The sequence below is a fragment of the Martes martes genome (genome assembly GCF_963455335.1).
Source record: "Martes martes genome assembly, chromosome: 11".
NCBI classification, from domain to species: domain Eukaryota; kingdom Metazoa; phylum Chordata; class Mammalia; order Carnivora; family Mustelidae; genus Martes; species Martes martes.
In genome coordinates this window covers 64,289,614-64,411,509 of record NC_137899.1, presented here as the reverse complement: position 1 = coordinate 64,411,509, position 121,896 = coordinate 64,289,614, and the positions used below count along the sequence as shown (strand labels likewise).

General features: G+C 39.6%; 2 protein-coding genes and 1 pseudogene across 4 annotated transcripts; 2 read left to right on the top strand and 1 right to left on the bottom strand.

The window, feature by feature from the left end:
* Positions 1 to 1,811: 1,811 nt before the first annotated feature.
* On the bottom strand, positions 1,812 to 60,351 carry AVL9 (AVL9 cell migration associated). 2 transcript variants are annotated; one of them, XR_013967640.1, is made up of 17 exons: positions 60,001 to 60,108; positions 35,647 to 35,767; positions 33,693 to 33,778; positions 30,848 to 30,919; positions 27,704 to 27,793; positions 26,310 to 26,376; positions 25,426 to 25,466; positions 24,665 to 24,703; positions 22,561 to 22,630; positions 21,731 to 22,266; positions 14,269 to 14,403; positions 12,950 to 13,169; positions 10,361 to 10,478; positions 6,454 to 6,507; positions 5,885 to 5,973; positions 3,124 to 3,449; positions 1,812 to 2,248 (listed from the first exon to the last, which is right to left on the bottom strand). XR_013967640.1 is itself a non-coding variant. In XM_080818321.1 (16 exons), exons 1-16 carry the CDS (start codon positions 60,091 to 60,093, stop codon positions 3,334 to 3,336), a joined length of 1,947 nt encoding a protein of 648 aa, XP_080674447.1. In that variant the 5' UTR covers positions 60,094 to 60,351; the 3' UTR covers positions 1,812 to 3,333. The 2 variants fall into 2 exon arrangements, 1 of the variants encoding a protein (XP_080674447.1); XM_080818321.1 differs by having other exon boundaries at positions 1,812 to 3,449; positions 60,001 to 60,351.
* On the top strand, positions 45,114 to 45,733 carry LOC308352104 (large ribosomal subunit protein eL21-like; annotated as a pseudogene). The gene is made up of 2 exons: positions 45,114 to 45,376; positions 45,504 to 45,733. The product of its transcript is annotated as a large ribosomal subunit protein eL21-like (transcript).
* A 5,874-nt stretch (positions 60,352 to 66,225) lies between the features above and the next one.
* On the top strand, positions 66,226 to 69,219 carry LSM5 (LSM5 homolog, U6 small nuclear RNA and mRNA degradation associated). The gene is made up of 5 exons (XM_080818840.1): positions 66,226 to 66,298; positions 67,418 to 67,517; positions 67,782 to 67,805; positions 68,456 to 68,528; positions 68,940 to 69,219. Exons 1-5 carry the CDS (start codon positions 66,253 to 66,255, stop codon positions 68,970 to 68,972), a joined length of 276 nt encoding a protein of 91 aa, XP_080674966.1. The 5' UTR covers positions 66,226 to 66,252; the 3' UTR covers positions 68,973 to 69,219.
* The last annotated feature ends 52,677 nt before the right edge of the window (positions 69,220 to 121,896 follow it).

Below are 121,896 nucleotides of genomic sequence, written 5' to 3'. Positions count from 1 at the left end.
AACAAAGAAAGAACGAAACCTGCCTGTCAGGGAGATAATGTTATAGCTTCATTTTAAAACCTGTAGTTAGATTAAGTTAGATTAAAATTCTAACTTCTTTGTAAAAGAATTCTTATAACCTTTAGCACATTAAATACTGCTCTCAAAATACCTTCATTTAGATTTTAAGTAACTTGTTTCTTAACCTTGCAACTTCTAACTTGTCTACTTGTCTCCCTTCTAATATGCTTTCTCCTTGCCTTTCTAAAGTAAATTATTCTAAAAAAAAAAAAAAAAAGCAATGCTTAATATAGAACTCAGAAAGCAAGATAAGGTTGAGGAAATCACGTCATATGCTCTGGTTCACTGCCCGTGTACATTTCTGCTGTTTCTTAGAGCAAAAAGTAGATGAGGATTGTTTTAGAGCCTGGACGCTAGCACATCACTAGCGGATCTGGGGACAGGCTATTCACCCTGGTTACAAGAGTCAAATGCATACTCAAGATAACTACGCCTCACTCTGACATGCAACTTTTTCTATTCACTTAGCCCACGACAGGCAGTTGGTAGCCTTAACTCTTTTCCTTCCCTATGTAAACTGTCATTACAATGCCTTAGTAGGAACTAAATAATGCCAGGGACTTACTGCCAGTACTCCTTTAACTTACCTAGATGGCAGTGAGACCAACAGCAAGCTATAGACACAGTCCATGTGCCTGGCACACCCTGGAAAAGCCTGGCTGACCCTAACTCCCTCAGGTCTACTTACAAATACTCAATTCTTAGACAGAAAAGCACTGGAGCAAGTATGGCCCAACGAAACATCCACCTTTACTACTGAGAAGTCCAAAGATGGCCTAAGGTTGGCTCCCATCGCTCAAAGAGCCAAGAAGGCTACAGCCTCTGGGGCTGGCCACTTAGCTGACACCTGGAATCTCAAGGGACAAGCACGCAGGCTCATGTGACAAACGGCCAGGCTTCCTGACATTAAGTGTACTGGCTGCCCCCAGGCCCCTGCCAACAACATATTAGCTTATGTTCCCTGAAAACTCCAATGCCTCCCAGAACCTGAAGGAAATATGGTTCGGTCTTTAGATAACTTCTCCAACAAAAGTTCTATCTTTTGAGATATTCACTTTATGTTGAAAGCCAGTTAAATAACCACCTTAAGAGTTGAACTCTTAACCAGAAACATTAACAGAAAGCTCATTAAAAGTATATATAAAAATGGGGAACAAGTGATCCTAAAGTAAAGTTAAACTACTTTTATTTCAGTGGGGTATCAAAATGTGGATTGGCCTGCTTCCGAACAGTGAGAGATGGGAGTTTACCCTAAGCCCTCACACCATCCAAACTGGAGGATGGACCAGCAGTGTGCTGGCTCACCTGTCACAGTGCTCTCAGCTGTGTGAACTTTGGGCAGGTGAGAGGTAACAACTGCACACCAACACCAACTGCACAACCACACTATGACACTCCAATTAATGATGTGGCCTCATGAAACAAGATGTTAGAATGAATTCTTTAAGTGCAACACTGATTAAAGTACCTTTTAAGGTTTTGTTTGGTATTACTTTTTTCTCTTCAAATAATATTTCCTGAGAAGGCTGTTTCCCAGCAGAAGCGGAATTAAGGGAGTTCTCACCATAAGCCCTTTCACTGATGATCACTGAGTTTCTGAGTTATTGTCTCAAATGGAAATACACTTTCAGATTTGCTGGACTTGCATTAAAACACAAATGGGAAAATTTAGAGATATTTAGAATTACGTCCCTATGTCCATTCCACATGCCCTAGAAAAATTTACTTCTTAAGTAAACACTTAATTTTTTAAAAAGATTTTATTTTTTTAAGTAGGCTACACATCCAATGTGGGCTTGAACTCATGACCCTGAGATCAAGAGTCACATGATCTACCAACTGAGCCAGCCAGGTGCCCCATTCTTAAGGGATAAATCAAATATAATCAAGTGTTCTCCTTAATTAAATGTTTTCCCAATACTCTATCATATGTAGATCATACTCACAATGTATTTTCCAAGTGTCCTTTGTTACTCAACAAGCAGTTTGTCCCCTGTTAAGTACTCCCTGAGAACACCCATCCAAAGTCCCCTTGAAAAGCAAATGAGAGCTGAGCACAGCAGATACAGGAGGTCCAGTTGTGTAAAAATCTTCAGTAGATAGCACACACGCGTATGTATCTAATATGAAACCAGAGGTCCTTTGTGAAAACTGTGGCTGTGTTTTTCTTCTCTTGCCTCTTGGTTTTCTAAATGTGAGCAAAGATGAGATTTCTACTTAATATTTATGGATCACCTTGTTTTTCTTTTATAAAAACTTTCATAAGGGGGTAGGGATTGATTACAGAAGGATTTTCCATCGGGGAGTGGGAAGGCCAAACACCTTGAAAAGCTGTATGAAGAATAAGACTAAGAAAAAAACCTGTACATCTGTAAACACCCATGGAAAACGGTTCAAAAGAAGAAACAGAAGGCACAAACTGTTGGTTAAAAAATGCTTGTAGAAGACTGCAACATAACTAGGGTTGACAGAACTAACACCGAGGTCTTCCAGAGTCTCGCTGTAAATACACTCATGTTAACCTGCTTGAACACCATTGCAACCGGCACCATGCTATTTCTCTGCACACCCACCTGCAGTTGGGAAGAGGAAGAAAGCACAGTGACACTCCTTGATGCCTCAGAGCAAGTGTTTAGGACTGGGAAAGAATAAATTAAAAACATGAAACACTCCATCCTCAGAACTACCACCTCTGGTTTTCATGTTTCCGGGAGGAAGTGAACTGATAAATACATTTTGTGGGCAGAAAACCAACAAAAAAAATCATCATATAACTCAGCAAAGTAATAACAAAGGGCTGGATTGTATGGCCCCTTAACTTTATAAGCACATTTTAGGGCCAACTTGAGAGAAATTAGAAGAGTAATATACCTTAATTTTAGCACATATAAATGACAGTGGCCATCTGGATATTCAAACAGGAAAAGAGAACAAAATTTACATAAGTAAAAACTTGTCTAAAGTAAACAAATGTATACTATCAGAACTGAAAATTCATTAGAAGTTTCACTGTGTTTTAATCAGGCTCAGACTGAAATAAAAGTAGTCAATTTAAACCCCAACCTGGAAAGCCATCCCTGCTATGGCTGCGATTTCATCTTTCCAGCATCCTGCGACATTCAGTTAGACAGAGGACAACCGTCCCTGTAAACAGTTCGACGTCCTGGTCCCCTGCTGTGGACCTGTGGCCGATGAAGAGAACAGTCTGGGAGCAGCAGACAGACGGGAGACGTTTAAACCTAAGGAAGCGACAGCAGCCTCTGGACACCTTGCTCAGGGCTTCCCGTCGGGGGGCTCAGTGAGACTCTGGGGGGCGGGACTGGTGAAAGTAGAAAGCCATGAAGACATAGCTGTCTTCGCACTGGAAAAAGCTCCTCCAACTGACTGGCCTGGATGGAGAAGAGGGAAAAAACAAAAGGAAAAAAGTCTTCACTTTCGTTAACAGACAGTGAAAGACCAATGCTAATCAATGAATGTTAATTTACTGTAACATCAATACGTTAATAGTTACTAAAATACCATTTAAATTACTAGTTTCAAAACAATCCCTGTCTATGATGGTCTAGAACAAAACTGGGTAACTTCGGGAAAAGAGCCTCCTCTCCTAACCATTCTGAAGGTGGTCAGTCGACCCTTCCCTTAATAACCACCATGCTAGGCCAGTGGTTCTCAGCCCTGGCTGTGCATCAGAACCACTTGGGAGAGCCGAGAAAGAACTATGCGCTCTCCGTAGCTTACATCCAAGTTGATAACTGATAACCACCTACACAGGGAACAGTGGTTAGGCTACTTTCAGGAACTGTGCTTTTGTCATCTGAAACGATACTGCAATAAATGAAGATGTCAACTGCTCTATCTGCCTCAGGTAGGTTTTGTTTTAAAAAACCTTATCTCCAGGGGCACCTGGGTAGCTCAGTGGGTTAAGCCTCTGCCTTTGGCTCAGGTCATGATCCCAGGGTCCTGGGATGGAGCCCCACATCGGGCTCCCTGCTCAGTGGTGAGCCTGCTTCTCCTTCTCTCTCTGCCTGCCACTCTGCCTACTTATGTTATCTCTCTGTCAAATAAATAAATAAAATATTTTCTTTAAAAAAACCACCTTATCTTCAAAGCTGATGCTTTAATTATTTAAGTTGAATCACATATTCCCACTATTCTTAGAGAGAGGGAGTGTGGAAGAGAACTGGCCTTAGAATGTAAACAGCAGGAGCTTCACTAAAAATGAAATAACAATTGACATCATACACTTATAACGAAGGAGAATTTTTCTTTAAAAAAAATAAGAAATCAAAAGAAATTAAATGCATAATATTGTATGGAAATAAATGCTTACATATTAGATTCCATTCCCTTTAATGAAACGAACCCACTGATGGAGCTATGTGCTGTATGTCATTTAAAGGGATGGGTCTGTAGAGTACATATGTAATTCACTCACCCTATCTCTAGGTACACAGAATGTTAGAGCTAGGAGGCCTGCACAGAGATCCCCGAGGTCCAGGGCTTTTGAACTGTGATCAGTAAGGGTTAGTCGACCTCTCCCAGAAGCTAAGGAAGGAGATGGCTCCTATTTTTACATATTGATATGACAAAGCTAATGTGGCAAAATGTAAATAACTGGTGAATCTGAGATAACTGGGAGCTCCTTGTACACTGCTGCACCATTTAAGTTTGAAATTATGGAAAAAAAAAGAGTTAAAAATGTAGAAAAGGAATAAGACTTTTTTTTAGAATGGATATGGAACAAACTTCAAAGTATTTTAACTGAAGAAAGCTAGATGCAGAAGAATGCATACAATAGCACGATACCATTTGTCTGGCTTCAGTTCTCAGGGTAATACTGGCCACATTAAAAGAACTGGGAGGGATGCCTGGGTGGCTCAGCCAGTTTAAGTGGCTGTCTTTGGCTCAGGTCGTGATCCTAAGGTCCTGGGATCGAGTCCTACACTCACCCCTTGCTCACTGGGGAGCCTGCTTCTCCATCTGCCTGCCACTCCCCCTGCTTGTATGCACGTGCACCCTCTCTGATTAAAATAAATAAATAAATAAATAAATAAATGAACTGGGGAGGGCTACACCTCATCTACTACTTTCTGAATGAGTTTGTATAAAATTGGTATTATTCCTTTAATATTTGATAAAATTCATAAGTGACATCTTGGCCTGTGGCATGATTTTTAATTCGATTTATTTAAGAGATATAGGGCTATTTAAATTTTTGATTACTTATTGAATCAGTTTTGGCAATTTGAGTCTTTCAAAGAACTTGCATATTTCATCTAAATTGTCAAAAAACTGGCATAAAAAATTGTTCACAGTATTCCCTATAATCCTTTTAATTTCTGTAAGATGTATAGTGATGTCCCCTTTTCCACTCCCAAAACTGGTAATTTTTATCTTTTCTTATTAGTCTATAAAGGTTTTATCAATACTGTTAATCTTTTAAAAAATGACCTGTTAGTTTCACTGATTTCCTTTATTTTATGATAATATCTTAGAAGACAGCATTCCTAATGCCTACTTTATTATGGTGCTCTACTACTTATAAAAAATTGCAGGAAATGTTGAATCTTTATAAACAGAACAGTGAACACATCAGAAAATTGGTATCTCCATCAGGTGTGGCAAAATTCGCTGAACCCTGATATTCTCTGATGTCATAAGAATTTTCAGGAATAAGGTGAAAACGAAACCTTTGTATTCAACCATCTTGTATTATTATATGATAGAAAGATCTCTACAACTTTATGATTTTATCAATGACACGCTGAGTAGAGAAGAGATGTGTTACGATTCTAATCTGTTTCTGTCTAAAGGCATGTCTTACCAACAGCTTTTCCTGTTTGTACAACATTTCGGCTGGTTGTGACCATGACGTTTCCAATTTTTTTGCCACGCTCACTGTTTTGAACAGAACTAAGTAAAGCAAATAAGTTTTAGGTATATTACAAAAATTCACATATACCACACCCTATAACCACCCCCAAAATTGGATTATTGAGAAAAGAAGCTAAATTACTTATCATGCATCAATTAATTTAGTAACCTTAGGGACGTAAACTTTCAGAAAATACTAAAATAACATGCAGACAAACCAAAAAACGGCCATAAGGATGCATGGTTAATTCTCCCTACAGTTACGACTTGCTAAAGTTACTCCACCAGAATAAAAATGGCAAATTCTGTTATTAGTTCACACCATTCTCTATGAAACAGCAGTGTTTTCACTCTGAAACATACACACTGCTGAGCAAGAGAATGTTATGCACATATTTGGTTACTATTTGAAGCACAAGTCTATCAAGTGGAGAAAAACAATTCCTAATTAGCAATGAAACACATGGCATAAACTCAGACATAAAAATTTTCCTAGTTTTTTTTTTCCTAAATACTCACTGTGAGAATCTTAACTTCATGTCTGACACGGAGTACTGGCCTTGAAAAGGATGGCTGTAAAACAAAGGTTGAGACTATTAGACTATGAATTTTACCAATAAAACTGCAAAACAATGCTGTCACAAGGAAGCATCAGTAAACCTTGCAGGGGTGACTCAGCTGGATGGGGGTGTTCTGCACATGACAGCAGGAAATGGGGCTTTGAGCACAGATCATTACTTACAGTCTTGGGAGCCTCTTTGAGCTTATTTCCTCCCTTGTAAAATAGGGTTTTTTTTCTTGGAGTGGGGGGTGAGAAAGAGGTTTGTGTTAATACTACACTAATGTTCCGATTTATTTGGTCTGGGGCTGGGCTTAAGCATCAGTGTTTTTAAAAAGCTCCCAGGATAGTTAGGGTTAGTCACTACCTCAGGGCACGACCACGGACTGTACTTTGATTCTGGCCGTCTTATAAATGCATGCTATTGGTCATCTGGAGATTTGTGTACATCAGTAAAATCTGTACTTTCAGGGGCACCTGGGTGGCTCAGTGGGTTAAGCCTCTGTCTTCGGCTCAGTTCAATATCTCAGGGTTCTGGGATCGAGCCCCACATCAGGCTCTCTGCTCAGCAGGGGGCCTGCTCCCCCCCCCCACCCCCTCTCTGCCTGCCTCTCCGCCTGCTTGTGATCTGTCTGTCAAATAAATAAATAAAATCTTTTAAAAAAAGAGAAATCTGTACTTCCTACCTGGAAAGCAACTAAAAATTTAGGTCTTAAAAATGTACAAAATGGGGACGCCTGGGTGGCTCAGTTGGTTGAGCGGCTGCCTTCGGCTCGGGTCATGATCCCAGTGTCCTGGGATCGAGTCCCACATCGGGCTCCTTGCTTGGCGGGGAGCGTGCTTCTCCCTCTGCCTCTGCCTGTGCTCGCTCGCTCTCTCTCCCTCTCTCTCTCTGACAAATAAATAAATAAAATCTTAAAAAAAAAAATGTACAAAATGGGGGGGCACCTGGGTAGTTCAGATATTTCAGCGTCTGCCTTTGGCTGAGATCATGATCCCAGTGTCCTGGGATCAAGCCCTGCACTGGGCTCCCTGCATGGCAGGGAGCCCACTTCTCCCTCACCCTTTACTGTTCCCCCTGCTTGTGCTCTCTGCTCTGTCAAATAAATCTTAAAAAAAAAAAAAAAAAAAAGTACAAAAGGGAAGAAGTGTATGTGTGCGTGTATGTATACACACACACACACACATATATATATATAAAATCAAGCAACTTGACCAAAGTTGTACTGTAAAAGGACTCAATAAATATCCACATTCTTATTTCACCCTGAGAGGTCTCTCTCAATGTCTAACAAAGACAGTGACCCTAATGAAATCTATAGCTACACTTATAAAAACACCAAAATGCTATTAATGGCTTTTCAAAAGACAATAAATTTCCTTATTGGCCATATTAAGCATATGGGATGCATTTACTTTTTCTGGATTCCTGACTCACAGGCTGACAGAACTGAGAGGACTTAATCAGCATTTCTTCATATTCCCAGGAAGCTCTGCCTCAAGGATGAAGCATACGGGCTGTTCACTAAGTTAGAGGACTGCCTCCTCTCCTCTTCTGAAGCTGGACAAAGGTTTTCATAGATCTCAAATCTTACAATTAGTTTGGAATACGTCCAAGTTATATCCCCTGACAAGTGAAGACTATCATTTCTTGTTTTTAATTTGGTGAAAATAATGAAAAACTGCTATTATATCTGCATAATTTCCTTACCTATATATATCAGGTCTTTTTTCAGCTTTTTCTTCAATCTAAATAACCCCAATTTATTTACACATGTTTAAAAGTACAGTTTTATGTCCTTTAAAACCCATTCCAGCTAAGCCTCTTACAGATCGGCATTAAAATCTGACCAGGTTATCAGTACAGAACTCTGGGGGAAGAGACCTTCCAGGCCGCACTGTGAACAGTAGAGGTGGACCGTCAGTCGCTACTCCCCGCCCCTCCTCCCCCTCCTGCCCCGTCACACTGAGGGCCACCAGGCAAACAAACTCACATCTGTTTTTCTTCATCATTCTTTAAAACACAGACCTTGTGGTTAGTGAGGGAGAATACTTTGAACTCTAAGCTCTTTCATTTAATACTATTAAGATTTTTTTGCCTTTTAATTCTCTATGTTTTTACCACATTCAAATGCCAATAGAGGTTTCTGCTATAGCCCAGTGTGACGATTAAATTCACCAAAATCGTTGCTGAACCCAGTCATTTTTCTTGATAGATGATATAAAGTTTAACAGACATGTTCTTTAAAAACTGGCTATATTTCATCCCTGCAGATGCTTCCCTAAGTTACTTATGACATAAATATCTGGATTCTGTGTGGGGAGAGGGAACAGTCTTTATAGAACCGCTTAAATCGGGGCGCCTGGGTGGCTCAGTGGGTTAAGGCCTCTGCCTTCGGCTCGGGTCATGATCCCAGGGTCCTGGGATCGAGCCCCGCATCGGGCTCTCTGCTCGGCGGGAAGCCTGCTTCCTCCTCTCTCTCTCTCTCTGCCTGCCTCTCTGCCTACTTGTGATCTCTGTCTGTCGAGTGAATAAATAAAATCTTAAAAAAAAAAAAAAAAAAAAAGAACCGCTTAAATCATATCCCCAGTCTAGCTAAGTTAACCCCAGCTCCTAAAATAATAGTCAGGACAAAGCTGATTTTTGTCCAACTCTCACCAAGAGGTATGAGTTTAAAATACAAATGAAAACATTCAGTGTATACTTGTATTACTAAAAAAAATCATTTTAATCATGTAATTTAGAAAGTAAGTCCCTAGGATGTACAGTAGTTCCCCCTTAACTGCGGAGGACACATTTTGAGACCCCAATGAATGTCTGAAACCACAGACAGTACTGAACCCTATATATTTGTTCCTATATATACATACCTACAGTAAAGTTTAATTTATAAATTAGGCAAAGCAAGAGATTAACAACAGTAACGAATGATAACATACAACAATAACAGCAATACTCTATAATAAGTTATGTGAATGTAGTCTTTCTCTCTCTCTCGGCAAATAGTTCTTACTGCACTGTACTCACCCTTCCTCTTCTTGTGATGATGTGGGATGGTAAAATGCCTAGTGATGAGATGAAGGGAGGTGAAGGGCGTTTACTGTGATGTAGCGTTAGGTTACTACCGACCTTCAGATGACGTGTCACAAAAAGGATCATTTGCTTCAGGATTGCGGTTGACCCCGAGCAACTGAAACCGCGAAGAAGGGGAGGTATACTACGTACACATTCTATCAATGGAGGGATCTCCTTAGATTCTACTCTGTTCCATTCAAACAAGGTAACATTGCTTCATAATGGCCCCACTTCACAGCATGTTTAAATATCTTTTATGCCTACATGGATAAAGTCTGTCAACATTTAGTATTCTGACAGGTATTAAATTTTGCTGGATTTTAGAATCTGAGTTGGAAACTAAGTTTGACCACGCATCTAGGAATTCAAGTACCAACTTCAGTCTTTTCACACTTCATGTTTTAAAATAACCTCTCAGTCTCAACCAGTGGTATTTCCTTCAAGGGTTCTATCTTGTTTGACCATTCTGCTAAAGCACAGATCCAGGGAAAGGGAGAGAACTATCATGTACTGAGCATCTCCATGTGCCAGACTTCCTCTTCTGAATTATGCCAAGAGCTGGGAGAAATGTTAATCCTTCCAAAAATGCCTTGAGCTTTTTGTGTAAGAAGTAAGAATAGGGAAGCAGTTTTCAGCTGCTTCTCTGTATTTGGGATTTTATAATCCACTTAAGGAGATTTTTTGAGATATTCACGTTGTCATCAAAGTTAAGATACAATCTTCTTTATACTGGGGCATACTTCGTAAATCAACCATGTTATGTACTATCAATCCTCAGAGGATGTGCTTACTTCGGATTTATTTCTGCAAGTGCCGGATGCTTGTTGCTGTTCCACACCCTGTAGTTGTGAGTATTCTTCCATGCTGTAACAAAGGTTGTCCCATAGTCCGATAATATCTTTTCATTATCTGTCAAGTAAATATTTGAAAGTTGAGCTGGTCTGTAGCCAGTCAGGGATATGAAGACTCATAACCAAAATGGGTAAAGGAATGGCTTTATGCCCCCCACCCCCATGCTTTTTGGGGAAGATAGCCTACCAGATATCAGGAAACTTGGGTCTAGTTCCAGAAATCCTGTTAAGAAGCTATGTGGCCTTTGGCAAGTCACTTAATCACTCAGAACTTCATTTTCCTAACCAGAAAATAAGAGGGTTGAGCCAGATATATTCTAAGGTTCCTTACAATTCCAAAATATTTCCATGTTCTCCTTACCAAGGTTAGGAGGCATAGTATTATTTATTAAATGAAAACTGCAGACTGTGCAGTGAGTAAATGTATTGATGTATATACATATGGAGTAGGCAATAAGAGCACCTTTCTATCTTTCCACAAATGTTATATTTCTTTGAAAAAAAAATCAGAATGCATACATTAATTGGTTCTTTCAGTCACTGTTTTTTCTTCCTTGAATTTTTTCTTACTATTTGGTGAAACTCACTCTTTAATCTCCATGCATTTCACTGTCAAAATACTTAAGTAACAAAGGAATTTTGATATTTAATGTTGAAAACTTTTTGGCTTTTTCATTATCATGGGGAAGCTTTAATGCAGAGCACTTCTGCTTGGAAGAGTAGAAAAGGTTTGGAGAACAGATTCAAATGGCTTTTGCTTCATATACTAATTGTAAGTTGCTTGCTTTGAAGGTGAAACAGGACTTTTGTTGCTGGGAAAGGAAAAGGATACACAGGATTCCAAATGCAACATTAAGGAACTACTTTTAAGAACGTATTCCTCAAAGAGCTCCCTGGGCTGAATCTCCTTTAGAACAGCAGCATGGGCCTGAGCCAGATTATATGAGTTTGATTTCACAGCTCAGCCTCCACCAGAGCGATGAGTAAGCTACTTAACCTTACCGTGCCTCAATGCCTCTCCTGTAAAATGAAGAGGACATGGTCTCTACCTCTCTACCTCCAGAATTGTTGTTGAAGATGAAATGAGTTAGTAGAAATAAAGTGCTCAAAACAAGACAGGTCCCTGCACATATGCAAAAATAAATAAATAAATAAATAAATAAATAAAGAAGTCTAGTTACTGTTATTACTCAGCATTTATAGCTACCTAGGCAATTAGGTTTAAAAAGTAAATTACTCATGAAGCTAACATGACTGGTGGAGACTGGGGTTTCCTTCTTAGATTACTGAATGATTCTGAACTACAGCATTTAATCTTGGTGTCTCAGCTGTTACATCTGTAGAAGAGGCAGATATTTAAAAATATCCTATTAACAAATAAGGAGTTGCTCCAGAGCTTTCCTTTACAGATAAAGCACACACCCAGAGCCTTGATTTCAAATGCCACACACACTTCATGAAGAACTAACCTGGGAGGGCACAGCACTGATGGGACAGTGTGAACACACTGCTACTGTGGAATTACTTACTTATAGACGGCTCCAATGGTAAATTTTAGGTTATGCGTATTTCACCACATTTTTAATAACTTCCCCCAAATAGTGGTTAATTGAAAAAAAGGAAAACCAAAAGCTCAACAATTTAACAACAACAACAACAACCTACTAAGTATTTGCTACATGTCCACGGTGGTAGTCAACCATGTGCAAAAGCTCACTGTAGAGCTTCATTTTCTCTTTTTAGTATAGATTTCTTTCCCTATGGAAATGAAATGGTTTTCATACAGAAGTAGGTCTATCTTTACCTGCTCTCTTTTAACTATTTAATAGGAATAGGATTTCTTAGAATGGAAAATCTGAAGGTTTAATCACTCGGAATGTGATTTCCAGTGATTTCTTTCGTATTTCTTTTCTCCCTTCACATATCTTAAAAACATGTAAGCAGGGGCGGCTGGGTGGCTCAGTGGGTTAAAGCCTCTGCCTTCGGCTCAGGTCATATCTTGGGGTCCTGGGATCGAGCCCCGCATCGGGCTCTCAGCTCAGCGGGGAGCCTGCTTCCCTTCCTCTCTCTCTCCCCCTGCCTCTCTGCCTACTTGCAATCTCTGTCAAATAAATAAAATCTTAAAAAAAAACAAAAACAAAAACATGTAAGCAATGTTTATAAACAGCCCCCAGATACTGACACATCCTTCCTTCTACATGGTCCTTGGGAACACTAAGCAGCCATGTAAAAGTGACCTGCATTTACTGTCTTGATAGTTTTTCTTTATAATAGAAACATAAACATAAGTTTCAAAAATTATTTGGAATGGGATCCATTTTTGCAAAAGGATCACCACAAATACCACAACACTAAAATCCAACACATATGCATAGAAAAAGGTCTGGAAGGTTATAAAGTACTCAAAATGCTAATAGCAGTTATCTCTGTATGAAGGAGTAACAGATAATTTTATAATGAAATTGTCTTCCTTATGCAATTCAAAACCTCATAAAGATTACGAAAGGAAAAAGCAGCTGTGCTCCTTACCTGACTGCAGTGTGGCAGCCAGGAGTGCATGGATGTAGACTGCAAACTGGGCTCGGATCCACTCGTCACCTCCCTCCCAGCCTGTGCCATCCAGGAAGACATCATCCCTGTTCTCTGTCACGTGCCTCACTAGGTAATCTGCGAACCTGAGGTCTGCAGTGGTTGGGTTAAGCAGCTTCCTGAGTTCTGGATCATGGATCTGGATCAGAGCTTCTTCTACCTAGAGGGTACCCAGGTACAAGTCAGAGTCTGGGCATTCACGTGGACATCCATGCCATACTTTAAAGAGTAACTACTGGGAAGTTGAAGCTGGAAACAAAAAATATGAATAACAGCATTCTCAAAAAGTGAGGCTGTGAAAGAGACAGGTTTTTACACTGAAGTTTTTTTCTTTCTCTATTTAAGAAATCCTCATTTTCCTTTTAGGAAATATATGCACATTTTATTTTGAATTACAAAAGTAACTCTTGTTGATTGTAAACATCTTGGAAAACAGAAACGTAGAATAAAAATCACCTTTGTCACACAACCAGAAATGAATACAATTAATAAGTGCAATTCCTAAAAATTCTTGAGTACTTTGGAATATTATTATATAATATTTGATATACAAAGAGAAGTATGTAACGTACAGGTTAGTTTTGAAGTAATATACACTTACCCAAACAACTTTAGAACTAGAACATAACCAATAATGTTGAGACAACTGTGTGGTCCCTCCATCTGTATCCTCTGCCTTGGAAGGTATCAACCAATTTTAATTCCTCAAAACTGGGATCCCAGATTTTTCATTTATGATACTAGAAACATTTTCTAACAAAGCATGTTTTGGTACTTTTGATTAGAAACTATAAAAACCTAGGATGGGTGAAATTTCCTTTTTTTAATTACATCTATTGTAAAACTAAACATGATTTAAATTTTTATCGGTTGATGTCAAATATTTATCTGTAGCGCCTTCCTCCTGATATCAGGAACATATTAAAGGGGCTAAAAGTATTTAAACAATAAACACATTTTAATTATGAGATCTTAGTAGGACCAACCAGACTGTCTGGCTTGCAACCTGGCTCACCCAATTACTAGCCGTTTGAACTCTCTGCTCCTTAGCTTCCACACGTGTAAGATAGGAAAAGCAACAATGCCTATCTAACAGGCTGTTAGAATTACATCAGTTACTACACCTAAGGTGCACAGAATGCCTGGCACAGGAATTTTTACCTTTATTAGTGTTAGTCCTATGCTGTCAGAATTCCAGTTAAGAAAAAAAAAAACAGGGACCAGCAGTGTCAAGGACACACGCTCATACATAAGCCCACCTCCACAATGGCATCACTGAGGTGCTTCTGCTGGCGGAAAAGGATGTTAGTAGCCCCAGCAACAAATCCACGGACGGTGACATCAGAGAGAAGATGATGCTGCTGCAATGCCATGTAAGGCAAACACAGATATCCCTAAGAATCACAAGAGTGAGAGACAACATCAGGAAAGTAACAGACAGCCAAGTGGCTCTCTCTCCAAGCCTAGAGAGCTAAATAGGAAAGGAAACTTCTGAACCCTGCCCACTGCCGTACCATCTCTAATATAGTCCATCTCTGACTCACTTCAGTACTATTCCAGGGGAACCTCACGCCTTGACTACGCCAGTTAATTGCTTCCCTCTTCCACGAGTGGTGGTCTAACATTAAAATTGTCTTACTTTATTATTTTATTCTCAGGTCAGCTTAAAAGCTTCCACAGTAACTAAGGAACTGGACTTTTTCATTTGCGAAATAACATTTTAAGCCCATGAAATAGTATGCTATCTAGCAGAAAGCTGTTAGTTCTTCCAGAAAAATTTGAAAACACATAATCACCAACATACTGTTATAAGAATACCAAAGCACTGAATGGCATTTGTTTTATTGCCCTATTGTTAAAAATCATGCACAAATATTTCAAGATATTTGCTATTACATGTTTAAGGCAAAAAAAAAAAAAAGACACTATCAACAGCTGTATATTTAATTAACTTCTATTTGAACTGTATTTAAAAATACTGCCCTGAAAATTATAGTTAAACTGTCAAACCACAGCTGGCAATTAAGTGGACAAAAAACAGCATATTTCCTGAGAATAAAGGTGTTAACACTCCAAAGATGCAAAGGAGGATATGGCACTTCTGCTGGAAGATTCTAAATCAAGACAGATTTCCAGTAAGTGGCACAACTTGTATATGCAGCCAGGAGGGCACACTTGTTAAACCCCTGAACTTGTTTTCAATCTCAAGTCTTGTGACAATATTACTTACTTCTTCTCACTGTAAAAAAAAAAAAAAAAAAAAAAAGAACCAAAGGAACTGAGCTAGAGAGCTTTCTCTGGATGATGTGTTACTAATATTATGAGACAAATCTCTGACTGTAGGAGGAGACATCTATTTTGTTACTTCATGTTCTTCACTGTATCCTAGAACATGTATTGTACCTAACAGGTGGTTGTTAAATAAATACTTAATATGGGAGAAGAGATTTCGAAAAGTTGGAAGACAGGTCTAGTAACCTGGTTTTATTCTTTTTCTTGACAATATCTTTCTCTGTTCAATAAAACACTAACTAATAGAGGCAGCAAAAATAAACTCATGTCTATGCATTAGAGATACTCAGTACAGTGCTTCTCAATTGACGCCCCTCTTGGGATTAAAGGCTGAAAGGACCTGGGCTCATTTAACGTCACTCAGCGGCTTTAAGGCTCAGGGTTCATGCTTTACTTTGTGAGCTATGTATTGAAAAACAACAGACTCCCCTTGCCCCCAGTTACCTATTTCCAAACATAAATATTATAATGTTGAAGGCTCTTTACATAATAGCACGAAAACAAAGAAGTTTTCTTTTTTTTGAAGATTTTATTTATTTGTGTGTGTGTGTGTGTGAGAGAGAGAGCGAGCCTGCGCGAGCGAGCATGAGAGGACAAAGGTCAGTGGGAGAAGCAGACTCCCTGCTGAGCAGAGAGCCTGATGCAGGACTCGATCCCAGGACTCCAGGATCATGACCTGAGCAGTCGCCCAACCAACTAAGCCACCCAGGCGCCCCAGAAGTTTGTTTTTTAAACATCAATAAACACTTTTAAAAAAAATATACAAAAGTACATTCCCTAAAAAACTATACATATGCTCTTTGACCAGCATTCTACTTATAATTTATCCAGGTACACCTGCTCGCAAAGTGAGATCTGTAAAGAGTTATTTATTGGGGCGCCTGGGTGGCTCAGCGGGTTAAGCCTCTGCCTTCGGCTCAGGTCATGATCTCAGGGTCCTGGGATCGAGCCCCACATCGGGCTCTTCTCGGTAGGGAGACTGCTTCCTCCTCTCTCTCTGCCTGCCTCTCTGCCTGCTTGTGATCTCGCTCTGTCAAATAAATAAATAAAATCTTAAAAAAAAAAAAAAGAGTTATTTATTGCAGCACTGTTTATTATAGCGAAAGACTGGAACCCTAACTACTTATAAGCGGGAAACTGAATAAATCACTCGTCTACACAATGGAACATCTGGCAGCTATAAAGAGGGAGAAATTCACTTCCAAGGAATATTTGGTAAGAAAGATTAAAGGTATAAAAGTGGGGAGGGATGTCTGGGTGGCTCAGTTGGTTAAGTGCCTGCCTTCAGCTCAGGTTATGATCCCAAGGTGCTGGGACTGAGTCCCAGATCTGGCTCCTTGCTCAGTGGGAAGCCGCCTTCTTCCACTGCCTGCTGCTCCCTCACTGGTTGTGCTCTTTCTGGCAGATAAATAAATAAAATCTTAAAAAAAAAAAGTGAGGAATAGTCTGCTATTTTGTATATAAAAGGAGGGGGAAATATCTACACATTTATGTATGTATAAAATACCCCCAGAGAAAGACACTGATAACGCTGGTGACCACTGGAGGAGAGGGCACCTGAATAGTAGGGAAGGAATGAGAGGGAGACCTTTTTTATAGATGCTTTAGAATCTTTTGAATATTGAGCCATATGAAAGTATTACATATTTATAAAATTAAGAGTTCAAAATGGCCTTAAAATTATGTCAATTACTTCTAAAAAATTGCCGTGTGTGTGTGTATATATATGTATATACATATGTACATATATATATATATATATATATATATATATATATAAAAGAGATTTCTATTTATTCATTTGAGAGAGAGAGAGAGAGAAAGCATGAGCCAGGGGTAGAGGTAGGGGGAGAGGGAGAAGCAGAATCCCCCCACTGAGCAGAGAGCCCAATGCGGGGCTTGATCCCAGGACCCCAGGATTATGACCTGAGCCGAAGGCAGACACCCAACCAAGAGCCACCCAGGCACCCTGTGTCATACTTTTAATGATGATCTATTTTTCCTAAATCTTTTAAAGTTCCCTATTGTATTGTAGCAGTAAGAGCTCAGGTCCTTTCACATAAAACAGCCTCCATACCCAAGCTCACTTCTGACTTTTTACTTTTCAAGGATACTTTAATTTCCATATTTGGAGCTGTAGTATATAAGAGTAAAAAAAACCACCAAAAACCCCAAATAAACAAAGAAAACAACACAACAAAAAAACCCACCAAAAAAGGCCTGAAACAGTATCTGCACTCCCATGTTCAAAGCAGCAGCATTCGCAATAGCCAAAGCATGGAAGCAACCCAAATGTCCACTGACAGATGAATGGATAAACAAAGTGTGATATATACGTACACCGGATTATTATTCAGCCTTGAAAAGCATGGAAATGATGACATATGTTATAGCATGGATGAAGCCTGAGAACATGATGTTAAGTTAAACAGGCCAGTCACAAAAAGGTTAATAATGTATGACTCCACTTAAAAAGGTGTTAGAGTAGTTAAATTCATAGAAACGAAAAGGTGTGGTGGCCAGGGGTTGGGGGAATGGGAGTTATTGTTTAATGGGTGTAGAGTTTCAGTTCAAGATGAGAAACTTCTGGAGATCTACAGTACACTGATGTGAATGTAACTTAACACTACTAAACTGTACATTTAAATATGGTACACAGGGTGGGATGCCTGGCTGACTCAGTCAGTTAAACGGCTGACTCTTGCTTTAGGTTCGGGTCATGATCTCAGGGTCAGGAGACATAGCTCTGCGTCTGGCTACAGACTGCATGTGGAGCCTGCTTGAAATTCTCTCTCTCCCTCTCCTGCCCCTCCCCTCTTTAAAAAAGAGATAAACAGAGTAAATTTTATACACACACATGGATTTTTTTTTAACCACAACTAAAAAACAAAAACCCCACACCTCAGCTTGGTAAACCTAGCAAAATTGTCATGAGCTAATTTGCTAAAGAGCTGCAAAAGCACACAGTGGGCCTTCTCTCTTGTGACCTGGAAGTGGGTACTGTGTGATTAGAACTGGATGCCATTTTCTCAGCTCTCCTCTTGTCAGGAATGATAAATATGGTCATGAACTGGAAGCCTCCCTGTTACAGGGATGTCCCTTCTCTCCACAAGTTATCCAGAGTTTAAAGGTAATCTCTACCAAAATCTCAACCTGTTTGAGAACTTAAATTGATCCTAAAATTGATGTGGAAATGAAAAGGGCTAAGAAATGCTTAAAAATCAATAGTAAGAGACAAAGCCTTTTTTCTGCCTGACAGGATATACCTACGGGGGGAACTGCCCCAGGGATGGACAAATAAATCGACAGTACCAATGAAGCAACAAGAAAAAGTCCAGAAAGACTCCTTCCTCAAACATACAGAGATTAGTTCCAGTTAATAAAAACCAAACTGTGAAAGTCAAAGCTATATAGCTTTAAAAGATAACCTAGTACACCAAGGTAGAGGGGACTGCTTAAATAAGACCTCCAAGGCACTAACCATAAAGTAAAAAATGATAAACAAAAGGGTATTTAGAATATATGAAGTCCCTCAAATCAGTGACGAGGACAATCCAGTAGTTTTGAAAAAATACCACATAAGGGGAAATCCGAATGCTTAACAAGAATAGGAAAGATGTTCAATCTTAACAATAATTTTTTAAAAAAGATTTTTATTTATTTGACAGAGAGCACAAATAGGCAGAGTGGTAGGCAGGGGGACAGGGAGAAGCACGCTCTCAGCTGAGCAGAGAGCCCAATGTGGGGCTCGATCCCAGGACCCTGACATCATGACCTAAGCCAAAGGCAGATGCCCAACCAACTGAGCCACCCAGGCGCCCCTCAACAATAATTACTGAAAAAAATGCAAACCAGGAACTATAAAATACTGTCAGATTGGCTAAATATTAAAAAGTCTGACAATATCAAGTGTTGGTAAGAATGCAGAGCAGTTGGGAACTCATACCCTGTTGTGGGAATGGTGGAAATTCTCAGAAGCACTTCAATAAACAACTGGGAATTCTAGTTAAGCTGAAAGCACCCATTTCACATGATCCAGTATTCCTGCTTTTAGGTACTGAATGCTCTGCAAACTCTGGCATGTGTCTAGAAAGATTTCTGAAAAAGAATTTCAGAGCCTTCTTTAGATGAATGGATAAAGAAGATATGGTCCATATATACAATGGAATAATATGCCACCACCAGAAAGGATGAATTCCCAACTTTTGTACATGGATGGGACTGGAGGAGATTATGCTGACTGAAATAAGTCAAGCAGAGAAAGTCAATTATCATATGGTTTCACTTACTTTGGAAGTATAAGGAATAACATGGAGAACATTAGGAGAAGGAAGGGGAAAGTGAATTGGGGATAAATCGGAGGGGGAGACGAATCATGGAAGACTGTGGACTCAGAAACAAACTGAGGGTTTTGGAGGGGAGAGGGGTGGGAGGATGGGTGACACTGGTGGTGGGTATTAAGGAGGGCACGTATTGCATGGAGCACTGGGTATGGTGCATAACCAGTGAATCTTGGAACACTGAAAAAGAAAAAAGAGTTTCATAGCAGCATTATTTGTATAGCCAGAAACTGGCAACAATGCAGATGTCACAATTGATAAGCTTCACAACAGCTGAAAATGGAAAACTACATAGGAATAATAAAACATAGTATCATGCAAAAACATGAATGAAACTAAAAACAATGTCAAGAGAAAAAAAAATTTGTGGAGATATATATATATATGTATATATATATATATATAAAATTTTATTTATTTGACAGAGACACAGTGAGAGAGGGAACCCAAGCAGGGGGAATGGGAGTGGGAGAAGCAGGCTTCCCATCAAGCAGGGAGCCCGATGTGGGGCTTGATTCCAGGACCCTGAGATCGTGACCTGAGCCAAAGACAGACATTTAATGACTGAGCCACCAAGGCGCTCCTGTGGTTCCACTTAAATAAGATTCATAATTTTTGGCTGGCCAATCGAGGTATCTTTGATAACCTAAATTTGAAAATGAAAAGCTGCAAGCAAGCAAACCAAATATAAACTCAGAAGCAATACTTAAAGGCGATTAATACCTGTGGCAGATAAAAAAAATCTGGTTTCTAACTACATATATTTTTAATTTTTTCATAAATTTATTGTTTTACTAAAAAAGTTACAAACTGATATTAAGATTTCTAAATTAAGTGATCTTCTTATGGAGGCAATTATATATTTAAAACACTGAAGTTACTAGATACATGTAATTAAAACAAAACAAAACAAAACAAAAAAACCCCAAAAAACTGGGGCACCTTGGTAGCTCAGTTGGTTGAGCATCTGACTCCGGGTTTTGGTTCAAGTCATGATCTCAGGGTCATGGGATGGAGCCCCACGTCAGGCTCCCTGCTCAGCAAGAAGCCTGCTTCTCGCTCTACCACTCCCCCTGCTTGTGTTCCCTCTCTCTCTATGTGTGTGTGTGTGTGTGTGTGTGTCTCTCTCTCTCAAATAAATAAAATCTTGAAAGAAAGAATGAAAGAAAGAAAAGAAACTTCATTATTTCAATCATAAAGCAAATTAAGATAACTTCAGAATCCCCCAGCAAGCCATAAAATGAACAAAGCATTCTCTACTAACCATTCAGCAATACTGACTTGGGGCAAAAACTTATTTATAAAGGTAGATAAACACAAGTAGAATTTACTATAGAGGAAGGAGTACATATTCCAGTCAACACTACCCATCTTTCTTTTCCACATAGTCTCACTTCATGCATAAAGGACAGTATTTAGAGAAAACCATAGAACTTTGCTCTAGTTACCAGAAAGATGTATCTGTCTTTCATGGTAGACTGCAAGATCATAGAAATAGATCATAGAAATAGAATTTAGAACTTAGCATGGCACCTGGTGTATGTGACACTAAGGTCACAGATAACCACAGCACTATACATTATGTATTTTACAGTTTGAAGGAAAATTTTCAGACCCGAAAATGTGTTCAACACTATAAGTTAAATTCTAAAAGGGTTGTTGGGGACACCTGGGTGGCTCAGTCAGTTAAGCGTCCAAGTCTTGGTTGACTCAGGCCATGACCTTGGGCTCAACACTCAGCAGGGAGTCTACTTGAACATTATCTCCCTCTGCCCCTCCTCCTACTCTCTCTCTCTCAGAAAAACAAATAAATTAAAAAAAAAAAAAGGGGGTGGTCAGATTCTTTAAGGGCCTTAGTTAAGGAACACTAGGGGCATCTGGGTGGCTCAGCTGGTTAAGCGTCTGATTCTTGATTTCAGCTCTGGTCATAATCTCAGGGTCGTGAGATTGTGCCCTACACTGGGCTCCTGGCTCAGTGGAGAGCCTGCCTGAGATTCTCTCTTCCTCTCTCTCTCTAGCCATCTCTCTATTCCTGTGTCCACTCTCTAACAAATAAATCTTAAACAAACACACACTCACTAAACTTTACCTTTGTGAAGATGGCCAGGGGCATGCCATATTGGTCTTCTTCCAAACCAGAAATCAGCCCTGGTATCAGTACCACCTGGCCTGTATTAGCTTGAGGTTGTACAGTAATTGGAGGACTGTCTGAGGGCACAGACTGCTTTGGAAATGAGTTTGTCTGTTCTGACTCCTGTTCCCTTTCTTTCAAGGTAGGGTCCTCTAAGATGCTAGGATCCAAGGTCTCCCAGTCACTTTCTGAAGACTCTGGAGATGGGCGAGAAGGAGGTTTCAAATATTGACTGGTTTCATTGGGTTCCTGTCCTTTGCTGCTGTCATCTTCTACATGGAGCAACAGTTCTTCGGTCTTGATGACAGCATCTCCTCCGTGGTTTCCTGTCATGATTTTCTTAACAGTACCTGAGTTGGTATTTGAAATGTCAGGAGCAGACATAGAAACAAAATCATCTGCAGGGTGATTACTTTCATGAAGCCCAGCATCTTCAGACATACTCTTTCGGGGTCTGTACTGAGAACAGTCACTGAGACCATGTTCAATCATGCCTACAACATACAATAATGGAGAACAGCTTGGCTTACAATCAAGTGGGAAAAGATAAGAGTTGCATATTCCATTCTAAATAGTAGAACTCTCCTATAAAAATTTTAGTAAGTTATGCTTGCACATATTTTAATTAAAAAAAAAGAAAAATCTCATACAAGAGAAACCCACTGTCAAAAGAAAATCATGTCAAAATAAAAATGTTATCCCTAGCAAGTTTATTCTTAAAAATTTTAGCACTGAAAGTTCCAGTAAAAGTTAAACTAAAGAAAGAGTAGATACCGTTACCCTCTTACCTGGAAAAAGGGATAACACAGTCATCAGGGCACCCACCAATTTATTCACTGGAGAAATATAAAAGAGAACCTGAAATGGATTAAATCAAGATTAAATTAGGAAATCCAAGAATCTACAACATAAAAAAAGGGGGGGAAGAGATAGAGAAGGAAAAATTCTTCTTTATAGAAGGATAACAGCTAATACAGCATTAATGAAAGAATCAAAGAAATCACGGACCATCTACCATGATTCAGTTGAAAATTACCAATGGAAGCTAAAACTACTGTGAAAAGTTGCTGGGCAACAGGATATTCACATAGCTTCAAATTTACCATCTCACAGATTAGCTATTAGTGGCAAAGGGAAACACAAGTACCTCATTATGAAGAAATCTGGGGATTACCACTTTAATCAAATGATCAAGTTTTCCATTACCAATAATACTACAAATAGTTATGGACATCCTGGTGTGATAACTCTGAGAAGGACACACCTGTAGTACGCTTGCCACACAAGTTTAATCTGAAACTAGTCAAAAGAAAATAATCAGACAAATCTAATAGGATTCTTTAAAAAAAAAGCCAATGCCATGAAAAACAAAAAGAAACCCAAAAAAAGAGCAAGGTGGTAGAGCTGTTTGAGATTAAAGGATTAAAGAGAATTATAAGGCAATACATGATGCTTGGCCCCCTAGAAACAACCAGTTTATAGGACATTATTATAACATCTGAGGAAATTTAAAAAATGGACTGCATTTCTTGAATGTGAAAACGGTATTTTGGTTATACGGAAATATACTCTTTTTTTTTTTTTAAGATTTTATTTATCCATTAGACAGACAGAGATCACAAGCAGGCAGAGAGACAGGCAGAGAGAGAGGAAGGGAAGCAGGCTCCCCGCTGAGCAGAGAGCCCCAAGCAGGGCTTGATCCCAGGACCAACTGAGCCACCCAGGCGCCCGAATATACTCTATTCTTAAGAAATACATCCTGGGGTGCCTGAGTGGCTCAGCTGGTTAAGCATCTGCCTTTAGCTCAGGTCTTGATCGTGGGGTCCTGGTGATGGAACCCCTTGTCAGACTCCCTGCTCAGCGGGGAGCCTGCTTCTCTTCAGTTGTTCTGGTGTTTCACTCTCAAATAAATCAATCAAATCTTTAAAAGAAAAAGGAAAAAAAAGAAACATAGTTTAAAGTTTTTAGGGGTAAAGTACTATGATTTTAAAATTATTAGGATTGGCAGCAGGGTGGGAATGAACATATACAAAGCAATATAATGCAAAAGTGGCAAAATGTTAATCGTCAATACCGATCAAGTGTGTAAAAGTTCATTACAGTGTTTTTTCAACTTTTCTGTAGGTTTGACATTTTTCAGAGTAAAATTTGAGAAAAAAATCAGAAACAGGATATGTTCATTGCAATTACAACCTGAACCGAAATCAAAAGTTGACCACTTAACTGAAATCAAGAGTCGGCTGTTCAACTGACTTAGCCCACCCAGGCAACCCAATTTATTTATTTATTTGCTAGAGGGAGAGTGCACGTGCACCAGTGGGGGCAGCGGAAGTGGAAGAGGCTCTCAAGCAGACTCCCCACTCAGCAAGGAGCCTGACCCAGGGCTGGATCTCACAATCCTGAGATCATGACCTGAGCTAAAACCAAGAGTCTAAGACTCAACGGACTGAGCCACCCAGACACCCCTCTACCACCAGTTATAAGTGAGAGAGCATACAGACCAATTACTGTTGGCAGTTAACCTACACTACAAGGGACACCAGGTACAGGATAAAGCTAGCACTGCAGACTGTGGAGCAAAGAGATGGAAAAAAATCACAATAGCTAATTATACTGTAGAAGCATTCAATCAATCAGCCATGAAGTCTGTAGTAACCCAATACATCATTTCACTATTATTTAAGTCTGCTTAAATTGGTTAATGTCAAACTGCCCCTAGAGAAGACTAAAGAAATTTATACTTCTGTGGTAGTGAACAAGAATATGTGCTTCAGTCTACCAAAATATGACAGGCAAAAAAGTCTTAATTTATACTTTACCATTAGTTTTAATTCTATATAGTATTTAAGGAATGTCAACCCATGTTAAATACTCCGTTCCTTCAAATCTCACCTTTTTTTCAAGAAGAATTAGTTTAAACAGGATTAAGACCTAAAGAAAAAATATTGTATTAAAGTGAGAAACTCAAGCCTATTACTCATTTGCCTTTTCCCTTACTCAAACACAACCATGTATCATTTAATCAATAATATTAACTACAGTGCTTAAAACTACACTGAAAATTATGAACTTACATTGAAAATTTTTAAATTATGTATTTACTAAGAACCACTTAAATCTCTAACAAATTATGCTTTTTATAAGGAGTTATGTTATTTTTGCTTGAAATATCTGCAAGCTCCTTCAAGGGAAGGGCCTATTCATTGGATGTCCAGGGCACTCACAGAGCAGATACTCAATAAATGTATGTAAATGAATGATCAATGTGTGTATGTCCCAGTCAACATATCTTTAATAATAAAGATCACAAGACATAAGTATAGATATTTTATTAGAAAATGTTTCACTCTCAGAGCAACATATAAACTACTCTGTAAAATTAAAACATGTTCCTTTCCACTCTAATTTCATGACATCTGAAATTACAAAGAGAAAAAATAATCCTCTTCTGCACAGAAATAGACAGTATTCCTATATTTTTAAAAACGTCTATCAGCTCTACCAACATTTTCAACTTTTATCATCACGAGAACTGTCTTAAAGAAATAAAATACGGTATGCTACAATCTGTATTCAACCTTGCAGCAAAAGAATATGCTCAGTGAAATGAACACAGGTTTAGGACATTATAAATTAAATAAAAGGTATCATACCTTGTGTCGAAAATGAAGCACAAGATCTCGAGGAGACAGACCTGCAATGTTACCAAAAAAGCTAATCTGTGATGACAACCTATGGGTTTTGTCAAAGGAAGTTTCTTCCCACCAAAGGAAAGGTAGGTAAAAATAGGAATAGTAAGAATATGGGAATATTAAAATATTTACATAATATCTGATTATGTAACATATATGCTTGGAATTTATCAAATAACTGTTAACAGTCCAACACAGCAGGATCCAACAGAACTTCCTACAATAACAGAAATGTTCTAATCTGCATTGCTCAATATAGCAGCTACATATGGCCAATGAACATCTGAAATGTAGCAAGTGTACTGACAAAAGGACTTTTTAACTTTATTTAACTTTTATTGATTCTAATCTAAATGTAAATAGCCACATGAGGCTAATGGCTACTTTATTAGTTTTTCATCACAGAAAGGATATTTACCAAGTGCCTATTGAGCACCTTGGATACCAATGAATATTCTGGATTATCAAAACAGTATAAATCAAACAAAACTCCCAACTTGAACAATCTTAGCGTAAAAAGAGCTGAGCAGTTATAATAGGGAACTGACTTGGCCAGCATTACCGTAAGAAAAAGAAAAAACTTCCGTTATTATTCTGAGAAGCAGAAATTTGCTTTATAGGATAATAGTCCTAAATACTGCTACAATTATGTTATAACCTTTCTCAGTAGAAATAAATACTGGTTAAGAAGATATTTAAGGTATCAGCAACATCAAACATTGAAGAATTTAAATTTAGATCCCATACAGAAATTTAACTTTGATTATGAAGTTTTACATGCAACTCGGTTTACCAAATGCAAAGAAATGAAGGCGTTTCTCCTGGTTTGTAAAAAAGCGACTTACCAAGATATACTTGGGATCCTTCTAATGAAGTTCCTCCCAAGGAACTATTCATATGCTCATAAAGCTCCTATAAAATACAGATTCAACTTAGAACATTTTACAATCATTTCAGACACTAAATTAGAAGTATGATGACCAGGAAAAAATTGGTTCTTTAACTGAGGCTGTTTGTTTTGACACTAAAAATAGAAGTCTCTCTCTGAAACCTTACCAGTTTCCAGCACTCCCTCCTTCTCTTCCTCTTCATTTTAGGGCTTATTAGTTCACTCACATGGTGGTATGGACTCTAGGCTAGGTTCCCTCTACTTTTCTCCCTAAACACCTAACTGTCCTATACTCACTAAAATCCAGGTGAGATCCATGCTCTGTACATTCATAGCAGCCCAAAGAAAAATGTGCTAAAACAGTCATGTAGTCTGTTTTTTTTGTTTGTTTTTTGCTTTGGGAGATTGGAACCAGAAAACTGATAAACATATTGTGCAGTATATTAATAAGACAAGCAAATTTAGAGAAGCAATGCCATAGCAAAAGAGGTACTATCCACTAATAGAAACACTTATGTTAATTATAGTCATTTGTGGTCATTATTTCCTAATTAAAGGCAGTTTGGTTAAACTTAATAAATCTCAACTACATTTTGGGCAGATCCTTGCCTTTCAATGTTATTTCCTTTTCTTTTCTCAATTTGCAAATCTTTGTGGGATTTTTTTTCTTTTTAAATTTTTATTCAAATTCTAGTTGGTTAACATACAGTGCAATACTGGTTTTACAAGATTTCAGTGATTCATCATTTACATACAATAGCCAGTGCTCATCACAACAAATGCCCTCCTAAATATTGGGTACCCATCTAGCCCATCCCCCACGCACTTCCCTCCATCAACCCTCAGCAGTTTGTTCTCAATCCTTAAGAGGCTCTTATGGTTTGTTTCCCTCTCTCCGTTTTTCTCCCTCCCCTTTCCATATGCTCATTTGTTTTGCTTCTTAAATTCCACCATCAGTGAAATCATATGGTATTTTTCTCTGACTTCTTTTGCTTGGCATAATACACTCTAGCTCCATGCATGTCATTGCAAATGACAAGATTTCATACCACATCTTCTTTATCCATTCATCAATCAGTGGACACCTGGGTTCTTTCCCTAGTTTGGCTATTGTTGATAATGCTGCTATAAATACATTTGGGGTATACATACCCCTTCAAATCTGTATTTATGTATCCTTTGGATAAATAACTAGTAGTGCAATTGCTGGATCATAGTAGGGTCAATGTTACTTTCAAAGAAGAATGTCTTTCTTAAGCTAACAAGATTATCTTCACAGTATTACTGACGAGAGTAACTGATTCATGAATCTATCTTCAGCCAAATATATCTATAGACGGATATAGTTACCTTTAGAATGGAAATTTGGGAAAAATCCTTCTCTTCAAAATATGCATGTGTAATGAGCTGAAGTTTTGCTTGAAGTAAGCCATAGAGAGGCTAAGAGAAAAAAAAATACTATTAGTTTGATAACAACAAACAAACATCTTACAACTTTGTAATTGAAAGAACAGGGAGGAAAAACTCACTTCAACTTTAGTATCTTTATTATTCACAGCTAAAAGCTGTTAAATCACCTGTTCCAGCTCTATGGCTGCTGCCAGAAAGTACCTGACACACTTCTGCTCTTATCACTCAGTGACATAACCTGGGCACAGAACCTCTCCACATTTGCTTACTGATGTGAACACTGGAATATGAAAAGACAGTACATCTCATGGGGTTGTTTCCAGAATTAAGTAACACAGGTAAAAGCACTCAGAGTGTCTGGCACTTGGAAAGCATTTAAACGCTGCCTATTACAAAATTTAAAACATTCTAATTCTGCACTGTTCTGCTGGTGTGGGGTGACAATCATCCTTATAATGGCCAGTTCTTATTATCTAGTTGAACATTCATAATTGAACTAAGTTCATTTCCCTTTTTTGCATTCTACAGAGGCTTGGAACAACTAATCTATGTCCTTTATGAAAATATTCTTTTTCATCCTTCAACAAAATTATTCCTTAATTCTTATTTTTATTTAAGACCCTCTTCTACTATCCATCCTTTTTATTTTCAATGTTCTTTCCTAGATGTTTCCTGATTTCTGTGTTCTTCTAAGAACGCAGAGACCATGTTGTATATATACTCTAATTAATTAAAACAATACTGGAAGAGCTCCCCCCATCAATATCCCTATTAATATATTATTACCATCTAAATTATTTAATATATGGGCGCGTGGGTGGCTCAGTGTGTTAAGCCTCTGCCTTCGGCTCAGGACATGATCTCAGAGTCCTGGGATCAAGCCCGCATCGGGCTCTCTGCTTGGCAGGGAGCCTGCTTCCCTCTCTCTCTCTGCCTGCCTTTCTGTTTACTTGTTATCTCTGTCAAATAAATAAATAAAATCTTAAAAAAAAAAAGTATCTAAGTATAGTCACATTTTACATACTTTAAATATATATTATATATATTTTCATGTTTTTATATATAAAGACTATAATCACTATGAACCACCAAACACTTTTGCATGAGCTAGCTCCCCCATCCCTTATGCTGTTTAAAGACAGCTAAAATCAGATTTCACCCCAATTTTATCACATTATAAGTTTATGAGAGTTAGATATATTTTCTCTCATCTTTATTTGTAAAATGAGAGCAATAAATACTTAGATCTCACTGCTTTTATATGAGGATTCAAATGACAATTACATCTAAAAAGTATCTGGCATAGGATTAATACCTGACCTATAGGGACCAGATGAATGGTATTTATTATTATTATAATTCTTCTTTGAAGAAAGATTACTCAGGATGTCTTTCAGCATGTCACACTTGCTTTAATATCTGGTACTCCTATATCTTGATCATCTGGCCCAGTATAAAAAAAGTATTCACTGATGTCTACTTTTTAGGCTATCCTTCTGGAAACTATCTAGGTGCAATCTACCAATGTTCTGATAGTGGGGTCTTTTACAACCATTTTTTTTTTAAGGAGTCTATTCTTGTCCTCTATTTAAAATTATGATCTTGGAAGCAATATCTGATCCTCAAAATCTTATTATTATGTCCCACAGTATAAACTATTATTATTTAGGGTTTTTTTAAGCTTAGTAGTAAAAGCCCAAAGAAATCCTATTTTGCAAAATTCAACATATATTAAGCAAACTACATTTAAACTGTCTGTGGATATAAGAAATTGGACAAGACAGGGGCACGTAGGTGGCTCAGTCTGTTAAGCAACTGCCTTCAGCTCGGGTCATGATCTCAGGGTCCTGGCATCGAGCCCTGTCTCGGGTTCCCTGCTTAGTGGGGAGTCTGTTTCTCCCTCCTCTTTTCCTTCTGCACCCCCTTCCCAAGCTGTCTCTCAAATGGATAAAATCTTTAAAAAAAAAAAGAAAAGAAAGAAAAGAAAGAAACTGGGAAATACAGAAGAAATATTTAAACAAAACCTACATACATTTGGTGACTAGGCAAATGAAATAGTCTCCATTTTGATTTAGGTTAAATGCAGAAACATCTGTATTCAGTAATCATATAGCTAGAAGATAATTAATATGATTGAGATCTAGATTTTCTCCCCACAAAGGAGATTTGGGAGATTATATTTACATGTAGAATTAGTCATTTGATGTTATTTGTAAAGGTGTTATTATCCCATTCGTTTAAAAAAAAAAAGGAATATTACAAATGATTTAACGAAGAGCTATGAAAAATAAGAGATGTTATATATTTTCTTCAAAAAATAAAAGCTAAAATATACACTTGCATTTGATCAACCTGTACACAGATGAAACAATTTTAAAGTACGTTATTGTACAATTCATTATGTCATTTCTGTTCCTCAAAAATTTTAAGTTTTTTAAAGATTTTATTTAATTTTTAGAGAGTCCAGAGCATGCCCACAGGAGCACAGGGAGGGACAGAGGGAGAGAGAATCCCAGGCTGACTTCCTGCTGAGTGCAGAGCCCCACCCTGAGCTCAACCTCAAGTAAATCTGAAATCACAACCTGAGCTGAAATAAGAGTCAGACGCTTAACCCACTGAGCCACCGCAGGTGCCCCCCAAATTTTAAGTTTTTAAAGAGCAAGTTAAGGTTGCAATTTTTCATAGCAAGAGTCATGTACTTTTAAATCATCAATAAAATCTGAGCGCTTATGATATTTTGAGTTTTAGTAATACATTATTTACCCGAAGTCTTAAAAACAAAATAAAAATGGATAAATGAAATATATCAGCTACCTCATTTTGGTCAAGTGTCAACCTTTTTTCCGAATACCTAGCTAGGAGATTTCCTTCATCTTACCTAGTTGTGGATAGAGGGACAAATGAGAATAACACTGCTGAAAAGCAAAGAGAAAGAGGAGATGCAAGACAGTTAAGAGCCCCTAATGAATTTTAATCTATTACTGTTTCCATAAATCTCTCCTTATTCTAATAGTGCCTTATTCTCAAGTAAAAATCTGCCATGAATTTTTAGCAAACACATTAACAAGTTATTTGGTCTCTTACCAACTTGCTTAGAACACAGACACTTTTCTGAACGGTCTCTCTGGTGATATCTGCTTGCCGTACTTTCAATGCCTATGTGAACAGTCATTATTAGAAATATTCCATAGAGATATTTTAAAATCATCATCTTTCAACATAAAAATAGCAGGAAGATAGAAAAAATTTCTTACCTTTAGTTAAACTCCAAATACATTGAGAATCTCAGAAAATATTTATTGACTGAGTCAGCCAGGAAACTTTGTGCTAGAATCTGGTAGGCACTAGGAATGTAACCGTGAGAGATAATCCCTACTCTCAAGGAACTTACTGTATGATGGAGAATACTTTCTGTGTAAGTTGCCACACCCATAATGCAAATCAAATGTCCTTGATTCTGGTTTGAAAATGGGCACCCTTTCAAAGACTACTGTTCCTGCGAGAAGAGGTTAGTTTAAGACATGACAAAAACTCCCAAGATGGAAGAACTGGCAACAGTTTTGTTAAGGTGGTTGTTCTTTTTTGTGTGTGTGTGTTAACAAATGCTACCATGCGGAACACTAAACTTTATTCACTTTATTTATACTTTTAACAGTTCTAAAGTATTTACTTCCTGCTTTGACCAAAAATGAAAAAAACAGGAGCACTGACTGACTCCTCTTTAGGAGAAAAGGGTTATATGTACCCTTTTATGTTATGTTACGGTTCCTCCTTTACATACAAAGAAAAATATTAATAAAAAAGTGCTTCATTAATCGAAGAGGGCTAAGAGCTGCAAGCATTTATTCACACGGTACATCAGACCCAAGAAACCTGTATCATAACCTCTTGGCACCTGTGACTAGGAACTGCACAATCTTCAATTAGACTGACTTCTCCCCACCTGCACAGCCAGACCATACAGAGTGTGGAGCAGATAAGGTGGTTGTTCTATGCTGCCTGGACTTTATCCTGGCAAACTGGTATTGCAGCCCAGCCCTGAGCTTTGAGGATTCTGAGGATGACCACATGAGATGTCTATAGTTCTCTGCTAGTAAGGAACAAGCCTTCATTTGATCAACCTCAGATAATTCTGTGAGGGAAGTAAGAACTATTCCTTCCCTCTGTAGTGTACTACTGCCTGACACCTCCTTGGACCTGTCCTAAGGACAAAGGGGCCTCAGTGTCTTCAACTGGCTGATGACTGACAACTCTTCATTAAACTAAGTCAAGAACAGAGAGCTTTCCCTCAATCTGTTTTCTACCTCTCTGCCTTGATTGGACTCATCTATCAGGTCTCACTTTCACTCAAAGGGAATCAGTCTTTCCCCTACACTCTAGGTCCTTCTGGTACCTGTCTTATCCCTCTGGTTATCGGGTGAGGATAGAAAAATTTGGAGAAAATGGCAACCTCCATATACTGCGAGTGGGTCAGACCCAGGGGGTGAGGAAGACAGGCAGTATGAAATGCCATTTAAAGGCTATGCAGAGCATGACAACTGTTGTTAATGTTGACAGCTTTGGAGAATTTTACTAGTGCTTATACAACTTATAGGAGATGATGGTAAAAGGAACAGATATCTAAGAACAGGAGGTGGGGGGAGGCAATTCAGTTCATCTCAGAGAAACATTAAGGGTAACAGTATATGAAGCAATCAAACGTACAAAGCTATCTGACTAACTCTTACTCTCAGGTTTATCTTTATCTTTAAATCCAATTACTCATTCCATAAATATTTTACTAGGTGTGTCCGATGTTCCAGGCCCTGTGCATGAAGGGCGATTTCACAGTAGTTAACTACTTTGAGTAAGGTGGAATTTACACCTGCCATTTCTTTTGAAATGATTTAGGGAAAAATACAGACACATTCTCAAAGTGCGTGTGCTAGAATGCTGACATTTGTTGAATCTAGATGGTGGGCATACAGGTATTCATCATACAATTCTTTTAATTTATTTGCATGATTGAAGTGGTCATTATAAAAAGCTAACATAAATTTTAAAAGATGAAGTTAATTATTCACCTGAGGAACCTTTTAAAACTTATAATTGCCTAAGCTCTACTCCCAGAGATTCTAATTTAGTCACAGCAGAAGGAAAGGCCAGGTGTGTATTTAAAGTCTCCAGGTAACTCCGGTTAAAAATCACTGTTTTAGAGCAGTGGTTTGCAATCTTGGCTACATAAAGCAATCACCCGAGGAGCTTTTAAAAACTCCTGATAACCAGAACATTAAATCAGAGTTTCTGGAGCTGGGACCCAGTCAGCTCTAGTAGTTGAAGCTCTCCAGGTGACTCCAATGTACAGTGACGTTGAGAAACACTCACTACTTTAGAGTATTAATGATGTCATGATAGGCAAGAGATTTTTACTCAGAGTATCTTCACCACAAAAAACTAGTGCTGCTCAGGAGCAAACCAGCATGAAAGGGCAAGCTACCCATCTTGACTTAATTTATTAATTAGAGTTATTACAGTATTCAGGAATTGGCTGGCAGGTAATTTAAGAATCAACAAAACCTTAGTTGTAGATAATTAAGACAAAATGCACATATTTCAAAGCTACTAAAGTACCTTCCACTAATTCTAAACAGCTGCTTAAAGAACAACATAATCACTTCATTTTTCTAAAATTATATACCAAACACTAGAAAAAGAAAATTCAAGAACACTATAGAAGTTTACAGTATTTTGAAGACAAATGGATAATTTAGGTATTGCTATATAAAAACAATGGGCAAAATATTTTATAGTAATTATAGTTACTCATGTCAACTTACAAAAACAGTCATGTGAATAAACTGGTACTACAGGGAAAACAACTTCAAATTGTTTGTAAAAATCTAAAATAATATCAGTGTTTTGTTGTTCTTGTTCATTGTAACTATCATACCTTGGCTTCAATTTGTCGATAGCAGGAGATACCATATACTGTGGCTCCGTTTCCATTTCTGGGTGGCAAGTGAAAAAAGACAGTATCTAAGAGATACACAGAAAAATGTAAATACCAAAGTGAATTATCCTTATTAATAAACAATGTAAACTGAAGTATTATAATACAGTTAATTATAACCAAAATGATGATGTAACAAGGAACCCATGTCATACCTACTTCTAGTATCACGAAACCACTGGTTTCTCAGAATCCATCTTATTGCTTTACTATGTACATTCAATCATGCACATTCTCAAAAAGCCCACAGGGCTTAATTATATAACAGGTTAAAACTGAAACTTCAATTATTTATCTCAGAAAATACTTTATCAAACCATAAGAGATTCTTTTTTTTTTTTTTTTTTTTTTTTTACACCATAAGAGATTCTTAATCATAGGAAACAAACAGAGGGTTGCTGGAGGGAAGGGGGTGATGGGGAATGAAGTAACTGGGTGATGGACATTAAGGAGCACATGGGATCTAAGGAACACTGGGTATTATATAAGACTGATGAATCACTGACCTCTAACTCAGAAACTAATAATACATTATGTTAAATGAATTTAAATTTAAAAAATTTTAACAAAAAAGAATATACTTTATTTAAGATTGAAAGAGGTAGAGAATCATACAAACAAAAGGTAACACATGAATCTTGGATAGATCCAAGAAATTCTTGGAATAACTGGAGAAATTTGAACACAGATTAGATAATTAAGACGATATTACTGAATTACTGTTAAATCTCTTAGCTGTCGGGCGCCTGGGTGGCTCAGTGGGTTAAAGCCTCTGCCTTCGGCTCAGGTCATGATCCCAGGGACCTGGGATCGAGCCCCACATCGGGCTCTCTGCTCAGAAGGGAGCCTGCTTCCCACCCCTCTCTCTGCCTGCCTCTCTGCCTACTTGTGATCTCTGTCTGTCAAATAAATAAATAAAATATCAAAAAAAAAAATCTCTTAGCTGTCATAATGGTACTGGAAATTATCCTAAGGAATGATCTTATTATTCTTAAGAGTGCATGCTGAAGTATTTAGAGGTAAACTGTCATAATGTCTGCAACGTGGTGTTAGACTTTCAAATAGGAGAGGCAAAAATGTACACACACATAAATATAATTTGTGGGGTATCCACTATACTATTCTTTCAATTTTTCTGTAGGTTGGGGCACCTGGGTGGCTCAGTGGGTTCAGCCTCTGCCTTCGGCTCAGATCATGACCTCAGGGTCCTGGGATCGAGCCCCGAATGGGGCTCTCAGCTCAGCGGGGAGCCTGCTTCCCCCTCCCCCCACTCTGCCTGCCTCTCTGCCTACTTGTTATCTCTGTCTGTCAAGTAAATAAATAAAATCTTTTTAAAAAAATAAAAAAAGATTTTATTTTTAAGTAATCCCTATACCCAACATGGGGCTTAAACTTACCCAAAGTCAAGAGTTGCACGCTCTACCAATTAAGCCAGCCAGCCACCCCTTACATGTAAACTTTTAAACAGAGCACTGTAATAGCAGTGATTCCAGGGGTGGAGAGGTAATCCCAGGTGGGCACTGGAGTACTATGTCTGCAGCTAGAGTCCTAGTCAATTGGTAGCTAGTACAGCTAAGCCCTTTAGTTTCCCTCTGAAAGAAGTCTGAGGATAAATGCAGGAAGTGTTACCAGTAGCACATGTCCTAATCTGGCCACTTACTTTGCTCTCCTGGTAAAAGAATAGCTAACGCTCATTAACATTACCATAAACCCAGCACTCCTCTGGAAATCTTCTAGTGCATGACTAGTCATCTCCAAACAAGCATTTAAATATTTTATGAGTAGTCACAAGAAGCCAAAGGCCTTTCATTTACCAAAATACTTAGACTCTAAGATGTCTTGGTAAATTAGAAAAAAAAAAAGGCACCTACTAATAGCTCCATTGTTTACATACCTTCCTGGTAGTTGTGTGCGCCATCTGGTAAGGCAAGGAAGGGCAAATACTTCCATTCTTCAGGTAGAGTGGGGCTGTCATGACCATCTCCTGGAATCAGGGGCGGGTAAGAGAATTCAACCTAAAATAGTAAGGAGTATTAGCCAAAAGGTTTTATCATGATCAAGGGAACATTTTATCCTGATAGGCAAAAATGCTTTAAGAAAGATTGTTTAATTTGAGAGAGAGGGAGGAAACTCTCAAGCAGACTTCCTGCTGTGTGGAGTGCAACACATGCGATCATGACCTGAGTCAGTATCTCAAGCCCACAGCTTAACTGACTGAGCCACTCAGGTACCCTGGCAGCAACAATTTTTTAAGATTTATTTACTTTAGGGATGCCTGGGTGATTCAGTTGGTTAAGCGACTGCCTTTGGCTCAGCTCAAGATCCTAGGGTCCTGGGATTGAGGCCCACACATCAGGCTCCTCGCTCAGCAGGGAGCCTGCTTCTCCTTTTGCCTACCCTGCTTGTACTCACTCTCTCTGGTCTCTCTAGCAAATAAATAAACAAAATCTTTAAAAAAAAAAATTTACTTTAGAGAGAGCAAGAGAGTGCGCATGGGGAGGAGGGCAGAGGGAGAGAGAGAAAATCCCAAGTGGACTCCACATTTAGCTCAGAGCCAACACAGGGCTGGATCTCACGACCCTAAGATTACGATATGAGCCAAAATCAAGAGTCCAATGCTCAACTGAGCTATCCAGACGTCCCCTGGCAAAAATACTTTTAAACTGTGAATGACAGATGTAAGGATAAGCTACACTTACTGATGCCATTTGGCATTTTCAGCAAACCTACTATACATAAGAAGAGAAAAGGAGTAAAAGGAGGAAAGATTTATAAGTCTTTTCCCCTGATTTAAAGGTGTTCAGATTTTAATATGCATAGGAGGATAGCAGGTAAAGTGGTAGTGACAAGACTGGAGATTTACATTTGTGAATTATCATCCAACAGTCATGAAGCCCTGAGAAAAACCAACATCCTACTGAATTGAGTAGAAGAGGTCCAACAAAGATTGAGCCAAGATCTAGGTTTGCTTCTCATCAATTGGCTCCCTTGCTCATAATACTTGTAGTTCTGATATATATATATATATATATATATATGATTTTTATTTATTTGACAGAGAACACAAGTAGGCAGAGAGGCAGGCAGAGAGAGCGAGAGGAAGGGAAGCAGGCTCCCTGATGAGCAGAGAGCCCGATGCGGGGCTCCATCCCAGGACCCTGGGATCATGACCTGAGCTGAAGGCAGAGGCTTTAACCCACTGAGCCACCGAGGTGCCTCTCTGAGCTATATTTTTGATGATGGGTTGGCAGGAGGATTGAATGGGTGGGCATTAATCAACATTTCAGATAATTTTTTGATATTGAGAATTGATCAATGAAAAGTTTAATGAAATCTTTCCAACACTATGTCATGTAGAAATAACAGTTTTAGTACACTTTCAGTTTCCGATTACCTGAGTTTATCAGCATTTTCTCTGTTTCTATTTTTGTTTTTTCAATGAGACTTTTGGAGAGGAAAGAAGAATTAAATGCACGGGATTTGGATTATATTGATTTAGAAGTTTTAGGTGATTTACATTTAATTTTCTTTCAAAATATATTTATACAGGGGCACCTGGGTGGCTCAGTGGGTTCAGTGGGTTCAGCCTCTGCCTTAATATGACTGTATTTTCACTTCTGTATGATTTTAACATTTTCTTTAGCCCACTTTATTGTAAGAATACAGTATATGACACAAATAATATCCAAAATATGTATTAATCAGCTGTCCATTTTGTCAGTGAGGCTTCCAGTCAACAGGTTATTAGTAAAATTTTGGAGAAGTCAAAAGTTATACAAGGCATCTCTAACTCCCACATCGTTCAAGGGTCAATTGTATACACTAACGTTGAACGTGAGATTAAGAATCACTTTTAGATCCTACCTTTAATGTGGAAAGATAGATATGATGGTTTATCTTCCCACACTTTAGTGGAATGAATCAAGCTGTCACTTGAGTCACATGAGAATTATAAAAGGGCTTTCAAAATGACTTTTAAATAGGTGACCTAGTTCCATATTTACAGTCCTTAAAGATACTCAAAATCATTAATCCAAAATCCTTAAAGATACTTCTTTCACTAAGAAGATTCCCTCCCACCCCTGACACTACCACTCTAGCCATCTAGTTATCTTCTTGCCCCCACTTTCAGAAGAAATCACTGTTTTCAGTTTGAAAAGATTTTTTAAAGGTTTGGGTTATGGACGGACTAACTTTTCTCTCAGAGATTAGTCATTTAAGATTAATTGGCTGAAGGCTGAGAATAGATAATCTCAAATTACATTTCATGTTTCTCTGCATCTTTTCTATGTATCACAGAGGTTTCACATATTGTGTGTAAGAAGGTGCAATGTGACAAAGAAGTAATGGAGACATATTCAAAGTTGATACTATGGAGCTGGTAGTTACAGAGTTAAAAAAAAAAAAAACAAACCCAGGGCTCCTGGGTGGCTCAGTGGGTTAAAGCCTCTGCCTTCGGCTCAGGTCATGATCCCAGGGTCCTGGGATCGAGCGCCACATCGGGCCCTCTGCTCAGCGGGGAGCCTGCTTCCCCCTCCCCCTCTGCCTGCCTCGCCGCCTACTTGTGATCTCTGTCAAATAAATAAATAAAATCTTAAAAAAAAAAAAATCCCAATTCAGAATTACTTCAACACCAAAAAGCCAAAACAAAACCTAGAAATAAGGAAATAAATCATTTTATGTAATCAACAAAGCCCAATAAACACTTATTTTTTCTTTTTTTAAAGATTTTATTTATTTATTTGACAGAGAGAGAGAGAGAGGTCACAAGTAGGCAGAGAGGCAGGCAGAGAGAGAAAAGCAGACTCCCCGCTGAACAGGGAGCCTGATGTGGGGCTTGATCCCAGGCCCCCGAGATCATGACCTGAGCCGAAGGCAGAGGTTTAACCCACTGAGCCACCCAGACGCCCCCCAATATACACTTATTATTAAGAAGTCCGGGTAATTATTACAACATGTTTCCTTTTGGGAAGCCACTAACCTTAATGTATAGCTATTTATTTAAAAAATGTGTAGTATAGTGTAAATATGCTTTTAAGTAAATACAAACATTCTGGACCCAAATCCTCACAAGTCCATCATGAAGTCCGTTGCTCTTTATGTCCGAATGTTTAATATGAAATTCCAAAAGAAAGTAGTATAACAATACTCAACCTCACTTTTAATGATGGAAATGCAATTTGGAATAATAAAATTTTTACTCATATATTGAAAAACATGAAAAAGATTATTATTTTGTGTTTACAAGAGTATGGGTAAATAAATAGGCTTGGCTACGAGAATGTGAATTGGTCGAACAGTTTGGAAGGCAATTTGGCAATACTATCAAATCAATAACACATACACCCTTTGATTCAGCAATTTCAGTTTTAGGAATTTATCCCACAGATACATGGATATGTTCATACAGATATGTACAAAAATGTTCCTAGCAGGACTTATCATCACATTAAAATTGGAAACCTAAATATTCATAAGAGTGATTACATAAATTTTATATCTGTTCTATACAGTTGTTAAAAAGAATGTTAGATTCACATATACTGATAAAGCAAGCTAGGTATGGTATATAGTGTGGTAGGTAAAATAAAAGCCCTCCAGAAACGTCCATGTCTTATCCCTGAAATCTGTCTGTATGTTACCTTACAAAGCAAAAGGGACTTTGCAGACACCATTAAAGATTTTAAGATGGGGGTTATTGAGGTGGGCCACTGATTTCACAAGGGTCTTTTTAAGAGAGGTGTCAAAGATATCTGAAGATGCTAAGCTTCAAGATGTTTTGAAGACTGAGGAGGGAACCATGAGCCAAGGACTGAAGGAGACTCTAATAGGTAGGAAAAAAGCAAGAAAATCGATTTCCTCTAAGTGGCCTGAAGAAACACAGCCCTGCTTGATTTTAGCCCAGAGAAACCCATTTCTGATTTCTAACCTCCTGAATCCTTTATTTGTGTTATTTTAAGTTGCTAAGTTTGTGGTAATTTATTACAGATACACACTATTGTTTAAAAAGCAAGCACAGTAGCAATAAATATAGTATAATCCTACATATACGATGATTCCATTTATGCAAAAAACTATACTACTGTATCTTTCTAAATCAATTTTTTAAAAACTTGCTTGAAAAGATACAAGCTTAACTGCTAACAGTTTACCTCTGGAGGGTGAATAGGGTTGGGGATTGGAGATAAAGGAATATTCCTGATTTTTGTTTTTTTTAATGTCCATCTTCTTTTTTAGAAAAATTTCAAACTTACAGAGAAGTTGAAAGAATATAAACAACCTTATAAACTTCATCTATATTCACAAACTGCTAATTTTTTGGCCACATGTGCTTTACCTGTGTTGCATGTGCCTACACATACTTTTTCTGTATCACTTGGCAATAAACTGAGATTATAATTTACTTTTAAGTAAAGTAGTATTTATTTTTAAATGGATATGCATTGCTTTTAAAGTTAAAAAAAAAAAAAAGAAAACCACAAACAGCTTCTAGCTTTTGAAGAAATCTTATTTCCATCCTAGACTCCTGGGACACAAAGATACATACATAGAGATACAGAAATCTGTCTTCTTTTCTGAAGATTTAGTTAACAAGTTACCAACTTGTTTAAACCGGAGTTTAATATCTGATGCTTTGCTATGTTCAATATATTCTTCCAACTCCTCATTGTACTGAATGAAGACGTTTTGTATGACTCTAGCTGGAACTTAAAATGAAATCAACTCATAAAATTGTTGCTTAGTGTTGATACTACATATACTCCAAGAATTCCATGGCTAAAATTAGGTTGACTTTAGGCTGATTTGGGCCCAGAGTACTTATAATACTGTTTCTTTGAGGTGTTAAAAGGAAACCCCCAGGCCCAAGCCACTTAGGCCAAGTCCCCAAACCGGGCTTAATACCTAACCTAATCATAAATTTCAACCTCCCTGAAAAATGCAGTCTTAACTAGTGAGTCTGGGACTTTCTGATCATCACTCTTTCAGGTAATCTGTCACATAGGCCCTCTCTATCCTGCAAAGGAAGATGAGGAATTCACCTAACAGAACACCCTGCCTTTCTCCCAAGGGAAAGTGATGTGCCCTGGAATAATCCTTCCTCTTCTTTTGCGAATAACTTCCTTGACCTACCCGCCTTCTATAAAATCCTTCCATTTTGTACAACTCTTTGGAGTTCCCCACTACTTGACAGGATGCTACCCGATTCAACAAATCGCTTAATAAAGCTAATTAGATCTTCACATTTACTCTGTTGAATTTTTGTTCCTTGACAGGGAGAATGTATTCAAAATTTCAATTTTAGTATATGTGCTGCCAAAGCGAGCACTATATTCAAAATTTCAAAGAGTTAACTTTGGGGACACAACTTTTTCATAAATTGTATACTGCCTGCACTGTGTTGTCAGCTCTCTCGAATTCTTTTCTTCGGCTGTGTTATTTGCTACCAACACATTCTTGCATTCGGAAACTGCTGAAGATGCTAATCAAGTTCAAAACAATTCACACAAACTCTGTTCTCTGTCTACACATACACAAAATTTTCATGGTGATTTAGTATCGTTTCATGATTTAATCAATCCTCTACTGCTGAACACTTTTTTCAGGGTTTTTTTTTTCTTTTCTTACATCTTTATAAACTGTTTAGTACTATTCAAGTAAGGCACAATAAAAAATATATACTGGGTCCTGTCCTTGGTTCTGGGCCTACAACTCCTAAAACCCTGGAATTTCATGGGTGAAGGGAGCACCTTTTGTTATTTACAAGACAATTTCAACTGCATCTGGGTTTATCTAACGAGGGGACTTGGTGGTGGTGGCTCTACTAAAAAGCCTTAGGATGGGGCCTGGTCACCAGAAAGGCAAACTTCCAGGAAGGACAGAGGGGCTGGAGATTAAGTATAGTCACCAGTAACTAATGACTATATCAATCATGCCTATGTAATGAAACTTCAATAAAATCCTCTAAACAATGGGATTCAGGGAGATTCTGGCCTAGTGAAGACAATGAGGTGCCAGGAGGGTAGCATTTCCAGTGAGGTCATGGAAGCTCTGTACCCCAACCACCACACCTGGTCCTATGCATCTCTTTCATTTGGCTACTCCAGAGTTGTGTCTTTTATAATAAACCAGTAACGGTAAGTAGTTTTCCTTAGTTCTAGTTGTTCCAGCAAATTACAGAACCTGAGATGGGGGTATGAGAACCCTTGAATTGGTATCTAAACTGGAGAGAGGCACAGGCAGCCTGGGGACCCAGGACTGGCATCTCAAGTGAGGGTATTTTGGGGGGCTGAGTCCTTAAACTTGTGGAGTTTGACACTAACTCTGGGTAGTTAGTGCAGAATAGGATTGAATTGTAGGATACCCAGTTGGTGTCTGGGGAAAAACAAAACAAAAAAAGACTGTTATTTCCCAATCAATAGGACTGTAAAATCTTAAGTCGTATAATCTTCATATTTTGAATACTGACCACTCTATATGTTCCCCTTTGGATATGTGCAAAATAATCCAGAGGCTTAAGAGAAATTCTCCTGGAAGTTACCTGAGATTCTCAAATAGTTGAATCAAAATGCAATTTAGACAATAATGCTAATTAAACTAAGCAATACCATAAAAAGTAAAGGTAGCTATAGTAAGCTGTCTCACTGCGTAACTCTGGTGGGAACGACCAACAATACAGTTTACATGAAGGGCTCTCCCTGCAGCTACCTTGTGCAGAGTCTGTACAGATGTACATGACAGCCCTAAGTCTATGTGAAAAATCATTGACAAAACCAAAGTAAATCTCCAAAGACCAAAAAAAAAAAAAAAAAGAAAAGAAACAGAATGATTATCATCCAGTAGGGTTTTATTATTAAATAATGACAATTTACAGCCCAAACTCTTAAGTTAAATTTGAGGATCAAAAAAAAGTATCTGGGGGCGCCTAGGTGGCTCAGCTGATTAAGCGTCTGACTCTTGATTTTGGCTCAGGTGATCTCAGGGTTGTGAGATCCAGCCCTGCCTCTAGTGGAACTGGGCACAGAGCCTGCTTAAGATTCTCTCTCTCCTGGGGCACCTGCGTGGCTCAATGGGTTAAAGCCTCTGCCTTCAGCTCAGGTCATGATCCCAGAGTTCTGGGATCGAGCCCCGCATCAGGCTCCCTGCTCAGCAGGAAACCTGCTTTCCCCTCTCTCTCTCTGCCTGCCTCTCTGCCTACTTGTGATATCTGTCTGTCAAAGAAATAAATAAATAAATTAAAAAAAAAAAAAAAAGATTCTCTCTCTCCTCTCTCTGCCCCCTCCCCACCTTTAAAAAAAAAAAAAAGATCTAGTAGGACATCAGAACATACAATGTGTGACAGATATACCAATGTCTCCCCAAAAGGTAATGTTATTAAATCCTGCATATTTCAAGTATCTCTTTTTTTGTCAACTCATGTTCACATGACTGAATTTATTTTTATCCCAATTAGTAGTAGTAGTAGTTTACATACTTCCATGGTTATAACAGAAGAGGGGGAAAGAGACAACAGCTGATTTCTAAAACGTGAAAGCGGAATAAAGATGCTCTAATCACAGGGCGCCTGAGTGGCTCAGTTGTTAAGCGGCTGCCTTAGGCTCAGGTCATGATCCCAGGGTCCTGGGATTGAGCACCACATCAGGCTCCCTGCTCAGCGGAGAGCCTGCTTCTCTCCCTCCCATTCCCTTGCTTGTGTTCCCTCTCTCACGCACTCTCTGTCAAACAAATAAATAAAATCCTTTAAAAAAAAAAAAAAAGATGCTCTAATCTCAAGGAATAAAAAGGCAATTTTTCTAAAGGCTAAATGAACTGTGTAAGAAATGGTAATGTTTGTTCACACCATGAATGGTAAAAAATTACCACCCAGGGACGCCTGGGTGGCTCAGAGGGCTAAGCCTCTGCCTTCGGCCTGGGTCATGATCTCAGGGTCCTGGAATTGAGCCCCAGGTTGGGCTCTCTGCTCGACGGGGAGCCTACTGCTTCCTCTCTCTGCCTACTTGTGATCTCTGTAAAATAAATAAATAAAATCATAAAAAAAAATTACCATCCATTTTCAGTTTATAAAGCAAACTGTAAAGGTGTCCCCTCAGGACACCTGGCTGGCTCAGTCAGTAGAACATGTGACTCTTTATCTCAGGGTCGTAAGTTCTAGCCCCACAATGGGCACGGAGCCTACTTTAAAAAAAAAAAAAAAAAAGGTGTCCATTACTCAGATTGCATTTATGTGGTTCTCAGTATACAAAAGACTGAGAAAACAACAAAACAGTAACATAGTACCCTGGTGTGAACTCAGAGTACTTCTCAAAAGTATCCCCTGTTTGTGAACTCTGAGTACTTCAAAAGTATCCTCTGTTTGCTTTCTAACAATGAAACATCCATTCTACTATCAGGGAACCATACAACTAACAGAAGCCACCATGCCAAACAGCACACAAATCAAACACATCTGTAGTGCTCACAGATACTGACGGCACAGAGGTATGCTTCCTAGAGATGCTGAGTCAGTGCTCTGCCTCTGCTCCCTTTCTAGGCACCTCAAGGATTCCACCCACCCTTCACTCAGAAGCATGGGTGTTTGTTTTCTTAACAGTTAAAACATTTAGGCACCAAAGTCAAGGCCTTGTCCTGTATTTCTCTTTAAAGAAAAACACGTCTTCTACTAGAAGACATGTCTTCTCGAAGTTATTTGCTTTGCCAAATCTCTAGAAGAGTCAACATTACAAGAGAACTGGCATTTTACCTCTTTTAGTCTCTTAAAAAGTTGGCAAATGACTATACTTGTCATCTGTTTATTTCTGAAACAGACTGTGCTTAGCACTCCTCTACCTCAGCATGATACATTATTTTATAGTTTCATGAGCGCTCCGGATGCCTAGAAAAATAAAGTGTATACTGTAAAAGTGCAATGGTACTATTGAGCCCTAACAATTAAAACTAAGTTTTACCATTTTTAAAATTAAATGGAGGGGCGCCTGGGTGGCTCAGTGGGTTAAAGCCTCTGCCTTCGGCTCAGGTCATGATCTCAGAGTCCTGGGATCGAGCCCCGCATCGGGCTCTCTGCTCAGCAGGGAGCCTGCTTCCCTTCCTCTCTCTCTCTCTCTCTCTGCCTGCCTCTCTGCCTACTTGTGATCTCTGTCAAATAAATAAAATCTTTAAAAAAAATTAAATGGAAACAGAACAAAAACTAAATGAAACAAGTATCTCAGTTTAAAACATGTGCTTTTTTATCTTTAAGTGAATAAAGGCTGCCAGTTCTATTTTTCCTAGAATTAAACAACTATTATACTCTTCCACATTCCTTTATTTAAGATGAGATACTTGGGCCTTTCAACTGGAACGGTCATCTTCCAGTAATTCACCAAAATGACGAACACAAAGGGAAAGAAGAGAGGCACCAGCTCTATTCTCTAGGCCTTTCAAAAACACGGAGTTGTTCCTTTGGCCACATACATGCAAATCTACAAGAAAGGTGATATTGTGGACATGAAGGGAATTGGCACTGTTCAAAACAAAATGCCCCACAAACGTTACCACAGCAACATTGGAAGAGTCTACAGTGTTACCCAGCATGCTGCTGGCACTGTAGACAAACAAGGGCAAGATTCTTGCCAAGAGAATTAATATAAGTATTGGATATATATTTTTTCTTTCTAGGTAGGCTCCATGCTCAGCATGGAGCCCAATACGGGGCTTGAACTCAAGACCCTGAGATCTAGACAGGAGCCAAAATCAAGAGTCAGATGCTTAACTGAGGGAGCCACCAGGCGCCCCTATGTACCAAACACATTAAGCACTCAAAGCGCTGAGATAGCTTCCTAAAGCAGGTGAAGGAAAATTATCAGAAAAAGGAAGCCAAAGAGAAAGGTACTTTGGTTCAGCTGAAGTGCTAGTCTGCTCCACCCAGAGAAGCACACTCTGTGAGAACCAACTGGAAGGAGCCTGAGCTACTGGAACCCATTCCCTACAAATTCATGGCAGGATAAGTGTAAAAAAATGAAAAGACCTCAAGACTGTAAACAAAACAAAAAACAAAAAAGAAAAAGACAGTTGAGGTACTTGGATTACTAAAAAAACAAACAGATGATGTGCATTTTAATTTAAATAGAGAATTTTTTTAGGGGTGCCTTGCTGGCTTAGTTAGCAAAGCATGTGACTCAATCTTGGGTTCTTGAGTTTCTCTCTGTATCTCAAATAAATTTTTAAAAACAAAAGATTATTATATGGAAGAACAAGATATTTTGCTGGTATCAATATTAACTACATAATATGTGGGAAGCTGATTTTCATACTAAAGGCACTTAAAAGACTTCATTATCCTGTTTTTCTACTTTAAAACTACTGAAACTTTACATAAACATACACGTTCATTAACATGAAACTATATACACAGCCAATTAAAAGTCTACAGAAGACTTTACAAAGCCATGTTCTTTTTAAAATTACTTCTTCCAGAAAGGAGAAATCTTTAACTATATAAGAAGAGTGAAACTGAGAAACTCTACTAGTAAATATTCATCTCCATTCACCTCAAATATATCTGAGAATATATAGCCTTATTATAAGGATCTGGCATTCTTTGAAATACCATTATTTGCAGATCTACAACTCACAAATCAGAAATGCCATCAGATATGGAAACAATGAATTTGTGTTTCAGAAAAATAAAGTGCCATTTATTTCCAGTAATACCAGATTACTTTTGTAGTGCTACTTTATGTAAAACTTGGTAAAGATAGCTTCAAATGTATTTACTAATTATGAGGTCTTACTCAAAGGTAAAAAATAGTTTTGAAGGACCTGAAATGTATTTTACTCTCTAGGATCCTTTTACATTACAGAAATCTAGAACTCCTATATTATTCTAGGTTCCAAATAAAATAAACACTTTGGTCATATAGCACAAATGTGTATAACTACATGGAAAAAAACCCAACTTTCATAAACTTAAACCTGATAATTAAGAAAAAAACAAAAAACAAAAAACAAGCACTTAAATTTTAAAGTAAAATGTTTTATTTGTAATATCCCCAAACTGGGAACAACAACTCACATGTCCTTTAATAGGAGAAAGGGTTAAGGATGGCATACAAATATAATATTATACAGAAACTACTGACAAAATCAACATGGATCAATCTTAAGACATAACACTGAGTGAAACAAATCAGACACAAGAGACACAAATCTATGGTGACATAGGTCAGAAGAGTGGTAACCTTCAGGCAAGTCATGACCAGGAGGCGGCACCTGCATGGAATTTCTGAAGTGCTGGAATTGTCTCTTGATGTGGAGGGTGATTACACACGTGTGTGTACGTAAAAATCAATCAAACTGCACCCAGATGTTGTGTGTACTTTATTGTTGATAAATTATACCTTAAGAAAATCAAATAGTGCTAAACCTCAATTTACTTATCTATAAAAGAAGGCTAATGAAACCTTGGTGCATTGAGAGGAATAAATGGGATAATAAACAAATATCTAACAATACTCAGTATATAGCAAACATTCCATAAATGGCAGTTAATACTATCACTAATAATATTTTCATAGAAGAGCAACGATAAATTGCATGGTGACTAAACCTTATATTGCTATAAATTCTTATTAGTTTTTTAAGTCATTCACAAAGGCAGGAATTATATTTAGGGCACGCTTTATGGAATTTAGAATTGTTGCTACAACCTGATTACAGAGTGGAGAAAATCACTGTACTTAATGGAAATTTATGCTTCCAGTTATACTAGCATCCAAGAGATGTCTGGGTTTTTGTATTAAGCTATAGCTTTTATATCTCTGAAGATACCATGCTTATTAACATAATACATAAAGAGAGGACATAAAAAATGAGCCATTGTTTCTTTAAGCTATTTTCTCAATTATATGATTTTAACGCTCAAAATTCAAAGACTGCAAATGGAGAATTTTTTTTTTTAAAGATTTTATTTATTTACTTGACAGACAGAGATCACACGTAGGCAGAGAAGCAGGCAGAGAGAGAGGAGGAAGCAGGCTCCCCGCTGAGCAGAGAGCCTGATGCGGGGCTCGATCCCAGGACCCTGGGATCATGACCTGAGCCGAAGGCAGAGGCTTTAACCCACTGAGCCACCCAGGCGCCCCCAAATGGAGAATTTTTGCTAAGTCCTAGCTCTGCACAAGTAGGAGTTTAAATGAAAATCGTATGAATAATAGATTTTGAAATAGCTTTTTTAAAGATATTATTCATTTGAGAGAGAGAAAAAGAGAGCACAAGCATGGGGAGGGGCAGAAGGGGAGGGAAAAAGAGACACCCTGCTGATCAGGGAGCCTGATGAGGGACTTGATCCCAGGACGCTGAGATCATAACCTGAGCCGAAGGCAGATATTTTAACCCACGGAGCCACCCAAGCACCCGTGAAATAGCCCTTTCAAAAGTACTGAAGGATGCAGAATGGGGCATCTGGGTAGCTCAGTGGGTTTAAAGCGTCTGCCTTCAGCTCAGGTCATGATCCTAGAGACTTGGGATTGAGCCCTGCATCAGGCTCTCTGCTCAGCAGAGAGCCTGCTTCTCCGCCTCTCTGCCTGCCTCTCTGCCTACTTGTGATCTCTGTCAAATAAATAAAATCTAAAAAAAAAAAAAAAAAAAAAAGCAGAATCTTGTGTTTTTTTTACAAGAAGAAGTTTAAAAAACCTTTTTATTTTTAGAGATTTATTTTTAAGTCATCTCTACACCAGCATGGGGCTCGAACTCACAACCCCAAGATCAAGAGCTGCATGCTCTGTAGACTGAGCCAGCCTTAAAAAAATAACTTCTAAGTATTTAGATTTGAGTTGTTATTAAAGTATAAAAGGCTAAGATCTTAAGTGTACAGATTTCATTGATTTTGATGATTTATACACAGTTACTATTATCTCAGAATTATTATCTCAGAAAGTTCTTCTATTCAGATGGCTATCAACAAACACTAGTTCTGCCTGTTGAACTGAAGCATGTTTCTGAATGTAGGCTCTGATGATGGGTATTTAGCAAATGTTTTATTTCATTTTATAATAATGTAAGTGAAGGGGAATCTTAGCAATCACCTATTTAGAACCCTCATTTTATAGACAAAGAAACTGAAGTCCATAAACATCAGGCAACTTGCCCTAGGTTACACATCTAATAACCATTAGGGTCAAGCTAAAACTCGGGAATCTTAATTATCAGATACACTTTTCTATTATTCAAACAGAGTGTGGTAAAAGAGAATCTATCAGAGCTGCAAGTACAAAGGAATATTAGAAATATTATATACAAAGTTCCTCTACAATGGAAGAGATAGGACAAGGATTTGTATAAAACATGGTAGAATGACAGAAACCAGTCTTTTTTTTTTTTTTTTTAAAGATCTATTTATTTATATCAGGGTGTGGGAGAGCAGAGGGAGAGGGAAACAGTCTTTAGCAGACTCCGGGCTGAGCGTGGAGCCCAAGGTGGGGCTCAATCTCAGAACCTTGGTTCATGACCTGAGCAGAAACCCTGTTGGCTGCTTAACCAACTGAGCCACCCAGGTGCCCTGATACCACTTTTTTGGATGAGAGGGAAAAAAATAGAGCATTGTTTATCTGTAGGTTACTGAAAATATATACAAAGATGATATCAGTTTCAAAAACTATTTTCTTACAGGAAAAAAATTAATTAGAAACTTCCTAACAAAAGATTTAAATAAATTTATTTTAATGAACTCTACCTTAACAATCTTTTATATGTAATTTTATTTTTTAACATTTTTAAAAAGATTTTCTATTTATTTATTTGACAGAGATAACAAGTAGGCAGAGAGGCAGGCAGAGAGAGAGAAGGGAAAGCAGGCTCCCTGTGGGAGCCGATACAGGGCTCAATCCCAGGACCCTGAGATCACGACCTGAGCCGAAGGCAGAGGCTTAACACCCTGAGCCACCCAGGCGCCCCTAACATTTTTATACTGAATTTTTACATGGTAAAAAAGATTTCAACCTGTGGTAGTGCACTAACCCCATCAGAGTCTAACAAATTACTAATTATCACCAGTGAACCATGGGGGCAGGAACAGGTTTCATTAACAACCCTGCAGTCATTTTCTCCTATATAAATACTTAATATACATTGTGACAATGAGCATCAATTGGATGAAGAAACTGTAAATGCAGAAAACCATATCTGAAATCTAACCCAAACATAGTTTATTCAGAAGTCAGACTTCTGACAATTACCTAGACCACTATCAAGAACCAGAAATAAGCAAGAAAAGCAACTAACCAAATATCATAAAACAAGAAGAAGGCTTTAGGTCTTCTTTAAAACCTATGATTAAGTCATTTTATTTCAGACACAGTTCTAATATATTTAGAAGGTGTGGTTTCCCAGTGTATGGAAGAAAAAAAGCAACAAGTAAGAAAGCAGGGAGGGAAAGCTGGAAACTGCAACTCCATGTTTGGGTCAACATTGAAGAGTGCCTGCTAACTTCTTAGTCATCCCACTCTCTATCAAAAGCCCAGCACGAGTCAGAAGGCATATGCTAAATATGTTAAAATAAACTGGGAATGCCACAGTACAAGTAACATTTGTTATGAAGGCAGAATCATCCAGACTAACTTATAACTTAAATTGTGTTCACCATGTTCTGCTTCAAAATCTGTTTTACCAAGATCTCCATGAAAAAAAGATGGCTTAAAATGAAATCTCCATATTCAGGCAAAAAGGAGCAATGATTCCACCACAAGGATGTTCTTTGTAGCATTATTCAAAATAGCAAAAAATGTGGAGTACCACCTGTGTTTCTAAAAAGGAGAAAAATTTAAAATTTCCACAAAATACTATTTAGCTACTTTAAAATGCTATAATTCAATATTTACTAATATGGAAGATACTAATGGCACAGTTACATAACAAGGCAGGTCATAGAACTTGATTACAGTATAATGTTTTTAGAAAAAGTTATGTATATTTGTAAGGAAAAAAAAAAGGAGGGATAGTCACCAAGGTCTTAAGAGCAGATTTCTTTAGGATATAGGGCTTTAAGTGTTAGTTTTCTTTTTTTTTTTTAATAATGGAAGTAAATTTTTTTTTTAAGATTTTATTTATCTATTTGATAGAGATCACAAGTAGGCAGAGAGGCAGGCAGAGAGAGAGGGAGAAGCAGACTCCCTGCTGAGCAGAGAGCCCGACGCGGGGCTCGATCCCAGAACTCTGGGATCATGACCCAAGCCGAAGGCAGAGGCTTTAACCCACTGAACCACCCAAGTGCCCCTAAGTGTTAGTTTTCTTTTCTTTTTTCCTCTATGCTTTCTCACTTCTTTATCGGTGAGCACATATTATTTCTAATCATAAGAAATGCTCTGGAATGATTTAAAAATTGCATAAAATATCAATTTAAATAACATCCTCTAAAAATATCCCAAGAACAAATCATAGTTTTAACCTGATGGTATCTTAACCAAAGAACATAATAGGGCCAGTCTTTCTCAAAATTATGAAGACTCCTCTTTCTCTATGTCTTCATCTTCCTCTTGTAATGCCCAATCCCCAGTAGACCAGAGCCCTTCTGTAGACTTCCCTCATCTAGCAAAAATCCATGCTCCTCAAAGGATGTGAATCACATTATACCATAAGGAAGAAGGTTATTCACGGGGCGCCTGTGTGGCTCAGTGGGTTAAAGCCTCTGCCTTCGGCTCAGGTCATGATCTCAGAGTCCTGGGATCGAGTCCTGCTCAGCAGGGTGCCTGCTTCCTCCTCTCTCTCTCTCTGCCTGCCTCTCTGCCTACTTGTGATCTCTAACTGTCAAATAAAAATAAATAAAATCTTAAAAAAAAAAAAAAGCTTATTCACAAAACATAAGCATTTTACTAGGGAATCAAAGACTTAAGCCAAAGAAATTTAGGCCCTATTAGGCACTTTCTAGCTACCTGGGAGGAATTACAAGAAAACAAAAGAATCTTCTACTTATTTCTAAACTTCCATTACACAAGTTGACACCCATCCAGGTTAGCTATGATGCCAAGGCCTAAAAGAAACTATTCCACTGCTAAGGTTCCAGCCCTGCAAAGTCATAGATTTTCATAATTTTGGTATATAAAAGCATGACTAAAATCAGACAAAAATCTCTACCAAACTAATTAAGTCCAAGAAACAATAATGCCAGTAGAGGCTAGAAAATGAAATCTTTTTTTTTTAAAGACTGTATTTATTTATTTGAGAGAGAATGAGTGAGAGAGAGCATGAGAGAGGAGAAGGTCAGAGGGAGAAGCAGACTCCCCAAGGAGCTGGGAGCCCGATGTGGGACTCGATCCTGGAAGTCCGGGATCATGACCTGAACCGAAGGCAGTCGCTCAACCAACTGAGCCACCCAGGTGCCCATAGAAAATGAAATCTTGTTTCAGGACAGTTTCTCTGAGTAACTAAAAAGAATCTTTAGATATTACTCCTTCCCTAACCTCTAATTCCCCAAAAGTTTGTTCTTTCTGTTCCAAAGGGCTTCTATTCCAACAAGAATCACAAACAATACTCCAATGTTTCAGCACGGTCACCATAGGATTCCATCAACACCAAGTGCCAAAACTGCATGCTTGTTGGGCATCCATTTGTCACCAAAACCTCAATGGGTCAGGGCTTGGCACTATCACCCTAACATAAACCAACCCCCTCCCCCAATTTCCTCATCCAGCCCTGAATCTGCAATGTAACATTCTGCTACTCATGGAGATTTTCCCATGGTCAGCCCACCCAGACCAAGAGGAAAGTGTCCTTTTCTCTTTCCTTCTTCAGTTGCTTTATTCACCTTGGAACTAGCATAAACATGAGTTCTAGTTCTTTCATAATTCTATTTTTTAAAGAAGTATACCCAGGTAAACCAGGTTATTCAAGAATTTAAAACAGCTAGCCATGGGGCGCCTGGGTGGCTCAGTGGGTTAAAGCCTCTGCTTTCAGCTCAGGTCATGATCTCAGGGTCCCAGGATCGACCCATCAGCCATCGGGCTCTCTGCTCAGCAGGGAGCCTGTTTCCTCCTCTCTCTCTCTGCCTACCTCTCTGCCTACTTGTGATCTCTGTCTGTCAAATAAATAAATAAAAATCTTTAAAAAATAAAAACAGCTAGCTATGTATACAAAACTATGAACTCTATCAGAACAGTGGTAAAAAATCAAGTAATAATTCCAACTTTTTATGGTACCACTTTGAAAAATAACGATTCCCTATTAATTTCGGTGTTGAAAAAAGTTCCAATCTGGGGTGTCTGGCTGGCTCAGTCCATTAAGTACCCAACTCTTGATTTCGGCTCAGAACATGATCTCAGGGTTGTGCGATCAAGCCCTGGGTCAGGCTCTGTGCTTGGCATGGAGTCTGCTTGAGATTCTCTTTCTCCTTCTCCCTCAGGACTTGGCCTTCTCTCTCTTAAAAAAAAAAAAAAAAAAGAAAGAAAAAAGTTCTAATTTATTTTTGAAATAATCTAAAAGTTTGATATTTATTTGATTATTCTGCCAAAAATCATGCTAATCTGACAAATACATTTTTCATATTTACCACCACAAATAAGGAACAAAAGTCTGGAACACATAATCTGTAACAAACTACTACAGATAAGGCGTCCATAAATTATACCACATCAAAAAGTTTTTGTTCTCTTATTATCCCCCCCCAAGGTATTGTAGGTGAGCTTTTAAGGAAGACAAGTCCTAAAAAAAAAAAAAATAAAATAAAAACAGAGTGGGGAAGAAGAGTCCTTTGCCAAATGATTAAAAAAAAAAAAAAAGGTTCAGCAAGAGTTGGAATGGATAAATTGTTCAAAACTATTTTAAATGTCAGGTTAGTACTTTCACTTAAAATGATCTAAATGCTATGATATAAATGCTAAGTATATCAATAAACCAGAATAATCATCACTAGAAACTAACCTGTTAACCTACAGAAGAATTCACTCCCACAAATCTAGGTGAAAAAATGATCAAGTGATAAACTTAGATGTTCACCTTAACTTAAAAGAAAGAATTTTTCGTTAAGATACATCTGAAGAGGGGAGCCTGGGTGGCTCAGTTGGTTAAGCACCTGCTTTAGGCTCAGGTCATGATCCCAGGGTCCTGGGTTAAAGCCCGTATCGGGCTGTCCACTCAACAGAGAGCCTGGTTCTCCCTCTCCCTGCTGCTCCCCCTGCTTGTGCTCTCTCTCTCTCCCTCTTTCTGTCAAATAAATAAATGAAATCTTAAAAAAAAAAAAAAAAGATACATCTGAAGGCCTGAAAGGTGGAAAAATGCAGGAGACAAGATGAATGATCATCTTCTATGTCTAGTTTGGGGATCTTCAACACAACTGTATTAGAAGATGCCTTTAACCTTGTGGTTCAGGTGAAACTACCCGACTTCCTTATCATATCACAACTGAGCACCTTTATAACAGAAGAGTCTACGAAGATTAGTACATCCTCCCATCTTAAGTTATCATGCTTATTAACCCAGCAGACTGCTGAAAGGCATTATTTTTTTTTTTAAAGATTTTATTTATTTATTTGACAGAGAGAGATCACAGTAGGCAGAGAGGCAAGCAGAGAGAGATCACAGTAGGCAGAGAGGCAGGCAGAGAGAGAGGAGGAAGCAGGCTCCCTGCCGAGCCGAGAGCCCGATGCGGGACTCGATCCCAGGACCCTGAGATCATGACCTGAGCTGAAGGCAGAGGCTTAACCCACTGAGCCACCCAGGCGCCCCATGAAAGGCATTATTTTTAAACAAAGTTTTACTTCAGTGCACTTCAATGTAAAAATTACTATCCACAACTGAGTATGGGAATTTTCACCATGAATAATCTCAGGGCATGGAAAGAAGTGATCAACAAGACCAACAGCATTCTGAATACTTGGAAGAGTAGTTTAACAAAGCACACTTACACAGCCTAAAATAATCTGAAGTCAGAATCACAATTCAATGAGCCATGCACTTTAAATCCTTTACACCTGTAGCAAAATCTTAAACTGGAGAATAAAGTGGTTGATTAACCCATCCTGGGAGAAATCTTATGTTATTAGAGCCTCTGAAACACTTGATATGTTGATTAAAGAAACAGCAATCTCTAGAACATTCTAAGAATGCATGTAACGCACTCACTTTCCAAAACAAGTGGATTTTGAAGGATTAAGAAAGCAGAGTTGTAGGACATCTAAAACAACACTGAGGGGTGCCTGGCTGGCTCAGTCAGAAGAGCAGTTGACTCTTTTTGTTTGTTTTTTAGATTTTATTTATTTGACAGAGAGAGAGAGAGACATCACAAGTAGGCAGAGAGGCAGGCAGAGAGAGAGAGGGAAGCAGGCTCCCTTTCGAGCAGGGAGCCCAATGCAGGGCTAGATCCCAGGACCCTGAGATGATGACCTGAGCCGAAAGCAGAGGCTTATTAACCCACTGAGCCACCCAGGCGCCCCAGCATTTGACTCTTGATCTCAGGGTTGTGAGTTCAAGTCCCATGTTGAGTGTAGAGATTACAAAACAAAAACAAAAAACCTTAAAAAATAAAAAATAAAGACGCTGATTTGCAGAAGTGAGGAAAATCCTCAAGAACAAATATAACATATACTTGGAAATTTTAGTACACTTTTTTTTATAATACTTTTCCATCTGGCAAAATCAACAATGTTCTCAATATTTTATAAAAATAAAAGGGCAATCAAAAAATGAAAAAAAATAGCTGAACTAGATTCCTATCTTTTCCAATACTATTACACATCTATTGGACAAATTAGGTCTCTGGCAAAAGTTTCATTGCTTTTGACTGAACTGACCTGTCAACTCTATTGTCTGAGTGGACTGACTGTGTTACCATTCCCTACACCCAACCTGGCTATACCACAGAGGGTTTCCAATGAAGGTTTTTTAGATTATACACTCATCCAACCTTAACTCTCTTGAGAGTCCAGAAATCATCTTGTCACCTATCTAACAAATCTTCATTAGAGGAATAAAACAAAATTAACAGAAGATTACTAGTAAGCCAAAATTTTCCTGAGAAATAGTAAAAGTTCTACTAAAATGTGTAACTCTTGTAAAAGCTAGAGAATACTCAATATAAATCTAAAAATCACCTTTGTACTCACTGTGCATTTTGACTTTGACTAGATATAGCAAATTCTTATTTGATTTGCAAAATGAGGTTCTTAGATCTTCATTTTCTGCTTTAAGAGAGGTAAGTGTAATTTTTAAGAGCTGCATTCTTTCAGTCAGCAGTAAGAAAATAACCTATTGTGAATGCAAACTGGCACGGTCACTGAAAACAGTATAGAGCTTCCTCAAAAAATTAAAAATAGAACTACCATATGATTTAGTAATCACATTACTGGGTATTTACCCAAAGAACACAAAAACACTAATTTGAAAAGTATTTGTACTTCTATGTTAATTGCAGCATTACAATAACCAAATTATGGAAACAATACTGATAGATGAACAGGTAAGAAAATGTAGTACATACATAATGGAGTATTATTGAGCAATAAAAAAGAACGAAATTGTGCCATTTGCAAAAATGGATGGAGCTAAGTATATAATGATAATAAGTGAAATCAGACTGAGAAAGACAAATACCGTAAGATTTCACTCATATGTGGGATTTAAGAAACAAAACAAAGGGGAAAAAAAGGGGAAAAAAAGACAAAACAAGAAAGAGACTCTACTGTAGAGAACTGATGGTTACCAAAGTGGAGGTGGGTGGGTGGGTGGATAAAACAGGTGACAGGGATTTTGCTATATTATAAATCCGAAACTAATATAACACTGTTATATGTGCATTAATTATATGTGTATTATATTATATGTGTATTAATTATACTGGGGTTATTATTAATTATACTGGGGTTAAAATTTAAAACTTTAAAGAAAAGTAAAGAGAAGAACCTATGCTAGATTTCTCATCTTTCAATGCACTGTGGCAGACTCCTTTATATTTTCTTCCACTCTATCAGCAACCCAGATGAACAGACACTACTCTACTCAACAAGTGTATTTATTAAAAAATAATTGCCCTGGTCTTGGTGAAATATCATGTGCATTACAAAAAAAAATACAAGCATGTATTTTTCCTTTTTCCTTTCTACTAAGCGCTTACAACCTAAAAGTGCTATTAGAAGAGATAAAATTGATTACAAAGATTAGGGACATCTGGGTTTCAGTGTTATGGCTGAAGAGTCTCTCCTTAACCCAAATTTCCTTAGGCTCCTCGGAACTCTCTTCTTAAACAGGGCCTCACTTGTTGGGCTTCCTTGTTCTCTGCATTATCTAATTTAAGCATGAATCCTTTTAGCTAGGTATAGCTAGAAACCCCCTTTACTCCTGATGTAGGAATTTTCCATCCACTGACTCTCCAACTCTATTCTTTGGCCATAAATGTCTCCTTTTCCTCGTATACAGAGTTGAGCCCATGTGCTCACTTCAGAAACACATATATAATTGAAGCCAGTTCTTTTTTTTTTTTTTTAAGATTTTTAAAAATTATTTTGCCAGGTACACAGAGAGAGTGCTTGCACACACAAGCAGGGGGAGCGGCAGGCAGAAGAAGGCTCCCTGCTGCTCAAGAGCCCAGTGTGGGACTCCATTTCAGGGGTCCTAGGATCATGACCTGAGCAGAAGGCAGACACTTAGCCGACTGAGCCACCCAGGTGTCCCAGTTCTATACTGAGGTCTCTTTTCCCCTATTAAAATAGCTCTCCTGAATAAAATGTTTTTACTGCTTTAACTATTGTCCAGTTCTGGTTTTTCTGACAGCACCAAACTAGCGAAGTGTTCTTAAGTTGCTTAACATTTTTAGATTTCAGTTTACTCATCTGTAAATTGAAGGGAGATGAGAGTAGAATGAACTCTAGGGACCCATGCCAGGTCTAAAATTCTCATGAAGAAATCTGGTAGAGGAAAATGAGGTACAGAAAAACTAAGCGATTTGGACTTGCTTGAGGTCATGGGAGCCGTGAGGCCAGAACGTCATCCAGGTCTCCCGATTCCCAGAACAGTGTTCATTTAACAAAATCAGCTATCTTTACCTCAATGCTGAAACCAAAAGCCTAACAAATCCAGTGAAATGCCATGGCATCCAGCAGTGCTACTTCGGCTGAAAGTGCCTCCTTCATTTTACAATCTGTTGTTCAGTTTTCTTAAATCTCTAAGCAACACCACATTTGTTTCCTAAATCATTTTTCTTTCAGGGAATATAAGCAATATTCCTTTTGACAATGAAACTGGTATAAAACATAATCCTGAATTTAGATGACAGCAAAAAATAAAAGATTTTATTCTCTCTCTTACCAATATTTCCTTCCTGTTTTTGAGATTTTATTTATATGAGAAAGAGAGAGCGAGCCTGGGGCGGGAGGGTCAGAGGGAGAAGCCAGCTCCCTGCTGAGCAGGGACCTTCAGGGAGCCCAATTTGGGACTCGATTCTGGGACTGGGACTGGATCCTGGGACTCCAGGATCATGACCTGAGCTGAAGGCAGTCGCTTAACCAACTCAGCCACCCAAGTGCCCCTTTCTTCTTGTTTTTAAAAGTCCCAGTTTGGTTTGGAAGTGGGGCCCTACTTCTTTATCCTAAAAGACTCCTAAATGCCATACGGCTCAGCAGAATGAACACATTGATGGCAGAAGCAATTCTACATTTGACTCCAGGACTGTTGTGCAGTGTGACCTCAGCAAGATCAATTTACTTCCTCCAAGTTTCAGTTACTTCACCCATATCCAAAGTGAGTTATAAAATGATAATTAAGATCAAAGATGTGAAGTTTTAAAGTACGAAAAATCTTTAAGAAACAAAAAGAAATAAACAAGGAAAAAAAGAATCAAACCAAAAAGAAGAAAAAACCAAAAACCAAAAACGAAAAGCCCAGACTCTTTACAGAGAACAAACTGGTGGCTATCAGAGGAAACGTGGGGGGGTGGGGTTGTGTGTGAAACAGGTGAAGGAGATTAAGAACACACCTATGTTGGTGAGTGCTGAGTAATGTAGAGAACTGTGGAAATCACTGTATTGGACACCTGAAACTAATATAACACTACATTAATCAAATTAAAAATTTTAAAAGTATTAAAAATCTAATGAACACGGTGTTTGCATGCCAAGATACAATCTCAAAATCCACCCTCTTACTTCTAAATATAAGGCATGTTTTAAAAACTTACACTCTACTGCTGCTACTTGGAATTTTTTTTAATACCACACTAAATAATGCCACTTTCTACTCGGTGTCTTTCTATGCCATTTTCCCCTGAGAGACAAGGAGCAAAATACCATACTACAAAGTTAAGCAATGATTAGAATACATACAATCACAGCCATCTATTCACTCCACTTTGCTGTTACCATCCTCTAACGAATTTAAATTTTGCTAGCAAAAGTCTTCTAAAATGTTATAATTTCTGGTAAATGCAAGAAATGAAATGCTACATTTCCTAGTAGTGGCAGTCAGTATTTTTAACACATTTCAATTTCCTGTCCACTAGCACATTATGACATCATTGCCTTCCAGCGTTTGCGCTCAAGAAATAATTCTGTTTCTGTTTTGTTCTCCTACCTCCGATGTATATACTGCAAACGTTCCATTGTTCCCGTTCACTATTTCAGTGAAGAAGCGTGATAAAAATGACTTTGTATTTGCACACTCCTCTGCCCGGTAAATATACCATCTCTTACCGCAACTGAACTGGAAAGGTCAATTTCTCACCAAAAGGCAAGATTTGGACAAGATCAAATAGCAAAACCAAGGCCCAGTGGGAAGGGGGGGAGGAGTCAATACACCACCCAAACAGGACGGATTCTAGGGCTTCCACAGATACACAAAGGAAGTTGATTTTCCCACGACGCCGCCTGGGCTTCAACCAACCCTAAACATTTGTGTGGAAGCCCACTGAGCTCATTACCTTGAAAACGCAGCCCAAGTGCAGAATTCTTCTAAAGGCTCGCACTATAGGTGGACACCCGGAAAGTCAATGGAGGCTCAGATGAATGAGGAACTGAGTGGGGCTGACCTTCGATTCATCCTCCCACTCCACCAAGGAGCCTGAACACCTACCAACCCCAACATACCAACAACATCCTCCGCTGCTCAAAACAATTTCGGGGGCAGGAGAAAGAAGGGAGTGTGGGGAATGCGCCTCAGGTGTGCCGAGTGCGAGGAGCAGGTGTGAAGTTCAGAAGGGCCGAGGGCGCTTAAGGCCCCACCGAGCCGAGCTGAGGGGTGTGGGCACCAGCTGCGCGCGACCGCACGAACGGCCGGGTGCGGGTTCGAACCCCCTCCTCACCTGGCAGCCCTTCTTGTGATGAAAGCCGACCACCACGATGTGCAGTACGGGCCCCCGGGGGGCGCCATCGCCTCCCCGCCCGGCCTTCTCCATGGGCGGCCGCCGCGGGCCCGCAAGACGCCGACTTCAACCGCCAAGGGCGGCGGGCCCGGCGAACCCCGCGGTCCCCAGGAGGACGGCGAGCGGCGGGTTTCAGGTGTCAGCGAGGGCGCTGCATGAGGGCCGCGCAGGCGGCCGGGAGGAGGCCGAGGCTCCCGCAGCTCCGTGCCGCCCCCCAGGGCCGCGGCCGCGCTTCCCTCATCCGCTTCCGCTGCTTCCGGGCTGTCACCTGATGCGGCGACCGCCGCCGGCGACGAGGGGCGGGGCAGGACCCGGAGGGAACCTGACGGGGCGGGGCCTGGGTGTGGGGCGGGGCCCGAGAGGAGAGGGCAGGGGCATGGGGTCGGGGGCGGGGCCTGCGGGGCCACAAGGCACCTCTGTCTCCTGCTTTTTCCGTGCGACCGTAACACGCTTTTTTTCCCTTTGCCCTTTCTTTTTCCTCCTTAAAATCTCCGCCCCTTCCGTCCTCTTGCTTTAGCTTTCCTCCTTTTTTAACGTCTTTTCTTATTTACTCTCTATTATCCAATTTCTTCATTCATTTCCTTCGCCTCTCTGGCTTCGGTAACAGGGAGTCATATTGGTGGGGCTCTGTAACTGTGTATTCAACCTTTAAATTACTTGCTTCTCCGGGTTTTTTTCTTTTGCTTCGTTCTAGGTTGTTTTTTTTTCTTTCTTTCTTATTTAAGTGTCATGTATAGGAGATTGGAAGCGTCTCAAGGCCTGCAGGAAAATATCCTCAACAATAAAGGAAGTTTACAAGGAGACCTGAAAATGATTATTCTGATTTCGATGTTTAAATATATATATATATATATATATATATATATATATATAATTTTCATTCTATCTTTTGTCTGGCTTTAGTACTCTGGTCAGTACAAAATATACGTGGTCTGTTGTCACCATTATATCTAATGTCCTAACTGATTGTACTACAATTTTATTTTTAAAGACTAAAGGATAGGTGCCTGCTTCAAATAGAATTCAAGATTACTGCAGTAATTGGCTGTGAAGTTTACCATTATCAGTTGCCTCTTAGTTTAGACAACCTTCGCAGGTGTTATTTTACACTCCTGGCCTTGTAATTTAAGGACTTGAATTCTAATTGAAGTATAGCTGAGAAAACCAATAGGCTCCCTATAAATGAATTTAGCTTTTATGATTCAGCAGGAGTGTGTTAATGCTAATAAAAATACCGTAGAGGAGGCGCCTGGGTGGCTCAGTGGGTGAAAGCCACTGCCTTTGGCTCAGGTCATGATCCCAGGGTCCCGGGATCGAGTCCCACATCGGGCTCTCTGCTCAGCAGAGAGCCTGCTTCCCTTCCTCTCTCTGCCTGCTTCTCCACCTACTTGTGATCTCTGTCAAATAAATAAATAAAATCTTTAAAAAAAATACTTAGAAATCTTTCAAGGTGTTTCTACCATTTCCTTACTATATTAGAAAATTCTTGGTGTTGGTTCAGAACTGTGTGTGAAAGTATAGTATTCCCTGCATGCAAAATATCTTATAGTATTTTTCCTCCTGCCTCAATATTTTCCACAATTGGCATACCCCAAATTAAAGTCTAATAGAACAGTCTTTTTTAAAAGATTTAAGGGTAGGGCATTGGGGTGGCTCAGTCAGTTAAGTATCTGCCTTCTGCTCAGGTCTTGATCCCAAAGTCCTGGGATCTAGCCCAGCACCCCCCTCCCTGCTCAGCAGGGAGCTTGCTTCTCCTCTCCCTCTGCTGCTCCCCCTGCTTGTGCTCTCTCTTTCACTGTCAAGTAAAAATCTCTTTAAAAGAACTTTATATCTACAGTGAATTGCTTAATTCATTGTGCAGGAAACTCAGTTACAGCTTTAAAAAAAAAAAGATTTTATTTATTCATTTGACAGACAGAGATCACAAGCAGGCAGAGAGGCAGGCAGAGAGAGAGGAAGGGAAGCAGGCTTCCCGCTGAGCAGAGAGCCTGATGTGGGGCTCGATCCCAGGACCCTGAGATCATGACCTGAGCTGAAGGCAGAGGCTTTAACCCACTGAGGCACCCAGGCACCCCTCAGTTACAACTTTATAAAAATCTGTAACGCTTTGCATCCTAGACCTTCCAACTAAGATTAAATCATTTATTCATAACTATTATGTTGCTCAAATGCTTAAAAAGTATGTTATTAGGAAAACTGGGAGAGAAATAAACAAGGGAATTTCCAGAAAATTTTCCATCTCTAAATATATAGGCTGGTCACTTAACAGTCTAGAATGACAACCTTTACATTGTTTTTGTTTTAAAAAGATTTTATTTATTTATTTATTTGAGAAAGAGATAGCAAGAGAGAGCACAAGCAAGAGGTAGGGAGAGGGAGAAGCAGACTCCCCACTGAGCAGGGAGCCTGACATGGGGCTTGATCCCAGGACCCTGGGATCGTGGCCTAAGCTGAAAAAAGACGCTTAGTTGACTGAGCCACCCAGGTGCCCCTTACATTGTTTTTTTAAATGAACTGTGTTAATATAGAATAAATTCACAAACAAGATATTGTCTTTAAGGACAAATAGCTGTTAAGGAAAAAAAATAGAAATTTCTCCTTATTTTAAATGTTGGAAGATTACCAAGATTGTAAATAATTTGAGATAACAGAATATTTTCTGAAAGGAAGCTTTTGCATTTACCACCAGGGAAAAAATTAGAAGTGCTTCTCTGAACACATAATAAATCGAAGAGCCTCTTTAAGTTACCTATATTTTATGATGAATTATAGGTTCTATTTTATGTCAGCTCTGTAAGTAAGAGCTAAGGGGAGAAAAACCCTGGAGACACAGAGCAATGACATGTTTTCAAGTTCATTAAAAATTCTCCATCTGGAATTGGACTGTTGTTTCTTTTTGTATCTTGCCTCAGGAGAGAACGTGATAAAATAAAATAAAATAAAAATAAAACCGCTCCGTGCAATCCCCATTAACTCTACTGTGTAAATGAATTATATCTCCTTTTTCAGAGTATAGAGAGACTTACTTCTTTATCAATAGTATTGAAAATTGCTAATGGAAAACAAAGTATTGACTTTCTGAAATTATATTTTTCCTGAATTTTAAAGTCTGTTAAGTAGCGAGAGTGCTTTGAATTTGGTCCCTATTCTCATTATGGTGTGGTGAAAATAAAACAAGAATAGAAATAGAAAAGAAAACCAGGAAAAGAAAAGGGCTTTACAAACAAATTTGGCATTACTTAGTCTTTAGAATCTTATGAAGATTAAGGAGAATATTGATGAGGATGAATAAATAGTGAGAATCAATTTAAAGAACATTTATTAGACCCTATAATACACCTGGAACTGTGGTAGGCACAGTGCATCAAAAGAGATTAAAGGGATGCGTTGCTCAGTTGGTTAAGCATCCGCCTTTGACTCAGGTCATGATCCCAGGGTCCTTGCTCAGTGGGGAGCCTGTTTCTCCCTCTGCCTGCTGCTCCCCCTGCTTGCCCTGCTTGTGTGCTCTCTCTTTCCTCACACAAATAAATAAATAAATAAAATCTTTTTAAAAAATTTGTTGCCTCATCTATGTCTGGTTATGAAACAAGATAAATGTGAAACCAGCTAGCAATGCTAGCTTTTGTAGCACCTACTCTAACCCAACCATCATGTTCATAAGTATTAGGAAATAAAGATAAGCAATAATAGCTTACATTTTAACGGATAGGCACTGTGTGTCAGTCTGCTAGCCATTTTTCATGGATTATTTCATTTAATCTTCATAACAATCCTAAAGTAGATACTATTATCTTCATTTTTTTCCAGTGGGTAAATGGACACTTAGAAAGGTTAAATAACTTGCTGAAGGTCAAATAACTAGAAGGAATTGAAGTAGGGATAGGATTTGAACCAAAGTCACTTAACTTCAGAACAAATGAATGTAATTGCTGTACTCTACTGCTTACCAAAATTCTTGACATTGAGGAAATCACGGTCTTTGGGGAGGGAGGTAACCCCCTATAAGGATAATTATAGGAGAATACATTGAGAGAATTTTAAGAACTGTTAACATTGTTGTGAAACAACGAGAGAGCCTACCAAGTCTGCAGGTCAGAGAAACTTCACAGACGTGGTCACATTTGAGCAGGTCTTGAAGAATGAGCAGGATTTTACCAGAACTTGGGGCTAGACCATTGAAATGCAATAAAGTAAGATCATTAAGGACTGGAGTTAAAGGAAAACATTTGGGAAGGCAAGAGTTTTATGCCAAAGTTAGAAGAAGTATGTAAAATTGAAAAAAAGTGCAGCAAAATAGGTTTGGTGGTAGGCACATGCCAGCTGCACACGTGTTCCCTCTGCTTGAAAGGCAGCTCCTGCTCCCTTTCTGCCTATCCAGTTCTTATAACCCTCCAAGACTAGACTTCTATCAATTCCTTTGTGAAATTTCCCAAACTGCCTATGTGGGCAAGTTATCTAACCTCTCTGAGCATGAGGAATTCCATTTGAACACCTGTCTCACACGACAGTCATAAAAATTTTAATTAAGTGTATCTATAAGTTTTCAGGCACACAGTAGGTGCTCAGTAGGTATGAAATGCAAAACAAACAAACAAATAAAACACCCCCCAAAACCCCAAAAAACAGAATTGGTTTGGTGTTTAGAAGTCTGAACTCTAGGAAGTTTAGAAATGAAGGAGCCATCTGTTAGGACTTCTGAATCTTCTTACCGACATTTCCTTAAATCATACCAAGGATCTCTAGTTCTCTGGGGTCCCTGAAACTAAGAGGTCTTTTTGCTTTATATGCTAAATTTCATATGCCTTGTACATAATGTTTGTTAGTAATCTTTCTTCCCCCGTTCATCCTTAAGCTCCTACAAGGGCAGAAGACGTTGTAGTTGTTTTGTACACTGTTTTATACTCAGCAAAAATGCCAAATAGTGTGTAACTAAATGCATATTTGTTCAATGAAAGAATGATGGAGGCATTACAACTATCTGTTGTATGAACGAATGATGCTCTTTCTGGTCTCCTGTTTAGACTCTTCAGCTTTATGTTCCTGGGATACAAATATAAAACATACTTAATGCAAAGAATTTGCTTTCTATTCTTTTAAAAACAGGAGTGCAAGGGCGCCGGTGTGGCTCAGTGCTTAAGCCTCTGCCTTCGGCTCAAGTCATGATCCCAGAGTTCTGGGATGCAGCCCCAGATCCAGCTCCGGACGCCTGCTTTTTCCTTCTCCCACTCCACCTGCTTGTGTTCCCTCTCTCACTGTGTCTCTGTCAAAAAAAAAAAAAAAAAAAAAAAAAGAAAGAAAAATAAATAAATAAATAAATAAATAAAATCTTAAAAAGAACAAGTGCAAAAGCATGGTTTCCTAAGTGCGATGACATTAACAGAGAGTGACATCTGCTGGTTGCTTGTTAGACAAGACAGTGAGTGTTGAAAGTGAATACTTACAGTCTGTAATAAATTAGACTCCTAGATATGACAAGGTAAGAATGATAAATAAGGTAGTAGAAATAAAAAGAAAATGGATTTTAAATTTCCACCTTAGAAAAGTTTAAAAAAATGCTGGTTGTGGTTTTTTAATTCACTGGACTTTTAAAAGAAGCCATAGATTCTTTGTCTCTCCTTCTTTAAGTAGGCTGCACACCCAGCATGGAGCCCAACCAGGGACTTGAACCCAGAACCTGATATCAAGACCTAAGCCGATATCAAGAGTCGAAGGCTTAAGCTACTGAGCCACCCACGCTCCCCAGGGGTAGATTCTTTCAAAAATGGTTTTTACAAAAACTTCAACACAGTGAATTGGTCGCGGAAAAAATGGTTTGGTCTTCAAAAAGATCCTGGCTTGAGGTGAGATGCATCTTCATAGGGGGCAATAAGACGACTCAAAGGTTGCTGTGGTTTCCAAAACCTGGGTTACAGGAAGACTTTATTCACAAGGCAGGATACCTTTAACGTCTGTCGGAGCCTGGGGAAAGCGCTTAACTGCCGAAATTACACATTGTTCAGTGGACAGAAACTCTTCCCGGGAAAGAAGCGGCTGGGCGCGACTCCACGGACTGGTTGGATCGCACGTTCGGTCTCAGATTGGTCGAGCCTGCCCGGGCTGCGAGAAAGGTGGGGCGGGGGCGTGGAGCGGAAGCGCGCTCTTTCAAACTCGCCGTGCAAACGTCGGTGCGGGCAGGCCACTTCCGGCGTAGCCATGGCGGCTAACGCTACCACTAACCCGTCGCAGCTGCTGCCTCTAGGTAATCGTGGGGTTGGGGACCGGGGTGTTCAAGTTAAGTTTTGGGGGCCAAGGGGCTGAGGCTGAAGTAGCCCTTAGCCGAGTGTTGGGGGAAATGTGTCGAGGAAGTGCTTTAACCTCAGCTGCTCGTCCCTGGGCTCCCAAGTCTCTGTGGCCCCGGGCCGCCCAAGCATTTTCAGCGTGGTAGGGGTCCTTGAGGCGGGGACTTGAGACTCCCCAACCATACGTCACCGGAAAAGTCCACACTTAGTAATGCGTCGTCAGCCTTCTCTGTTGTGGGCTTGCCTCTACAGTCATGGGTAGCACACGCACTCCTCCACCTGGCATTTAAGCACCCCAGATAAGACCTTGTTGTATGGCTGGTTATTGAGAGAAGCACTGGCGCCTGGGATGAGCCTAAAAGAGATCTGGAAACTGGTTTTGTTACTCAGCAGTTAATGAGCCTCTGCACTAAACACAGTGGCTGGGCACTATTCGACAAATTTAAACCACACCCGTTGTCTTCACATGGCACACAAACCATTGGAGGAGCTAGAACACTGGACAAGTAAACGTCATGCCAAGTAATGCTAAGCCAGCTAAAGAGATGTTCATACTGCTGTCAGAGCACAGAAATAGTGACAGGAAGAAATCTCTGGTGAAGACGGCTGTGCCTCGCAAATTTTTGCTGATGAAGAGTTGATTGCTTTATTAGAGGTGGCTGTGACTTAGAAGTTTTCATTCCTTCATTCCACAAACTCTTTTTGAATGCTTGGTGTATGCCAGGCATTGACCATTGAGGATATAGTTATGGGAAGACAACCACAGTCTCTGCTCTCATGGGACTCAGACTCTGACGGTGGGGATTCATATGTTAATTAGATAACCTAAAATAACATAAAATCATAAACCGTGATAAACTTCAACAAAGGAGAGGTAGGTGGTAAAAAGAAAATTTTCGTTAGTTATTCAACAGGGATATGTGCTATAAGATCTAAAGTTTTTGAATGAATTCCTGGTTTATCTTTCACCATATGCAAGTAACAAGTGCCAGTAGCACTCAAGTATTTGTTGAAATAATGAATAGATAAAATAATCTTTTTCCTCTCCCCCCTTTTCCTTTTTTTAAAAAAATATATAGAGCTTGTGGACAAATGTATAGGATCAAGAATTCACATTGTGATGAAGAGTGATAAAGAAATTGTTGGCACACTTTTGGGATTTGATGACTTTGTCAATATCCTTTTGAAAAGTGGTGGTGTGGGTTTTCCCTGAGTATTTATAAGCAGAAGTAAGAATATCGACAGTTAATACTTGCTGATTATTATAATAAAAATTTATTTTCAGCATGATAGTGTTCTAAGAGGTGTGTGTACTGAAAGAAGATAAAGTTCCTGCCAATTACAAGTATTTTGTATTTGAGCCATTGTATTAAACATTGTAATTAAAACTGAATAAAGGTAGAAGCCAGAGTAAATTTAACCTTGACACCAAATTTCAGATATGGTACTGGAGGATGTCACTGAATTGTGAGTAGTATTAAAAATTAAAGAAATGGCTGGGGGGGATCTCTCTTTAAGTCAATTTTTGTATTAGTGAATTTAAAATGATTTATGAGAAAACATCGCTTGTTGGAAATACCTTAGAGATAGAAATTTTATCTACTGACTCTGGTAAAATTGGATCCTGCATTTATTACCATGTAATTATTAATGAATTGTTAGGAAGTTAATGGAGACAGAGCTTTAACACAAAAGAAACTAAAAACAGCCAAGAATGTTTGGGCTCGGGCAAATCAAGGTACTGATAGTGAGAGCATTTAACTATAACATAAAATATAAATGATGGCTCCATTATATTAGTTATAAAGATCACAACCAGTGTCTGCTTTCAAAATTGGGTTGATTACAGATTGGTTTAATAGTAAACATTCCATTTCATGTTTGATCTCCTTGGCAAGTTTCAGCTTCTTTTATGAAGATCGTCCCTAGTGCGTGTGGATCTTAGGCCAGTCAGTTCACTATGTTGCTTTTGGTCATCCAGTGGATGACCTTTGTCCCCTAAAACCACAGATAGAATTGCTTGACCTCACATTCATTTATATTCAAGAATAACTTTTTAGAGATTAGAATGTTGACTTTCATTGTTTATCTTGATTCTATTTTATTTCTTCTTTTAGTGAGATCACACCAGAAGGAAGAAGGATCACTAAATTAGATCAAATTTTGCTAAATGGAAATAATATAACAATGGTAAGACAGTGAAGCTGTTTTCGTCATTGTTGTTTTAGACGCTAGCTCATTTTTTGTGAGGCAGGTATTACATATTACCTGCCTCGACTAAATAAGTGTTCATGGCCCAGTGGTGTTTAAGTTGGGAAGGAGATGCTCTTGTGGTCAAGGCTCTAAAGCTGAGCTGAAAATGACAGTAGGCTTTGAGATTAGTTTGCTTGGTCTTTTAAATCTTTTAGTTTGCCAAGAATTGTTGTTTAGACTCTAAATATTAATTGATGATGTTGGGAATTGTAAACAGAAGCAATGACCTAGAGAAAATGGGAATGTGAGGAAGGAGCAGAGAGGCGCAGTGGCTTTGATGGATGAGGAGGGGTTTTTAGATGGTGTGGGTGGTGGTGTTACTAATAAGCTCTTTTTCCTTCTATGCAGCTGGTTCCTGGAGGAGAAGGTCCTGAAGTATGAATGGATTTCCTTGACTTAACTGTTTTGTGTAATAATGACAACAAGATAGAAATTTTTTTTTAACCTTTTAATGTTTGGATTCTGTAAAGCTAAGTTTCCCGTTAAAGGGAAATGTTTTGAAGATGCATTGTAAATGCCCATTTTTGTAAGTTAATCATTATTATCTTGGAAAAAGAAGAACAGTTTGTTCTTTGAATACTAAAATAAAAGCGTTTTTGGTTAACTGTCATTTTATTTTTTGTACTGCAATAACCAGTGTAACAAAGATTGAAGTTATTATTTTTTTGTTTTAACATACAATATATTATTTGTTTCAGGAGTGTAGGTCTGTGAATCATCAGTCTTAAACAATTCACAGCACTCACCATAGCACATACCCTCCCCAATACCCTTCACCCAGCCACCCTATCCTTCCCATTCCCCTCCCCTCCAGCAACCCTCAGGCTGTTTCCTGAGATTAAGAGTCTCTTATGGTTTGTCTCCCTCCCCATCCCATCTTGTTTCATTTTTTTTTCCTTTCCCCTACAACCTGCCCTGCCTCTCGAATTCCTCATGTCAGAGAGATCATATGATAATTGTTTTTTTGTGATTGACTTATTTCACTTAGCATAATACCCTCTAGTTCCAACCACATCATTGCAAATGGCGAGATTCTGGGTTTTTGACAGCTGCATAGTATTCCGTGTGTGTGTGTGTGTATCACATCTTCTTTATCCATTCATCTGTTGATGGAAATCTAGGCTCTTTCCATAGTTTGGCTATTGTAGACGTTGGTATAAACATTTGGGTGCACGTGCCTCTTCAGATCACTACACGTGCCTCTTCAGATCACTACATTTGTATCTTTAGGGTAAATACCCAGTATTGCAGTTGCCTGGATCGTAGGGTAGATCTATTTTCAACACTTTGAGGAACCTCCATACTGTTTTCCAGAGTGGCTGCACCAGCTTCCATTCCCACCAATAATGTAGGAGGGTTCCCCTTTCTCTGCATCCTCACCAAAATCTGTTGTTTCCTGACTGGCTAATTTTAGCCATTCTGACTAGTGTGACGTGGTATCTCACAGTGATTTTGATTTGTATTTCCCTGATGGCGAGTGATGTAGAGCACTTTTTCATGTGTCTGTTAGCCATTTCAACGTCTTTGCTGAAATGTCTGTTCATGTCTTCTGCCCATTTTTTTTTTTGAGATTTTAATTAATTATTTGACAGAGAGACAGAGTGAGAGAGGGAACACAAGCAGGGGGAGTGGGAGAGGGAGGACAGGCTTCCCACAGAGCAGGGAGCCTGATGTGGGGCTTGATCCCAGGACCCAGGATCATGACCTGAGCTGAAGGCAGACGCTTAACAACTGAGCCACCGAGTGCCCCCTGCCCATTTCTTGATCGGATTATTTGTTCTTTTGGTGTTGAGTTTGATAAGTTTTTTATAGATTTTGGATACTAGCCCTTTGCAAATACCTTTTCCCATTCTGTTGGTTGTCTCTTGGTTTCGTTGACTGTTTCCTTTGTTGTGCAAAAGCTTTTGATTTTGATGAAGTCCCAATAGTTCATTTTGTCCTTGCTTCCCTTGCCTCTGGTGATGTTTTAGGAAGAAGTCGCTGTGGCTGAGATCAAGGAGCTTGCTGCCTGTTTTCTTCTCAAGGATTTTGATGGATTCCTGTCTCACATTGAGCTCTTTGATCCATTTTGAGTCTATTTTTTTGTGTGGTGTAAGGAAATGGTCCAGTTTTATTCTTCCGCATGTGTCTGATTTTCCCAACACCATTTGTTGAAGAAACTGTCTTTTTTTCCATTGGACATTCTTTCCTGCTTTGTTGAAGATTAGTTGACCATAGAGTTGAGGGTCTATTTCTGGGCTCTCTCTTTTGTTCCATTGATCTATGTGTCTGTTTTTGTGCCAGTGCCATACTGTCTTGATGATTACAGCTTTGTAATAGAGCTTGAATTCTGGAATTGTGATGCTGTCGACTTTGTTTTTCTTTTTCAACATTCCTCTGGCTTTTTGGGGTCTTTTCTGGTTCCATATAAACTTTAGGATTATTTGTTCCATTTCTTAGAAAAAAAAAAAAACATGGTATTTTGATAGGGATTGCATTAAATGTGTAGATTGCTTTAGGTAGCATAGACATTTTCACAATATTTGTTCTAATCCATGAGCATGAAATGTTTTTCCATTTCTTTGTGTCTTCCTCAATTTCTTTCATGAGTACTTTTTTGTTTTCTGAGTACAGATTCTTTGCCTCTGATTAGGTTTATTCCTAGGTATCTTATCGTTTTGGGTGCGGTTGTAAATGGGATTGACTCCTTAATTTCTCTTCTGTCTTGCTGTTGGTATATAGAAATGCAACTGATTTTATTTCTCCAGAAGGATATTCTCTAGTATCTTCCATACTTTTTTCAAGCCCAGCTAGCACCTTGATAATCGTCATTCTGAACTCTAGATCTGGTATCTTACTAATGTCCTTATTGATTAGGTCCCTAGCTGTCGGTACTCCCTCTTGTTCTTTTTTTTTTTGAGGTGAGTTTTTTTCCCCTTGTCATTTTATCCAGATAAGAATAGAGGAATGAGAGAGCAAAATACTAAAATGGTAGCAATGACCCCAGAAAAATAGACCCTAACCAAATCTGAAGAGACCCAAAACCGGGAGAAGAAAGGAGGGGAGAAAATATATATCTATATCTATATAGATATAGATATATATCTATATATCTATATATACCTATATAGATATATAGATATAGATAAATATATATGGTAAAGAGTGTGATCAGGCTGGTGACTAGAACAAAGCCATGTGCTAGATTTAGGGTATACTTTGATCTGTTAGGAGAAACTATCCCAAAATTTTAAAGAAAGAAAAACCTATATGTATACAAGAAGTAAGGTTAAATACAATGAAGGGATAGAATATGACTTTAACAATGAAAATTAAAGATTTTTTAAAAGGTACTGAAAAGATAAAATAGTTAAAAAAATGTTAAAATAGGAAAGTGGAAAAAATTTTAAAAATAGAATAAGAAAAAATAAAATTAAAAAAATTTAACTTTGAAAGACTAAAGAATCATTGGAAAAAAGCCATGAATTCCGTATACTGTATTTCCATATTTCTGAGATTTTGCAGTTCTCATTGATCAGTGAACTTGGTTTTGGCTGGATGTTCTTGCCTATCTCCTAAGGGAAAGAGGCCTGTTGTAGTGATTCTCAAATGTCTTTGCCCAAGGCAGAATTGCACCGACCTTGCCAGGGGCCAGGCTAAGTAATCTGTTCGGTTTTGCTCTTAGAAGCTTTTGTTCCGGGAACGCTTTCCATAGAGCTGTAGAGCTCTGGAGGACGGGGAATGAAGATGGTGGCCCCCCAATCTCCAGCTGGTAGGAGCCGAGAACTCGGGGCCCCACTCCTCAATGCGCCCTCAGAGAAAAGCAGTCAATCACTCCTTTCTCCCTGATCTCCAGCCACACTCTGTGCTCACCCAGCCTGTGACTGAGCATTTCTGTCTCTGGCGTGTGGCCTGTTTGGAGTCTCCAAACCTTGCAGATTCCCGGAGGAGGAAGGAGGGGATCTTCCTGCCATTTGTGGCGTTTCTGTTCAAAGAGCAGTGGCCTGACTGTGCCTCCCATCATGGTTTAAGGTAACTTCGAGCTGAGAGCCCCTCCTCAGCTCCATCTCTGTAGCCAGCTTCCCCACTCTGACACCTGGGGGCCCTGCCACACTCAGACACCCCTGGTCTTTCTGTGACCCCACAAGTCCTGAGATCACACTGTCCATGCAAGGGCTCCACCCCCTGCTTAGCTTCTGGACCCACGTCCCTCTGTGGAGCAGACTTCTAAAAGTTCTGATTTTGTCCTCCGCTGCTCCACCACGTGCTGGGAGCCGGCCCCTACCCCGCATCTAACTTCCCGTATGTTGCCTCAGATTCATTTCTCCGCACGTCCTACCTTCCAGAGTGTGGTCACTTTTCTGTTCCTAGAATTGCTGCTCTTTTTCTCTTCTATCTCCTGTTGAGTTTGTAGGCGTTCAGAATGGTTTGATAACTATCTAGCTGAACTCCTGGGACCTGATGATATTAGGTCTCCTACTCCTCCGCCATCTTGCTCCTCAAGATTGTAGTTATTTTGTCACTTGCTTCCCTATAATTTTATGCCCATTTGCTTCCTCATTTACATGACCATTTGATTCTCAAAAATTGTTCTAAACAAAATGACCAACTTTGATTTTAAACAGTTGCATTTAAAAAATCTAAAATTGTTACTTACAAAATTCAGTTTAAACTCTGGTGCCTTGAAATGAAGATTTTTCTACTGAATTCAAGTTCTATTAACTCCAATTAAAAACAAACAAACTTCCAGTTATATATAAGTCTTGGAGATGAAAAGTATAGCATAGGGAATATAGCGTATAATATTCTCATGACATATGGTGACAGATGGTAACTACACATGTCATGGTGAGCATAATGTAATATATAACATTTTTGAACCACTAAGTTATACGCCTGAAACTAATAACATATATTGACTGTACTTCAATAATAAAAAAAGGCAAAGTATGTGGGTAATATACATAGATTGTAGAAATGGAGATAAGTAAAAAAGGAAATATTCATTACACTTTGCTGTATAGCCTCTTAGACTTTCTCAGTACACTCAATACACGTTATTTTTACAAAAACATGCTCATCCAGAATATACTGTTTTCTAGCCCCATTTAAGACCTTAAAAAAATTTAATTGATGCACATCTTTCCATGTCAAATATTTCAATAATATTTGTGTTTGCATCATATTTCATTAAATGGTATACCATAATTTAGCCTATTTTTACTACTGGCCACTGTAGTCTAACTCTTTATATGTTTTTATTTTTCTTAGCAGAAATTGATAATGTGAGGTTAAAGGGTACAGTAATGTTGCCAACAAATAGTTTCTATCATCCTGCACTTTATCAGCAGTTTTTCATGGTATTCTTCTTCCTTTTTTCCCCCCATAGTGCTCTTTATATACTTACCAGCATTGGCTATGTTCTGCCTTCTCCTCGCCTTGCTACTGTGATAGGCAAAACCTGGTATGTTTAAAGTTTTCTTTTGTACTCATTTGTGTTTTATGAATTACTTATATGAGGCTTTGCCATTGAGATGCTTGTCTTTTTCTTACAAATTTGTAAGAATTGTTTAGAGGTTACTCTTAGCCATGTATTTTGCAGATAATTTTCCCAATTTATAGTTTGCCTTTTATTGGTACTTTTTTTTTTTGACATAAATAATGTATTTTTATGTAGTCATATGTTGGTCTCATCCCTTAGGATTTTTGTTATTGGTACACATAGATTAGAACGACCTTCTTTGGTATGATTATATTTTTTGGTGCTTTATATATATATATATATATATTTTTTTTTTTTTTTTGTATCTTTTAAATCTTGCATCCATCTTCAATTTTAGTGTTTCCATAACAAAAAAGGATCCAGCTTTCTTTTTTCTTTATTTTTTAATCCAACTTTATTTTCCAAAAAACAAAGCACTGCTTTGTGGTTTTGTTTTGTTTCATGGTATAAATACTCCTACTGTGGCTGATTTCAAGCTGCCAATGGTTTAACAGCTAGCTTGCAAGCTTCCCCAAAGATACAAGGGTTGGTTCTCAGGAGCTACTAGGAGCCTATTTTGTTCCTTGCTCCCCCATCTTCTGACTCTTGCTAGAGGATATTTTCCTCCTGTTATTTCTTTCTCTTTGGAAGGGGATCAAATATAATAGTGTCCTCTTTTCACCTTTTTACTTATCACCCAATGAGAAATGGGTGGTCATATTCAGCTCTTAATATTTTCCCTAGGAGTTAGCTACAAGGAGCTCATTTTCTTAACTTCACCATGCTAGGAGTTTTAGAGAAGCCTGACTTCACTTAGGGAGGCATACAATTACCTGTTGCAAGGTGGATGACTCTGCTGGGGTTCTTACCTGCAGATAAGTGGTATCTCTTAATCTAGTCTTTAACAGTAATAAAGATGGTAGTATGACTCCCATCTGCTTCTGCTTTTGTCTTATGCTGCAATTTGTTTAGAATGGGTACTACCGTAAATAAGGGTCTCTTGACCTTCACACTATTGACATTTTTGTCTGGATAATGCTTAGTCGTGTGGACCATCCTGTGCATTGAAGAATATTTAGCAGCATCCCTGGCCTTTACCCACTAGATGCCAATAGCATCCTTTCTCTTCTTCCCCAGTTGTGACAAAAATGGCTCCAGATGTTACCAAATGTCATCTAAGGGCAAAATAATCACCCATGGTTGAAAATCACTGTTCTAAATGATAGGGTTAGTAGTTATTGGACCCTTCAAAATTCCCAAATGTTTGGTGCATGGGTGAAGAGTACTGTATCTAGACAACAAATAAAAATTGGGAAGAAAATGCTGTGATTGAGTATTCCAGTGGGATAAAATGGGTGGTTTGAAGCTGAAATGATCTTGTATTAGGTGCTGACCATACAGGATTTTCACTTTGGCACGTTGCTGGTGAGTGGCTGTTTTCCCACTTGTATTGTTTCCTCTCTGGAGGCAGGGCTGCATGTGCTGGGCCCTAAAGTGGTGGTGAGGCAAAAATGAAAGCAGCAAAGGCAGAAGGTTTGCTGGCACTGATGACTTGTGTGAGTTTTTCCTCAAATTTTGGTTTGAAAAACTATCAGGATCACTCAGAGACTAGCAAAGAACACTGTGGTCCAGGCTTGTTGAAGTGGGGTAGGGCCTTGGGCCTTTGTATTTTTATAGTGTTACCAAGTTCCCCTGATAATTCGAATCCTCACCAAAGCTTGAACCCCACCGTCTTAGAGTATAGATTGCTTCAGGGATAGTTTTTAAAGTGGGTGTGATTGAAACATGGTTTGATGATAGAGATGAAAATCTATATGTTAGTGAATGGAACAGTTTTTGCTGCATTTAAACTGCAAGGCAGCCAAGTTCCTTGTGTACTATGGAGTACTAGTGGAGTTCTAGTTTACATTGTTAGTGCCAAGCCTTGGTAGGCATTCATTCATCTGCAGCCTCCAATGCCAGACTTTGGTCTGGACCAAGGAGGAATTTGTCCATAGGCAGGAGTAATGCTGTTCTTCCCCGTACATCTCATAGCTTTGAGTTTTGATGATTGCCAGGTTTCTCCATTGTAAAGTTACAATTTCCTCCATTTTTACTAAATGTTTTGTATGGTGATTATCCAAGACCTTGCAAATATCCTGTTAGTCATCCCACTTTAACCCACCAGTTTTTTAAGATTTTATTTATTTATTTGACAGAGATCACAAGTAGACGAGAGGCAGGCAGAGATAGAGGAAGGGAAGCAGGCTCCCTGCTGAGCAGAGAGCCAGATGTGGGGCTGGATCCTAGGACCATGACTGGAGCCAAAGACAGAGGCTTTAACCCACTGAGCCACCCAGGTGCCCCTAACCCACCAGTATTTGTATTCATCAATGTTTCTTACTGAAATTAATTAGTTATTAATTATTATTTAATAAGTAGATCATATATTAGAAGGCAAGGTAGCAGTCAGACTCACAGGGATAAGACAGGAAACTACTTGAAGGTGGTTGTTTCCAAGTATTACAAACAGAATAAGGACTAAATATTGAAACATTTTGACAGACTTAATCTACTTTATCCAAGACTGACCCTGACTCTTTGGTTGGTGCCCATTTTATTTTTAAATTTAAGAATGATCATGAATGACATAAACTGACCAGTAGAGGGCACTGTGGACCAGGCAGCGAGTTGCTGAAGTCCATGATTCCAGGCTTTTGCCCTTTCCCCAGATCCTGCTTTTGGATTCAGATTTCTGGTCTTCCGCTCTGTTGTACTTGCTATTGGATCATACCTCAAGGGCAGGTAAAGGGTAGAATCCTTAATATTTTGCACTTATTTTGACAAAGAAGAATCTTTTCATTTGTATTTTCTATATGAGTGCCTTTTTTACTATAAAAATTATCTTTTAAAAAAATGCTTATTTGAGAGAGTGTGTGCACAAGTAAGGGCGGGGAGAAGGGAGAGGGACAAGCAGACTCCACTGAGCTTGGAGCCTCATGTGAGAGCTTGATCTCATGATCCTGAATCATGACGTGAGCCAAAATCAAGAGTTGGATACTTAACCAACTGAACCATCCAGGTACCCCTATAAAAAAATTATCTTTAAGTATAATGTTGTGGATAAAAACGTGGGCTCCAGAATCAGACTTACCTGGACCCTAATCCCAATTAATCCTTTATTAGTTGTGTGAGTTTAGGTGGCTACTTAATGTCTTTGGCCTCAATTACCTCATTCGTAAATTGGGATTATGACCTCTTAGAGTTGTAAAAATTAAGATAATATATGTAAAATATCCACTATAGTTTCAACCATATAGTAAGTGCTCAATAAATGGCAGTATCACTATTATTTAAAGAGCTCCTGGATCAACTTATTTTTATCGTTTTCCATCACAGCATTTCCATTTCAACAATTCAGTCCATTTGCCTCTTAGTCTATAACATTCTCTCTGAGAATTGAGCCTTTAGTTATCTTTGAATCTTTTATCACAAAGCACAGTGCTTGGGCGAAGGGGCTCAAGTGCTACTTGTTGAATTAAGAAGAAACATCAGAGTAGGAAGCTTTTTTTTTTTTTTTAAGAATGAGATTGAGAAAGTGGCCTTTATTAATCAGAAAATGGCTGAGCTTCCAAAGCAATTAGCTTTAAGTTTTAGAGGGAATAAAAGAGGCAGGGAGATTTCAAATTTTGTCTATGGTTATCATTAATTCATTAATAAAGCAATCATTTATCAAGCACTTACTTTGTGCCTGCCTCTCAGAAACTCACATCTTGGCCAGAAAGCTAGGAGAGATCTCCCTAGTGTGGTACAGTGTGAGGGATGCATTAGCTTTTAGAGTTGGAGCATGTGGAGAGGGCAGGGGTGGATTTTGCTTGTGTGGAAGTGGGAAGCAAGAAAGGCCTTTTGTCTCATAGTTGCTGCTCCTTGAGACATGGGTCACATTAACATGTCCTCATAGTAACCCTGTTATTTGTCATTAGTTTCAGCCAGCTTCATGGGTCAGCATCTCATGAGGGTAGTACGAAATGGGAAGGACCTTATTTTTCCCTTTACTGAATTGCCTGGAGAGCATCTCTTGGTGATTGCAGCTGGAAGTGTGACATTTAATTAGCGGAGAAAATTGAGTCAGGCAAGAGGCAGCCTGTGCCAGCAAGGGGGTGAGAAAAGGATGGGGAAGAAGTGATATGCTCAGTGGGACAGTTTGGCCCAGGTTTTCATGTAGGTCCAGACTGGGTGTTCATATCGCCACAGGTGGAGATTGCAGAAGCTTAAGGAGTTTTCCATAGTGATGGGAACCACAAATGAGCTAGAAATGGACCCCTAGGAATGGAGCGGGAAGAGGAGCTGTGGATGCACAAAGGGAAGGGGAGAGTGATCACCTCCACTACAAGTAGTCAGGAACGGCTCTCCAGAAAAGATAATCATTGAGCTGAGTTTCAATGGTTGTTTGCCATTGAAAAACATTCTAGGTAGTGGGAATAGACCATGCCAAGGCACTGAAGCTTTCTTTTCTTCCTTTCTTCCTTCCTTCCTTTTTCTCTTTCTCTCTCTCTTTCTTTCTTTTAAGATTTTATTTATTTATTTGATGGAGAGAAAGGGGAGCAGCAGGAAGAGGGAGAGGGAGAAGCAGGCTCCCCACTGAGCAAGGAGCCCGATATGGGGCTCAATCCCAGGACCCTGGGATCATGACCTGAGCCGAAGGCAGACACTTAGCCAATGGCAGACGCTTAACCAACTGAGCCACCCACGCAAGCCAGCACTGAAGCTTTCTAAAATGCCACAAAGATCTGATGCATCAGTGTTTTTTTTTTTTTTATTTTAATAAACATATAATGTATTTTTATCCCCAGGGGTACAGGTCTGTGAATCGTCTGGTTTACACATTTCACAGCACTCATCATAGCACATACCCTCCCCAATGTCCATTTCCCCACCACCCTCTCCCATCCCCCTTCCCCCCCGCAACCCTCAGTCTGTTTCTTGAGATTGAGTCTTTTATGGTTTGTCTCCCTCCCAATCCCATCTTTTCATTTTTTCTTTTCCTACCTCCCCCCAAACCCCCCCACCTTGCATCTCCACTTCCTCATATCAAAGAGATCATATGATAGTTATATTTCTCCGATTGACTTATTTCGCTAAGCATGATACCCTCTAGTTCCATCCACGTCGTCGCAAATGGCAAGATTTCATGTCTTTTGATGGCTGCATAGTATTCCATTGTGTATATATACCACATCTTCTTTATCCATTCATCTGTTGATGGACATCTAGGCGCTTTCCACAGTTTGGCTATTGTGGACATTGCTGCTATAAACATTCGGGTGCACGTGCCCCTTCGGAGCACCACGTTTGTATCTTTAGGATATATACCCAGGAGTGCAATTGCTGGGTCGTAGGGTAGCTCTATTTTCAGTTTTTTGAGGAACCTCCACACTGTTTTCCAGAGTGGTTGCACCAGCTTGCATTCCCACCAACAGTGTAGGAGGGTTCCCCTCTCTCCGTGATGCATCAGTGTTTTAAAACTCATATGATGGACGGCCACTTATGTCACCCAGACTCTAAAACTTATTCCACCTGTGGGGAGAATCTCTCCACTTAATAGGTGCTGAATTTCTGTAATCCCTATCTCTGAAAAATGTCCCCCCCGAGAGGAAGGTAACATGTTAAGTTTCTGCCCTGTGGCTTGTTCCGCATCAGTCCCTCCTCATAAACTCAAAGCAGCAAAAATAGCTGGATATGTAAAAGGTTTGTGTTGAGTGGGTGTGTATTAAGGAGTGGTTTACATGATTCAGGTTCAGGTATGATTTCAGGATAAGATGTCTTGCCAGACAGTCCGATTTATTTCACCCAAAGCTCTGGGAGGACTGGAGCTTTCTGAAGTTTCCAGGAATTTTTTTTAAACCTGGGTCCCTTGATCTAAGGGGAATATTTTTCCTGAGAGGTGAAGAGGCTCTGGTTTCTCCAGGAGGTTTTGGAGTTAACCACAGTTGGTTTTGCTCTTGGCTGTGTCACTTCCTAGCCATTTGAGATGGAGTGAGTTTCTTCTCTCTCTAGATCTCAGTTCTCATAGGTATGTGTATGTGTATATGTATATGTATGTAGAATTGGGAAGATATTATGTATGACATAGGGCTGCTTTGAGCATTATCATGAGTCCATGTATGTATGGAACCTGGCCTATTATGGATACTTAGTACATGTTAGGTCTTGTCCTTTCCTGAACTATTGCTAGGGGCTGGCCTAATGCACACTGTGGGGAAACCATTCCCCACCCAGTTATTGTTTGAATCCTGATAAAATCTAGTTAAAATGGACACCAGGAACATCTGAGAGAGGATATTGTGTTTGAGACGTGGAAGTTGAGGAGTCTGCCTGTGGATTGGATTCTGGGAACTGTAAAGGATGCTGTCAATGCCCCCTGCGGTAGCCCTGAGGCCCACCATGGAGGTCATTTGTAACTTGGGTGGATGGTTCCCATGTCACACCAATGACCCAGTCAAGCACATGATTCTGTTTGAAGATTTTCTCCAGCCTCATGAGCATGCTATGCCTGGAAGTGCTGGGGAATTATTGTCCCCAGGAGTGGCTCTCAACTAATGGGGATGGGAGTTGATGGATAAAAATCCAAGCTCTCTTGCTTCTAGGTAGGCACAATTCTCAGGTGTATTCTGTGCAGTCTTTTGGAGGGTCCCCAGTGGGATGGAGCCCCAGTTGTCATAACAGCATTAACACATCCTGTCACACCGGGTAACACACTTCTCTGCTCTCCCACTTGCTTCCTGGGATGACCTCCAGAAGTATCTGTATGCAAATCATTCTGTGTTTCTACTAGCTGGGGCAGATCACATCATTACCGTGGGCCTACATGCTGCTCAGATCCAGGGCTTCTGTGTTATCCCTGTGAGTGACTCACATAAAGAACCAAGAGAATATTGCAGACCAGAGGAACTGTCATCATTGCCCCTGAAGCAGGAGGCTGTATCATTCATGGGTAGACTGAATGTGGCATTTGCCTTGCAACACAGAGGAAGAAGGAGAACCATGGAGATGGATGAGATGATTCTGGTTGGTGATTAATTAAAGATCAGGTGGCCATTCTTGTGGATGACATGATCAGCACAAAATGCTCTACTGCCGGCAAGAAAGCCACTAAAGTTTATGCCATTTTTACTCATGGAATCTTGCTGGGGGCAGCTATTTGCAGAATTAGTAATGCTGTCTCTGAAGCTGTCAACATCACACATACCATTCTACAAGAGGACAAAATGAAACACTGCTCTAAGATTCAAGTTATGGGTATTTCAATGATTCTGGCTGAGGCATTCCGAAGAGCGGACAGCAGTACATGTCTCTTAGCCATGGCCCTTCATATCTCCAGAATATTATGATTTCATCCATGATACTCTGAATTAAAGTTTTTTTACGGTAGAATTCAATAAAATACAGAACAATGACTATTAAAGCATCAGATTTCTGTTTTAAACTTTGGAGCACATCTCTGTGGTTTTAGGAAACAGTGGTTAGGGATAGAGGAATGTTTGTTTTCTTTTTAATTGAACTTGTCTTGAATGAGAAGTTTTGGTGTCGTTTTGCCTTGTGGTGAAGGGGAAATTTTACCTTTGTTCTTATGATACTCTGAAGCCACAGTCATAGAATTATGTAATTTTCTTATATAATCCCTTTGTGGAAATTCATAGTTTACATATTTCTGAGGTTGTCAAAGATAACTTCCTATTAAAGCACTTTGTGTATTAGTTTATGTGTAATTATAATATTATTTGGGTAAAAATGATATTAGCTCTTTCTTTTTGAGTATGCATTAGAAAATCATGAGATACCCTGAATATTGACTTTTTGAGTTCAAGTAAACTGGTTAGCAATTTTGCTTAATTTAAAGAGAATTTTATTTAGCTAAAAATGCCAATGAATCATTTATTTTCTAATAGACAAATCAGAGGCAATTTAATCTTAACTAAATGCAGTTTTATGAATTGCCTCTAATGCAATTGGGACTATCACCACAACTTTTAAACTACCACTTCTAAAGACATGTGGTAACTGCCCACACTTACTTGAACTTCTGAGTCTTAAAATTCCAAAGTTAAGTCCTGCAACAGAACTATTCTCTTCAAACTTATCATCATATCGATGAACAATTTCTGATGGCCTTAGTGGGTTGCAAATTAAAGTTGGAAGACGTACAGAACTCCCAATTCTTTGAGGTGCACTGTAATATATCCTTCTGTTTTGTTTTGTTTTCATTTTGCATTGTATTTGACCCCCCATCCTTCATTTTCCCCTCAATAATCTTATGTTTTGAATTTCCCTCAAAATAAAGACTACCTTAAATCCATTAGCACTTATTCAGTCTGATCCTCTTTTTTTTTAATTTTATTTTTTATATTTTTTTAATTTTTTATTTTAATAAACATATAATGTATTTTTATCCCCAGGGGTACAGGTCTGTGAATCGTCAGGTTTACACATTTCACAGCACTCATCATAGCCCATACCCTCCCCAATGTCCATTTCCCCACCACCCTCTCCCATCCCCCCTCCCCCCCGCAACCCTCAGTCTGTTTTTTGAGATTGAGTCTTTTATGGTTTGTCTCCCTCCCAATCCCATCTTTTCATTTTTTCTTTTCCTACCTCCCCCCAAACCCCCCCCGCATTGCATCTCCACTTCCTCATATCAAAGAGATCATATGATAGTTGTCTTTCTCCGATTGACTTATTTCGCTAAGCATGATACCCTCTAGTTCCATCCACGTCGTCGCAAATGGCAAGATTTCATGTCTTTTGATGGCTGCATAGTATTCCATTGTGTATATATACCACTTCTTCTTTATCCATTCATCTGTTGATGGACATCTAGGCTCTTTCCACAGTTTGGCTATTGTGGACATTGCTGCTATAAACATTCGGGTGCACGTGCCCCTTCGGAGCACCACGTTTGTATCTTTAGGATATATACCCAGGAGTGCAATTGCTGGGTCGTAGGGTAGCTCTATTTTCAGTTTTTTGAGGAACCTCCACACTGTTTTCCAGAGTGGTTGCACCAGCTTGCATTCCCACCAGCAGTGTAGGAGGGTTCCCCTCTCTCCGCATCCTCGCCAGCATCTGTCATTTCTTGACTTGTTAATTTTAGCCATTCTGACTGGTGTGAGGTGGTATCTCATTGTGGTTTTGATTTGTATTTCCCTGATGCCGAGTGATGTGGAGCATTTTTTCATGTGTCTGTTGGCCATCTGGATGTCTTCTTTGCAGAAATGTCTGTTCATGTCCTCTGCCCATTTCTTGACTGGATTATTTGTTCTTTGAGTATTGAGTTTGATAAGCTCTTTATAGATTTTGGATACTAGCCCTTTATCTGCTATGTCGTTTGCAAATATCTTCTCCCATTCTGTCAGTTGTCTTTTGGTTTTGTTCACTGTTTCCTTGGCTGTGCAAAAGCTTTTGATCTTGATGAAATCCCAATAGTTCATTTTTGCCCTTGCTTCTGTTGCCTTTGGCGATGTTCCTAGGAAGAAGTTGCTGCGGTTGAGGTCCTTCATCCATTTTGAGTCTATTTTCGTGTGTGGTGTAAGGAAATGGTCCAATTTCATTTTTCTGCATGTGGCTGTCCAATTTTCCCAGCACCATTTGTTGAAGAGGCTGTCTTTTTTCCATTGGATATTCTTTCCTGCTTTGTCGAAGATTAGTTGACCATAGAGTTGAGGGTCTATTTCTGGGCTCTCTATTCTGTTCCATTGGTCTATATGTCTGTTTTTGTGCCAGTACCATACTGTCTTGATGATGACAGCTTTGTAATAGAGCTTGAAGTCTGGAATTGTGATGCCACCGACTTTGGCTTTCTTTTTCAATATTCCTTTGGCTATTCGAGGTCTTTTCTGGTTCCATATAAATTTTAGGATTATTTGTTCTATTTCTTTAAAAAAATGGATGGGATTTTGATAGGGATTGCATTAAATGTGTAGATTGCTTTAGGTAGAATAGACATTTTCACAATATTTGTTCTTCCAATCCATGAGCATGGAATATTTTTCCATTTCTTTGTGTCTTCCTCAATTTCTTTCATGAGTACTTTATAGTTTTCTGAGTATAGATTCTTTGCCTCTTTGGTTAGATTTATTCCTAGGTATCTTATGGTTTTGGGTGCGATTGTAAATGGGACTGACTCCTCAATTTCTCTTTCTTCTGTCTTGTTGTTAGTGTAAAGAAATGCGACTGATTTCTGTGCATTGACTTTATATCCTGACACTTTACTGAATTCCTGTATAAGTTCTAGCAGTTTTGGAGTGGAGCCTTTTGGGTTTTCCACATATAGTATCATATCATCTGCAAAGAGTGATAGTTTGACTTCTTCTTTGCCAACTTGGATGCCTTTAATTTCTTTTTGTTGTCTGATTGCTGAGGCTAGGACTTCTAGTACTATGTTGAACAGCAGTGGTGATAACGGACATCCCTGCCGTGTTCCTGACCTTAGCGGAAAAGCTTTCAGTTTTTCTCCATTGAGAATGATATTTGCGGTGGGTTTTTCATAGATGGCTTTGATAATATTGAGGTATGTGCCTTCTATCCCTACACTTTGAAGAGTTTTAATCAGGAAGGGATGCTGCACTTTGTCAAATGCTTTTTCAGCATCTATTGAGAGTATCATATGGTTCTTACTCTTTCTTTTATTAATGTATTGTATCACATTGATGGATCTGTGGATGTTGAACCAACCTTGCAGCCCTGGAATAAATCCCACTTGGTCGTGGTGAATAATCCTTTTAATGTACTGTTGGATCCTATTGGCCAGTATTTTGGTGAGAATTTTCGCATCTGTGTTCATCAAGGATATGGGTCTGTAATTCTCTTTTTTGGTGGGATCCTTGTCTGGTTTTGGGATCAAGGTGATGCTGGCCTCATAGAATGAGTTTGGAAGTTTTCCTTCCATTTCTATTTTTTGGAACAGTTTCAGGAGAATAGGAATTAATTCTTCTTTAAATGTTTGGTAGAGGGCACCTGGGTGGCTCAGTGGGTTAAGCCACTGCCTTCAGCTCAGGTCATGATCTCAGGGTCCTAGGATCGAGTCCCACATCGGGCTCTCTGCTCAGTGGGGAGCCTGCTTCCCTCTCTCTCTCTCTCTGCCTGCCTCTCTGCCTACTTGTGATCTCTCCCTGTCAAATAAATAAATAAAATCTTAAAAAAAAAAATGTTTGGTAGAATTCCCCTGGGAAGCCGTCTGGTCCTGGACTTTTGTTTGTTTGGAGATTTTTGATGACTGTTTCAATCTCCTTACTGGTTATGGGTCTGTTCAGGTTATCTATTTCTTCCTGGTTCAGTTGTGGTAGTTTATACATCTCTAGAAATGTATCCATTTCTTCCAGATTCTCAAATTTGTTGCCGTAGAGTTGCTTGTAGTATGTTCTTATAATTGTTTGTATTTCTTTGGTGTTGGTTGTGATCTCTCCTCTTTCATTCATGATTTTATTTATTGCGTCCTTTCTCTTTTCTTTTTGATAAGTCTGGCCAGGGGCTTATCAATCTTATGAATTCTTTCAAAGAACCAGCTCCTAGTTTTGTTGATTTGTTCTATTGTTTTTTTAGTTTCTATTTCATTGATTTCTGCTCTGATCTTTATGATTTCTCTTCTCCTGCTGGGTTTAGGCTTTCTTTGTTGTTCTCTCTCCAGCTCCTTTAGGTGTAGGGTTAGGTTGTGTATTTGAGACCTTCCTTGTTTCTTGAGAAAGGCTTGCACCGCTATATAGTTTCCTCTCAGGACTGCCTTTGTTGTGTCCCACAGATTTTGAACCGTTGTGTTTTCATTATCATTTGTTTCCATGAATTTTTTCAATTCTTTAATTTCCTGGTTGACCCATTCATTTTTTAGAAGGATGCTGTTTAGTCTCCATGTATTTGGGTTCTTTCCAAATTTCCTCTTGTGATTGAGTTCTAGCTTCAGAGCATTGTGGTCTGAAAATATGCAGGGAATGATCTCAGTCTTTTGGTACCGATTGAGACCTGATTTATGACCCAGGATGTGGTCTATTCTGGAGAATGTTCCATGTGCACTAGAGAAGAATGTATATTCTATTGCTTTGGGGTGGAATGTTCTGAATATATCTGTGATGTCCATCTGGTCCAGTGTGTCATTTAAGGCCTTTATTTCCTTGTTGATCTTTTGCTTAGATGATCTGTCCATTTCAGTGAGGGGAGTGTTAAAGTCCCCTGCTCTTATTGTATTACTGTCGATGTATTTCTTTGATTTTGTTATTAATTGGTTTATATAGTTGGCTGCTCCCACGTTAGGGGCATAGATATTTAAGATTGTTAGGTCTTCTTGTTGGACAGACCCTTTGAGTATGATATAGTGTCCTTCCTCATCTCTTATTATAGTCTTTGGCTTAAAATCTAATTGATCTGATATAAGGATTGCCACCCCAGCTTTCTTCTGATGTCCATTAGCATGGTACATTGTTTTCCACCCCCTCACTTTAAATCTGGAGGTGTCTTCGGGTCTAAAATGCGTTTCTTGTAGGCAGCCTATTGATGGGTTTTGTTTTTTTATCCATTCTGATACCCTGTGTCTTTTGATTGGGGCATTTAGCCCATTAACATTCAGGGTAACTATTGAGAGATATGAATTTAGTGCCATTGTATTGCCTGTAAGGTGACTGTTACTGTATATTGTCTCTGTTTCTTTCTGATCTACTACTTTTAGGGTCTCTCTTTGCTTAGAGGACCCCTTTCAATATTTCCTGTAGAGCTGGTTTGGTGTTTGCAAATTCTTTCAGCTTTTGTTTGTCCTGGAAGCTCTTTATCTCTCCTTCTATTTTCAATGATAGCCTAGCCGGATATAGTATTCTTGGCTGCATGTTTTTCTCGTTTAGTGCTCTGAATATATCATGCCAGTTCTTTCTGGCCTGCCAGGTCTCTGTGGATAGGTCTGCTGCCAATCTAATGTTTTTACCCTTGTATGTTACAGACTTCTTTTCCCGGGCTGCTTTCAGGATTTTCTCTTTGTTGCTAAGACTTGTAAATTTTACTATCAGGTGACGAGGTGTGGACCTATTTTTATTGATTTTGAGGGGCGTTCTTAGCATCTCCTGGATTTTGATGTCTGTTCCCTTTACCATATTAGGGAAATTCTCTCCAATAATTGTCTCCAATATACCTTCTGCTCCCCTCTCTCTTTCTTCTTCTTCTGGAATCCCAATTATTCTAATGTTGTGTCATCTTATGGTGTCGCTTATCTCTCGAATTCTCTCCTCGTGGTCCAGTATTTGTTTGTCTCTCTTTTGCTCAGCTTCTTTATTCACTGTCATTTGGTCTTCTATGTCACTAATTCTTCCTTCTGCCTCATTTATCCTGGCAGTGAGAGCTTCCATTTTTGATTGCACCTCATTAATAGCTTTTTTGATTTCAACTTGGTTAGATTTTAGTTCTTTTATTTCTCCAGAAAGGGCTTTTATCTCTCCGGAGAGGGCTTCTCTAATATCTTCTATGCCTTTTTCGAGCCTGGCTAGAACCTTGAGAATTGTCATTCTGAACTCTAGATCTGTCATGTTACCTATGTCCGTATTGATTAGGTCTCCGGCCTTCGGTACGGCCTCTTGTTCTTTTTTTTGAGGTGAGTTTTTCCACCTTGTCATTTTGTCCAGATAAGATTTGCTTTCTCCTGCTGTGGAATTCCGCTGTTCTTGGTGAGCGAAGTTGATTTTGGCTGGGTTTCTTGTTGATCTTCTGGGGGAGGGGCCTGTTGTAGTGATTCTCAAGTGTCTTTGCCGCAGGCGGAATTGCACCGCCCTTGCCAGGGTCCGGGCTAAGTAATCCGCTCAGCTTTGCTTTCGGGAGCTTTTGTTCCCTGAGCGCTTTCCGTAGAGTTCCGGAGGACGGGAATGAAGATGGCGGCCTCCCAATCTCTCGGTCCGGAGGAGCCGAGAGCTTGGGGTTCCGCTCCTCAGTGCGCTCTCAGAGCAAAGCGCCCAATGGCCCCGCCTCCCTGGCTTGCGGTGGCGCCTGGAGGAAAGCAGTCAATTGCTGGAGCTGGAGAAAAGCGCCGGGTCGCTTTCGTCTCCGTGGCCTCCCGCCGCGCTCCGAGCCCACCCAGCCTGCGACCGGCACAAGGTAACCCCGGGCTTAGAGCTCACTCCTCGGCTTTGTCACTGTAGCCGGCTTCCCCGCTCTAATACCTGCGAGCTCTGCGGCACTCAGACACCCCCGGTCCTTCTGTGATCCCGCGGGACCTGGGGTTATGCTGACCCCGCCTGGGTTTCCCCCCAGTTTAGCCTCTGGAGCGATGTCTCCCAGTGGAGTCGACTTTTAAAAGTCCCGATTTTGTGCTCCGTCGCTCCGCCGCTTGCCGGGTGCCGGCCCCTCCCCCCGGGGTCTATCTTCCCGTCGCTTTGGATTCACTTCTCCGCAGGTCCTACCTTTCAGAAAGTGATCGATTTTCTGTTTCTGGAATTGTTGCTCTTCTTCTCTTCGATTTCCCATTGGATTTGTAGGTGTTCACAATGGTTAGATAAGCTATCTAGCTGATCTCCTGCTACCCGATGTCGTCTCAGCCTGCTACTTCTCCGCCATCTTGACTCCTCCCCCTTTTTTTTGCTTTTTGATAGAAGAAATGGGTAAATCTGCTATGAGTGCCTCTAAATGCATATTTAAACACTATCTTCTTTCTGTATTTATTTCATTCATATCGAATATACTATTGTTTTTGTATTCTGAAGCAGCAAGTCTGTCAGACAAATGATTATTTTAACTGCAGTTTTTATCTGAAAAATATAGATAAGAGAATGTCAAGAAAAAGGTATTGATAAGTAAATCTTAATTGTTTCATTAGGATAATGTTCAAAAATTGTCAAAAGTGATGGTGGGGAAAACTTCACTGAGGATTATATTACCCACAGGCTGATAGTTTACTACAGTTCCCTAAATGAGATCTCCTGCCACCTAGACAGCTAAAGAGAAGAGTTGAACTTTAGATAAACATTGGGTGGAATATCCAATCTGAATAATTCAGATCAAAAATAAAGGTGGGGATTTGCCTGGCTAGACAGAGCTTAGGAACTTCCATTCTGCTATATTTTAATAAAGGGAGAAAATATATCCTCTGATCTAAATTCTGAATTGAAAATCAAAGCTATTTATCTAACGAATTTGGATAACATTTCCAGTTTTAATCTCTCACAGAGTAAGGTCAAAATTAAAGCTAGCAAGTAGCATTTCTTTATTACTGAAGAACCAGTGTAGAGCTTTCAAGTGAGAATTTCTTTTAAATCTGACAAGCATTTCGGTGTAACAGTGCATCTCTGGAAAGAACTGGTTTAGCATGATGAAAGGACGAAGGTTTGAAGCTGTGTAGTTTCTGTTACTTCTGAGAAATCTATGAACTCTGCATTTGAATATCTTTCCTTGGAGAAATGGAAATGTAGTTTTTGATCTGTTTATGAAGACATCTTGACATGCAAATACAGACATGTTGACATGGCTATCACCAGTTGATTTAAAGATAAATATTTGGCTTTGAGTCCAAGAATATACTGAACTAGTTTTACAATAATGATTCTCAGACAGAAAATCTGACTTAAAAATCTGCATTGTCAGGTTCCTGGGTGGCTCAGTCAGTTAAGTGACTGCCTTCGGCTCAGGTCATGATCCTGGAGTCTCAGAATCGAGTCCCACATCAGGATCCCTGCTCAGTGGGAGTCTGCTTCTCCCTCTGACCTACCCCCCCCCCACCATGTTCTCTCTCATTCTCTCTCTCTCTCTCAAATAAATAAAATATATTTTTAGAAAATCTGCATTGTCTTTCCCTGGTTTGAGAATTTATTGTTCTACCATTACTTACATTACTTTTGTATTCTGAGTATTTTATATACATTTGTGAATTAATTAGTATGGATTTGGCCATACTCAGGCCAAATTTTAAGACTTAAGGATTGTAATCCAACCAGGTTGATAAAGATCCTCTGTAAGCAGCTGATCCCAGGACTTCCCCAACTCTTGTTTCTCACTGGTCCAGAAGACCAGCCACATTTTCTCTTCATGTCTAACTCTGTTGAATTAGGAGAGGCTCAGCCTCCATCTAGGGATGGGAAATATGAACATGCAAAACTCATTGAACCCCAAACTCAAATTATATAAAAAATTTATAGACATTCTTATTAAACCATATTATATGACGGCAATATCCAGGAATAGTGACTCCATGGTGTCTGTATGGAATATGATGCTTCTCCAGTACCATGCTAAAGGTTTTTAATAAAATCACGTAACAAACTAAAAAAATGATAAAAAAAGAACATCCCTTTCTCCTTAAGGCTATCTTATTCCTTCTTCCGAGGGTGTCTTGGAAGTTGTTCCAGTCAAATGTTCTTCGTGCGTTGAAGGAGTGAAGAGGCATGCCAGAACTATCTGGGATCCACACAGAAATCTGTACAAGAATGTTCATAGTGGCATTATTCCTAATAATCAAAAAGTGAAACAGCCCAGATGCCCAACAACAGATGAATGGATAACAAATAGTGGTATATCCACACATGGAATGCTACTGAGCCATGGAAAGGAATGAAGTGCTGATACATGCTACCACATGGATGAACTTTGAAAACATTGCACTAAGAGAAAAAAGCCGAACACAAAAAGTCACATGTGATTCCTTTTATATAGTATATCCAGAATAGACAAATCCAGAGACAGAAAGCAGATTAGAAGTTACCAGGGGATTCGAGTAGGGGTGACTGAGGAATGACTTCTTAAATGGGTCCAGGGTGTTTTAATGCGGGATGGAAAAGTTTAGAAACCAGAGGGAGCTGGCGGTTGCACAACATTGTGAATACACTGACTACAACTGATTATATACTTTAAACCAATAGTCCTTTTTTTAAAAAAAAGATTTTACTTATTTATTTGAAAGAGAGAGAGAGCACAAGCTGGAGAAGGGGCAAAGAGAGGAGAAGCAGACTCCCTGCTGAGCAGGGAACCCAAGGCAGGGCTTGATCCCAAGACCCTGACGTCCTGACCTGAGCCAAAGTCAGATGCATAATTGACTGAGACACCCAGGTGCCCCAAAACTGATTGTACACTTTAAAATAGCTAATTGTATGTTATGTGAATTTACCTCATTTAAGAAAAAAACAAAACAAAACAAAACAGCTGGGAAGGTGTTCAAAAAATCTGAGCCTTGACCTTTCCCAGCCCCACATTGTGATTTGGCTCCTAGGGAGCATATTGACGTGCAAGCTCATGTTGTAAGCGACGTGAGGTGACTACCTGGCTTAGGGTGACTCATCATCATTTATTAAGCAACCTGGAGGCTTGAGAGCAGTGCATTTCGGGCAATTTGCTGATTCCTTTAGGCACTCTTAATGCTGAGCTCTGTGGGTAGCAAGAAACAGCTTGTGATTAGAGCAGAAGCAATTACTCTTAGAAAAGCATCATTAATTTTAAAAGCTCTTGTCCTGAGCTATGTGGCTAAGTGGAGACAAATTAGGATGCTGTCTAGAAGAAAGAAAGTGTTTTCCCCTCTTGAGGAAAGAAAGGAAACTTAAAGTCATCTGTTCAAGTAGTTAATTCTTCAGGGGATGGGAGTGGCAGGTTTGGGGGCTTGAGGGCGATTGGTGGTGGTTTAGTTGTAGGAGGCTTCGGGTTTGTGTCAATTCTACCGCAAGCTGCTTCAGTTCTTTGTTGCTTTGTCTCTGTGGCAATAAAGAGGAGCTGTTCCATTTCCCACCTGCTTCCCACTTTCTGGAAGACAGACTTCCAGAGTCTTTCTTAGAGTCTAATTGGTAAGGAGGAAAGGGCAGAGAACCATTCTCGAAAGACCTGGTTGGTAGGGTTTGTTCTGGGATCCCTTTTTCAGGCCTTGCCCTTCAGTAAAGCAAAACAAAACAAAGCAAAACAAGATAATCTCCCAGGTTCTTATTTAGAACCAGATCCCAAAATGCAAATTCTTACTAACAAGGAATTCAAAGCACTTGGGCAATAGGAACTTCTACTCTTCACTTCTGAAATCCCAGCCTGACAGGATGTAAAAACCAAACCAAACCTCAACGAGTTTTTCTCTGAGGCTTAAAATAATACATATTGAACACATTGTGTGTCCTAGGCTTTGTGATATGTTTTATAAAGATTATGTCATTGAATGATATTTTGAGGTATTACCATACCTACTTTACAGAGCTAAGGTCCAAAGAAATTGCATAACAAACTTGAAATCTCATAATCAGTATTTGAATGTAATTTTTTTTTACTCCAAGTCTAGTGCTCTTTCTACATTGCAATATAGCTGGCTTTGCTTTGGGAAATGACTGAGCTGCTGTATTTACACTTTTTCTTCCCACCCTTCTCCCCTTTCTAGTTCTAAAATAGAATTCCGATTCCTTTAAAAGAAAAAAAAAAAAACCCACACATCCAGTCTCTACAGTTCTATACCTCCTATTTCATTTTATAGCCCATAGTAACATGACTTCTGCCTCTTTCTTTCCAGTGTAACACTGCAAAAGAGCGTTTCCAAAACACATGGGCATATTTAATTCCTGTTCTTGCTGGACCTCTCCATGGTGATTGCATTGTTGGCCACTTCTTCCTCCTCCTCTGGTTGTCTGGTCTTGGTCTCTTCTGGCTTCTTTGCTCTCTGAATGTTCTTCCTCAGTCTCCTTTGAGGGCTCCTCTTTCATTAAAAGAATGATGAACAGTGGGAATATCCTGGCACTCTGAGGGAAGCCCCATTGCCACTCACAGTTACACAATGGTTGGACATCAGTGCATTTCCCAAAGTCTGGATGATTCAAGGTAGATAGCACACATACAGGACAATTCCCAGGTTAGGCTGAGACCTTGTCTTCTTTGCTTCTGAATCATCAGTGGTTGGCCCATTATTGGTATAGAAAGGAATATATGCTGAATAAATAGAATGATGGGTATATCACCAAACAGAGGTATATCACCAAACAGATGGGTATATCACCAAACAGGGTCCATTCCATGTAGAGGGTGCAGAAGGTGCCTGTGAATGTGGCCAGACCTGTGTGGGGCTTTCCTAGGCAACTGTGAGGAGCACAATATGGCAATAACATAGGGGGAAGGGCTGGAGAAACTGTCAATGATGAGGCTGGAAAGTATTAAAAAAATGGTCAGAATTTGAAAGGGGAAAGAAAAGAAAAGATTACTGGGTATCTTATAGAATGCTGGGCATTCTAGTGCACTCGTCCATATTAATGTGTTTCTATAGTGGTCTGTGCCTTCTCACTCTGAGTTATTTCCAACCCTGTAAGTTATGCAACTTAAAGAGTAAGGCAGATGATTCTTGTCTATAGAAATGAAAATGAATTGTGTCAGATGGAGATGCAGTTGAATGCCCATCTCCTTCAGCCCCAAAGGATACAGGTGGAAGGAAGCATCCAGTTTTGCTTCTGTTAACAAATTCATTTCAGCATTTCTGAGTGCCTATATATGTATCTGCTCTGTGGATACGCCTTTGGACTGGATTTTATTTTATTTTATTTTTTAAAAGATTTTATTTATTTATTTGACAGAGACACAGCAAGAGAGGGAACACAAGCAGGGGAAGTGAGAGAGGGAGGAGCAGACTTCCTGCTGAGCAGGGAGCCTGATGTGGGGCTTGATCCCAGAACCCTGGAATCATGACCTGAGCCGAAGGCAGATGCTTAACAACTGAGCCACCTAGATGCCCCTGGACTGGATTTTAACACCTTACCAGTTCCTTATTAATTAGTGGGCTAAATAAAATCTTTGACAGGTGTTCATTTTGTATTTGTATGCGAGTCATGATTTTACCCTTCATAAAAAAGTAATTTTAGTAAAAATAGATGGGAGTTAAATTCTGAAGGGTCTTGAAAGACATTTTAGAGAGTTTAGATTTTATATAGTGTTAGAGGCTTTTTAAAAAAAGATTTATTTATTTGAAAGAGAGAGAGCAGGGGGAGGGACAGAGGTAGAGAGAATCTCAAGTAGACTCCCCTCTGAGCGCAGAGCCTGATGTAGGGCTCTATCTCACGACCCTGAGATCATGACCCAAGCCAAAATCAAGAGTCAGATGTCCAACTGACTGAGCCCCCAGTGTCAGAGCCTCTTAAAGCTAAAACAAAATAGGTTTCATTTTCATTTTGGGCTTTGGAGCACATGTGGTTGGGATGGAGAGACCAGCTCTTGGGCGATTGCCAGAGTCCAGGTAGGAGATGGTGAGAGATGGAATAGGGCTGAGCACAAAACCTTAGCATGTAAAATCATGCCTGCTGCTTTGTAAGCACTTAATGAAGGAATAAAGAAATGGATAAATTAAGTACTATCTTTAGAAAAGAGATCAGAGAAGCATTTCTGAAAATAAGTTTAATTAGACACACCCATTACCTTCCAGACTCAATAATTTAAACCTTCTGATTAAATTCTTTGGGTTTATATTTTCACTGACCCTTATTATTAATAATCATATTATTATATAAAAATCATATTATGATTTTTTTGAAAGGTAGCACCAAGTAATAAATCTTCTTAAGACATATTCTGATCCTCTTTACCTCAATTCTATATTCACTGTTACCAGGTGTTTTCTGGTGACTCTGAGAGTCTTTAGGCCTTAGGGTATCACAGTTGTCCTCCATGAAGAGTAACCTCTTCAGAGAGGTAAATGAAGAAATTGGCACTCTGATGTCGTGGTAGACAGTGAGCCCCCAGTGAACCACTTGTGGACTCTCCTCCCACATTGGCCTTTTGGCTTTTTTTTTCTTTTTAATTTAAAAAAAGATTTTCTTTTTAAGTAATCTCTACCCTGATGTGGGGCTCAAACTCACAACCTCAAGATAGAGTCACATGCTCTATAGACTGAGCCAGCCAGGGGCCCCTCTCTGTGGCTTTTTTTGCCAATAGGGTATTAGTAGGCATAAGAAAGGCAGAGGCTAGATACACAGCAGTACCTTGGGGCTTGTCCTCTGGACCACTCTGGCAACTGTATACCGTGCTGTAATGAACATTAGGCTGCTCTGTTAGAGAGAAGCCGCATGGGGAGGAGCTAGATTTGGAGATGTCACATGGAAAGAAAGACCATATGAAGGAGAACCAGGGTTCCTAGCTGAGTTCCCCACTAAATGCAAGCTGCATGAGTGACCCCAGCTACAGTCTCCCACAAACTTAAGAGAAATGATAAATTGTTAAAGCTTTAAGCCAGTATGTTTTGGAGTGTGTGTGTGTGTGTTTCATATAGTGATAGAAAACTGAAACTGGGTGACAGCAGTTTGCCTAGAGGGCAACCAGGAAGAGTATATCTGACTGAAGTTCACTGTTTGAAATATTCTCAATCAGAGGCCTCAGTGATTCTGTTCAACCACAGTTCCGATCTCCAGGAAGGTAACAAGGGCATCCTGTTTGTGAGCTCTTTCAGCTTCAGCACTCAGCTGGTTGAGGTCAGAGGGTCTTTGAGCACCTCATTTACTTTGTCCCCTGCCTTGTTCAGCCTGGGTTGCTCTGGAGGAAAAAGTAGCATGGCAAGCCCTGAGATACAGCAGATTCTAGAGGGATTCCAATAATTGGCCATCTATGTCAGACAGACACCGGTAAAACTGGTTTCACTATAGCAAGCTCTCGAGGGGTTTGGGGGAATTGGGTCCATTTGGCTAATTATTCTTGATATTTCTCTCTTGTTCTCTCTCTAACTCTCTAACACACACACACACACACACACACACACACACACACAGAAATTTGGAACACAAAATTAGAACTAATGAAAATAAGGTATGACAGCCGGAAATGATTTGTCTTGTTCTTGCTTTGAATGTATATTCATCTCACAGAGGTGGGAATTTTTTTAAATGATTTTATTGTTTGGATTAGAGAGAGAGAGAGCAGGGGGAAGGGCAGAAGGAGAGAAAGTCTCAAGCAAACTCCACACTGAGTGTGGAGCCCAACATGGGACTCGATCTCATGACCCCAAGTTCATGACCTGAGCCAAAATCAAGAGTCAGACACTTAACTGACTGAGCCACACAGGCGCCTAGACAGGGATTTTAATTGCAAAAGTTAGCTACTCTTGGGTGACCTAAAATGTGAATACGTGTCCAAAGATATAAAAATCAACTCTTCGGTGGAGGAGTCAAGATGGCGGGGAAGTAGCAGGCTGAGACTACATCAGGTAGCAGGAGATCAGCTAGATAGCTTAAAAATCAACTCTCTCTTTCCAACATTGCCTATTAGGAATTACTCACTTTAATTTCTACCTTTTATTCCTTGTTCTCCTACTCACTCTACTTATCAACATCTATAATATTGAATGATAATTTTAGTTGCTTTGTTTGAAGTGTAATATTTGGTTATAGGTCCATGAATGGCTGTTGAGCCTTTGGCCGGGTGGATAACGGCTGAAGCAAAAGCAGACTACTCAGGGCAGTTTTTGTAGAGGATCTGTGAAGGAAGAGCAAAGAGGGGAAATGGTGAGCTCCCAGAGTTGGTCTGGAAGTGTTAACCAAGGGAGAGTTGTTGGAGGTGAAGTCTGTGTGCTGAGCCTCTCCACAAATCTGTTTCCATTTCTATGGACTCTTCAGTAAAATACCCTTGGCTAGTAAATTTGTTGTGGAATCAGTCTGTTTTGAGATTTATTGAAGTGCTGAGTCCTTGGGTGTGGGGGATAGCAGAGACTGTCCATGGAAATCCACAGCATCTGGGTGCCAAGGGTAATGTTTGTGGCAATAACTCCAGTGGTGTACCTACAGTGTGCCTACCCACTCTTTGAGAAGAGGACTCCTCTTCCGTGAGCAGGCCAAGAGGATTTGATTCATCAAGGACCAAGGTCTTATGGAGAGGGAGGGATAGTGGGTAGGTTGGGAACAGGAGATGGAGCCACTGTTGCTTGTTAAAAGAAACCTGATTTTGTTTGGGAGGCAACCATAGCCCCAAGGTTGGCTTAAGCTGATCATAGGTAATCATGGGATTTATAGAATTTCCCCCCACTTTTTTTTTTTTTTTTTTGCTGGTGATGCTGTTTAGGGAACTGGACATAGGACATGGTTCCAGGCCAGTGAGATGTAAGGGGGGACATTTGCTGGGTGAATTCTAGGATGCAAATTTCCACCCTAATATAAAAGAGAGATCTGTACTAAGAGAGGGCCACTTCCCGCTAATCCTCTTCCTTTCTGCTTGGATTGTTATTGTGTGAGGTTGCAATCCTTGGAGCTTTGACAGCCATCTTGTAACCCCAAGAAGAAGGTCAACACCATCACAGAGAGGCTGAACAACCTTGGAACTACCCCCCTCCAGACATTTTGTTAGGTGAGACGAACAAATATGCTTGTGGTTAAGCTACTGTTGATCAGATTTTCTGTTACATGCAGCAGATACAGAACCCAGGTAACCCCCACCCCTACCTTTTGTCAATGGGCGAGATGAAGTTGGGTGCTTTGGTGTCCTCCCCTTGCATGCAGAGTTGGGAACTTCCAAGTTGCAGCCAGAGGCAGCTGCAGAAGGGAGGTAGTGTCTGGGCTGTGAAGGGTTTGCTCTCCTTGCTAGACAGAAAGCCGCCATCTAGTCCCTACAGAGCTCATGCCAGCACTCGGCACCCGCTTGTTCTTTCTCTCTCTCTGCTTCCTTTACCTTCATCTACACTCTCTCTGTTCTTCCTCCAGGAACCACATATGCCTGTGGGGGCAGTAGCCTCCAGAGAGAACCCCGAAGCAGCTCATGCTCCAATTCACTGGAGTGTGTCCCACTTTGCCTAGGATCTTTTCAACCTAGACAAGGCTCCATGATGCCCCCTTGGCTCATGGGTGTAGGGGCAGTGCATCACTCGCAACCTCCTCAGATCCTCTCTGAGGAATGCCCCATGGTGTTGTGGTCTGGCCCCTTCTTCCACTCCCTGCCAGGTACCTGAAGCTCTAATATGAGCTCTGGCTATAGCATCACTTAAAGGGCAAGTCATTTAACCTATTTCTGTCACAGTTTCCACACAGCTGGCTAATTAGACCTCTATTTAATTGTTATCGTAGAGACGGAGGGGAGTGGAAATTCTCCCGTCTCAGTGGGGCATTGCCCTTCCTCCTATTTTGGCCTCCTGTACAGGTTTGGTGGCCCCCGAACTCCCTGCTGATGGCTGCGACCCAGCCCTCTCCTCACACCCTTGACCTGGTGACTCATCCTTTGTTTTTCAGGCCAGGGCTTGATAGTCTGTCATGACCCTAGTTCTATTCTGAATGAACAGCTCTTTAGATAAACTGGCAAAAAAAGTTCTTTAGAAGTTAAAAAATAGAATAAATGCACAGAGATCCAAAACAATTCTGTCATTTTGAAAATGCTGCAGATTTGATAAATGGTGGGAGTTTGGCACAGCACAGTGGTTAAGAACATGCGTGGGTCTGAGTCAGAAAGACCTAGATTTGAACTTGCATAAACTTGGACAGGTAGCTGAACCTCCCTGAGCCTGTTTCCTTGACCATAAAATGGGATTAGTACCAAACTGACCTTGCCATATTGTAGTGATGACCTGAGATGATGTATGCTGACATGTTAATGTTTTCTATGGGCCAGCGCTGTACATACAGCCAGCATTGTACAGATGAAAGACCTGAAGTGTAGAGGTGAGATAGTCCCCCAACATCATGCAGCTGGTAAGTCATGGCACTGGGCTTTGAATCTAGGATATCTGTCACCAGAGGTTCTGCTGTAAACTGTAAGTCAAGTGCTGTATTAATATCGCCTAGCACATAGGAAGTGCCCAGGAAAGACTATGTCTGGGGCACCTCGGTGACTTAGGCAGTTAAGCATCTGCCTCTTACTCAGATCATGATCCCAGGGTCCTGGGATAGAGCCCCACGTTGGGCTCCTGGCTCAGCAGAGAGCCTGCTTCTCCCTCTCCCTCTGCCTGCTGCTCCGCCTGCTTGTGCTCTCTCTTGCTGTCAAATAAATAAAATATTTAAGAAATAAAAAGAAAGACTCCCTCTTATTATTATTATTTATAAATGCACATTAAGTCTGAAGAGTCATTAGATGAATTTGTTCAGAATTCCTTAAAATACTCCAAAGATGGTACAATAAGAATAATACAAGCTAGTAGATGCGAGGACACTGAAAAAAATGTTAAAAATTAGTTTTAGCTTAAAACTTAATTTGTAATCATTTGCAAATCATTGCAGACGTACTGAGGAGAGTCCCAAGGTCCTATGGTCAGATGTGGCCTGCCTGTTTGTTCTTGCGTATATCACTTTCTCCTAGGCTCTCAATCACCGTGTCACTGTTTCTGCCTTCCTGCTGGGCCCCACTCATGCCCATGATGGAGCCTGGTAGATAGGCCCTGGGTGATAGACCGTTTCCCCCCGGGGCAGCTCTCTCCCTGGGCTGGTCCCTGGCTGGGCTTGCCCCCTTCCGGACGCATGTAAGACCCTGCCTGGTTTCATTGGTTCCACTTTTAAGTTTCTGTTCTAATGCATACATGCATAAATCTTAGTTTATGATTTTAATAGCCAGTCTCGAATAAGTGAGTTTATTAGGTGTAATTGCTAACTGCTCCCTAGGCAGTAGCCCATTTAATTTGCACAATGAGATAGATACTCTTATTAATTCTAATCTTAATATAGACCTTCAAACTCTTTGTTTAAAATAAAAATCTAGCTAGAATCATAGGTTTTAAAATAGCTTGTGCATGTGGGAGAAAAGGAAAGTGCCATTATTTTTTTTTCCTGGCTTAAAGAAAATTTACAAATATTTGTACCTCCCAGAAAACAAAGCTATCAATTTAAATATCATTACCAAGGCAATACATTATTAAAAAGAAGACTAAGTAAAATTACAGACTTTACGATCTGAAAGCTTACTTTCACAACCTAGCTGTCTTAGAAGACTCCTTTGTTAGAAAAACCATTTGCAAAGGCAATTTTGTGATGTAGACTCTTCATTGCTTTTCTGCAGCTGGAAGAGAGGCCAATCTTGTGGAGATTTCTTTCACCAGCTGTTGAGGACATTTCTTTTCCACAGCCATGCCTGGTATTTTTCATTAGTCAGTACTGAGAGAAATAAAGGCTGGCCTGAGAAGCTTAGAACCTATAATGAGCTCAGGAAAACGGTAGAATAGGATTATTGGCAAAGGGAATTTTGGGCACTGTGCTGGATAGTCTCATTTTGCCCTTCCAGATCCACTCTTCCCTCTTTTTCACCCTGCTCTATGCCCTGGGATATCAGGTTGCCCGATGAAATATAGGAGGCTCCGTTAAATTTGAATTTTAGTGAACAAATCCCTTTTGAATGAAAGTATGTTTCATGCATTATTTGGGACATACTTATACTAAAAAATTATTTGTTATTTATCTGAAAAGTTTTTAAACATTATTTATTTGAGACAGAGAGAGATGGAGAGAGAGAGAGAGAGTAGAGGAAGGGGAAGAGGGAGAGAATCTTCAAGCAGACTTCCTGCTGAGCGTGGAGCCTGATGCAGGGCTCCAACTCATGACCCATGAGATCATGACCTGAGCTAAAACCAATAGTTGATATCTAGCTGACTGAACCACCCAGGCACCCCTATTTATCTGAAATTTAAATTTGTCTGGGCACACGTAATTGTATTTGCTAAATCTGGCAAGATTTAGCTGTTCTGTCTGGGAGGCTGTTCTGTCTTTTCTGCATTGACAGACTTCTGTTCTCTGGCTTCCCATTGGGTTTGATCAATGGGAAGCACTGGCAAGAGATGGGGGACGAGAGGAGAAGGAAGGATTTGGGGTATTATTCTCCTCTGGCTTACTGCAGATTGACTGTCTCCCTCCATCGAAGCCACAACTCTGAGGTTCCCTTTTAGACGTAGGATCCCCTGGTCTTTCTCATCCTGGGATATTGCACTATCCCTTGTTGGTTTCCTATACAGCTCACACCTTTGCAGATGAGAGCCTTTATTCAACTTTTGTTAAATTGTCCAGTTTGAGAGTGCCATCTGCTTCCTGCTGTACCCCAACTGAAGTAATGTTTTACATCTAAAGAAGATACTGTTATTAACTCTATTTTGCAAATGAAAGCAATGAGGGTCAGAGAAAGGTTAAATAACTTGCCCAGGGTTTAGTGCTATAAATGGTGAAAACTAGGTAACAAACCTAAATTTGTCTTTTCCAAAGCTCAGTTTGCTACTATGCTGTGCTTTATTAATGAGCTTGATGTGACTCGAGGCTGGAGCTATGGGACAGGTTACATGAGCTTTATTGTTTATGCTTTTATACTAGTATGCAAAATCAGAGACAGATGCTGTGAGGTCACTATACCCTTGGCCCTGATACTTTTCTCCTCCCTGTGCTGGGGGCCCTACTTTCCTGCCTTCTTGACTTGGGTTTGACCATATGACTTGCTTTGGCCCATGGAATGAGTCAGAAGTGATGGACGCCGGTGATAAAACTCAATGAACCCACAAGACTTGTAAAATTCAAGAAGGACATATGAATGGAGCAACCTGAAGTAGAGTAGGGAGTGAGAACCAGGCTCCAGGTGGAAAATTGGAGGTTCTGGCTAATCAGATTGGCACAGAGGTCTTCCCATTGCCTGGGGTCTGATAATTGCTGCTTGGCTGGTGTCATTCAATATTCATGAACATTTTTCTAAAAAGTCAACAAACTGGTTGTGGGAAGATGTTGCATCTTAGTCTAGTCTCTTTTTTACAGTTTTCACTTTTCTGGTTTGTAAGAGTGCAAGCAACAGTGAATCAAAGAAATCCTTAAATTAAAAAAAATTAAGAAATTTCTTGGATTTATCATTTTGCTGGGTAGACTTTGAGAACTTTGTCTTAACTGTCAGCAGGACAGATAAAAAAACATTTCCTCAATCCAAGAGCCTTGCACTGCCTATGAAGGCAGTGAAATCTCTTCTGGAAGGTTATGTGTCAACAGCTCTTTGTAAGAAGCTCTAATTCCATCTCTACAAGAGATAAGGGATAGACTGCCCTCCTTGTAAGCTTCGTATGTACCCGTCTCCCTCACTGGGGCCACGCCATCTTTATCTCTTATTCTCAGCATCTGATGTAGTTCCTGGCATGTAGTGGTTGTCTGATGTCTGTGGCATTAAAGTGAATTGTAGTCTTTTGCATTTGAGAGATTAACATATGAACAGACAATGGTGAGACCATTTTTAAAAATACAACTTGGACCAGTTGTGTACAGCAACCAGTCCAGGAAACCAAATGACAACTCTTGTAGCAACTGGCCCCAAATGACCAAGACTTGATTAATAACCGACAGCTTCTCTACTTTTTGCCCCTGCTTCTAATTCAGGACCAACTGGAGATGGCCAGATATGCTCCCCTAGCCAGTCACATAGGGCGCCCCATTTCTCATTAGCCTGCCTACATTCTGAGCATGCAATAGCCTTTAGTTGGGCACAGCCACAGCCCTCCCCTTTTTCCACCAAAAGGCTTCTCCACTCCTCTGCCTGTTTTTCGTCTCTCCAAGGGTAGGTGATGGTAGCTGATGCCCTTGCTATAGTCAACCCTGAATTAATAGCTTCTGCTTATTCTCATATGGGTGCCCTTCATTTATTTTCACATATTTGGAGTAGCTGCTTCATTTCATGAATTGAAATAGGAAGATTTAAACTATTTTAATTAAAAGTAACAAACATTTATTGCATGCCCAGTATTATGTGGGGTGCTAGGCATTTCCTCTTTAAAAAGAAAATGGTTACTGTAATAATTTTAATTTCTAAAATTTAAAATATAAAAAATAATTAAAACTTAAATATTTAACAATTTTTAGTCTAATAATCACTTGTGACTTTATAAAAAATGTAGACTGATTTATCATTTATTAAATTATTTTATATTAAGATATATTATAATAGAAGTGCATGGGTAGGAACAAACCCCAAGTCACTTGAAATTTTATTGGCTTTTGGATCCAAAATATAAGTTGCAATGCTAAATCTATGAAAGAAACTATATCCTAGATATGATCATGGCCACTATCCCTTAGTAAACTATTTCTGTAAATGGCTAGATAGTGAATATTTCTTGGCTTTGTGGGCCGTATAGTCTCTTGTCTAAATGGCTCAAGTCTACTGTTGCAATTATAGATAAAATGGAAATGAATGTTATTTTATTCCAATAAAACTTTATTTGTGGACCCTGAAATTTGAATTTCATATACTTTTCACATGTATGAAATGTTCTTCCTCTTTTTATTTTTTCCCAAACATTTAAAAAATATTAAAAAAAATTCTTAGCTCATAAAAACAGATGACAGGCCAGATTTGGCTCTGGGTCATTATTTGCCATGTAACATAGAAATACACTGTATTTCTTTTAACTTAATAGGATACAGATGATACTGAGATTAATCATTGCTTTTCCTACATATTTCTGCTTTTCCTATGTATTTCTACTTTTCCTATGCATTTCTGATTTTATATATCTTTCTATATGATATATGGTAAAAGAATCTATCTTAGGAGGGATTGATTTATACACACATGCACATTTCATATAAAATTAAAAATATTTTCACATACATATACTTCATATAATATGTATAATTAAAAAACATTATCGTAATGTTTCCCTCTATCTGTTGATGTTCTTTAGAATTACATTTCCTCTTTCTGATTTAGACTCTGGCTCACAATTGGGTGGGTGGTGATGAAACAGAACTATCAGCCCAGCACATGCAGATGTCCTTTAAAGTCTGAGGGAATTACAGACATTAGATTTCCTTTTCTAGCTTTATTTCCTACTACAGGGTAGCGACAACTAAGAGAAATTGAAACACTCCTGCTAATAGCCTTTAGATTTCAATCATAGGACCTCAGGCAAAAATTCAACCACAGTAAAACCCATGGGTCCTTGCTGGCAAATTGGTGGCATACTGGCCTCTCTCTCTCCTTCCCTCTGTCTTTGACAGACACCTTTAATCTATTACTGCGCTCATTCCTGCTCTGCATGGATGTGGCTCCAGATTCCTGCTAAACACTGTGCTGCAGGCAGCCACTGCTAACCAAAAGCAGGCATAATGAATGAAACTGATTGGCCATGTCTGCTTTACTTTTGTCTCAATCTTGATCTAACAAAAGCTCTGTTGTTAAAAGTTTATCCTGTGAATGGTTGAAGACGCCAGGAAGGAAGGCTCCTGTAACTTACAGATTTGGTCTTTTTTATTTCAGATCATGAAATCTAGTGTGTTTAGTTTGGGGTTTTTTTGGGTAGTTAAAAAAAATTTATTATTCTTTTTTTTTTTTTAAAGATTTTATTTATTTATTTGACAGAGAGAGATCAGAAGTAGGCAGAGAGGCAGGCAGAGAGAGAGGAAGGGAAGCAGGCTCCCCGCTGAGCAGAGAGCCCGACTCGGGGCTTGATCCCAGGACCCTGAGATCATGACCTGAGCCGAAGGCAGCGGCTTAACCCACTGAGCCACCCAGGCGCCCCCAAAATTCATTATTCTTGGAAGTGGTTCGATTTAATGTAATTTAACACAACTGAGGCAAAACATACAAACTTAAAAAGAGTAAGAATAGATTAAAAATTCTGCATTTAGGTTCAAAGGTCCATGTACCAAGTGAGGGAAGCAGCTTCCAGAAAACGGGCTTGGGGTATTAGTACATAACGATCTCAGAAGACATTGTTGGAAGTCCAGGGTCTGCTAGATTATAGGAAGGAGCAGTTCCAAAGTTTTCTACCTCGATTAGACCACCTCCAGATCATGGTCTTCAGTCTGGGAATTCAATTTTAAGAAAAACATTAAACAAGGAAACAATAACAACAACTAGAAAGTATTGAAAGGAACACAACAGAGGAAAACAAAGGCTCTGAACAGCCTATAGCATGGGGAAGAGCTGATGAAGTAGAAAATGGTTCACTTGAGTGAGAGAAAGCGATAGAGCACAGCTGCTGTCTTCATCTGTTTCTAATTTTACCACCTAGGAGAAGGCACAGGTTGACTTTGTATTGCTCTGGGAAGTTGTCCTTTGCTTCTTTTCTCTAAATAATCGCATTTAATAAAAATTTATAAAATACACATAAAACTTACCATCTTAAATCATCCATAAGTGTGCAATTCAGTGGTATTAAATATATTCACATCATTCTACAATCTCCAGAGCTTTTTCATCTAGTAAAACTGAAACTGTTCTCATCAAACAACTCCCCAGGCCGCCTTCCTCCCAGGCCTCGGCAACTGCCATTCTACTTTCTGCTCTGTGAGTTTGACTCTTCTAGGTTCCTCATATAAGTGATATTACACAGTATTTATCTTTTTGTAACTGACCTGTTTCATTTAGCATACTGTCCTCAAGGTTCATCCCTGTTGTAACATATGTAAGAATTGCCTTCCCTTTTAAGGCTGAATAATAGTCCATTGTTTGGGGGCGCCTGAATGGCTCAGTGGGTTAAAGCCTCTGCCTTCAGCTCAGGTCATCATTCCGGGGTCCTGGAATAGAGCCCCGCATCCAGCTCTCCGCTCAGCGGGGAGCCTGGTTCCCTTTCACTCTCTGCCTCTGTTTGTCAAATAAATAAATAAATAAAACTCTTAAAAAAAAACCCAACCAAACAAAAAACATTTCTTAAAAAAAAAAAAAAGTCCATTGTGTGTATATAGCACATATTTTTAAATCTATTCATCTCTTGATGGACATTTTGGTTGCTTCCACGTTTCGGCTCTTGTGATTAATGCTGCTATGAATGCGGGTGTACAAATATCACTTGGAGCGCCTCCTTTCGATTCCTTTTTTTTTTTTTTTTAAAGATTTTCTTTATTTCTTTCACAGACAGAAATCCCAAGTAGGCAGAGAGGCAGGCAGAGAGAGGGGGGAAGCAGGCTCCCTGCTGAGCAGAGAGCCTGATGCGGGGATCGATCTTACGACTCTGTGATCATGACCTGAGCGGAAGGCAGAGGCTTAACCCACTGAGCCACCCAGGTGCCCCCCTCCTTTCAATTCTTGTGGGTATACCCCCAGAAGTGGTTTTGCTGAAGTGAAAAAAGTGGTTAACTTTTTTGAGGAGCCACAATCCTTTTTTTAAATAGCAGCTGTCTCATTTTACATTCTTACTAACAGTGCACAGGGTTCCAATTTCTCCACATTCTCATTCGTACTTGTCATTTTCTGTCAGTTTTGTTTTTTGTTTTCTGTTTTCTTTCTTTCTTTCTTTTTTTTTTTTTTAATAGCATCCCTCCTAATAGGAGTGAGGTGATATCTCAGTTGTGATGGGGAGTGTTTCTTAACCCACGGAACTCATGCTTCTTTTGAAGGAAAATAAAAATCTCAAGCCCTTTAAAATGTTACTTGGAATTTCAAAATTAATGGAATATCTAGTCCCAAAACAAATCCAAGCAATGGTCAGTTTTAATGTGCTTTTCCCAATCACACAGACTTTTAAACCCCACCAGGATGACCTTCCTCCTTCCCACAATAAACCTCTCCAGTAGAAAAGCTAGAGCAGGGTTTGGCAAACTATGGCTCACAGACCAAATCTAGCTTGTCTTCTGCTTTTGTACAGTTCTAGAGCTAAAAATAATTTTTTATATTTTTATTTTTTATTTATTTTTATTTGAGAGAGAGAAAGAGAATGAGCAGGAGGAGGGGTAGAGGGAGAGGGAGAGAATCTTTGCACAGATTCCTGCTGAGCACAGAGTCGGAAGCATGGCTCAATCCCATGACCCCAAGATTGCAACTTGAACTGAAATCAAGAGACTCAACCAACTGAGTCACCCAGGCACCCCTGATTTTTACATTTTTTTTTTTTTTTATATTTTATTTATTTATTTGTCAGAGAGAGAGAGAGAGAGCGAGCACAGACAGACAGAGTGGCAGGCAGAGGCAGAGGGAGAAGCAGGCTCCCTGCGGAGCAAGGAGCCCGATGTGGGACTCGATCCCAGGATGCCGGGATCATGACCTGAGCCAAAGGCAGACGCTTAACCAACTGAGCCACCCAGGCGTCCCTGATTTTTACATTTTTAAATGGTTAGGAAAAAAGAATCAGAAGAAGATTTTGTGACAAGTGAAAATTGTATGAAATTCAAATTTTAGTATCCATAAATAAAGTTTTGTTAGAATATAGTCATACATATGAATTGATGTATTGTGTATGACCACTTTTATGATCCAATTGCAGAGGTGAATAGTGTGACAGCAATTCTATGCCTTATGAAGCCAAAAATATTTGCTATTTGGCTCCTTATAGAAAAGTTTGCTAACCTCTGCCCTAGATGAATGTTTTCTAAAGAATTTGTGCTCTAATCTGGAGTAATATAAATATAATTTATGTTGTGATCTGAGACATGGGCACACACCACCCTTACACACAGAATGAATCAAAAGATTCATGAAACAGTTCCTGACTTTATTTATTGTGATACCTTCTAATTCTGTTCTATTCTATTCTATTCTATTCCATTCCATTCCATTCCATTCCATTCCATTCCATCCCATCCCATTCCATATGAAACAAAGCCCAGTGGAGACCCACTAAATTCATTTCATGACCCAATGGTGGATTACAACTGCTTGAACAATTCTGCTGTAGATAACAGAACCAAAGCACAAAATGAAATGAGACTGATTTCAGCACAGTATCAAGACCAGCTTAAAAAACCTTTTTGTTATGGAAAATTTAAAAATATACAAAAATAGGGAGAATGGGATTAGTAACTCTCATGAGCCTATGACCCTGCTTCAATAATTACCTATTCACAGCCAATCTTGTTTCATGTCTATTCCCTTCATGCCTTCACCTGTGTTATTCTGAAGCAAATCCCAGACCTATCATTTCAAATCTGTGAATATTTCAGAAGGTATCTTTAAAAGATAAGGATTGTTCATGGAAACTTAAGCATAAAATTTATGTAATCTAAAAAATTTACAATAATTCCTTAATACCATCAAGTATCCAGGTAGTTTTCATATTTTCCCAATTGTCACAGAAGTGTTTTAATAATAGTTTATTTGAATCAAGATCCAAATAAATTATATTACAATTGTTTAATATGTTTTATAAATAGCTTTTATGTATAAGATTCTGCCCTACCTCCACTTGTAATTTATTTGTTGAAGAAATCAGTTGCTTATCCTATAAAATTTCACAGTCTGGATTTTTGCTGATTGTAACTCTGTGTTGCCATTTATCATGATCCTCTATCCCTTGTATTTCCAATAAATTGGTAGTAGATCTAGAACTCTCATTAGATTTAGGTTTGATATTTTTGGCAAGACAGCTTCCTAGGTGGTGCTGTGAACTAACATCAGGAGGCATATACTGTTTGTTGGCCTTGTTTCTCTTGTACTCTTAGGGGCCACTGCAGATTATTGCCTAGAACATTAATAACAGCTTCTTAAAACATTTGTGCTAATTGGTAAGCAGACTGCCTCAGAAAACAATAAGAGTCAGTTAATCAATTCTCCTTAGGCTAATCTGTAACATTGACTGCATTTCAAATAACATCGCATCTTTTCAGGGGAATGTGATAAAAAGGTAAATCAAGAAAAAAAATTGTATAAGAAAATCCAAGGAGATTTTAGAAAGTTATTAAAACTTATTATTAAGTTGCAGTAAATAAACTGTTCACAGGAACAGGCTAGTAGATTAATATTTGTCCCATGTTATTTTTATAAAAGTGAAAAATGGCAATAACTTAAATGACCAACATTAAGGTAGAGGTTAAGTATGTTATTGTGTGTCAAGAAATGAACAACATATTATAGACATTTTAAGTTGTGTTTTATGAAAAATATAAATTAAGTATGGAGATGATATATTAAGGGAGAAAATCTGGTCTCAAAGTAGTATGTAATAATCTGATCCTCACTTCATAAAATATGGATATATTGGACTGGATATCTATGATTGGATGGGTATATATGATTGGGAGACACTATCCCAAAAATAATATAAGTCATATCTTAGGTATTATCCTTTGTAATACCACTAAAATAATGAACATATACTTCATTTATGTTTTAATGGTGAGAGTAAGATAAAGTGCAGCGGGGTTAAATTTTATTCTTTATTTTTTTTTATTTTATGCTTTTCTGTAGTTTCTAAATTTTATCCCATGAAAGTATATCACTTTAATGATTGGTGAAAGAATATATTATAAAAAATAATGAAAAAAAAATGAACCCTCCATTACTGAGACATTAATTAGGGGCCATAAGTTGTGTGTGTGTGTTTTTTAAGATTTTTATTTATTTATTTGACAGAAAGAGAGAGAGCAAAAAAATAATGAACCCTCCATTACTGAGACATTAATTAGGGGCCATAAGTTGTGGGTTTTTTTTTTTTTAAGATTTTTATTTATTTATTTGACAGAGAGAGAGAGAGAGAGAGAGAGAGAGCACAAGTGAGAGAGGGAATACAAGCAGGGAGAGGGAGAAGCAGGCCTCCTGCTGAACGATGTAGGGTTGGGGGGCTCGATCCCAGGACCCTGGGACCATGACCTGAGCTGAAGGCAGACACTTAACAACTGAGCCACCCAGGCACCCCAGGGACCGTAAGTTTTAATTTTACTTTTTTTTCTTGGAGCCCTATAGAAGGAAGTCCTTCACTGGATGGTAAATGGGAACAGACAGATGGAATAGATAGGAAGATCCAATTTAAATTTTCTTTCTGATTTTTACAGTAGACAGAACAATTGTTGGAATCAGAGACCTGAGCGCCAGAGCTAGACTTGGTGTCTTTTCTTACCACCACTTAGGTTTGGGCCATACATTTCAGCTTTTCAATTTTTATATTGTTTGGATCTAGAATAGGGTAGGTAGTATCTTTAGCATTTCTAATTTACTAGGATCCTACCATGACAAATGAAACAATGGAATATCTAGTGGGAAACATCCTGTGTGTCATTGTTTTGAAGAGCAATACTTGTGATGTTTATTCCTGTATTGTACCCAGAGGCTTAGCAATGCCGTCACAGTGCCAGCGCTCTGTGTCCCAGCCCTTTTCCGCCTCTCAGATTTCCCTGGAGCAGATCATCCTCTGACCTTTCAAGGTTGAGTTATGTGAATTTTTCCTTTTATTTGCCAATGCGTGTGGTTACAGCTCAGGCTTCCAGCATTATATTATATTTCTATAGTCCCCACTTCCAGCATCGTATTATATTCCTATAGGCCCCCCTCCTACCCTGGGCAGGAGCCATGTCTAATCCTGTGTTTGGCTGACCATAAAATGCTATTGGTACCCCATCAGTGTGAAAGGAGCCTGGCTGAATTGCTTCTTTGCTCCTGTGTGTTCTGACTTGACTTGAATCATTCAGTTTCATGAGTTTGGGACCTTCTCTAGAGTGCTCTGAACTTTCTTGGGAATTGTTTAGGCCTCCTCAGCAGAGAGCAGTTAAAATAAGGCTGACAACACAACTTCTGTGAGTGAAGCTGGTGAAAATGTTAACTGTTGTGTTGGGATGAAACGGTGGCTGCGGTGGAAGATTTGGGCTATACCTTGGGCTCTGCAGCCCCTAACATGCTGCTAGCTCTAGTTACCCCAACGTGACCAAGGAGGAGGCTGGGGGCTATTGTCTGTCTAGAGCCTATGATTTCACTTATGACCTGGGTTCCATCTGGCCTTCGTAGGGTCTTGGGGAAATCATTTTCACATTTCTGAGCCTCAGTGTTCTCATCTGCAAAATGAGGATAATATTATTTATATCATAAGATTGTTGTAAGGATTAAATGAGACAAACTATATATATTATCCAGGGTTGTGTCTAGTACCCGGTGGGTTCTCAAAGTATTCTTTCCTACCCTCTTTCCTACTTTACTCAGACAGGGGTAAATTAATCTCCATAAAAAGCATTAGCTAACTAAGGCTTAAAGTACTCTCTCATAGGGATACTTATAGTCTACAAGGGATTCTTTTTTCATTTTTATTATTTTTTAATAATAAAAATTTATAATAATAAAAATAATAAAAATTTATTTATTATTTTTAAAAGATTTTATTTACTTATTCATCAGAGAGAGAGAGAGAAAGAACTCTCACGGTTGATGGGGAGGGGCATGGGAGAGGGGTGAGAGAGGTGAGAGAATCTTAAGCAGATTCTGAGCCTATCACAGGGCTTGATGAGGGACTTGGCGCCAGGCTTCACCCAGAGTTCCACACAGGGCTCACACGGGGCTAGATCCCTCGACCCTGAGATCATAACCCTGAGATCACAACCTGAGTCAAAACCAAAAGTTGGGCACTTAAATGACTGTGCCACCCAGGCAGTCCTCCACAAGAGATTCTTAAAGATGATGTCAAAGAAAACAAATCTGAACTTAGTAAGGAGAGGCTTTATTTGAAGAATTGTTGCAAGGGGGGAGGGATTATTGCAATTGGGAGAATGCCCTGACCGTGAGATCAGACCGTGACCCTCGTTTTTGTTTTTTAATAGAGAGGAGTAAACAAAGCCAGAAAGAACTGGATGTAGCGTAGTGGGATGAAGGGGTGACAGTATCAGATAGTAGATCAGGGAATATTTTACCCTGAGCCCAGCCTCTTCTCAGGAGGGTTGTGTGCTGGCTCAGGATGAGAGCAGGCCAAAGTTCAGAGGTCTGGAGAAAGGAGAGAAGCTTAACTAAAGTTTGGTTAAGAAACATTTTGTCCTTGGGGCGCCTGGGTGGCTCAGTTGGTTAAGCGGCTGCCTTCAGCTCAGGCCATGATCCCAGCGTCCTGGGATCGAGTCCCACATCGGGCTCCTTGCTCAGCAGGGAGCCTGCTTCTCCCTCTGCCTCTGCCTGCCACTCTGTCTGCCTGTGCTCGCTTTCTCGCTCTCTCTCTCTGACAAATAAATAAATAAAATCTTTAAAAAAAAAAAAAGAAGCATTTTGTCCAGTTGATCAGTGGGGATGAAATAGTTCAGCTAATCATTTATGAGGCAAACAATGGAAATTTGGGGGGCCAGTGTCCTAGCTTTGTCATAGGTAAATGAAGGGGCAACCTTGGGTCTTATCTAAGTCATTTGAAGAAGGGTGATTTTGTAGTAAGCCATTTTCCTGAACATGGTAGGGCAGGGGACTTCTCGGCCTTCATTATTTTCCAGGAGCACAGGGCTCAGGTAAAATTCAACACTGCCACTGCTAAAACCTTCAGGATCCAAAGGCACCTAGTTGGTGTCATCTTTGCAGGATTTTGATGGATAAGTCAGAAGGTCTTTCCAATGCTCCTCAATGCATACTCTGCAGAGCATCCACCAGTGGGAATCTGGAGGGAGACCTCCTATCTTTCATGGATCAGGTCAGAGGCCTGGAAGAGGAAAGGCAAGGGCCATGAGAATATCACCAACAGCTAGCACGTTCTCTAACAGTTTCCTTTAACCATACAAAGCCCCCTTTTTTGAAACACACGTGGAAAAAGAGGGCTGTTTCAGTTTTCCAGGCTCATCTCTTCTCACTGACAAGAGAACTGGGAGATTCTGGTTATCAGCAACAGCAACATCAAACAACCTCTGTTGATCTGAACCTCCCTCCAGGAGAAAGGTGTGTGTGCGTGTGTGTGTGTATGTCCTGGAAAGGCCTGAGTTAGCTGGTATGGCAGAGAGAACTCTGGAGGCTTAGGGTATCAGTTCTTTACCATCCCATTCAGAAATACTATGTTAGGTACTTTCACAACAGGCACAGCCAAATGGAATATGTCACTTAGCCTAAGTCCAGAACATCTTACTTCTTTCCACACCTATCTTTATATTATTGCTAATGATGCCTATGTCAGGTTTGTGAGAAAATGAAGTCCAGGTGCAAGAATAGGGAATGTCTACCCAGGGAGTTCCCTTTCTAAAAAGTCCTTTGCCCAGAGTGAGAATTTATACCAGGGACTATTAATCCATCAGGTGAGCAAGGGAAGAATGAAAAGTGATTAAAATTTAAAAAAAATCAATATAGCCATACAGACATCTGGGTAAGTAGACCCTGTTGCATTCCTTTTGACTGCCCTGAGAAGATGAATTTGTAATGTTAGGAGAGGTGAGAGGACACTGCATGGTCCTTATATGGTATGGGGATCATAGTGTGTGTTTCCTTAAATGGTAGAGGGTCCATAGATTTCAGCTTTTGCTGTCCTCATAGCAAACAATGCTAAGAACAGAGGATTGTGTTGGACCCGCAGATGTCCTATCCAAGTTAATTCCCCGACTTATCTTCTCTAAATAGCAGTTGAGGATTTTACTTTACTTTATTTTATTTTTTAAAAAAGATTTTATTTATTTATTTTTCAGAGAGGGAGGGAGAGAGCACAAGCAGGGGGAATGGCAGGCAGAGGGAGAAGCAGGCTCTCCGCTGGCAAGGAGTGCAATGTGGGACTCAATCCCAGGACCCCTGGGATCATGACCTGAGCTGAAGGCAGATGCTTAACTGACTGAACCACCCATGTGCCCCACAGTTGAAGATTTTAAAAACTTTTTTTCTCTTTTCATCTTGGGATTCATTGATCTGGAAGCTACCTCTATGCTAATACTACTTTACATATATTTATTTGTATGCCATTTTACAGATGACGATGTCAAGTGTCATGCTGTCACAGAAAGGACACTGAATGAGGAGGAAGGGAGGATGGGTCCCAGGCCAATTGTGAAATCACTGATAAAGTCTTTCTTCTCACACACTTCAACCTTAGATATGCTGTGTATCACGCAGTTGTTTGACTTCACAGTTCAATGCCTGAAAACCTTTGAAATGGGAAGCAGTGTGATAGGAGACCGGATCTAGAAAAAGGAGTCCCAGGGGCACCTGGGTGGCTTAGTCTTTAAGCATCTGCTTCGGCTCGGGTCATGATCCCTGGGTCCTTGGATCAAGCCCCTCATCAGGCTCCCTGTTCTGCGGGGAGCCTGCTTCTCCCTCTCCCACTCCCCCTGCTTGTATTCCCTGTCTCCCTGTGTCTCTCTCTGTCAAATTTAAATAAATAAATAAATAAATAATAATAAAGGGGTCCCAGACATAAAACCCAACCCCACCACCAACTGGCTGCTTAACCTTGGGTAAGAACTAAAACCTATCTGGGCAACAAGATTTTAGCTGAAACATAATACCAGGCTTCCCTTTCTGCTTCTGGTCCCACATTAGGTCTCACCACCTTTCCACTGCAATCAGAGAAAAGCTGGGGCCAGCTGTGTAGGCCTGTTAATATGGCCCCTGGATGCTCTGGCTTCCCGTCTTGAGAGCCTCCAGGGCCCGCTGGCGTCTGCCTTCCTGCTTCCCTGCAAGGAATTATCTGAGTGGTCCCCCCTTGCGCCTCCACCATCCTCTGAGACTTCAAACCCCCCAGCCCCCAAAGTCTTGGTTTCCACAGAGGAAGGCGCCCAGGGTGAGGGCCAAGGGAGGAGGCACGCTGGGGAGGGGGATTGCCAAATCTTCAGGGACAGCTGGGAGCAGGGCTCCACTAGAAAACACAGTCTGGAAGTGTAGTGACATTGGCTCTAAGAAGAGTAATTGAGAAGAAAACAAATGGAGGCTCCTCTTCTGCCCTCACAAAACCCTCCAATCTTCTGCGGGACAAAGGAGGCCCAGATAGGAGCAGCAAGGAAACGCCAGGCCCTTGGCCCCAGGTGAACCAAGTACACAAAGTAGAGAAAAAAGTTATCTCTCACTTTAATGCCACGCCTCTTCCTTCCCCCACCCTTCAGTAAGGTCTCTAGACAGCAGCTGCACGCCGACCCCTCCAACTGTCCTCACTTACTAGGCTGTCGGGCACAGAAACGCCCAGGTTGTCCTGGGTCCACCCTGGAGCACGCCCTCCCTTCAGCCTTCTCCTCCTCCGCCAGAAGGGGCGGCAACCCGCGGGGTCAGAGGCGGAGCAGAGACTGGGGGCGCTCCGGCGAGAGGAAGGTGTAGGTCTTTGGCAGGGAAGGGGTGTGGGTCCCTTGGGGAGACGTGGCCGCTCACCTGGGCCCAGACTGGCCCGCTGAGATGGGCTCCTTCTCCTCCGCGCTGGCTCGGTCCCGCGGCTCTGTGGTGCACTTGGGCTCGTCGCCACCGCAGCGCGAGGAGCCATCGGCTGCTCCCGCTGCTCGAAGAGACATATTCGCCTTTCCCAAGACCCGGAGGCTAGGACCCGGGCGGGCAGCGACTCCCTATCCGCCGGTAGCCTGGGAGGCTCAGGCCGCTGCGCCCAGGCAGGAAGAGTGCGCGAAGTTAGCGAGTCCGGAGCTGTCCCCGGTGCTGAAGCGTGCAGAGAGTATGTCCCAGCCCGGCTCGCCCCGAAGCGGTAGCGCCACGGGTAAGTCCTATTTTGTACAGGGATGTAGGGAACGCAGGGAACTGCTGCCTGGAGACCTGTGGGGTTCTTCTAACAACCCGGGGAAGAAATAAAGGCTCTGTTTCTCAACAGTACTTCGCTTTCCTTGTTCTCTTGCCCATAACTTTTTTTTTTGACAAGTTAAGATTCATTTCTGGTTCAACAGAGAGTTATTTTGGAAGGACCATCTTTCACAGGGATTTAAACAACACATGCAAGGCAGTTTACATTGTAAGGATCCCTTTACCCAGCTTCGTACTGGCACCAGAATCACGCAGAGACATCTTCCTTGTTGTCTTGGAAAGATAAGGATAAATGAGGCTCATCTTCCCATTTCCTTCCAGGAGAATTGGGAAAAGGACAGAAGATCCCTGTTTGTTTAAGACCTTGGTTCCATGTGTGAAGAAGGAAACCAGTATTTGAACTAGTCTCTTCTGAAGGGGGTTGTGATGCATGGTTGGGGGAAGACATTGTTACGGTAGACATCAAGGGAGAGGTGAAAAAAGCACATAAGATTTGGGGTCAGGTGGACCTGAGTCTCCATCTGCTGCTTTCATTGTGATCTTGGGAAGGATGCTCTCCTTTAGCCTCAATTTTGTCATATGTGACATAGGGATGATAATAACTCGAATCTCACTAGATAGCTAGAAAATCTAACCAAGACACACAGTGCATGTAGAAGAACTTTGAAACTGCAAAATGCTATGCAAATATTCAGTATTATGCTGGAACCTGATCTCTGAACTCTTCAGCTGAAACTGAAGTGAATAGGGAAACTTTTCAATTTTTAGTTTAAGATGTTCAAAGGCTCTATTTCATAGGACAGGTGCTATTCTGTGTAAATGGGCATAAAAGTCTTTAGTTGATACATGTATTAAAAAAAACACAAAACTTTCACACTAGTAAAGTTACTAAATACATCAGATGGCCTTTTGTTTCACATGAATTCCCACTTTATCCCAGGCAAGGTTGTGATTATTCTCACTGCTGTTGTCTGTTGAGTTTTCAAAAAGGATTTGGTGTAATCAGTGGACAATGTTGCTTCCCCTAAAGAGAAAAAGATGAGGTTGGTGGAGGGGTAGATTGGCTTACACATTGACTCATGAGAGGTAAGGATATGTGTATCCCTATTCCTTTGTGAATTTTCTTCTAAAAAAATATTGTGAGTTTATTCATTAGCTTTTATTTGTTCTTGGATCATTCAAACAATGTTCCTAAACAAAAATTATGAGAAGATACATACATACTGTCCTTGCAATGATGGATTTATCATTTTAAAATATACTAGTCTTGGGGCGCCTGGGTGGCTCAGTGGGCTAAGCCTCTGCCTTCAGTTCAGGTCATGATCTCAGGGTCCTGGGATCAAGCCCTACATGGGGCTCTCTGTCAGTAGGGATCCTGCTCCCCCCCACCCCCGCCTGCCTCTCTGCCTACTTGTGATCTCTCTCTCTGTCAAATAAATATTAAAAAAATAAAATTAAATTAAATGAAAATAAAATTAAAAAAAAATCAAATATATTAGTCTTTTCCATTCATGTTTTTATGGTATTAATAGAAAGAGAACCAGATTTGGAGTCAGGGTACCTGGGTTCTGCTAAGCCCTGCATCCTAGGGTAGGAGACCTGTAGTCTAAGCCTGTGTTACCTGCTCTTTTAAAATGAGTACAATTAGGGGCTCTAGGGTGGCTTCGTTGGTTAAGTGCCTGCCTTCAGTTCAGGTCATGATCCCAGGGTCCTGGGATTAAGCCCCGCATTGGGTTCCCTGTTCACATTATCTTTCTCTGTCAAATAAATAAATAAAATATTAAAAAAATAAAATAAAATGAGTACAAATAGAGTTGTACCAACTCCTATGACATAAAACTCAAAGGAAATTATGGAGAAAAAATGATTTGTAAACTGTAAGTGCTATACAAATGTAAGGTATTATCAAAGTATCTGGAAGCTTAGTATTTTCTAATGTATAGGATGCAAATTTAATTTTTTATAATCTTATTATGGTCTATCATAGTTACATTGGATGGAATATGGAAGTCTGCTGTGAAACTCTTCAATATTAATTTGTGTGATATTAGTTGAATTACAAATATATATCTCCATGGAAGAATATTACCATATTTTTTTCCTCACACTTTTGATGATGTGGACAGAATATTTGGGTATCACAGTTCACACATTTATGATGCCTGCAGACCAATTTCTAGGAATTTGCATTCAATTAATTTCTGCTCTGGTTTGATGAATAAACCTATAAATACTACTAACTTTAACTTTGATTGTATTAGAATTAATTTTTTCCATTCCTTCCATTTTATTTCATAAAGAATATCACCAATTAAAAATGACATTCTGAGTTTTATATCACCTAGGATATGTATGCAAAGTTATTCAATTTCTATATTTTGCTCTTTAAAAAAATGGTATTTGAGCTTTAATCTTTGAAGTGTGGTGGGTTTAGATAGCTGGAATTGCAGATCAGGCTCAGTTTTATCATCTCTAAAAATGAAGGAAAAAAGACAAGGTTTATTTACATTCGCTTAAGGGAATATTTTTTTTTTAAAGATTTTATTTATTTATTTGACAGACAGAGATCACAAGTAGGCAGAGAGGCAGGCAGAGAGAGAGGAGAAAGCAGGCTCTCCACAGAGCGGAGAGCCCGATGTGGGGCTCGATCCCAGGATCCTGGGATCACGACCCGAGCCGAAAGCAGAGGCTTTAACCCACTGAACCACCCAGGTGCCCCAAGGGAATATCTAGTAATGAGTGACTTTTCAAGTAGCCAGAGGTAAAAGTTTATACACCAACTTAACAACAGCAACAAAAAAAGAGGGGTAGTTTAGGGCTTTAGTGGGCAAGTATGAAGTTTCTACTGTGCTTTTTGGGTGCTAGTGGGCAGCTGAATTTTCACACTTCCCAGTGTTAAGTGTCAGTCTTTTCCTACTCTGGAAATGCCCTCAGAAAAGGAGGGCCAGTTGCAACTATATTTTTGGGAGGCTCTGCTTAAATTTAGGCAATGTTTCTTACTATTGCCACTGATCAAATGCTTTTAGTTTAAGGTAAATTTCATATCATTTTGGTGGGCTATTAATTTCTTCATCAGCATTTGCCTAGAACTCAGTACCCTCATATGTTAGAACCAGAGGTTTTCAAATTTTAGTGTTTATCATAATCACCTGGAGACCTAATTCTAGAGGCCCAGGTTTATAGGTATGGGATAGAGCTGGGAAGGGGGCGGTGGTTCTTAGTACTTTAACCAAATTTCCCAGGTGATTCTGTTACCACCAAAGTGTGTATTACACTAACCAGGAGGCTGGTAAAACACAGAATCCTGGGCCCCATCTCCAGAGTTTTTGATTAGTAAGTCTGGCAGGCAACGTAAGAATTTCTATTTCTAACAAGTTCCCAGATGCTGCTAATGCTGCTGGTCAGGGACATTTTTTTTCCAATAAATTTACTTATTTATTTGACAGAGAGAGATAGATCACAAGTAGGCAGAGAGGCAGGCAGAGAGAGAGAGGGAAGCAGGCTCCCCACTGAGCAGAGAGCCCGACTCGGGGCTTGATCCCAGGACCTGTGAGATCATGACCTGAGCCGAAGGCAGAGGCTTAATCCACTGAGCCACCTAGGTGCCCCATCAGGGACATTTTTGAAAACCACTGGTCAATGCATAGAAACCACCTAGAAGTGTCACTATTCTTAGGTGTATCGTATTAGCCATAATTGAGTTCTTGATTTTGCACCTTGATGCATACTATGGAGGAGAGAGAACCTGGATGCAAGGTAATTTTCATTTACCTAATCTTTCTGTTCTACCTGCCTAGCTCCTTAGTGCCACTGTCTTGTCAATTTCTGAAATATCAGGATAATTATGATTCTTTATCAGTTTAATTTGGATTTTTGTTTTTGGAATTTTTTAGCTGAATGAAAAGGACTTGTTGAGGAGGAAAATTCTTTACCTTTCAAGATTTTTCTGGCTAGTCTAAAAATTAGATTGATATGAGACAGATTAACAGGAGAAAATCACATTTAATTATGTACATACAGGGAATCCACATAAACATAAAAGATCCAAAAACAGGCAAAATGAGGTGTATGTGTCATCCTGGACTAAGGAGAAAGGGGTAGGGTACAAAGGGAAGGAAGACAATTGAAAATGAACACAGTAAATGTCTGATAAACAAATGTTTACTGGGACATCTAGAAACAATGGGACATAGAGAGGAATTCTAACAAACAGACTTTGCCAGGATCCTCCCTGTCTACCATACCTAGATCATATTATACTGTAGTTATCTATGGTGATAGCTCCATTCCTGCAACAGGTCATCTGTCTAAATTATTTTGGAAAGTTAGGAGGGGAGGTAGAGAAATAAGAATTTCTTGGGTCTTCTATTTCTCAAGAATAATCAGCTTAAATTAATCCTCATGCTAAAGAGACACATTTTGGGGTGTCAAATTTTCTCCCCTGCAGATTGAGTAATGTGAAAATAAAACAAAACTCTTATCATTTTAAAGATCAGTGGGTGGGCGGTGATGCCACTAGTGTCTTAATCTTCAACACTTCAACAGCATCTCCTAGGATATGTCCCTGTTCCAAGTTCAACTCACCGTTCAACCCAGTGGGGTGTATGTGTGTGTGTGTGTGTTTTAATCTGCCTTCTAGGAGTGAGCAGTTAACATCAACACCGTTAATTTAAAGTTAATTTAAATCCAAGTTAATTTAAACATACGTGAGCAGCCTTCTAAAAACTTAGGTTAATGACAAGGAATACTGGTGTGCTGGGCGAGTGCTGGCCCCCATGGATCTGGCATTACTTTCAGGAACTGCCCTCCTCTGCCATACTGCCTTCCACTTTGGGAGGCAACCTGGGGTCCCAGTGTCCTATCAAGTCTAAGAATTCTCCGAACCACTTCCCTTTCATTCTCTTTCCTAATAGTTACTGGAAGCATTGCTTTCAAAGGCAGTTTTCACCTAAGGTCAGAGTTGAGTAACCTCTTTATCCCTGAGCCCCTAGCAGTGTATTTGCTCCTGTTGGGTGGAAGACTTGGGGAAAAATGCTTCACAGCTTAGAAAACCCCTAGAGTCTCTATATTATTTGATCTTCAGCACAGTTTTCTGAGGTCGATGGGACAGATGGCCTTATTGTTCCCCTTTAATAAAGAAAGGGAATTGAAATAAACTTTTTATTCATTATTGATGACATGCTTTATCCTGGATCACTTGCAGTTAGTTAGATTTTCAGGTGGCCCATTGTTTCTTCCAGGAAGCATGGTGCCAGGGAAAGAGGTTCTGGAATCTTAATCCCTGACCCTGACACTTCCTGGCTACCTGAATTGAACTTTTTCAGAGCCCATTTCCTTATGTAGAAATGGAAATAGAAATGGTATAGACCTCATTTCTATAAGGTAATTGATGTAAGGCGTTTAACCCCTGCCTTGGGACATGATAATCATTTAGTAAATATTGACTGTCTTTACAGAGAAATGGACTCCCATAGCACAGGCGGAGCAAAGATAGAGACCTTTTGATTTCTAGTCCAGTTCTCTTTCCACAATGCCATATTGATTCTTCTGTGGAAATAGAACAATTAAGTGTAGTGAGGAAGGTAGGTAAGAGAAGGGTATAGAACCAGAGAAAGATTGAGGGCAGAGGGGAAGCAAGCCAAAAAGCACAAAGCAGTTCATTTAATATTAAAGGGTTGGGGTCCTAGCTCTCCCATTTTTGGGATGAGGACATAGATCCCACATACTTCTGTTATCCTTGGTGTTATGTTGTGTGTGATTTACTCACTGTTCAACCCAGACAGTGGTGTGTGTGTGTGTGTGTGTGTGTGTGTGTGAGTTTTAATCTGCCTTCTAGGAGTGAGCAGTTAACATTAATACTGTGATCAGAAATAATAAGTATATTCCTAAATTCTTCAATTATTCCTTGAATTGCTCCAACTATGTTATATCTAATTGCATTAAAGGATTTTAAAATCAGTGTAAAGTTTATTAGAAATGATTTTTCATTGGTCAAAATGGGTAGGGCTTAAAGTATGTCAGTTGGTAAGAAATATTGTCAGGCACTTCTGTGCTTTCATGAGTGAGGGAAAGGAACATGGAGAGTCCACAGATCTGTACCAGCTCAAGTGGTACCCTACTCCTAGGTTTCTGATTTCGTTCTGTATTTTCCTCTTTGGCAGAAGACTTAGGGTTTGATCTTGCTTGGACTGCCATCTGGTCCTCCTGAAATATGGCTCATCCACGTGCAGTGGGTCAGAAACGTAGTTTTCTGTGTGTCCAGGATGAGGAGCAGAACCGTAAATGTTGTGAGCACTGAGGACATGAGCACATTTGGAGTTGTTTTTCCTTGTTTTAGCTGAGGAAACAGGTTCATGAAGGCCAGGTGACTTGCTCAAGATCACAGAGCTACTAAATAGCAAAGCTAGGATTTAAACTTGAAATTTGGTTGGAGAGATGATAAATCTAGGTGAAATAAAGGTGAACAGTGTCAGGTGGACTTCAGTTAATTAAGTTGCATGGTATGGAACATAGCAAACTTTCTCAAAGTACGTTCAGAAACCCGCCTCAGAATTACTTGGGGTTTTTGTTAAAACACATTCTTCTGGGCCCCTTCCAAGGCCTACTGAGTCAGAATCTGACAGTGGAGCCTAGAAGTCTGCATTTTTACACACATATCGGGGGAATCTTATTTATACTAACTTTGAAAGCTGTTCC

Coding starts and splice junctions, on each gene's coding strand:
- LSM5 (XM_080818840.1), top strand. CDS start 66,253: ATGGCGGCTAACGCTACCACTAACCCGTCGCAGCTGCTGCCTCTAG. Junction 66,299..67,417: donor GTCGCAGCTGCTGCCTCTAG/GTAATCGTGGGG, acceptor AAAAATATATAG/AGCTTGTGGACAAATGTATA. Junction 67,806..68,455: donor CTGGAGGATGTCACTGAATT/GTGAGTAGTATT, acceptor TTCTTCTTTTAG/TGAGATCACACCAGAAGGAA.
- AVL9 (XM_080818321.1), bottom strand. CDS start 60,093: ATGGAGAAGGCCGGGCGGGGAGGCGATGGCGCCCCCCGGGGGCCCGTA. Junction 33,779..35,646: donor CGCACACAACTACCAGGAAG/GTATGTAAACAA, acceptor TGTATCTCTTAG/ATACTGTCTTTTTTCACTTG. Junction 10,479..12,949: donor GGCTGCCACACTGCAGTCAG/GTAAGGAGCACA, acceptor TTTACTTGACAG/ATAATGAAAAGATATTATCG.